Here is a 144179-nt window from a genome sequence, read left to right as displayed (position 1 = left end):
TGATTTTTCTCCCAAAAACATGGAGTCGTTTCATTGCAGTGCTCATGATAGCATGAGGTGCTAAGAAGTTTTAGCTTGGACTGACTTACAGTGCTCTGAAAAGTACTCTGTAGCTTTGCCATGCACAGAAAATGCTGAACAGTTGTGCCAATAAATAGTCTATTGTATATCACATCATTAGTATTAGTATTACTAATAGCAAATCATTCATTTGGATCTTTTTAAATCTGAGTCAGCATGAAAAATACAAAGGATATTCTGAAAAACATCCAGTTTAAACTCACAATGAATTTAAGGAATTTCAGAAGTTTAGCTCTCTAAATGTAAAAACTTAAAGTAAATTCACAAAACCATTTTTTGCCCTTACCATTGATTCTTCATCCTATCCTATTCTTTCTGATAATTGACATGAGACTTGATAATAACTGCATAGAATTGCCTTGGGTATAAGTTTTGCAAAATTCTTAAATGTAATGCAGAGAAAATGTGGTGTATTACTTCTTCCACACCAAGGAACAACCTCTACAATTGTATTTTTAATACCATAGCACTGAGAAGTCACTTTGCAAAGGAGAATGACTGCAGTATTGGCCTGGTTTTCAGAATTGCCCTTTAATCTTACTTTAAACTAAAAATCCCATGCCAAAGAAAATGTCAGTAGCCAGCATTATGCATATAAGAACACTGCAAACATAGATGTATTTTGTAAACAGAAATTGAAATTTGTGTATTGAAACTCTGTGCATTTGTCTCAGAAATGAAAATTGCTCTTATTTTAAAGTACATCTGATATCTTCTGTTGTGGGTATATGTATCCCTATATATTTGCTTACCAAAATCCATCTGTACTCATCAGCTTCTGTCTCTCCACCAAATATAAAACAAAGATAATGAATCTTAAGCAGTAAAATGCTAACAGTTCTAGAAACATGCTTATGTGCAAGTCACATGGGCATCCTAGTACTAGGATGACATTTTTTCAGTGATAAAACTATAGAGTTGGAATGTCTTTAGAATTTCTTGCCATGGAACAGCATGGTGTGTTTGCCAGCCTCAAGTGTTCAAAAAAAAAAAAAAAAAAAAAGATCTAGTTCACAAAAAGCTGAAGATATTGGTTTAAAAACAATGATATTTTAAATAAAAATCCATGTTGCAGCCTGTTTATTTACCTAAAGGTGTTTGAACCTGCAGTGTTCCTTTTTCATGTTTTGCTCAATGGCCAGTTTGTGGAGTGTTATTTATTTAGGTATGTATGTTTTTAGTGAAAGATGAGATTCTGATGTAGTTGTTAGCTCCTTAAGAGAGGTGTTAAACTGTGAGAGCAGTCAGGATGGTGTGTAATTATCATTGACTTGAGAATATTTTAACCAATTTTGAGGGAGTTCTGTCATTTAGAGTAGATTTTTGAAAGTATAGTAACAACTGTCCCCGAAACTTGTGGTGCCAGAGTTAGAAAGACATGTATGCAAATATACCCACTAAGTAGCACACTGACATTACTGTGAATGTAAGGCTACTAGAAATTATGCACTTAGTGGCTCAATATAATGCTGGGCTTTTTCTCTTAATAACAGTAAGGTTATAGTGCATATGGACAATTGACTTGGCATTAGAATAGATGACCTCAGCTACAAACACAGAGGTATACTTACGGAGATTAGAAAGCATGCCCTTTAAGAAAGCAGTCTCTGAAACAAGCTGAGTAGTCCAACACAAACCAAAGTTACAAGTCTTGGTAACAGAAAAGCTAATCAACATTACTGTTACAACAGCAGCGAAGGAATGCAAAAGAAAAATGTTGGAGTTTGTCACATGTAGATGGATCCTAAATGCTGGATGATAGGTTTCCAAGAGGCTCACATGCACCAGGATAAATCCTGGGAATCTCCAGGAAATTATTCTTGGTGGTGGAAGCTGCCAGAAAGGGCTCTTTCTATCCCTGACCGTCACAGTACAGAGCATGAGCCATGTTAGCCCACTGATTTTAAGCATGTATTTGAAGTATTAATTTGGTGTATGAAGCCTTAAATTGTTTATATCCCTGCTATATGAGAAGTTCCTCCCATTTCTTAGCTTAGTTGAATTCGTGTTGATTTATGTCTGCTCATCTGACAGCTTTGTTTAGTTTCATCCTTCCACCCCCTCTTACTGAAATTTGACAAAAAATTTGAAATGGAAAACAATTCTAAACCAAATCCCACTTTCTTTTAAATTCATTCTGACAACAGGGGATGGTTTGGCCAATTTGTGAATCAGGAGATTTCTTTAAAAAGAAGTTCTATCAATTTTGGTTTGAATGAATGGGTATTTTGACCAATATGGAATTGGGAATTTCCCAACTAGCTACTTCTGTGAGATCTGTGGGTTTATATCTAAAGCTACTGAACTGCAGTGTTAGTGTAAATGGAGGGAAACTGTAATAAGTGACCAATTGTAACCAATTATGACTAATCAGTAACAGAGGGATTTTAGAACCAGACCCCTTGTAAGACAAGACTGACCAAGGAGAGAACGTGTTGTATTTTGTTGTATTGGTCAGTGATATGATAAAATGCATGCAAATCTCTGAGCATGTTTTATCAGTATAAGGCCATGAAGACAGAGTCATAGTTTAGCTTTTTTTTTTCTACAGCAGCATGGTTTGGTAATTCCAAGATGTATCAAGGAATGAGAACTGCCTTCCTGAATAATTATCATTCATTCTAGAAATGTTAGGTAAACTACAATCACTTAGATCTACTCTACTGTGTAAAACAGGACCATCTTAGATTTAAAACTTAATATTGTAGCAAGAGCTACTTAAAAATATCAGCAAAGTTAGTCTGCTCAAAGACAAGCTACTGCAAAGCACTAGTAGTCCAGGATACTCAAATTATACAGGGTACTGGCACTTTGCCAATACAATAATTATGTCAGTTGCAACACAACCACACATATATTTTATGTGTTGTATATAGCCAATCAGACAGGTGGTTATATTAGTCTCACATGCAAAATACTGAAAAATAAAGAAGATTCACTGCCTGCATTTCTCTGAATCCTGCCTGAGGGGCAGAACAAGGAGTGGCGCACAGACAAGCCCTTTTCAGCTCTCACTCTCAAGCTCATTGACACTAATCAAGGAAGGGCACCAAGGAGATAGATGATGAAAGCTGTTCCCAGGCTCTTTCAAGCTGATCTGGTTCAGAAACCACTTCAAAGGATGTGGTCAGGTGCCTACCTCTTGGTTTTACATTTGCGGAGCTGCGTGTGCGAGGACTCTCTCTCCTCCTCACCTTTTCCAAACACTCTCCTGGGCTCACTGGTGCATGCTGGAACCTGGCTGCACAGCTTTTCACACGTGAATCCTTTACAAAAAAGACATAATTATACCATTATTTTCTTCCTAGGTACCATCTTAAGAATATTCTAACCAGCATTACATACAGCATCCAAAATACAGAGCCAGCCAATCAGAGCAAATCATCTAAAACTTGTAGTACTAGTCTTTTAAAAGGGAATTCCCATCCATTACAACTAATGGATGGGAACCTCAACCTTCCGATAGCTCTGTGAGCTATATCTGGTTCTTCTCCATAAACTTCCAGTTGTCTGCAGACTTCTCCTTATTCACATCTATCTTCCACACTTGGAATAAAAAGACAAGTATGAATCTGAATAAGTTAGCCTTCAAGACACGTGAGACAGGGTAAATTGTCTGCTGCGGCTTCACTCTGTCTGTGGGGTCGGTGTTGCGCACACTCTCTGGATTTTCATAGTCTCTGAAAGACCTGGAGGCTTGAGGCTTGCTACTATTTCAAATTCAGCTGGAGCCTGATATAGCTCTGCAGTTAAATGCTAAGCATTCTTGTCAGTCTATGGGAAGGGTGGGCCTGAGAATATTGACAGAGATGAGAAAGGATAAACTGAGATTCATTTATAGACTTCTATTTTAATGAAAGGCCGTAAGGATTCTATATTTCACCTTGTTTACATTAGTTCATTTCTAGGACATGAAGAGCAAAAAGTAAGACCTGAGAGCACAGCGTCATGCTCCACCTTCAGTTGCTGACAGTTTTGCCCGAGCCAGAACAGCATGGCATGGTGCACAGTAACAACAGATACTTCAGTGAGAGCTGGTCAGATTTCTGCATACATAGACGTTAACCAGATTTATAGACACAGAATGTTTAATTGTCACTTTGCTGCATGGTAACAGCTGATACTGCTCAGCCCTTCCCTATTCTTTTTGGAAATTTCCCTCGAGTGCACGGTGTCTAATGCAATGGCCAAATACGGCTTAACTGTGTCTAACTCTGGTGTGGGTTGGTGACAATAATATTCAGGATATAAATATCCTAATTCTGGCTTAACCTTGGGCCACCAGACTGCATGACAAATATGCAGAGGACCAAATATGTGCTTGGAGGACTATAACTCATAGCTGCCGCAGTTGACAGGCATTCCCGTTTAGTAGGCCCCCAAGGATTCACACATAGCTAACACACTGCCCCCTGAAATCTTGCTGGCAAGGACTTACTCAATTTTAGGACCACCGATCTTTCTCAGGACAGTTGCACATCCGTCTTTTTTTCCTACCAGTACTTGCCCTATTTATTGCATAGTACTTAAAAGTGTCAGTATTGATAGCCCTGTAAAATTCATCTATGATTTGTAGCAAAACAAAGAAGCTTTGCACAGGATTAATGACTTCAAAACTGTTAATCAATCTCATTAATAATTATCTGGACAGTAACCCTGATATCACTGATTGATTCCAGAAGGAAAGAGAAATCATACTTTGCTTCTTAATTAGGAAGCTAGATAGAACTATTGAAGAAATTACTTGACTCCATGAATATCTACGGTTTCATCTGAGGAGAAATATCAGAAGCACCCAGATACCTATGAGTGAGCCTAAAGTGTCAGAAAAGGATTTAGAAAATGGATCACTTCTTTTACATTACCCATTTTAGGCCCACTAATAACTAACTCATTCTCAGTACATCTGCAGCTAAAAAACTGTAGCAAGGAAGAATATCCTGGGAATGCTGGAGAGCAGGAACTGTTTTAGCTCTAGGAAAAGCAGCAGATGAGATGCACTGCATGAATATGGCCAACATATGCAAACCAACCACTACAAATCAGACTAAATATAAATGGTGCTTAAGAAATGGCACACATACAGACTCTTCACAAGTACTTCTCTAATTCTGGAAACCCCTCAAGGACTTGCACAAAAAACACACACTGAATGATTAGTAGGGAAAACTCATCTGTCAATGCATTTATTTGCAAACATCATGCTTCATTGTCTCTGTCCCATAAATCTACACATTACTTCATCCCACTTAATATCATTATAAGGTTGTATGGTATTGACCAAGGTTAAATAGCACTCACTTTATTTCAATCTATAAACTGAAGCCAATCAACATGCCTTGATATCACTACTCCAAATTCTCAATAGGACTGAATAATAGAGAAGAGGTAAATCAAAGCTAACTGCTTTAGCTCCAGCCAGTCTGTCTCCACTCAAAGCATCCATTCAGCTGGGAAGCACATCAAAATTTATAGTGTAGACATTTACTGTGAAAGGCTTTAACACTATGAGGAATCCTATACTCGTGCCTTGAAAGCCAATAATATGACACAGAGACTATATTTGCACTGTCCTACAGGAGTGCTCAGTGGCTGACTACAACAGCAAACAAAAGCATTTATTAGCCTGTGAATCTTATTTCACCTGTGTACACTGACACTGGATTTGTTTTCCTTGAAGCTGAAAACAACAAAAGATTAGAAAGCAGCTCCACTTTTTTCTTGTACTTCCAACTGAGAGCCCAGAATCACAGAATACTGATATAATTCTCCATCAAAAACCTGGGCAACACAGCCCTGTTACAGCGTTGTAACTAAGTGACACAGAACATAAAAATTCTTACACAAGGAATACAGAGCAAATCTATTTTCCTAGACAGTGAAACTGATTTTGTTTCAGGTTCATGAACAGAACCAAGATTGCAAACATTTATATTGTTGACAACTTCATGCCTTAATTCTCAATATTACCAATGATGATATGAAAGAGATGAGCATCTGAATTACCCTCTTACTGTGAAATGATAATCATCTTGTTTGGACAAACTCTCACAGCTTTTAAGAGAGACCCTTGAATGGGTCAGAGACCGAAGTATATCCTTGCTTTCTCTTTTGACCATGAGTTTAATTTTATGCATATTCCTCATGAGAAATATACATGGCTAAAGCAATGCAAAGGATATATATGTTCCACTGTCTTTCCCTTTATGTTTGGACAAGTGGAAATTGGATTAATTAGTCCCACACCGTTTTTCTAGATTGGGGTCCAGTCAGATGTAGAAGGTAACTGCACAGCTGTTGGAGTAAGTGCCCTTTGCAACATCTGTATTTCTTACAATCTGTTTGGCAAAGCCTGAATGTTAATAAAAGAGATTACTCTTTCCCTCATGAATGTAAAGGGCATGAGATAGGCTGACCTCAAAAGGATCTTGATTCCATTGTTGACCTATGATTTCATTTTACTTTGAAAAAGAAGGATTTCTTTTAGACCTACAACCTTCAGACCACCGTTCTAACATTCTTTACAGCCAGAGAGGATGAAAAGCCACTGCAGCTGTGATCTACATTTTGAACAGCAGTAAAAAGCATTGCTGCTTGCAGAACATCAGTTGCTTAAGATTGCAACCCAGAAGCAAAGAAGGATCTTTGTTTAGCATTCTCTTATATCACCGAGTAATAATTGTATCAGACATGTCAAGTCAGAAGTCCAGCCTACTGGAAGGATGCTCAAACTATAGGGACTTTCCCAGATCCTCAGTGGATATACAAACAGAAGAACAACCTTGCATTAATGTAGCAGGAGCCTTCATGCATTTGCAAGTAATCAGCTCACAGCATGTTATGACATGGATTGTATTATTTCACCACAGAGAACTACGATAGTTTTCAAAGGTTTCTGCTATTCTAGCCAAAATAGGATAATGTGACTGATTATATGATGTATTTAGGGGAGGCGCTTCCAGCTGTATTTATGTTTACTTAGCATTTCACTTGTTTTGTTTCTTTATTTAAAGGTTCAGTATTTAGATCTGTAAGACTCTTCTGTGTTTTGCTGGGGTTTTTTAATAAGTAATTTGGTAATAATATTTACCCCTTTCCTCTTCCCATCCAGAAAAGTTCAGTGGTTCAATCTCCCCATACCCCAGACCTCTAGGTTTGCTTAATCAAAGCTACGAAAGGAAGTTGTGCTTAGAACTTAAAAAATGTACTAGCTCGTAATGGATAGGAGGTTTAAGTTTGATAAACCATCACAGCATCCTTTCAAAAGCAACTCCTCTTCCTGGCCTACATTCACCCTGAATAACTCACCTTTTCTCCATTCTGGTGCCTTTGTCTTTTGTGTTTGCTAATTGCTTGCCAGTGGCTACACATTCACTTTTCAGGAAGGTTTTTAATCTGACATGACTAATGCATATTAAGAAAAAAACAAAGTGAAAAGTGGAAACAAAATACCATAAAGCAAGCTATGTGAAGTTGAGCAGGACCTGTATTGATAACCCTGACAAGTTTATCTTCTGATACAACTCCACTTTGTTGCTAAAGCAAGTGAGTGGGGGAGCGTAGGCCATTCTGTTATAAAACTGCTAGAGCTGATGAAAATAAGAATTTCCTTTCCATTACGTATTGCAAAATTGGAAGAGAAAGATATTCCACGTTGTTCCAAAATGTCTTCAGAAATTTCAAAGCTTTTTTGGAAAGGGGAAATTCCCACCACATTTTATTTTGAAATCATGGCAAGCATTTAATTTCAGATATTTCAAATCAAACTTCTACGAACAACAGAAGCAACCATAGCTCTTAGGTGCCACTTAGCTGCACTTAGCAAATCTGAAAACCCCTGCACTGATGATCTCTAGGGCAGCACACAGGACGGGAGCTTCCAGGGGTGACAATCTATTAAAACTTAGGTCACGAACCTGAGGCTGCATTATAGGTGGGCCAAGCATACAGTTGAGCAAACTGGCAAACTTCTAATAGAAATCTGTCTGGTAGGCAACTTTTGCAGCTCTCCTTGTAGGAAAAGTTCCTAGTCTGTCTCCAGATTCCCAGATCAGTATTTTCCTGTGAGCTGATTTCATGCTATTTATTTCACATTTTTTAATAGAAAAAGAAGATAAATTTGGAAATTTCTGTGCAGTTCTAGTAAAATTGGTTACATAAAATCAGACTTTATTCCCTTTTCTTTTTATCTCACATTCCCTTTCTTTCTTTTGGGGTGATTTAATTTTCATTGTAGACAGCCTATTAGATCCTACTACCTCTCACACACATTAGCTCACAGCTCCTATTTGAACCTGAGTTCCGAGTTGGGTCCTTCATATCGCGTCCGTTTGCTTGGTCTTTACCAACCAATGCTCTTTCCCTCACTAATCTTCCAAACTAATTCTGCCACTTCTTGAAAGTACTAACCTCCCTTCCTGTTGTGAAGAACTTTTTATATTCCCGGAAAGGAACATTTACCTCACAGTAGTATGTTAGAGCAGCTAGTTTTATGTACATCTTGTTCAAGCAGTGCTAAAAAATAGTCAGAGATACCTAATTAGGGAAGACATAGCTCTCAGCTGACTACTGTGCACTGCGCTATGTAGGACCATGCTCTGAACTGACTAGCATTACTAAAAAGGCTGAGGCCCTCTTGGAGTCCTGATAAACTATTTCTGGTTATCAACAAGTTGTCAATGACTGACAATGGTATGTGCTATCTTCCCACATTAATGTGGCTTTCCTAGTAATCCTCACCTTAGGTCAGCAAGCTCACCACATTTGAGTCAAATTTCCCAACACACCTCATACGGAATACATGTGAAACACCAAACACAGATTGCTGTCAGATACAGAGTTTTTCATGTGGCACATATTTTGAGCTGAAAATGTTACCTATTCTTGCTGAAACTCCTTCCTACTCTGAAATATATTTAAGGCCAGATGTGCACACCTCCTATCATTTGTCGTGGATGACCTCTGAAAGGCAGTAAGATTTGCTCAAACATGTGCTTCCTCAGAGGGTGCACCACATACACCACTTCTGTTTTCTGAAAATATTAACTGGAGATATTTTGACAATTATGTGTTATTCTACAGATTGTACTTTCACTCAAGAAATGTATCAGCCTTCACTCTCTGTGAAGGAAGCTGGCTGGCCATATGTATTCATAACATGTACACATCAGAGCTCAAACACCTGCAACTCAGATACTTAAGGTTTTTGGATAATCCCTTAACGAATCTGATTCCATGGGGTAAAGCTGAGCTACATTTAGTCTAAACTCCATATGCTGTCTGACAATACTACTTCAAGAGAAACTCTTCTCACATGTCTTAGATCAACATCCGAGAAGCAGCTCCACAGGAATCCATAAGATCAGAAGAAAAATTTGGTGTCACCTTGAGAGCTGTCAAGCACAAATGATGACCAAAGTAGATACAGCTCTCTCCCAGCACATTATGTTTACCATATGTGATATAGGAAGTACATTATAAAATTCCACAACAATGTCTAGTGCAGCACAAGGAACGGGAACCCTTCCCACCAATATATTATGACAGCTCATTAACTAATTTCTCAGCTGCGTTTGCAACCCTTGCATGTTCTTACTCTGTGAACAATCAAACTCTTGCCTTTAAGAGCACAGATATTAATTAAAAGTGAATCTACAGTTCATTTGCTGAAAGTATTTGCTGTTGGTGCTGGTTTTAATGCTGTTATCTAATAACAGGATTTCAAATACAGCATAAGGTTGATGAGTTAACTACATGTGACAAGGTCTATTGCAAGGGCGTGACCAGGGTGAAAGGTCTTAGGGCTAGGACTGGAGAGGCAAAGGTCAATTTGCAAAGGTCGCAGTCACCTGTGGCTCATGAGCCTCCTACAAAGCAGCCTGCAGCAGCAGAAAAGGAGAGAAAGGGGAAGGCAGCTCCTAGTGAAATTCAAAGGGTAGGGTTTGATCTTACATTGTAATGAAGGGTTTCTACAGGGTTTTTTGTTTCATATGATTCCAAGATGCAAAATATGTTTAAAAAGCGTTCTTATCTTTCTGTGGATTTCTAAGAACTCAGTGGCAAAGAACACAGAGAATTGTTCATCCATACAGACAGAAAAATATATGGGATGTTACAGGTTTTGGATCATTACTCTGCAATTTTACTCTTTCCAAATTGGAAGAGAACACAAAGATATTTATAGTTATGATTGAACAGATAGGGGAGGTAGTGTATGGCAATCATATATTCAAGACTAATTTGTCACAGAGGAGATGCTATGGCTCTTCAAAGAAGCAGACTGTTTATTTTCCCCAAAGACCGAAGGTGCTCGTGGACTCTAACTAGACTTGGCATGTAGGCTGAGTTCTGGGGGTGATTTCTTAAGAGAAGAATGGATGAAAACGCTTTCTAAGAAGGGCAGATGAAGGAACCTGCATTCTTCCTGAACCATAGGTAAGGCAAATAAAGATTAGAGACTGTAATTCCCTGAAAGAATTTGATTAATTAGCAGCAACTTGCTTTTAGCTAGTGTGTAGCACAGGTCTGTAGCAAGTCACATCATGCTATCATTGCAAGCAGGAGCCTGATAAATTCCTTAGCATGATGGTTGTATTACATCCAGCATCTTGGAAGCCTGCTTCAGCTAGCTTTGTATCTGGCTGGAGGAAAGGCATGTCATGCTTGTCATTCAACCACATCATGCCACCAAGTAAATTACAAGGGAATACTTACTCTGATAAAAGCCAGAGGCTGGCATCTACCAGGAGCACAGCATAACTCCTGCCTGAGCTATGTTCTAAGAACCAGAAGAGGGAAGGGAAGGAAAGGATTTGTCCCCATCAAAGCCTGTGTCACTTGTCTAATCTTGACATGTGATTAAAACAGGGCTGAGAGGCATGAATGAGAAATTGTTCCCAACTGTGTCAGTATAGATGCAGTTGTAGAAAATCTCTGCAACTATTCCTGTAAAATGTATTACAGTATTGTTGGGACTATGAGTTTATTGCAGTTCTGCCTAGAATAATTACAGCAGAACTAGTGTGCAAACTCCTTATGAAAGACAAAATGTCTTACATATACACCCTGTACCCAGCTCCACAAATACAGGTCCTTCTAACTCACTCCCTTTGGAACTTAGGCTGTTCTTCTGGCTTTAAATTTACTGTCACTAAACAAAGACTTCAGCAAAAGCTTCAGGGGCCACCTGGAGTCCTCAGCAAGTGCTTCTGCAGACACATGAAACAAGATCAGAGCCAATCTACACAGCAAGCTGGGGGATGTAGATGAGAGACGAAAAGTAAGAACAAAAAGTTTTTATTATCTTTCTGGGAGACTAGGAAGGACCATGAATTGCCTGAGGCCCAGCTGCCAGCTCTCAGCCTATGGCAGAGACAATACAGGTGTCTGTCTGCATACTGTGATCCTGGACAGAAGGGTAGTAGAGAAAGACTCGTACAATTTACATGAAACCAAAAATGAAAGACAAATTTTAGTCAGGTGAGAAAACCTGATCTCTGTGTCTGACTTCAAAGACATTAAGGGCTTCTTATGTAAAGATCAGATTGTTTGGGGAACTAATTACTCCATTTTACAGGACACACTGAGAGAAATACACACAATCCTATAGGAAGCTTTCAAGAAACAAGGACAGCTGAGGAAAAGGATCAAGGAATAACTCTTAGTGGTGTGGAACAAGAGCGAAGGTAAGCAGGGGAAGGAGGATGATCCAGAGGGCAGGTGGATGGCAGGGGAAGCAGCAGGAAATGCAGAAACCAGTATGGAGCTGTATGAGGGGGTTCACAGTGTTTGGGGGGGAAAAATCACCTTGCCCTATGGCACAGCTACCAAAGGAGCAAAAAAGCAGCAGCATCTGCAGGGTCTGTCTGCCATTAACTGCCATACTTGTGATTATAATACCTGATCAACAACTCATTTGATTGCAGCTGGATTGGGAAACCAGCTGCCGTTGCTGCCAGCTGAGATAAGCAGTAGTATTTGCGTGGAAACATGTGGCTGAGTACTAGTGAGGTGTGTTCTGAGGCCAGTGGGCAACTGCTGGCTGTTGATAGGAAACCCGCAAAACGAGAAGTGTTGCTGCTCAGATATCATCATAGCTGGCACACAGGGAGTTCCCTTCTGTGCTGGGCATCAGTGCAGTGTGAACCATGATCACAGCAGAACATCAAAACATGTTGGGGAGGAGGGTATTGCTCTAGGCTCTGTGCAGTATGCTCTCAAATAGCAAACTGAAGTTTAGGAGGAATGATTAAATCCAGAATTGCCTTAGCTTTGGGGGATACACATGAGACCAGCTGGAGTTCCAGCTTTCTGTAGAGGTTTTCATCCTACATGTCCAAGTACCTGATGAAGGAACTTGGAACAATTCATATACTTGAATTACATGGAGACTGATTCCTAGGTTCTTAAGTCCCATCTCAAGTTGTCCGCTTAACTATACTGCAAGTAATTAGCATTATCAGCTCAACAACAGTAAGGAAAATTCCAGGTAAAGTAAGGTGCTGAACTAAACAAATCACTGACCTGAGCATGGAAGACAGTTGCTAGTTCAGGACAAAAGCACTGACTGTGCAATATCAAATGGGTTTTGCACTCTGCTTTGCACGTACTGCTGGGTATGCTGCCAGCTTGGAAAGCCTTACCCCACAGCAGGCTTCTGCTCAACTACATGGATCTGTCACTTGGGTCACTGAAGCAACTGATAGCCATACTAGGTTAGCATTCATCCACATACAGGATGACAAGGGGTAATGATGCATATTCTACCAGTGTTTAACACAAGTGCCTGCTGATGACAGACAAATAGCAATATACCGTTCCCTTTCAGTTTTTTGGGTGGTTGGGGAGAAGGAGAAGGGAACAGGAAAGGTAGTTTATGATTTAGCTGAAAGTTCAGGATTAGGGCATGGTTTTTACTTCCTGAATTGTGTGCCGAGTTGTGTACTGGAATCAACATTATGCAATACAGAATAGATTGGAGAACTTGGGTCATTCTTCAAAGCAAGGAACTTTATTGTACTTGCAATTAACTGCTGGCACAATCCCTCCATTTTGACAGCGAAGTCCCTTACTGTGGACTGTATAAAAGGAAAGTATTAGAAAATATATAAGTCTTCTTGCATTAACAGGAGATGACTGAGGGAGAGAGAAATTTTTAGGAATGTTAATAATTTATGTGTAACATGAAGTGAAGAAGAACACTTTGTATTCCATCCATTCCTGCCTGATCAGTTCTCACATTGTCATCCTGCTCCCTGCTAAAATGAATGCTAAGCATTTCTAACGGCTAATAAACTTCATTGCATTGCTCAGAGCATTTTCAAAATCCAGTTTTTACTTACATCAAGAAGTAATGTTGTATTGCTTTTCCAGAAAAAATCCCAATGGTTTTCAGGAAGAGAACACCCCAAATCCTATCTAACTACTGCTACTACAAAGAAAACAAAGCTAAGGAATGTATGTGTTGATGAATTGTATTAATAAGTCACCAAGAAATTATAATGCTATGACTGGCTGATGTGATGCATCATTTATGCTGCTTCTGCAATTCTGCGTTAAGAACTACATGGACCAGACAAGGAATGGTGAGAAGCTGACAGTACTGGGTTACTAAAGGTTTATTAACTTCTCCAACAGAAATAAAAATGAGTTAATTATTTGGAAGTAGGACTAGAAAGAGCTGTGTTGGCTTAGAAGTATGATAAGCAAAATGTATTTTGTTGCTGGCCTTATTTCATAATTTAAGATCAATTTAAAATGCCATAGCATGAAAAACAAAGCATTTGAAAGTTTCAGGTATACTTTCTATCAGCTACTTTTGAAAGTTTCTTGAAGAGAAGTTGGGTAAATCATATTTGCCAAAATATCTTTTTAATAAGAGATAGTGAGAAAAGCAGGTGAAAGTAATATGAATAGGAAACTATAAACTAGGTCTTCTTTGGTCAATACACCTTTGTGCTTTGAAAAAAAGAAGAGGGTCTTAAGTTTAGGCAATGAGCAACCTTGGTTGACGGTTCTAGTGGAAGATCTGAAAGTGTTTCAAAGTACTTTGGCTTTGAGTATTAAAAAGAATAAAAATACTCACTTCAGCTCAAGCCACTTACAGTTACAGCACAAAACCCCACACACATGTAGAAAGGCTAATGTCTGCACTGGGCTAAAGGTGGTATTTAAAAGGAAACTAGCTAAGGGCCTTATATCTGGACCTTAAAGGTATTTTGATGCTTAACTAGCATCGCCTCTGTCCAGGGACAAAGAAGGTGATGTGGATTTGCCCCTGTGTCAACAAAGTAATTCGTAAGTCTTGCTGCTAGACAGATTCAATTATCTCCATGCAAGTTACAAAGGGTGTCTGTTTTGATTTCAATCAGGGGAAGGATGTTAAAATACCAAAGTCAGCTGTACTAAGGATGGAAGCTTAAATAACCTACTTGGCATAGGCTTTGTGCCTTACATATGAGGAGTTTGCTGCAACTCCCAGTTTAGATGACTTAGGCCCAGATATCCTAAGCTGTAAGTACTTCACAATGATAGAGGTGATGGTAATTTATTGAAGTATCTGCAATCTGGGATTTCTGTCAAGACATATAGCCAGATTTATCCACTTAGCCATGTAGGTGCTGTGGATTCAATCCCCAAGGAGTTGTTCATGGCGACTCAATTTGATGTAGCTGTTCTTTAATCACCTATGGACAGGCAGGAAGATCAAGCTAATTTTGGACATTACCTCAGAACTGACTAAGCTAGGGACTCAAGCCATTCATTGTTACTTGTTCAGTTGGGAAAGTTAAATACAACACAAAGCTGCTAGATGGTGTCTAGTTGTACTCTCTCCACAGCAATGGGATAATTGCCAATGACTTCAGTGGGTGGGACTGGACCCTGAATCTCCATTCTCCAGCTCCAATTTCTGCAGTTGCATTTATGAGCTCTACCTACAAATGAACAAATCAGGTTCTCATTGACAATTCTTTTTTCCAAATAATGGCGATTATATACTTTCTATCCACCATTCTGATTAATTAGCAAAGGGATGATAAATGTATTGCGCCTTGCAGATAATGGGAGTTGTCTTGCCTTTACAAACAGGGTTTCAGGCACTGGAAGCACCCAGAGCTACCAAGAGATATTTGTTGTAAAACAGCTTAACCATTCTGGAAGCAATTGCTTCTAATAGTTGATGCTACACAGGGCATCTACACTGCTACAAAAATCATTGCAGTTGGGAGGCCCAGTGCTTGGTATTGTTGAGGGAACTTCTTGCCTTCTGCATCAATTTGCTACTGTGTTAGTGATGCCAGTAATAGCTCAGTGATGGAAGACCTTTTAAAAGTCTAGACAGATTGACTTTCAAAAGTTACTCCAGCTAAGGTAGAAATCAATTTATGAAATTAAGTGAAAGAAGTTCTGCTTTTGGAGCTTGCTATTCAGTGATGCAAACACTTCCAAGTAGTCTGATCCAGAAAAAAAGGACACATGTTGAACAGGAGGCCACATTTGTGCCTTCTGGCTTTTAGGGTACATAAGACAAAAATAATTACTTGTACAGTGGCTGTTGCAGAAGATGTGACACTTCCTCACTGATTTGTGTTCAGCTAAAACATGCCAATTCAACAAAAGCAAAATACTTGATTTGGAGTTCATTGTGTTTCTGCAGTTTTCTACTATAACAACCGGATTCTGAATTAAGCATCCTATTTTCTATTTAAGAAAAAAAATCCAAATTATAATGAAGTATTGTGATAACACTGAAATTAACACAGTGATAAAAGCAACACTTTGGGGTTTAAGAATTCACTCTACAATTTTTTTTTTGTGTTTTGTCTTATTTCTACAGTCTTATTTCTACAGTCTGATTCCCACCCCTCTTGATGAGCTGTGCTTCTGGCCTCTGGCCATCATATTTTTATTGGGGATGTTTCCAAACTCAATTAGAGAGTCAGCACATAAAAAGCCATCTTCTAGTTGGTTGGTTAGTACATCTTGTCTTGTCATATGATTCTTTAGTGGATAAACTTACAGTTGCCCTGTTGCAGAAAGGAACAGGCAACAGTTCACTTTGCTTTGTAATTCTAATTCTACATTAATTTTATTTTTTAGTGCCAGTAAAGCATAGACATTTTTCAAACAAACTTTTTAAATAGGAGCATCCTTTTTTATGAGTAGTATTTATAGCATCTATTTAAACCTATCGAAGCCCCATTCTTCCACCTAACAAGCTCAATGGATTCACACATTCTACGTGTCCTGAAAGCTGAACGTATTTTGTGGCAGCCTTCTGCTACAGACTGAAAATGGAAACTCCTGGTGATGGGATCAAAGCCAGAGGAAAAAAATCTAAACAGTGAAGTATCACTTAAGATACAGTAGCAAATCTGAGGCAGAAATACAGTCAGCAGTAGACCGAGCTGTACAGTGCTCTGCAGTGGGAGCTGAGATTTGGTGAGACATACGGAAGGCCCTATGTTCTTTGAAGGTGTGATAAGGCACATTGAACAATTCAGATTAGAGCAAACATCTGCTTCTAATGAAAATCCACCCCTCTGTGCAGAAAGCCTGAGTGAACAGGCATGGGATTTACATCTTCCTGTACACCCTGAAACCTGCCTGGCATGCAACCTACGCAGTGGAGCATGTGTACATCCCACATCCAGCAGCTTCATTCTGCCTTACCTATGCCCTGCGACAGGATCACAAAGACCTGATATAGCAGAATCTATGATCATGTTTAGAAAAGCAAATTGAGTAGACTGGTCATTTGACATTCTGACATTAAAAAGCTGACTTAAAACAGACAAAAAAAACCCAGACAAAAACCCCAGCCTTGGCACAAATTTGCGACAAAAAAACTTGTCATCTATCAGAAAAAGAGAGACTTTCTCTTTGTCCAACCTATAGTGCATTAAAAAAATCTGGTTATCACTCTGATTATTATATCTGCAGTTTCATCTATTTTTTTCCATTTCCAAAGCCATAAACTGGCTTATATGGCTGAAGTAGCTGTGGAAGAGCAATTAGCAAATGAGGAATAGAGTTCCTAAATGACAGTTTCTGTTCCACTGTCGGAAGCTCCGCATAGATTTCAGTGAAGATGTTTGATTGAGATTGGATATGTGAATTTCCTTCAGTTCTCTTTTACTAAAATACTTCTAAAACTGCACATAGGGCAGTGAAAGTAACATATGACTTTTCCCTCAAAGAAGCTCATAAAGCAATTTGGGAAAAGTTGCAGTCTACTTTAGGAATTTTCTCACCTATGTGGCTCCAGAAGCATCTACCAATGGGATTCCAAATGGTGTTTGCTAAAATGCAGAGCAATGCATGCTGTGAATAGAGAAAGTTTTACACTAGTGGCTTATTCCTGTAAACTACTGGGTGGATCAACTGCTTAAAGAAGTCAAAAAGCGATGGTAAGTGGTTTATATCTGTGCCTGCCTACAGTTAGTGTTTGCAAATATCCTTCTAAGTATTTCAGATGGGAGTATTTTATTTATAAACCACACATACTCTGGAATTTTATTAGTGTGCATTCCACTCCCAGGAACAAGTTCCAAAGAGGTCCAGGAGTACAGAAAAGCATAAAGAAGACTGCTGGTGTGGGACTGACTATAGAGGCTATAAAGTCATGCCAGGGAATGAAGGGTGATATCCTTTGAAAGAGGAAAGTGTGAAGTACAGGAGAGAGCTGTTCACTTTGCAATTAGAGGCATAATGCAGCAAAACATGTATGAGAGAACGGTGAAGGCCTATGCAATCATTAGAACTAGGGTTTGAATATGAGAGATGCAAGTCGCAGAAGTCAGGTGGTAAAAATAAATGCTAAAAATTTAGGAAATGGCATTTGCGGTCACTCGTAGTATGGAGTGAGACTGATCCCAGTAAGAACCTAAACATTCTGGCTGTTGCCTTTCTCACCTCCATGCCAAAATCCATCTAACAATTCAAGGACAAAACATGACATATTGGAAATATAAAAGAAAAAAGTAATTATCTACAATCTCTCCTCTGCCACATTTCCATGCCTGACTTTCTCTCTGAGCAATTGTAAAATTTCCATACCTGCATTTACTTCTCAGTACACAGTCCAAGGAGTGGAATGGTAGAATTCCTTACCCAACAAAGAAAAAATAACTACTGCTCATTTTGCTCAGATCAAACTTTCAGGCTACAGCATTATTTACTTTTTCATATTTGAAGAGCAGTGACAAAGATGTTGTAACTGCTGTTTGAAATAACAATCTATACACCCATACCTACCTTTCTTCAGGAGCTATGTCATATTTATCTCAGATTGTCATTTTTCCATACCTTACCACAAATGTTTCACTCCTAAACTGTCCTGAAGACATTAACAGCCACCTGTGAGTCAAAGAACCTGAATTCAAGAAATCTAGATGGTAACTATTGATCTAGGATACCTGCCATTTCAAGAGCTGTCTACAAGAAACGTGGCACTCAGCAGTACATGGAGAGGCTAGGCACATTGAAATGCCACTGGAACTTCAGTGTTCCTATAGCTGCCATATGGAGCAACAGCACTGGAAAGAGGAGGAGTAGCCTTTGCTCTCTAAGAGCATGTCTGCCTGCAGAATACTGCCTGGTTTGTGTCTACCACATGTATTAAGCATCCAGTAAATTTGGCAGGATTGACAATAACTTATCTTGGCATTTGGCGACTTCCAAGATGAAATCACGTTAGTTTGTTGTCCCTTCTGAATAGCTGTCAGTACTTGGATACAGTTCTATCTTTTGTAGATACTTTGCAAGAGGATGCCTATATTCCATAAGCGAAAGGTAGACTAAACAAACTGAAATGAGTTTCCTATCTTGGAAATTATATGCCCAGCACAGAATTCAGATCTGCTGCACAGTTCCATGTTATAGTATGAACTGGTCTTGAATTGACTTAGCTGCAAATATGTCAAATATCAATTCTTCAATCACCTATCACTGGCAATGGAGAGCAAAAGAGACCTGAACTAAGATTTGCACTGGAGAAAGAAGAAATTGTATCTCCACATCAAGGAATGAATTTGTTGGCAATAGAGTGATACTGATCCAAGCAGAGACCATTTTCTTTCCAACTGCATTTTACTTTCTGACTAGTGAATTTCTGTACCCAAAATAGATAGGACTTTAATTTTAATTAATTGTAATTTTGCTTTTCCATTATTCAAAGAAAACTGTATGATCACTGGCAAGTTGCCTGCAACAATACAATCAATGAAAATGAGATAAGAAAGGGATCTCAAGAGATTATCTAGTCCAATACTTCGGTTCAAAGCAGGAGAAACATGCTTTCATTTTTCATGTCAGATGTTTGTCTTCCGTGTTCAGTAAAATGCATGGTAGGATAAGACTTTTGGGAGAATGGTAGAAAGAAATGCTCTTCTCAGATGCTGTCTACAAACTGAATTACGAGATGCACTCCACTACAAATTCCACTCTTTGGAGATGACTATGTAGTGCAACTTGAAGGTCATGTTTTAACATTAACTGTCCCTCAGTACTTCTTTGGTCGGTTTGTTTCCCACTCAAAATTATTCATTACTAAAGATGAGGCTCAGTTTCTCCACTTCTTTGCGCTTTTCTGAGCAAAGATTATGTGATATTTACTATACAGACAGCTACAGAAATTGAAAAACAGAAAAAGCAGGCCTTGAAGATTTAAGTTCAAAGGGGAAGAAGAAAGTCCCAAGGCCTTTTTTTCTGAATCTATTTGTGGGGAGAAGGACAGGAAGGAAATGCTCATTTTATTCATTTAATCCCTTTCATTCAGAAGACAAACAGCTGTATTAGCTATTGGTACATCCAGCTTGATAGCACCATGCTTCATTGGTTGGCATGTTACTACCTCTAGGAAAACTTTACTCACTGTCTACTATTTTGGGTCTTCTGGTCCTTCTCCCTCGGCTTCAGAAGTAGTTTTCCTTCAGTGTCTTCCACACCCTACATTGTTTAAGCCCTACAATTTCAAAAAAAAATTAATAATGCATTAAGCCTTCTGAAACTCGTTTCTCTGGCATTGTCTTTTTTAAGTTAGACACACGAAGATCTAAAAACAACTGTGTTGCCTTTAATCAGAAAGCTAATACTCATCTGAGTTGTGCTCCCACAAAATCCAAACAAAAGTTGCACTCAATTATTATTCTTCATGGGTGATTATGTATGTTCTTAATTGTTTATACATCTGAAGCCCAACAAACATGTTTATGGCTCACTATCCAAAATACAGTACTATAACAGTCAGATAGCTCACCTCTTACTTAAGGTTTACCTCTAATTAGAAAACCAAGTGTGTCATGATAAGCGCCCCCTTGTCATATGACCGGACTGGCAGAGAACTTGCTAAGCAGTCTGTTTTTTGGAAATACAATACTTTCCATGAACTTTATTTCACCTGTGTTAACATTATTGGTGTCAAATAGCTGGCAAATGAACCAATAAGGCACAATTAACTGAGTACCTTAAAAAATACCAAGAATATTGAAGCAAGGCTAACAATAAATATCTATAAAAAATAAAATTGTATGATCTGCCTCCCTTTTCTCATCAAATTCAGAAAGAAGGCATGGAAAGAGTTGTGTTTAGACAGAGAAAAGGTTTGTGACATTTTCCATTGCAATATAAATACTAAGTAAAATCAGTCAGGCAAAAGGGAATTTATTGCGTGTTATGCATTTAAAGAGATACTATTTGAAGAACTGCTGCTACTCCCAGTAAGTAAGAGTGAAACCTCACTACTTCTCTACTACTCAGTGAAGCAGTGATAAAACTCAGTGTGGTATCATCTGATGCATGTCCAGCTAACACATTTGTAGTTGTACATCTATTTATAGCAGCCTATTAGCAGTTTAACACTATTCCAAATTACTATGAGTCTCAATGAAGCTATTTATTTTCAGTCTATGACTGAATAATTGGTATAGAAGTCAATGGAACCAGTTTAGACTTGCTGAGTGCCTCTACCCCAAATTTCTTAGTCTTAGCTATTCTGGTAAGAAATCTATTCTCACAAGTAAGTAGACTGAAAAAAAAAACCCCTTATATCACACAGTGACTATACTTAATCAGAAGCATAAATAAGGTAACTTCCCAGACAAAGATGCATCATTAATGACATAATGATGAATAAAGACAAGGATATCACAAAATGTTTTTAAATAATCCTGTATCCTAATACGGACCCAGCATATTTCCTTCCTGCCAATTTTTGTGCAAAGGTAAGTGGGTAATTATTGACAGCCCATGCCAATATTAATTTTAAAAACTGTTTTAATTTCTGCAATGCAGGGCCTCACCAAATGGTACCAGATCTTTGGAAAACAGGATAATAAGAGCATACCAAGATGATGGAAAAATTCTCTTCCCAAAAACGAGTAACTGTTTACCTCAGTAGCTCTGTGTTGCTGGGAGTGGATAAACCCAGAGACCACCTTTTTAAAGGGATTTGTAGCTTGCCTTTCTTTGAAAAAATGTAATTCACACCTTATCTGTCCATCTGTATGATAATGCCCAAAGCTGATCTGTGCTTGATGTGCAAATGCTAGGTCTATCATTTGCATGCACAAGTGATATGCAGGGACCCATTTGCACTTACATATGTAGAAGATGACATTTGAAAAACTGGCTCCTAGAATCATTCCTTCTGTGAATGTTATGCAGCCATCTGTACAAAAGTAGCAACCAAATACTTTGCCATCAGCAGAGTGTTAGCCTTTCAGATATGACTGGTTGAGAGGGGTTTTTTGTCCAAACTTCATGTCGACAGAAAACTGTTTTTTCAACTAATACAATTTTTCAACATAATGTTAAATATGCTGTTGGTTTGCAGCTGAATTCTTCTTTTTCTCACCATTGACAAAGTTGATTGATCTGATAGATGCTAAGCATGTTCATGCCCTGGGACTTCAGTTTTCTCTCTGGTACTATGATCAGGGATTCTTGTGACACATCCCAGCAGCTCAGTGAGAGAAGTGTGATCTCTTGGGGCACTGTAACTTATGAAAAGAAACATTACCTCAGATAACACTGCAGTGTTTGGCGGGGTGGGGAGGGGGAAATCAAGGTTCTTTTTCTTACTCCACTTCCGAAAGCATTAAAAAAATCCATCAAGGAAAGAATTTTCTCTCCAATCTATTCCAGTGAATCTGAAAATCCAAACTTTCCACAGAAGAGTGCATCATTCTTTAAGGTGGGAACTGTTCCAGGGCAAAGGTCTTTTTCAGAGAAAATTATTGTGACAAATTGTCAAAAACATTTCTTTGCATTAAGATCAACGTAAAATCAGCTGCTCAAACCAGGTACAAACTGGTCAGCGCTCTGTTTGCAATGAAGTATGTTGCCACTTGATCAATGGAATGGATGGACAAGGTATGCAGTGACAGAGGCATAAAGGGCAGTACCTCAGGTGATGAAAACCACATATGGAATCCATGGGTCATGCACTATGCAAAATGCTCAGTATGCTAAATCTATCATCAGGGGCTACCCTGTTGAGACTCTGCAGTATGCCCAGTTACAGATATTAAATGTGCATGCTCCATGTTAGATTACATCTGAATCAAATAACCTAAACACAGGTGATAGCCAATGGGAGAACCCATCAAAGAGTCATGAAAACAAGAGTGTGGCAATTTTCCAAAATCTGCTGAAATAGCACACATGCCAGGACAGGTGTACCTCTGCACACTGTGCCAGAAAAGTTAATTAGAAAAGTGGAAGAGTGACTTTCATTTGTTGTATTAATCTGTGTAAATACTCATTCCATGTTATCCTTCCTCAGTATTTTATATGAGACTGAGATCATGTGTGCACACGTATACACAGATCAGAGACATGGATGGGATTTTTTCAGTAAAGCGTAATCAGTTTTCTATTGTTTCAATCTTCTGCTGGGGGAAAAAAAAAAGTGCCTTTTACACTTTATCTATATATTTAGGACAAATTTTCCTCTCAGTTACATAAATATTGCTATTTGTTGAGCCAAACAGAATTTTATCCATGAAAGGAAAAAAAGTTACTTTTCCTAAGAAATGTTGCATTAGACTTTACTTGCAAAACCTCTCTGGAAAACCAAGGTGCCCAAAAATCTCCCTTTAGGAGGAGATATTTAAAATTTGCCATTTTTTCTCCACCCTTTCCTTCACATCTTGCATTTTTGTTTACAAGAACGCTGAATGCAGGAACGAAGCAATCTTATCCCACTTTAGTAATGCTTTATTCTCCCATTCTACTTTCATCTCATTTTATGCACACATTCTGAGATGGTGAATTATAGCACAGGATGCAAGACAATGACAAAGCAGGATCTAGAATCCAGTGGACTTGGGATTTTTCTTTTGTGTGTGTTTGAAAAACACATTTTGGCGCCCAGTCCTCAAGTAGCAGCTGAAACCAGTTAGCAGTGCTTTGGTTTTGTTACCAGAAACCTTTCTAAGTCAGATTTGAGTGAAAAAGGACATCAGGTAGGTGACGGATTTTATGAAGTATATATTTAAAATCATTCCCCCCTCCCCTCCAGGCTGACAACCATTTCCATAGAAACAGAGGTGGAAATGGACCATTAGCATCCATGACTCAGTTTAAGCTACTAGCGGTCAATTTCTATCACTGAATTAGTGAAAATGGGAGTTTTAAAATTACCCTTAAAAAAATCTTTTGATGTATTTTTGTGCAGTTGCCAGGCTGGGTCTCTGTGGAACACAGTCACAAAGGCACTTGGAGCCAGCAGGGAAGCAGAGAAGAAGGATGAGAAATCCAGATCACAGGCAATGGCTGGAAGTAAAAAGGAAAACAAAAGGCAGATGAAACTTTGGGGTTCTAAAGCCCCCAAATTAAAATGCTGATTTAAAATTGCATAGACTTGGGGTTTTTACAGATTTCAACGGTGAGTTTTTAATATCTCTGAAAACCAAATTCTCAAGTCCCTTTAACAACTGCAACTGTACTCTTCAGGAATTCACTTTCCTTGGAAAGGCGCAATTACAGGAGAGAAGCAGCTATCTAGGTCAGAGGGATACTTAGCTACTAATCATATATACTGTAATACATTGTTTTACCCGTGCAGTCTACCTCCCAAGACGTAAAATAAGGAATTCCAAAGTATCTTTTGCTATGTATTTGCAGATTGCTGAGCTGTAAGAATGCTGGACTTGATGTCTCTTGAGATTATGGTTTAACAGCATGGTGCAGATACTGAATCTCACATTTCTTTTATTGTGGTGAAGCTTCATTGCCATTAATGACATTACTCCTGCTTTCTAAGCATGAGAAGCTTCCTTTGTGGGAAATCAGGGCAATCAAAACCAGTTTTGCAATGGCTGCTTTCAAGCCTAAGTGTGCATGTGTTGTGCTCTATTTGCACATTACATCAACCACAATATTCGACTGCCATTTTTGCTCTTGTGTTCTTTGTATGCAGTTAAAGGTCTACCTGTTCTTTCTGGAGTTTGTACCCACTGCACAAGGCTTTAAATGCATCAACTAGGAGTCTGTGCTGCCAAATCATACTTCTACTGGAAGACAGAACAGCACAGCAGTTTGGATGCCTAGGGCTCAGTAGCTTCTCCTCAATTTGGATGAGCTTCACTTCCCTTGCAGATGGTTAAAGGATGAAAATTACATGCTTAGGGTTTAGGGTTTGGGTTTTTTTTTTTCAGGAATTCTGCCTGATTTCTACAGTGCATTGATATAAAGGTCAAATTCCATCAGCTTCTGCCAGAGAATTCTCTGAATTTTGTTCTTTTTTCTAGGACACACAATGAAGCAGTACACTTGCTTTAAAAATGTTTCAACTTTGGGGGGATTTGTTAATTTCTTTTCTTCCAAAAGAAGTGTTACCTTTTTAAAGTATTTGTTGATTTCTGTAGTAAGCTCCATTATTTCAGCATTTAGTCTTCAGCATTGGGTTGAGTCCTTTTTTTCAGTCTCCAAAGCTCTCAGAAGCAAAAAAGAACATCATGTTCCTGCAGACTGCCCAGGACACATGCTTCATAGCTGTGCCAAATTTGCAGCTGACCAATTGGCCTACATTGCAAGAAGACTCATTTTCAAAATTTACAATCGTTTTTTTTAATGTGTGCCAGATAGGCCGATTCACTGTGAGACTTCTTTGATTTTATTGAAGTTTAGAGCCTCATCCAGTTCCCAGTGAAGTCAATGGGTGTCTTTCCAGTCCTTATAGCAGGACTTGGATGAATCTCTAAGTGGGCAGAACTGTTTCCTGTCGCCTATTTTGCCCAATGAGACATTCAAAAGATCACCGACCCCCATTCTGTACCATCATATAATAGCATTTATCCTAGAATTTAAAGGAATTGCATGATCTTTAAAGGTAGCTATCAAATTAAAGGTGGCAACTGACTTAAACTAATGAATTCCCCAACATTATGCCTTTCATGGAAATGGTAATAGTAATGGCGTTATTTTGTTTGATCTGTCCAGAAATAATGTGTGTGTTTTAGAGTCCCAAGTCCTGCTCGCCGAACATGGTGGCTTGTCTGGGTGAAGGAAATGCATGAACAAGCAAGTGTTAGGCATCTAATCTAAAATACTATGATGTGATTTCACTAGCGGAATTTTTAAAACAGTGGAAGCAAGCATAATTCAGCCACAAAATGTTTTGATTAGCGTTTAATGTCTGAAACTATTTCAGACTGAACATTTCAGCTTACAGTGCAATAAACAGACTTCTGAAAATCAGCATTTGCAAAGATGAAATCATAAGCTGGAAGACTACAAGCCCAGATGACTTTTGAGTCTGTAGCCAACAATAGCATCCACTCTGCAGCATAAAACCAACAGGGCAGCAGCAATGTTTGTGTATGTCCTCGTATTTCTATGTTAGTATACAAGAACAAAAAAACTTGCATACTGTACATGCTCTGATGCCACTTTTTCTGGTGCGTGCAAAAAGAAAGAAAACAAACAAAAAACCCAACTGGACAGTTAGGGCTTTTTGCTCCATTCACTCACCAAACTACTGGGGGGAAATGAAAGAAAATTAAGCAGAATAATTCCTCTCCCCAGTTCCTAGGAAAATTCTTTTCAGCACCTTGAAGCAGCACAAGATCAGTATGGTATACATAGGGAGGAATGAAGGAGGCAAGATAGCCTATTTAATGAAAGAACTCAACTTTTTGGTACCCTACTTTTCTCTCCCTGTCTCAGTGTCATCCTCCATCTCTGGAGTGCTTATAAGGAAACACACAGAAGAGAGAGAAATTAAAAAGATATATTGTTACAAGAAAATAAAAGAATATTTGTGCCATAGAAGAGTTGGTGCACACCACTTCTCCCATACTTCTGGTGAAACCTTACAAACACCTAATAATTCCAGCACAGCTGAAGTCGTCCCTCTCACAATTTTCTGGTATTTGAATTCGGGATTGCTTAGGACCCTAGATTCCTTTAATTGGTAGATCTTCATGTGTATTATTTGGCACTGGACTCTTCACTCCAGAAAGTTATTGGAGTAAGACTCCTGAAAACAAAAAGAGAAAGTTGCCTATGTAGGCACATGAGGATATGACTTGTATGAAGTGGACCTAAATTAGGGTGACATATCAAGAGGAGTTTTTATTAGTGATTTCTACAGGAACATTAATTGCTACACCAGATAGAAGACTGGGAGAACCACTTACAATGCTGTTGCTCAAGGCACTTGAGAATAGGCTATATGGAACAATTTTGGTGTGGAGAGCATGAACTAGAAGTAAAATGGGTCCTTTCCATCCCACTTTCACCACAATCTAACATAATTGAAAGTGCATTGTTAGAAAAACTGGTAAACGGTACAGAATATTTTTCTACTTTTCTGTTACGAGAAGGGAAATGCTATGAAATCAGTTAAGAGAAGCACTAAATCTAAAACCAAGCTATTATGGAAGAAGTGATGTTAGACTGTAAGAAGAAAAGAAGAACAGACTTTCCACCAAAAAAATGAGCAAGGAAATAATAAAAATCTATGTCACTGCAAACGTTAACATTTGATAGCTTTTCTACAATGGTTTTAATTTCCAGTTGTATTGCTTCCCAGAGAGAAAACAAAGAAGTCAGTCATAGAAAGCTGACGAGATCATGCTACCTCAAATAAAATGAGAAGAGAAGGCCAAAACTAGGAAAAGCAATAGCCCAAGACCCCTGGACAAGTTCTTCCAAGGCAACTTAGAGTCACACAAAGATGTTAATCCTATTTTTCCTTTCCTTTCCTTTGCCTTTGCTTTCCTTGCTCCCAACACACTCATTTCCATTCTCACCCTTGCCCCACCTGGACAAAAGAATACAACTATAATGAGAAGGACCAAGAAATGTTTTTCCATGAACCACTACCTCTGGGGATCTACAAATCTGGAATTTGTCACTATACCAGGAAAGCACAATATGAAAATAAAGGAAATCTGCCTCAGCTACTGGAGTTAGTCCAGTGGCTAGCTAAGGTAGCAGCCACTGTTTGTTTATACTACAATACCATTCAGAAGGTTTGTGTGGACTGAAGTGTTGTAATCTTAGGTGCTATGTAAGCACAAAGAAAAGCAACCTCTCCTTGGGGCAGGAATTATAAGGTAAAATAAGTGTCTTGAGGATGTGGTAACCAGTGAAAGAGAAGAAGAAGGAGGCAGCAGCTAGAGCACGTGCCAAAGAAAGGGGCTGAGAAACAAGTCTCAAGTCGCTGTTTCTGCCTAAGACAATAATGAACACTTCACTTAGACAGCTGATACTGTCCATGAGCTTAGCAGCACATTTAGTCATTTCACCTCCTTGTCTGAACAAAAGAGTGGCTCGTACAGGGGGAGAATCTGATCATGAAAACTGCAGACTGCTAAAGTGGTGCAGGTAGTGGGGGGGTGCATGCATGTGTGTGAAGGGGAGGTCATGTCATCTTGCTTGGGTTTTGCTAGGAAGATTTCTTTGCTGTTCCCTGCGTTTATTTGCTGACCACTATATCATCAACAGTAGTACCAAAAGTCTATGAGGGGCAGTACTTCAAATTAATTACCTTCTGTATGCTGTGTTTCACTGGGTGAGTTAGGTAGTATATCTAGTATCAATAGGCTCTACTTATTTCCTGGAAATACACATGTGATAAAGTGGTTCTGGGCTGCAGACCTGGCAAAGAGAGAGCTGAGACTGCTGGAGCTGACCACAGCTTCATTCTTCTTTTCTGCCTACCAGCTATACCCATAAAAAGGGAGGCTGCATAAAAATATCCTTAGGGCATTGCACCAGAGAGTGCTAGTGGTGAGGAGAGAGCATTGATTTGCCCCTACAGTCAACAGGTCTGCATTACAGTCACGCTGCTGATCTTTAATGGAAGCATGAACCTAACTGCAGGACAAAGGGAAATGGCCCCAGAATGCAACAAGATAACCTGCTCCCCTGAAATCCTAACTGAAGCGGCAGTAACACTTATATTGATCATGAAATCCCCTTTTTAGGAATATTTGTTAAAAATGAGCCAAATTTCTCTCTTCATTTATTTGTAACAACGGACTTCTGAATCCTATCACAGAAGCAGATAAATGCTCAATTAATAAATGAATGGTTATGGTTCTGAAATAATACTCAGTTCCATATGGGCTAACAAATTGCTTGGAAAGAGGCTGATAAAAATCTTAGATGCAGAAGAGGAAATTGTTACTAGTTCCTTGCTCAATTATTTTTACTTTCAACGCTGCCTCAGATAATATTCATACACTGCCCACTGAAGAATTCCAGCTCTCTTTCTAAGAGATAAGCATACCCACAGCCAAGATGTTCTCATAAAAGATTAAAATTCCTTCCCATATCAACAACAAATTAGTCATTCATTTTCACATGTGGCCCTCCGGAATCAGAAAAATATAAATTATTAACTATTCTTATACTCCACTTTCAAAAGCCACTATTTTAGTTAATTGCTAGTTTGAGCATGGCTTAAAAACAAATGAGAAAATGTAGTGTAAATGTTAGCACTCAAGTATAAAGTGGATACTACCAGGAACAATATTAGCACTTAGCAGGGAGATTTGGGGAATAATTCTTCATAGGAATAACTCTTAATACAAAAAGGATTTGCTGAAGACTTAATTTTCCTACATGGTAGTATAAAAATGGATCAAAGTATTTAGGACACTATTTCTGTGTTATGTATCACTTATAACTAAGACTGTATTTTGTTCCCTCCTATAGTGGAGAGTACTTTTATTGGTAGATACAGGAATATGGTTACACGCACTTGTGACTATTTAAGAAACCTGTGTGGTAACCTAATGATAAAATCCAATGAAATCTTATCTATTGACAAGATGAATAATTATGACAAGAATATTTAACACTTTAACTTCATAACATTCCAGAAAGGGAATCCTTTAAACAGATCTGTCTGCATTACACCCTTTTACTAGCAATGAACCCAGATACATAAATAACCCAGTGGCATAAATAAATACACGCTGGTTCACCTCAGGTGAGGACTGACAAGCAGGCTTCAACAGGGTGCAAGACAAGGACATGGAACGAAGTGGTTTGATTCCTTTGTGGGACTAGATATGACAATGGTTTTCTAAGGAGTAAAATCTCTTTTCAGACAGGTAGGGTAGGTCCTGAAATCATAAGGAACATTCAGTGGAATATATTCCACCCAGAGTTATCATGCAAGGTAGTGGACATATGAACAATAAAATATCAGTCAGCAACTTTCTGGCATGTGACAGCGGGCTGTACCTGCCTCTTAAAGCTTCAGTTCTATGAATTAAAAATTATATTCAAACATCAAAGCCGTCCCAGAGAATGTTCTTTTTTCTTTCTTACTCATGAATCAAGCTCCCATTGGACAGAGTTGGTGACTGATCACAGTGCCCCATCAGGATCTTGTCCAGCTCTTCTGCAGAAGAGAAGGCTCCAGCACACAGGCTGTGGCCAGGTAAGTTGGACAGAACAGACTGCGAACACAGAACTTCATACTGTCCGCTCAGACTATAGTATAAACAAAGGTTGATGAGAAGCCAGGACTGTTGAATTGGCAAAGATGTAGACCTACCAAACCGGGCCTATGTCCCATGGGCACATATGGGAAGAAGAAGTTGCACACTTACTCTGCTGCTATGGACCAGGTGCAGGATAAAGTTAATATGCAAAGTGTGATCTCACCTGCCACAAACCAGGCTATGCAGACTCCTAGCAGGTGTCTCAGCTTTGCACTGCTCTCCTCCAGTGGATCTGTGTGTTGCTTGATGCATTATGGAACAGAAGTTACTGCCACTAGCTGGAGTCTAACTGCAGGGAAAGCACTGAGACTCAGGCTTTTCATTCTGGAAGTCCTCAGCTTGATCCTAAGCCTGACTGTCCACTCCCAGCAACAACCCTGAGGGCTGCCATGCTTCCCTGCTCTACCACACCGCGCCACTGAATCAAGGTCATGTGCACAAGTCAACCCCAACAGCAGTTTTTAGGGAGAATGAAGTCTCCCTAAAACAGAAACAGCACAGCAATAGTACTGAGCACAGAGGGAGGCACTGGTTGAGCTAAGCCCTTTACCCACCTCCCACCTCACAGCTCTCCAGAGTGGGCCTCTTTTTGCAATGCCTGCTCCAAAGATAAGCACAGCTGGGGCTTGGATCCCACTGATGCATCTATCCACAGGGCATAAGCCAACAAAAATTGAGAGCTATGGATCACATCTGTTGCTGTGAAGACACCCCTGCAGCAGAACTACTGAAGGGATCTGTCGTTTTACTTGGAAATAGTAACAGAAGAGCAGTTTTCTCCTTTTTCTGTAACCACACTGGCCTCATCACCCAGGATAAGCTACCTCAGGGAGGTCTCCTTTGACTGCGACAGCCACAGCAACACACTGAATATCCTGCTGTCTTCATGGAGGGAGGGAAGACTCTTCAAGAAATACTGGGGCTTCAGAATGAATACTGGCATGGGAAGTGAAATCTATTTCAGAGTACCTCCACAAATTGTCTCCCTTCAGCTTTTTCTTGCCAAGGCTCACTAAGATTCCATGCAGAGCTGATGTGATATGAAATATAGCACTGTGCAGGAAACAAGCTCACCAGGCTTACTGGAGTTGCTTAATTCCCATTTTAGCTGTTACATTACTGTATGGGACCCAGATACACAGATCAGGCATCCATCCAGCCTGTCCCTGTTCCCACTACAAGCAGTGGAAGAAAATCAAGCTTGTATTATTATATGGTCACAGTCCTTACAGAGAATTGTAATGCTTTATTAAAAACCCAGACTATATGATACTCTCCAACTTGAAATAAGGTAGGACTCCCAGCCCACAGTAAAGAATGTCTGTAGATTATCAGCTCCTTGACTTTTCTTTTGAATAAGTTTTTTTTTTTTTTCAGTTGACTACTCCATCACCAAAATGCTATTTTAAGCATTCTCTGCATTATTTTGTAGACCATTAGCAACCACACACACACACACACATACACACAGGAGAAATTTTCAGTTATTTAAAAATGTGAATTCAACAGGCCCTGTGTTCCCCCAGCTCTCCTGAGTGTAGCACCATGGGGTAGCACATGCAACACAACACACGCTGTTCACCCAGACCTCCCTCCACCTCGGTCTACTGAAAGCAGAAATGCTCTCCAAGGACAACTGCTTACAACTTTTTTCAGAGGTGAATCTACCACACATGCCCCTATAACTCAACTTCCATGTGGCTTATATTAGCCACATTTTTGCTCTCCAGCTTCTTCCCTTTTGCTGTTACTACAAGCAACTGAGAGTCAGTTGTGGCTAGACTAAGGCACATCATAGGCTTATCAAACTTGGAGTTTCTCTGGGTGACACTTTAGTCATGAATATCTAAATTATATTTATTATCTAAATATCTAAAGGCCTCTTGTGCTGAGTGCTGCACAAGCACTGACAGAAGCCAACCTTGCAGGGATACTGGTCCTCCCTGGACCACCATTTTCTGCCTCCTGGCCTTCCAGAAAAAAACAGATAGTAGTCCTCAGGTGCTGTGGGGCAATCTGAGATGGGGGATTTGCTTCCCACAGTCCATCCACTTGGCAGTTTTGAATTCAGTCACATACAAGAACAGCCACAGTTTCAGAACATGTCACACTGCTTTAACAGAACTTCCTCTCATCAGCTTCCAAGAAAATGTTTTGCTGTAGCAGCAATTCTTCTGTCCTGCATTTAACCATGATGTCTCTTACAGTGCACCTCACCATATCACTCTAATCCCACAGTCTGTACATTTTGCGGGTTTTTTTTTCCTATACTCAAGCCATCAGCATCTTCTGCTTCTTTTAAGACTTCGTCTCTAGAAGGGCTCACGAAAGTCAGACCATTTTTTTCTGTGTCACATTCAAGACGTTTTATGTCGGCTACAGTCTCAATCCATTTCTGTACTGAGTTCAGCTATTTCTTACATCTTCAAGGCTGTCACAAGATCCCTCTGAGATCTGACTTATGATATGACACAGCTGATGAACTATAAGTTCCCCAAATTCCTTTACTTTAAAAAGTGATGCTTCAGGAAACAGGCCAGAGGGCAGTCCTGTCTCTTAAGAGGCTGGTGACCCTACCATAAGCCACAGTTGCTTCACATCAAGGGTCCTCCTTTCAGCGGCAAGTTGCACTTCATAACATAGTTTCTGCTTCAGACAGCTGGTACACTCAAACAAGGGCAGTGAGAGACCAAACCTTGCTGCAGCCACCATAGCTCACTTTCATGAGGGGTATCATGGTATCTTTGCACCAGCCCTGATTTTTGTTTGTCTTCCAAACCTATGCCTATCCAAAAAAACCCCCAATCCCCTACACAGTAACTAACACTGCTGGAGATGACGTGGCTCTGTTTTAGGTCCATTTCCCTCTCTTGTAAAGGTGACTGGGAGATGGTCCTTTTCCAAAACGCATTTCATTTCCAAAGTCATACAAAAGTGAATACTTGTTCTCAGATGCAATGTGCAATAATAATGCACAAATTCGTGGCTAATGGGCAGAAACTACCATCCTTATCTTTGAATTTCCACTCTTTTCCTCAGACCCTAAAACCTTACTTTAAAACTGTGGTTTCCCCCCACCCCACCCCTTTCTTTGTGGTTTAACAGATAAAGTCGGAATGGGAGGAGGTTTTACCGCTTTTGCTGCATGTAAAAACATTAAATTATTCTGTTATTCTGAGGCTTGCTGATAGTATGAAGATGACAACTGAACACCAAGGATAGCATTTTCTTGTTCTCCTAGTAACAGAGGGCTTCTTTGGTTGGGTTTTTCAGTTTAGCAAATTCTTGATGCAATTGCCTTGATATGAGCTCCTTGAATTTTTACCTCTATTTTTTCCCAAAATAACATTCTTCTTTTCCCTATTTTTTATTTGTGCAAAGGAAGACATTTCTAAACAATTATTCCGTTTATCCTGAAATATACTAGCTCACATGCCTTTGTCAAATCCTGTTTTTCATCTTATTAAAAAGGTGTCCTAGTAGCACAAACCAAATGAATATCTTCTAGAAATGTCACATATTGACTCTACTACATTCCAAATGACAATAAAAGCAATTCAAATTTCATTGAATCACAGACTCACAGAATAATTTAGGTTGGAAAGGACCTCTGAGGGCCATCTAGTCCAGCCTTTCCAATCTGCTCCAAGCAGGGCTAGCTTCAAAGTTAGATCAGGTAAACAAAAAAAGGTTCCAAACACCAACTGATCATATAATTGCTTGTTTTACACTGACATTCATTTAATAGTTTTGTAACATTTTTACGATAAGACATATCTTCTTTTAGTATAGCAACTACGTTGACACAAACCAACACAAACACCCTACTCAGATGACAGGCACAGTTAATGATCAATTACATGGTGCATATGTATTAGTATACATGTGCACTGAGGAGACCCATGATGAATCATCCTGTCCTCTAGCTGCAAGGTGGAACTGGCACTGTTAGTTCCACTTGCTGTTCCTACCAAGGAAGAGGAGTAGAATAATAAAGGCAATTTGCTGCCATGGATTTCCCCTTGAAAAAGTGAGGGGCAAATGTTCTCAGCCTTCTCAGCTAAGTGAGATTTAAGGAAGCCTGACTTTCTAAGGTGCAGCTCACAGCACCTATATATCATTTTGAGGTTGCAAGAATGACAGCTGTCATGTGTGATAATATTTGCAATGAACGGGTGGAAGCCCTGTTGCTGCACTGTTAGTTAGCAACAGAATACCATGATACAGCTAATTAATTGTATTGCAAATTTGTCTCAAAGTTTACAAAATGATAGCTCTGGCCCACCAGATTAAACAGCAAAGATTCATTCATTTATTGCTGCAATAAAAAAGAACTACTCTCCCAGGCCAGGCAGCAAAAGGAAATTGAATACACTTTTCTTCTGGCCCTGAACTCCTACTAGCTTCACAGGATGAGCCCTAATTTTGTATTTGCTTCCTAGTACTGTAATTGTTAGAGATGTCACTCAAGATGTATTTTATGTAGGAGCAACAGCACATGTTTCTGCCTGGCAGAATTTGGATTATTCATGCCCATATTGCAGTGAGTTTCACAGGCTCTACAAAAACACGTCTAAATTGGCAAGCTTTCCAAGGCTTGGTCTTACATCTTTTGCACTTTGCAAGAGAAGGGGAGGTGCCACCTATCAAGTACCCATATTGACACTTACTGTGATGAGTGACTCCTATGAATAATTGATTTAAGGACCCAGGATAACTCAGAAAACTGGTAGTAAGATGTGACCTATTGCGCCTCGATGTTATTGGAAGAAATTAGACAACTCTTACTCTATACAAACTGACATGAAATGACTAAATGGTCTCAACCTAAATGGAACTGCATTTACTTCTCAGACCGAGCTCACTACTGCAGGATGCAGAATTCCCAGTGATCAGCTCTCAATACCAAAACCTACAAAAGGCATCTTTAGGAAAACAGTCTCAGCAGAAAACAGATCTACAGATGGCCCTGGAAATTTAGATACATCATTACTCATGGGGGTTTTATTACTCCTGGTGGTCAGGCAGTGCTGGCAAATGTTGGTGCACAAACCATACAGTGCATGTGAAAACTTCCAAGATTGCTGTTCATACTGCACCACTTGGCTACACAGAAGACATGAGTCTTGCACGGCTGTCAAACCTAGACTTTCTATCACTTAGCATACACGCACTGAAAGAGCAGAGGAGGAATTACTCATAGATTTCATAAAAAGCAGAATCCATGTTTATGTAATTTTATATGGTTGAAAGATAAACACAGATGTTGCATTTGAAGATACGATATTTATAGCACTATTTTATCAATTACACTATGCTTCAGACATGGAAAAATATTGTCTATTTATTTGTCTTAATAGTCTGTAGATTTAAAAAAAATCTTCCAGATTTTAAAACATTTCTTGACAAAATGTACATTTTCATACATTCAGTTAAATTTACAAGACTAAAGAAAAAAATTACATAAAAAGTCAACTCTTTCAGATGGTTAAAATAGCTTGGGGTTTTAAAGTGTAATATTTTGAAGACTTTTATGAACACAAAGTAGTTTCTGGCTGTGATTTGCACACGGAAATCTTGTTTTCCACTAGTTTTGTGTTTCAGAAATGTGCTGCAAAGCAAACTAGAGATACTCCTTGCTAACAGACCATATTGCAGAGGTAAGGCCCTCTGCTTTTACAACTACAGTCATCTGGTTTTCAGATATCAGGTGGGAGCAAGGGAGTGATTTTGGGGCCCCTTTGCTTCTGATGGGAAAATTTAATTAAGAGAAAGTATGATTTCTCAGGGTTTGTGTCTTCTTCTGATAATTCATATATACGTGCACTTACAGAACCACAAAAGGCCTCCAGCAGTCATCTATTCCATCTCTCTGGCTGAGGCAGGGCAACCCATATCTCTCCAGGCAGCTGGTTGACTAGCCTACCTAAAAACCTCCAGTGATGGAGATTCCACCACTTCCTCAGTCACCTTGTATCTTAAAGAATGGCAAAAAGCCTTAGATGCCCACCATAGCATGAAACGAATCATAGACTGGAAACATCTATAAAGGGAGATATGCCTGATTAGCTGAGATACCAACATTTATTGCTGATGTCAGGTTTTTGGCCGGATAGAAGCCATTCTATCCTTCCACAGAACTGAAATAAATTAAAATCAAATCACGGTGTGATGCCCAGCATGACTGGCATGCTGCTAATCAGCTTCCTTCCAGTTTTAACATGAAGGTTGTCAGGCTTACTTCTCTGATTCTTAATATGATAGCAAGCTTTGCTTCTTTCCTTCCTGGATTCCTATACCTTATTTTTAGCTCACTCTTTTCCTTTATATGCTAAAATGCTTTTAAGCAGCAAAGGAATTTGCTTTTCATGCTACTGTTTTGTCTTCTGAAACACACTTAAAACCACTGTTTTGAACAGCAGTATTTTCTTTGTCCTAGCTGTGACAGGAAAACATCATCATTCAGTCTTTGATCCATTCTTGTGATCCATTTTATTTCTTTTGTATTTAATTCATGTCTACAACAACTATGGACAGTTTTTCCTGTTGTTTTCCTGACTCCCCACTATGGTCACTCCTTTGAGAATTTTACATGAGTCATTTAGCAATGCGTGCTAGTAGAACACCATAGTTACACTGTACAAGTTCATTTTCATCTTTGGGAGTAAGAAAGAATGTAAACATTGATTCTCTTCCAGCTTCAATCTTCGCATCAGCTGGCTGAAAACCCCACTGCTGCAGGATGGTACAACATTATGTCACGAATCACAGAACTCTGTTCTGAACTTAGTAAATGACATATGCCATTACCATTCATCACACCTAAGGTATATTCCAATAAAACTCCCCTGCACAGTCTCCTCAACCTTTGCCCATCCTATCCCAGGAGATCAGATTCGGTACTGATAAAATCCACTAATCCAGCTATCTTACTGTACAAATGGATCTTAGAAGAAACAGAAGGCAATCTCCCTGCTTAAAATGTGCCAGTAAAGAAGAAAAACGGAGTTTGCCAGTTGTAGTGGAAGAGATTTGATGGTCTGGGAACTCTGCTCTCCCTACAGATCCTCTGATGAGTGCGTTTTTGACTCTCAGTTTCTATACTTTAAAATTTCCTCTCTAAGATCAAGCTGAACTTTTCTGCCAGAGGACCTGGAACTTCCAGGGTAGATTCTCTCCAGTGCTGCATGATCTTTAACACAGAAAGCTTACCCAGAGGTAAGATGCAAAGGCTCAAATCACCTGACTGCTACTAGTACTGAACAAAAGACCTGTTCATGTTTTTATTGCATTCACCTAAGCAGCCTCTGGCAGAAATGCTCAAGAGATCTCCCAACAGATGGAGACTACAGTTGTCTTCCTTAGACAAAACAATGGTGTTTGGCTTGTACCTTGATAATCCTGCCCTCTACCCATATTTCACCTTTCCATCTTTTCCTCTTTCCATTGACCGTTGCCTTTAAATCCCACATGTTTACATGTTGCCTCAATGACTTAACCTTTCAATTAGTCAAGAATATCCTTCTCAACAAATCTAGGCCTAATCAAACATATCTACATGCATTACGCCTGTTGTAAGCTTTATATACAAAAGCTTTACGCACTCCTTAACACCTCCTGAAAAGCAGCTGAATGAAGAAGGAACCCAGGTTTTCAACTTCTGCACCCACCTCCTTATCAAGCTTTACACTAGAGTACTGCTTCTCAATATTCCTAGTGCAAACCTTAATGCATAGCCTTCACCTACCAAGGTTAGACATAGGAAATTATACTTGGAGACACTGTGATAATGCTGGGGTCTGTGGGGAAAGGGATGTGAGGGAGCTGGAGTGACCTAGAGAAAGAAGTCACAACAGGCATCACAGTAAAGCCAGCAAGGGGTGCAACAAAGCAACCTGCTGGTATTGCCTACTTTCCCTCTTTGGGGTCCCTTTTTCTCCTTGATGAACAGAGAAAGCAGCAAGTGAGGTGCTCAAGGTGAACTCAAATGTCAAGTTCAGGGAGGAAAGCTGGTAAAGAAAGCAGAGAGCGAGATGCTCAGCTACTACAGAGGGGAGGCAGGAAGGAAGTCCTGGACCCTGCCCTGGACACTAGTGAGGGGCACCGTGCAAGCCGGGAGGGAGCACAGCCATTGACTCTAGTCCTGCATTTCACCTGTGGGACAAGTCTAGTCTCACCAGTTGGGACCCATTACTCGAGAGGTTTTTATTTCCCTTAAATACCCATTGTTAGGCCAGTGCCCAGGACTGGCATTCCAACCAGCCAGTCTGTCTAATCCCCTTCAAAATCCATGCTGTTTTTGCCCTCAGCAACAGCAAATGCCAGAGACAGCAGTCTGGACAGAAGAAATGGAACATTCTTTCTTAACTCTGCTTCTGCCTGCATTTTCAGTCCCACAAAAAAATGTATGAGACAAGAGCTGCCATGTCCCTCAACAATTTCACTGTTTAGTATTTAAATTGCAGCAATGGTTTTGCTTACGTGCAAACAACAGTGTCTGTTCCAAAAGGAGCGTTTAGTTTAAAAGTAATTCTGTGTGTTTAGATTGCCATACAGGCTGATGATAGCGTTTTTACCATTTTCCAGGGACTGGATCCTGCAACTCCAAGGCTGCAGCCTTGCAGTGTTCTGTCACACCCCTATGGGGTCAACATCCACACTGTCACTCCAGAGGCCTTAGGAGGTGTTGTCTTCTCTCATCTGCAGTCCCGAAGTGAACGGAGTCCTAATGAATCAATGCAGAAATGATTAATGGGTGTCAGGAAACATCCTTCTAGTGTCTCTTCGAAGTTTGCAAAGTTAGGAACTCAATGGGGAAAAAAGTAAAATCTCCGAAGCATAAGAGGCCATGGAAGAGCATCTTTTAGAGAAATTATAGCTGATAAGAGATATCCACTTTTTCCCCCATACTCAGTACAACCAGATTTCTTGGTTTAGAACATCTTTCAGGAAAAATACCTCCAAAAGTCTAAGGATTCCAAAACCATGCTCACTGACCTACTGCACTTGGCAAAAACTAATGACACCTTGTTGGAGTAAAACTGTTCCACTTTTTCTCTCCATTGTCCATGATCAGACCATAAGCTAATTCCCCGTTTCAGAACGATCAACTGCCAAATTAAAGCAAGGCGGACTCTTGCCTCCCCTCCAGCCAACACATAACTCTTCTTTCGATCCTAAGACTTCAGGCTGTCTTACTTCACCAGTCCTAAAGTTTCTCACAGGGTATTTCAAGGCCTCATCCTTGCACTCTGTCCATGACAAACGCTTCCGACGTTCTACATAATCTCTTACTTGATATCTCTTACTTGGCTGCTTTTAATCAGGTCGACCCCTGGCACTTGCCTTCACAGAACGGGTCTCGATGAACCTTGCTTCTTGCGCAGCTGCCCTTGCATTCATCCCCTGCCAGCCTGGATGTGTTATGTCTTTGCTTAAACCGTTTTCTCCTCTTTCACAGCGACACCTACAATGACTGAGTCACAGTAACATATGTACGCGTATTTAGTATCTGAAGATAAACAGAGACCTGTTCAAACGCAGCACGTACCTCGGCAGCACGACTCTCTTGCTGCAGCCCCGTGGTGCTCTGTCACACCCCCGTGTTGTCAGATCCACTGCAGATTGTGCGCTCCCTGGGGCAGGGAATATGTCACTTTATTCCGCGCTGCATGGTGCCTAGCGAACTCGGGCACCGTGCGATGGTCATTAACGCTACCGACCGACGGGCTCTGCTGCTGCAGACACCTACCACCCCCGCCCACCCGGCTGCGCCCGCTGCAGGGCAGCTCCGGCTAGGCCGGGGCCGAGGGGCGTTCGGGCAGGGCCGAGCCGAGGGGAGGACCGGGGCCCGCCGCCGCGCGTCGCCCCCGGCAGGCCACTGCCAGGCCGCCCCCGGGCCAGCAAGACGCGGAGCTGGTGCCCCACGCAGCCCGGGGAGGGGCGGCCGCCGGAGACCCACGGCCCGGGCACCGGGAGCAGGGCCGGCTGCTTCGTTCAGGGCACAGTCCACCAGCGTACTACGTTACGGCGGTTCGGCGGGGGGAGCGGGGGGGGAGGGGGGGGTTGAAAAAAAAGAGGAGAAAAATCCCCGAAGAGGAACCAGGCAGAAGCACGTGTTCCTCTCGCTGCCGCTCCCCGGCCTAGCCTGGCCTTCCGCGGCCGAGGGGGCGCCCGGGCCTCGCCGGCGCGGCCGGGAGCCGCCTCTGGGGGCCGCGACCCCGGACCCCCCCCCCCGACCCCCCTCGCCGCGAGCGGGAGCTGCCGGCAACCCAACACCGCCGCCGGCTGCCGGCCCCGCGGGCCGGTCTCCGGGGAGCCCGCGGCCGGGGCGGGGGGCGGGCGGCGGCGGGCACCGCCCCTCGGCCGCCGTCCGTCAGCGGGCGGGGCGGGGCGGGGCGGGGGTGGCGGCGGCGCTGGTTGGCGGACGCGCCGGGGGGCGGGGCGGAGGCAGGGCCGGAGGCGGGCACGGCGCCGTTGAGGCATTGAGGCGGTGAGCGCGGCCGGGACAGCGGTGCGCGGACGCGAGCCGCGGCGGACGCGCGGCGGGACGGACTCGCGGCGAAGAGCGGAGAGCGGGGAGACGCGACGCGGCGGCGGCTGCTGCTGCTCGGCGGCGGGAGGGAGACGGTGGCGGCGGCGACGCCGCTGCTGAGGTAAAGCGAGCGCCGCCGCCTCACCTGGCGCTGCCCCGCGGGCGGCCGCTGGGGCAGCGGAGCGGGGCCGGGCGGTGCGGGGCCGGGCGGCCGCCCGGGGCCCGGGCGTACGGCCGCCCCTGCGGGGTGACAGGCCGAGCGGGACACCCGCCGCCCCGTGCAACTTTTTCCCCCTTCCGGGGCCGGCTGCGGCGGCGCCGCCGCCGAGCCCTCCGGCGCGGCAGGCCCGGGCGGGCCGCCTGCTGCGGCCGGCGCCGAGCCCCGGGAGCGGCGGAGCTTCTCCCCTCGCGGCCGGGGGGGCGGCCCGGCCCGGCGCTTCCGCGTCGGGCAGGGCGGGCGGCGCGCCGTGCCGGCGGCGAGGCCCCGGCGACCGCGGGGCTGCCCGGGAGCCCCGGCCCCGCCGTGCGGCGTGGGGAGCCGGGCTGGTGCCCCCCGCCCGGCTGGCGGCGGCGGGGCGGCGGAAGGGGCGTCCGTAGGAAGCGCTGAGGCGGCCCTCGCCGGCGGGAGCGGGCGGCGGGACGTCGAGCCTGCCTGTCGCCGGGTCTCCGCCGAGGGCGGTCCCGGCGGCTCCGCGACGGTCCCGCGGGCCGGGTAGCGCCGTCTCCGCGCAGCCCCGTCTCCGCGCAGCCCTGCCACGGCGGCGGAGGGGCTGCCGTGCGCCCCCCCGCCCCGAGCGGGGCCGAGGCGCGGGGACCGAGCTCCGGCCGCTGGAGAGCGGCGGCCCTGCGGCGGGGACCGCCGCCCGGGTGCATGTTGGTGCGGGACTCCCGGAGGGGTTAACTTGCCGGCCTTTTAACAGGGTGGAAGCTCAGTTCGTACTGCTTTCCTAGGTGTTTAAATTTCTGCTGTGTTAATGTTTTTTTTTTCTGAAGTGGTCTTGATGCTCCCCTGCCTTCTTCCATGGCTTTGCAGCCCGTGTAAAGTCTCCGAGATGTTTCGGAATGGCACATGCTTTACAGTGTCCACAGTGAAGTTAATGTACTTCTTCCATGTGTATGTATTTGAACTTGTTTGGCGGTAGAATCTCTGCAGGCTCAAAGTCACTCTTTCAAAGACGGGACGTGGTATAAAGGTATTATAAGTATGCATGTCCTTCATGATATATCACGGACCTCACTTTCTTGCAGAAAATAGTGGTCCGATGTGGTGCTTACCTTCCTTATCTCCATTTGGAGAGCAGCAGCATCGTACTTCAGAGATAACCGCAGTTTGAGTTACAGGTGTGTAGACACCTAGTGGGGAGGAGAGTCAGTCTCTGAGGAAATGCCGTGCTTACACTTCAATTCTTGTTATTTCAGTGCCTCCCTAAGTACGTTTGTCTGCTCTTCTGTTGGCGAAGCTCGTAATTGCAGTGGCGAGGGAAGTTTGTGTTAGGAAGTTTGCGTTAGGTGGAAGGGAAGTTTGTGTTTCCCTCGGGATTTTTGGAATAAATATGAGAGAGATGTCAGTATGAGGAGATACGGTTATTAAATGTGTTAATATAAAGGTGAAGAAAATCTTTGCTGTCTTGTATAGGGGGACCGTATCAGTAACACACACGCACCCCTCTGGTTGGGCTGGAGGTAACGTGGATTCATGGAGCAGAAGTTTTTATTTTCAGTCACTAAAGGAATGCTAGCCAGTGTGGGAGGAAATGCTTGGGTACCAGTGGAGTGGGAGCCAGACATCATTTTTAATAGGGGGAGAAGAGGGCAGTGGAGGGAAAGCTTTCATGTCCCCTTCATTTTCCACTTAAATTTACAAGAATCTCTTAACATCTTTCTGTTAAAGTTAAAATTTTGTCACTGTTGAAATGCCCAGCATATAAACCATTTTGGTGAAAGGCCAGGATTCTTCCTGAACTCAGGAATCTTTCATTGGGATCAAGCTCTTAGACAGTAAATAAAAACAAATGAGTGTTTGATTCTTGTACAATACTTCTTCCCCCTTTTCCATTCCACCAGCCAAATGGAAATCCCGTAATACATCATCTCAAATATAACAATGTTTCTTGCCTAAAGTGTTTGGTTTGGGTTTTTTCCTTCTACTTAAGATGGTCTCCAAGCTATTTATTTTAAGACTAATGAGCTTAAGCCAATTTGAGTCAAAATGTCTGAGTGTGTAGGACCATGTAACTTCAGCTGGAGTAAAGGGAATTTGTTTATATGGCATCTTAACAGAGAAGTAAGTAAAGAACTGTCCAAGAGGGCTCTTTGGAGATGCTGCAGTGTTACCGGGCTGATGTGGAGAACCAGTGTCTGTCCCTGCATTAAGGCTGTCTGCACGGTTCTTGGAGTCTGCGTCTTTCTCCATCCCCAAACCTGATAGACAGTGAGAATAGAAAAAGGTATAAATCCAAGAAATTCAGCATGGCTCACCCATGGGAATGTCTCCAAGTACATGAACCGTAGATCAGTCAGAAGATAAGATGCTGGGGGCCCTGTACTGAGGGCAGCGCTGAGGAGTGACTATGAACTGGTACTGCAGCTCTGAGCCCCAGGGAAACTGGATTAGGGAAACTTTGCAAACATAACTGCCTTGAGTTGTTCTAACATGCAAGTAAATAGGACCTTTTGTCGTATCTGATTTAGGTTTTGCGTTTTTAAAATACACTTAAAAACTGTCATAAGCAGTTTTTATGTTATTACAGCATTTCCAGTTCTGTATTGTCACACCAAGCATAAGAGACACAAGTACTCATTTTAAATATCTGGCCATAAAGTTGCTATGATACCTTTGATAATAAAAGATCAGAGGAGCAGGTCAAGTCAGTTAAATTATGCAGTGTTTAGAAGACTTACTTCGTTGACTGCCAAAATGCCTGTAGGCAGTAGGAGTGAAATGAGTAGTTGTAGCAGAGCACTTGTTGAACCTTTCTTAAAAAGGAAATAAATATTTCAGAATATTTAATGTAGTCAAAGTGGTAATTTTCTAGCAGGTTTTGCTGTGCACAGTTGGTTTTGATTGGAAACATTTAGATTAGCTCCAACACTTAGATCTAAGGTGTGTAAGTGCATTTTGTTCCCTTGCTATATGAAATGGGAGGAACCCATGCTTTTGAAAAGACTTCTGTACAATTTAATTGATACTTGTGCTTTAGATTCTTGTTTCCTTTTTTTCCCTCTAGTTCTTATCTGTACGCTTTCCTCTGGTAGAAGAGGCAAAATGAAACACCAGTGAAATTCTCTTCACATTAATTGCAAAGTCTGTGATGTTTGGTAGGGTGAGCTAAGCAGCATGATTAGTTTTTCAGAAATGGCTGCAGAAATTTCTCATTAAAATTTTGGTGGTAGCTGGATGCCTAATCCATGTGGATAGATTTGCAAAAAATAAATACTTGTGTGTAGGCTTTTTGAAATGAGAAGCCTAATTCAGCCTCAGATAATTCTTTCCTACAGCAAAAACTGGTTGCAAGGGATGATAAGGAAGTTCTTCGAGAACTTACAAGATTTTCCTTTTGTGTTCTGTTACAAGAGATGTTGTGCAATAAGCTGCAGGGAATTATATTTAGACCTGATGGGCTGGAGAGGAGCGGCATGCAAATTAGGGATCAGGGTCATTCACTGGCAAAGGAAGCCCATACACATTCTTACAAATACTTTTTAGCTTGTCAGTTAGTCATGTCCCAGGGACTTGATGACTGAGATGTTAAAGAAAATGGTGTGGAAAAGAGCTGTCAGAGGTTCCCTGTTCCAGCCCTGTCTACTGGTGTTTTTTTCACAACGTAAAAGGGACTGTTTCTCAAAAAAAAAAAAAAGGTTTCTGTACACTAAGTACATAGTACACAGTCAATATTTTACCTACTGGTATTACATAGCCCCCCTTGGGTCTTTTGTTCAGCTGTAATTGAGGAGTTTCAATGCAACTTTGAGTAGTTAGCACTTTTTGGTTCCCAGTGTAGCGTTTCACATTATGATTGGGCTTGTTGCTTTAAGTAGATGAAAATGAGTAACAGTTGAAATAATGTTTAGAAAACTTTCACTGTTCTATATGTCTTTAAGCTACTGTTTTCTAAATTGATTTTTTTAGTCATATTTTTCCTTTTAACTTTACGGTTGGGCAACCTTGAGTCAGATGTTCAGGCCTGTATTCTCTTGCCTTTAGCATAATTGAAGCATACACCCTGATACTTTCCTTCTGCTAGTTCTGCTTAGGTGGTCTGGGTGTGCCTGTTTCAGTTGCTGATTGTTTCCCTAGTATTATACCATAAACACATTAAAAAACATCTGGAAGGTGGGGGAGTGGGGAAGCCCCTCTTTGTAAGAAAAAAGAAACATGGAGCTCATCAAGTAAAAACATTTTGGACATCTCCTGCAGATTATGAAAAGACCCCTCCCTCCAACAGGTTTTTGGAATATAGGCTTTGGGGTGGGGATTGTTGCCCATCCTTACCTTCTGCATAAGTAGCAGGAGACTGAATACCCCAGTGGTGAGTGTCAGTGCTAGTTACAGTGAGCTCCTCCTCTGTCCTGGCAGACCTCTTGTGGGGAAGGGTTGTGGCCGTGTGTCTTCAGGGAGATAACATGTAAAATCTTGCTGCCAGGTTAGATATTGCACTACAGGGATAGCTCCAGGGCTTAGCCCTCTCACTCTGAGACTTCAGTAGCCGTAAGCCACAGAGAAGGAAGCATGCCTCATACTGCAGGGGTGCAAATCTGTTTAAAGTAATTAGACAGACACCCTTTATAAAAACACAAGCATTATCTGGCAGATTTTTTTTGTGAGGTTGCTTTATTTTATTGTTATTTAGGGCCCTTTTTGTAGGACGCAACCTCTGCCAGGGTTGCAGAAAGCTTAAGTCATAAGTGGAATCCCAATCATCAAGAGAATTTGAAATTATTTCACCAGTTTTCTCTTCTCTTTCCAGGAAGAGCATGTATGCAGAGTTCTGTGGCAGAATATTTAAGGTACGTGAGTTATCTGCAGTGATTACATCTGAAGAAGGTGTGACCGGCTACAAGAATCAGCTGAACTTGAGTATGGAGACCCAGAAGTGCCAGCAAGCCCAGAAGAGGAACTAATTGGAAGAATATTGCCAGACGTAGAAGTGGAACACGTACTTCTGCAGCAATCATTCACTCACAGTAAATACATCAGTAAAAGCATCAGCAGTGAAATGACAGATCTTGGTGCTTTTTGATTCTCTGGTGGATTTTATTACTTAGACATTACTATTGACATTTCTATTATCCTGTTTAGTACATCTTGAATCTCTCTGTACATAAAAATATAGCTGGACAATTGCGTTTTGATACTGTTTAATAACACTTCTGAATGCTAAATCGTTTGCCAAGATGAGTGCCGAAGGATATCAGTACAGAGCTTTATATGACTACAAAAAAGAGCGAGAAGAAGACATTGACTTGCACTTAGGAGATATATTAACTGTGAATAAAGGTACCTTACTAGCACTTGGATTCAGTGAAGGGGAAGAAGCAAAGCCTGAGGAAATTGGTTGGTTAAATGGCTTTAATGAAACCACAGGGGAGAGGGGGGATTTCCCAGGAACTTACGTAGAGTACATTGGAAGAAAAAAAATATCTCCCCCTACTCCGAAGCCTCGTCCTCCTCGACCCCTTCCTGTAGCACCAAGTCCTGCAAAAGTTGAAGCAGAGGGTGAGCAACAAGGTCAGTACTGTTGTGAGAAGACGTGTGTGTCCCATGTTTTTCAGATATTTCCGTTTCATAGAGTTGCCTGACTACATTTACGTCTATAACACCTGCTGGTCAGCTTTTTTAGTGCATGGCTCATTTCAGTCAATTAAGAACTCTTTTTACTTCATAGTATTGAGCTCACGCACTTTGTAATTTCATGCGCTTTGTCTCGGGCACCACAGAGACCAATAACTTACTGTGAGGTACATCTCACAGGTTGGACAGTATGCTTACAATTCACAACTCTAAAGAGTTAGATGGAGAATGAGCAGGGTAGCATTTATTTTAGGTTTCTAAGAAGCTGGTGGAAGCATTTGCCTCTGTGGTTCATCAGACTCACTATCGAGAAACTTCTTGGTGAATCGGACAGTATGAATTCCAAATAAACAGTATGTTCCTATCATAAGTCTCTTGCTAACAGCAAAAAAAAAAAAAAAAGAAAAGTACTTTGTCATGGAGGTTTACCTGTGGCATTAAAGGTAAGAGCAGGTATTTAAAAATGCACAATGGAATAATGATAGAGAAGTTCAGATTTAACTTTTTTTGGGGGTGGGCCATGCAGTAGAAAAAATAGCACTTATATAAACAAAGGAAGATATTTCCTAGTTTAAACATAAGTTGCTTTCTAACCTACATTTGCAACAGTATGTTGGGCAGAATTCAGAATTTGATCAGAACTCTTCTGTTAACAGAAGAAAGAGTCTTTTTTTAATTGCAAAAACTTCAGGGTACAAAAAACCCAACACCCTTCCTCCAAGTGATTTGTCTCCTTCACCTGCTGATATTCAGATATTTGGGTTTTACATATCAACAAGCCAAGTCCATCTTAAGATAAGATTTTTACATTGGTCTTGTCTGGAATGGCTTATATTGCTTTAACATCTAATACTTCTTAAATTCTCAGTGTTTCTAGCTGTAGGAAATACAAGTTGTAGTATGTGATCCTGATTCTCACAATGACACCATAATCCTGAATAGTATCATCACCCTCTGCCTCCATATAAATGTTTACATCATTACTTGCAAAGTTGTGGTATTAGTTTATCAGCTTCTACTAGTGGCATTTTAGGTTACACTGTATTTCTTAAGTCCTCAAACTCTCAGCCTCTAGTCATTAGAGGCTCCTGGTTTCTCATTAGATTAATTCTGAAAATGAGGCATTTGCTTTTGAAAGAAAACACTTTTACTTCTTTGATCATTCCTTTTATTGCATATTAATATGTGCTGGGCAGATAACATTGACTTTTTTCTTAACCCACCTGCAGAGGTGGTTGTCTCCATCATATGTAACTACAGAATAAACATGACTCTTTGGATAGACACCTCAATGCTGACAGGTCATTTTGAGAGGCAGAGGGTGGAAAGAGAACCTCATTCTTTACATGTGCATGCTGTGGTGAAGTAACTGCCAGGCCTGCCAGGCTTTGATGCATTTATTGCATTAAAGTTGAAGTAGTGCTTTGTAACTTGCTTGGTCTCTGTACTCGTGCTTAGTTGATGCTCCTGTTCACAGCTCCACACTGTGGGCTGGCCACAGCACTGTGCTGGGAAGTCCTGGTGTTAATCTTGCTATTTCGAAGCCTGCCTGGGACTGTGTAACAGACATTTATCTGAGTTTCAGGGGCTGGGAGTTACTCTGGGCAATTCTGCTGCAGATTTGGGGGGCTTTGCTTAAATGGAGGCTTTTCTCTTCCTTGGGATGAGACAGTGACCCAAGTCTTAGTGACTGGATCTGTCCTATACTGAAGTGTATTGCCTCTAGACAGAGTACTGTTTACATACACTGTGTTTATTTTTAATAGCTTGGGACTGTGGGGATTTGAAACAAGAAAATGTGCTAATTTAACTAGGAATCTTAATCTCAAAGTCTGCACACATGATCCTGCCATGTTCCAAAATGTTTTAAGAATCAGCTTGCAATCCAGCCCTGTCTTTTTCTGATTAAAGAAAGGTAGGTTAAGTTCCCATAACTCCTTTTGAATTAAAGATTTTAAGCTTCATGTAAAAGGCTGGGTACCTTCATTAAGGCCATAGGATCAGGGATTAGACACCCCTGAACAGAAGTAGGGGAAACACTGAAATTTGAACTGCAAATAGCTCAAGAGTTAGCTTTAATTTATTTTAAAATAATGTATGTTTACTTAAAAGAAATTGGGAAAAGTAATAATAAGTGGTCTCTTTACAGATCTTTTTACTGTAAAGAACTATAGCAGAGAGCACTTTAAATCCTAGAAACAAATTTGGGAAATGTTGCACTGAAAGAGTATTATTTTAAAAAAAAAAGGTGAAATTTTTAAGTGAGCAGAATGATACAAAAATAATACCTATGGTGAAACCAGAGGTGCGGGCGAAAGTACAGTTCAGATAAAGAAGAATGTAGCAATGTACATTTGAATTTCAGGTGGCTTCACCATTTTTGTATATAAGATTTGGTACAGGGGATAGCACAGTTAATATTGTCCAACAGCCAACATAATGGGCAGCAGGCCAGAAGATTCTTATTCTTCCCAGGGTGATACTTCTCTCTATACCCCCAGAGTATATTTCAGACAAATTAATGTGTGGTATGACACTTGTTTGACCATATACAGTCAAGTTTACATTTTTCAGTACTTGATTTGAAACTGCTGTGGATCAAAGTGACAAATTAATAGGAAACTGGAAGGAGACTTCTTAAATGTACCTCAGTTGTTTGTAATCAATATACCTTTTTTTATTCTGTGAAGAGTCAATTCTATAGTACCCCTGTTGTGTATATGTTGAATATTAGAAACTTGACTGGATATTTTAAAGAAAATATATATGTAATCATATGAGTTCTTTTAATCTTACCACATATATAGATTTATTATTTTTTTTAAGAAAAGACCTTTTAGTAATTTCAGTAATCTTTAATACGTAATTATTTATTCTGAATGTTTTTTTTCTGGCCTTTTTTAAGCTTGGTCACTTGCTCATCAATGTCCAGATTGTTTTGTATTAGATCAAATTAGCAATATTTAGGCATAATGCTGTCAGTATTACAGTGCCGTAGTACTCATACACAAATAACCATAGACATCTGAACAGACTTTGTAGTCAATGAGGCCAGTAACATGGGCAGAGTTGCTCATCAGGCCTGCGTCTTACGCAATCACAGTCTTAACTTTATAAATGGAGAGCCTTTTAAATATTAAAAGCCAATCTGAAAACAAATAAAACTGCTGGTGGTCTCAAATTCTATTAAAACAAGTCAAATCTTTCCCCAGATTTTTATTTTATCCATGACCCATTTAAAGTTCTAGAACCATTGGTCAAGACCAGAACTGGGGCTCCTTGACTGAAGGACTGTTGCGTTTTGCCTGTGTTCCCCTTAACTTTGTCAATAAAGTAGATTTAGTCTGAGTTTGTGGGGCTTTTTTTTTTTTTAATTGCATCTGAAAAGGTATGAAAGTGAAGGGGGTACAAGATACCCAGGACATCTCTAGCACCTTTTAGTTTCAGGCCTGGTGCAGATCACAGTTATGGCAAGGAAGACTTTATTCCTCTTGGTGCTGTGAGGCTCTTGCTGGTGCAACCTGCGTTTTCCACAGGTTTCTTCTCCCACCAGGCAAGGCTAACTGGTTGCTGCTGGAGAGATCAAGGCACTTGCAACAGTGGAGAGCCAGCACAGGGTCATCTTTATGCCCTCCACTAGACATCTGTTTACCTGAAGCAATAAAGATTCAATCTGAAAATTTACTTTTTTTTTTTCTTGAAATGCTTTCATTTTAAGTTGGAGCTGCATAGGCGTGGTTCCTCTCACTTAGCCCCAACTCTTTGAAAATTAAAGTGCATAGGATGTACAGACCCCAGCTGAGTTTTGTGAACTTTGATTTAGCTCATCTGATACAGCTGTGTATGTTTAGAGTTATTGTTTCTCTACCTGGTTTGTGAAGGCTGATCTTAAGCAGACTTTGGAGCATAAAGCTTTGACTGATCGACAGAAATACTTTCAGATTTATCTTGGAATGTTAAATTCCCACTTTGAAATGAAGGTCAGATTGCAGACAGGCAGACCAGAACTTCTTATGAATAATTTGTCCGTTTTGGTGCCTCCTTTCAGCTTCCTGTGTAACTTAAAAGTATTGTGTATGTTGACACTTCATACCATTTCAGCTGGTTTAGAGCCTAAAAATAATCCAAAGCTCTTCCTTTGTGTGATGAAACTATAACATAGATTTAGTTTAAAAAAAAAAAAACAACACACTTTTCTTTACACTTTTCTCTAAGAACAGATACAGATCAGCATATTAGATGAAGATAGTGACACAGAACATTTGGAAACTCTTTCCTTTCAGAGACCAAGTTATGCAATGTCTGACAAATATCCAAACTGATAGAGAGCATAAGACCATTTGTGCATGCTTGAACCGAATATGCTGTAGGATTTGTTTCTTTAATTTTGCTATAAAGCCAGCAGCGTGATTGCTTTTTCTAAAAATTATTTACATTTGTAGATTAGGGGACATAAGAATGATTGGAATGCAGTGAGCCTGAAGCCTCCATTCAGAAGAAAACAGTCATCATCTCTCCTGGTTTAGGCAGATGGAAAAAGGAAATTATGGGGTGAAGTGATGAGTCACTATCTCATTTGGTAACTGTATTTGCTGTCCAAGCCAGAGCCCTTGGATTCATTGTAAAAAGCCTGGTTTGAGCATAAGCCTTGGTCCTGCTGCAGTTGTCAGAACTGCCCTGCAGTGATGAACTTCACGAGTCGGTTGCTTTTGACTTGCACTGAGAAATGGGGCAGGTTCCTGCCAGAGAGCCTCGCCAGCTACTTGTGGTCACGTTTCTTGGTGTACAAGGCAGATTTCTAGCTGCCAGATGAGTGCATGCATCTGAAAACAAAGTTCTTGCCATCTGCCTTATTGCTAATGGAAACAAAGATTTTGCAAGCTGCGTTAAAGTGAGGCAGAGCATTTTTTTCAAGGTGATAAAATCAGGATGATAGTAACTAAAAAAGCCTTTGTAAGCATAGGGATAGACTTGCAAGTACTAGTACAAATTGCACATTAACAGTGGATGGATCTGGGCAAGTTCATGGTTGATGCGTGGCCCCACCTGCTGGTAGAGGAGGAAGGCGCTTCAAAACCAGCATCTTCCACGTTGTGTTTTAATCGTCACAGGATACGAGTAAAAGTGAGAGAGCTTTTGAGAAGAATATTTTATTTGACCAATTGATATTTCTGGGAAAAATACATTACTTTGGGCACACATAACCCCCTTTTGATCCTCGAAGATGACCTTAGACCTGAAAAGGCTTGTGTGGCTGAAATGCATCTTTTTTCCCCAGCTGTATCAATTGGTCTAAAAAAACCCTGCCTTTTGTTACACATTTTGCTTTAAGAAACTGAAAGAATAAGACATTCCTATTTTGATGCTATAAAAAATATTAGTCTGTTTTGTATCAGATTGATTTTAATATGCCTTTCTATAGTTAAACCAGTGGCATTAGGTTTGGTGACTTTGCTTACCGTTCTTTAGCATTATGTAATATTGATTCAGCCTGTTAATACCTCCTGCTGACATGAATGCTCCTGGGGCAGATTTAAAACAAGGCAAAGGTGAAGTAGCCTGCTCTTTTCCCTCAGAATAATCTTGATCTGTTCCTGTAGCTGTGACCCAGGAACATCTGAAAAAAACCACTGGTTAGCAAATATTTCTTACTTAGGCTTACATGTGATAATATCAGTTTGTGAGTTTCAGCAACACATGGTGCTAAGTATTTGCCAAGAATGGATCATTCTGCACCCTGAGCAAATAACCGTGCCCACTTAAATAGTTGTGTGATGCCACATAGGCATCCAGATTTTCTTGTGTGAAAGAACACAGGTGGTGTAACTGCAGCTGGCTGTGCACTCTTTCACATCTGTGTCTTGCTCCAAAGCTGCTTTCCATGATGAACATCCATGAAATCAATCTGAAGGCTAGAATACAAAGAAGTGCTTTATTTTCATTGCTAAGAATGACAAGGGGAATTACAGGATTTTAAAGAAATATTTATTTTAACTGGAGAAGGATTTTAAGTCCTGAGAATACTTTAGTGAGAATTTAGGTACTTAGCAGTATTTGAAGAGAATTTTTGGCTTTAACAAAAAAGTAAAAACTGTGGTTAATACTAACTTCTGTTCATGCTTTCAGAAAAATATATGTCTAAAATACAATCCTATTTTGTGGTTGCATTACTAGAAGAGATAGAAGAGATTTTTCTTTCTTTCTTTCTTTTTTGTTATGTATTAAACTTTTTTCATGTTGTTGTAGAAATGCCTGCATCCTTGGACTTTGCCTGAAGTCTTTTGGTAAAGGGTTAGCAGGTATAACTTTCTGTACTAACTTTACTGGGTTTTATTCAGTCTTTTATGAATGCTGCATGCAGCAGTTCACAAGAATAGCACCGAAGCACTATTCTTTATTTTCACATTTTGATCCCCTTTACAAAAAAGTTTGCATGTAAAACAGCATTTAAAAATAGTATTTAATCTGACAGCTTTTTAGGTAATCAGGGTCTATAATCAAAATCCTCAGGACAGCCTTTCAAAAACACACTACTGCCCTGAGCTAGCAAAAGGTGTAATTGCATATGGTTGCTACACTTTAAAAATATCTTTTAAGACTGTCTTGTATTTCAAAACTATTATATAAACTATGGCATGAATGGTGAAAAAGGTCTTTAACAGTTCAGTTAGCTGTCAGAAAATTTGTTATATAATCCACTGGATGTGTTTGTATACGCTTGGCATCATTTGCTGTGTTAGAGCATTTCCCAGACGTTCATGTTTGAGATGGTTTTTTCACTAGAGATTGTGGATGTCGAGGGCAAGAAGTGAGATCTACCCTTGGCAGGTCTGAACATGCCAGTCTCCATCCATGCTGGCAGATCACTCGTGTCCAGGATGGGAGGATGCTACTGCAGAAGGCAGACCTGTTGGCAGGAAGAGCAGTTACTTCTGGTCCACTCTGCTTCCAGGAGCTCTTGAGCAGCTATTTGTATTTTTCAGTAAATAAGCAAAGTGTAGATGAGGCTGTTTTTTCTCTGTGGTGTCTTTGCCTTTTTTTTTTCAGTTGAGTTTCTGTGTGTTGGAAAACCAGACAAAGTTAATTCTACTTTCTTTTAAAGTTTTGATGCTTTCTTCTAAAAAACATGCACCTTAAAAATCTAAAGATACTGGCCAAAAGCCAAACTATTTCACTTAAAACACATCAGATTGGTGTAATTCAAGTGGTCTCTTCCTTACTCTTTCTCCCCTGTTTTTGGGGGGGATTGGATTTGTTGGATGCGGCATATCTGAGCAGTCCTGTGCTGTAGCCTCCAGCTTACCAGCTGGGAAGGAAGGGAGAGTAGCACAACCTGAGATCTGTAGTCTGAGGAGGGAATGTACCTCCCAGGAGGCGTAGCTGCACCAGTTTTATATGTCTTGTTTACAGTTATAACAGTAGAATTTATTTGTTGGGGTTAGGAGAAGAAAGTTTTGTCCTGTCACCAATTCCTTCCTAGATCTTCTCATCCCACTTGGACAAGATTAGTAGGCAGCAGATAGGCATGGAGGATTATTTGTGGTGAAGAAACTTTTAAATGGAAATGCTGCAGACCCCCATTTCGAAGCATGTTACAGCTTCTCCAGTAGTCTGTCTCAAAGGGAAGTTTGTGAGGGTACCTTTTGATTTCAAAGCCCTCTTCCTAAGCTGTTTTTGGCTGGAGGTAGACCAAAGCACTTAAATTAGGCAATTAATGAAAGAAACCACTAATTATGCACAGTGGTAGATAAGGCTGCACAGCTGTGTCTGGTTTCATTATCTTTCTATCCAGGAACATTCCAGAAATAAGCAGTTAAGGGCAAAGATTTGCAGTCCTTTTCCTACTTGCACATTGTGTTCAACCCTGTGACCACACATTCCAGTCCTCTATTGCTAATTCGCAATTTTTCATGTGCTGCGCTTGGATGGAGATGTGAAAATGTCTGTTGTGTTTATGAACTTAGCCTTGAATTGTCTCCTTGCCGAGACACAGCTGCTTGGCACAGGTGAGGAGCTGCAGAGGCCATAGCAAAACCCTCCATCATTTCCTGCTTTCCTCCTAGTTGACTGGCACGTGCTTGAGGGGCATCTGCCCTGCAGTGGTCTGCAAAGGCTGTGAGGCTCCAGGGCACCATGGGGTGCAGCAAGGTGTCATCTACTCCCATGGTCTTCCCACCTCCGCTGATGCATAGGTCTTCTGTGAGGGGTCGATGCCCTTCGAGAGCTCCTCTGAAATAGGATGCTCTTGGCTGACCCGGCTTTGTGCCTCTTACTGTAATACCATCTTTCATTCTTCATTTGATATTTACTGCAATGTTTGCAATATAGCCATTCCCTTGCGAGAAACATCAGAAAATGTCATCCCTTGACATTTTGAAGCAAGTTATTTGGGGTACTTTGGAGTCAAATTGTACAGATGTTTGAGTATAATTTAGAATATAGTCTTGCCAGTCCAAATCTACTCCATTGTTCTTAAGCCAGAATGGTGTAGCTAGTCATTAGCCTACATAAGCAATTTTCTAATGGAGAGAAAGATTTAGGGAGGCCTTTTCTTCCAGTGCAAGCCAGTTGTGAGAATAAAGGGGTTTTGCAGTGGTCCTCGCAATCTGGCCTGGTCAATAGAGAAAGTGTTAAAGAATGCGTATTCAGAACAATAGGTAGCAAAAACTTAATCTCAAATATCTGGAAATAAAGGAACTCTGTTCACTCAGTGAGGGGTCCTCAAGGGCACAGACGGATGAATGTTTGAATTCTCTTTGCTCTGCTGTATTTATAATTTATTACTGTTGGTTGAAAGATTACTGTGCATTCCCCACTGCTTTCATGTTTTTCTAACTTCCTCTAGGGTCAAACTTTGTGTTGACAACTCCAAAACACTTCTGGTAGTCTGTGTAAGTGGCAGCCCCCTACGTGAAATGAGAGATTTTCACAATGTTATTGTCAGGACACTTTTTGGAGGTTATATTAAATCACTGGTTTAACAATGTTTACTACAGAGCGACTAGCATGAAGTCTCACTTCTTTTGAGCTACCTTCTGGCCTTTGGGAGAATTCTGAATGCTAAAGGAACCTTTGGCACTCATCTATGTAATACTAATCATTGCTTTGGACTACTCTTGTAGTGATAGTTCAAAGTCTCTTATATCTTCGGTATTAAAACTTGGGCTGTGGGTGCCTTCCCCAGTGATTTGAGATGCAGGATTTTGAGTTGCATGTACAGTTAAGCAAAAAAGGGGAAGACAGTTACCAACTGTTATGCTTTTTCTCCAGATGTTTCCTCTAAGACAAATATCTAGGGTTTTATTATGACACAGTAAGAATACACCAATAAGATGAGAATGGTTGGGGTTTTTTTTTTGCTTTTCATTGTCTGTTTGATCTAAATAGCCAGTCAATCAAATACTGTGGTAAATTGTCTGGTAGTTTAGATGAAACATGCCCGTGCTTGTTAATGTGTGCTGCTCTCTTCTAAACAGAGTATTAAAATGCTTTATTCAAAATCCCTTTGGATGCAAACTAAAAGTAAGATTATTTTGAAGTACTGATGTTCTTGAAAATATTATACATGGTTGGAGGTTTTTTGTTTACTTAAAAGACTTGTTCATACAAGAAGCAGCAGGCTGCTGTTTTACTTTCCCTTAAGTTGGTGGCAAAACCCATTTTGACTACAGTTACAACAGTATCAGACATATAGTCAAGGTTTAGCAACACTGGGACAAATCCCACAGTTCTTACTCTCACTTCTCTCAGGCAGAATTCCCATTGCTTTTAGGGTTTGGAGTACAAATGCTAGCTCTGTTCTGAAGAGATTCCAGTATACCAGATTGCATGTAATATGAAATACTACACAATAAACACTTATGTACAGAACAGTGTCTGACTGTCCTTTCATGGATTTTGAAGACATGGAAGGGAAATACTGTTACAATCATCTCTTCTGAGGTCCTGGGCTAATGCACAGCATGGAATTTCACTTGGCAATTCCTGTATGGAGCTCGTAACTCCTAGAGAGATTTAAAGCATGTTCCATGTGTGATGGTAATGAGGGTTTCTTATAATTGAGGAAATGATCTGGTGACAAGTTTTAATTGTATATTGTTATTGTAACAAATTATTATATTTACAATAAATAGAGTTTTATTACGTTAATGCATGTGCATGTATACAGTGAATTACACACTATAGTAGGAGAACATTGTTAAGATTGCAAAACCATGCATCTAAAACTTGTGTTTATACATGTAATTATGCCTTCTCTTAGCATATGCCATCTGATACAGTTTTTAATTACATAGTTGCCTGACCCCTTTTCCTGCTTATCCTTGCTTTGTTCATTGTTGAGGTCTTCATTGAATGAGAACTGCTTCATTCTGGTTGTTTAGTTTGTGGTCTTAGGCCAGCTTTTTCTTCACAGCCTTCAGGCTCCTCACTGGAAACAGGTTTCTTCATTGCCTCTTCTGCTCTTTCCAGTGATGTGGCTGATAACAGCTTCATAATGCTTCATATTCAGAAATATTAAGTTGTCTTCAGGACACTGTTGTGAGCAAAGGTGGTATCATAATTCCTGTGAGGAATGAGGTAGATCAAAAAGACAATTAAAAAGTAACTACTGTTTTAAGATAGTTTAAGGTTAATCTCTTTGTAATAGGGAGTTCATGTGGAAACACACCTCAAAAAGCTGAATCTGGGGATGGAACTCTTAAAGAACTCTTAACTCTAACACTTAAATGTTCATTGAGGTAACCAAAACCAGGAACCAGAACTGCAATAGGTTTGACAGTGTGAGACTTTGTCACAAGCAGTGAGTACCATCTGCTCACTCCATGTCTGGCTTCAGTTACTGAGTACTGGGTGACCAGGATGATTCCTTGCAGAACAAATCTTCCTGGCATACCCCTGCCTGCGTCATCCAGCTTCACCAGCTGGAATCCAAATATAAGCATCAACAGCAAAAAAATTACTAGAATGTGAGTGCACAGATTCAACAGATGTGGTGACAATTTAGTATTGTCTCACTTGTTTCCCGATTCTGAGAATTCAAAGTTCCAAGTTCTCAGTACTTCGCTGTACATATAAAGCATGTCTTGCAATAGAAATATGCATTTCAGGGACATGCACGTTTTAAGTACCTTTTGCTTTAGGTTTATATGGTGCATCTCTAGTAGTTTTGCTTTTTTTCACTGTATTGTAGTTGTGATTCACAATGCAGGAATTTTTGCAAATGATCACATAATATAGTGAATTACAGTCCTTGAAACTTGATTTAAGTTTTCTATTAGAAATCAGTAACTTGCTTACTGGAAAGTTGCTTTTACTACCATCTTTATTCTGCCATGCTGTAAACTGCAACCTTATTTAATCAAGGGGTGTGGCAGTGCAACTTTATCCTAGTGTGACAGTTTTCTCCTGGATTACTCTGTTGCTAGCATCATACATTACATTTCTCTTTTGGGAAATGTTAGTTTAGAAAGTGGTAATCAAGGCGGTTTCAGTGTGGATGATAGATGAGTTATGGGGGAGGTATGAAAAATATTCTGGCACCTGGAATGGTTATTCGTTAACTTTTCAGACACACTAGAATCATGAGAAGAGTGTTCTGCCACCGAGGAACCTGTGTTGTCTTGCACCAGACCCCTATGCCACGTTGGAGAAATTGAAGGATATGCCCACTCCATATGAAGTTGTCTAGACAACCTTTGTATTTTTAGGTTTTTCCTATTTTGTATCTTGGAGATACTGATATGGAGTTTGCAGGGTCATTGGGTTTGTATGTACAAACAAGACACAGGACTCTGAAGGACTGTGGCATTTGATCTTTGAAAACCAAGAGTGTATGAATGCATGCTCCTATGAAAATCCTGAATTGCAAAAATCATTTGTAGTGGGCTAGAGAGGCATTTGACAGATTACGTGCAAGTACATACATGTGTGTTTCATTATTTGATTGCCTTAGGAGAGTGGTGTTTAAGGTGGCAGATCTACTTATTAAAAGCAAAGCTCTTTGGCTGGCAGGATTACAGAATGCCTGAAGGAGATAGAGACCAAATGCTGAGAGAGAAAGAGAGAGAATGTGTAATGTGCAGAAAGCAAGGGGAAGCTATAAAGCCAGCAGGAAAGAGTAGACTTAAATGTGGTTCCAATTTGTTCTGTTGGTCTTAAGTTGATAGCCATGCAGAAGTAAAAGCATGAAGTTCTCTCATTTCAATATGAATTTAATGTTGTGGAAAATACAGACTTTTCTGTCATGTTAAGCAAGTTTTGGTCACCCGTTTGCAGCCTGTTAGAAATCTTTAATCCATGCTTATTTTTCTGACTCGGATTAAAAAAAAAAACACAAAAGCAGCAGCTTGCTTTGAAGCTTTACAAAGCACTGTCAGACAATGGCATAAGTGGACTCGCTGATAGGCTCTGAAAAGTAGGCTCTGAAACTTTCTTAGTCTTGATTACCTTGATGCAAGACTACAGTATTGACTCCCAGTATATGTTAAATTTCTGGATGTAATTTGGTGATATGTAATTTGTGGCTATCTGGGGGGAGAGGGGAGGAGAAACCAAAACAAAAACCAACCCAGTCTTTATACATAGTACTTTAGAACTAAACTATCCTGTAAGGTTTTGGAAGCAGCAGACAAACAAGTTGAGTCTTGAGAAGTCAAGAGAAGTCTACATCTGTGGCCTCGCACTTGCTTGCTTGCTTGAGTTGGGTCCCTTCGCACCTCAGGCAGCACAGATTAGAAAATTCAGTTGGTCCTTTGCATTATTTATGCCTAGCTGAATGCCATTAGAATAACCTTGACTTGCTTTGTCTCCTAAGACTTCTCAGTTTGAGAGCAAGATTTGAAAAGTGGAAAGCTGACTGAGGCAGTGAAACACAAGAAAAAGAGAAGCAGAAGGGCTTGCTCCCCTGAGAGACCAATAAATACGCTATTTAAAAAAAAAACCACAACCAAACAAAAAGCATTTCCCTTAAAACAAGACCTAGATTTAGATGATTGCTCATACTGATCTCTCTAAAAGAGGCTATTAGTGGCACATTTACCATGAAATATTAGAAACCTTTGGGAGGCAGCAGGCTCCTGTTTAGCAATTCTGAGTCCTGCAAGAATTAAGTACCTGGTGGTAGCATAGCAGAGCTTAGGTGAGTTATACCAGCTGTTTGCTGCATCTACCATTTTTGAGGAGCTTTATCTTGTAAAAGCCTCAGTAAAGTTCTTTGAAGATGCCATGGCTGAGCTAATTAAGATACAAGTTTTTCCAGCTTCATGCACAAGTTTGGAAGGGTGAAATTAGAAGGAGAGCGAGGTAGAAAGATGCTTGCTCTGCTGTAGCAGGCCGTTCATGTGAACTATGCTTAAAAACAGGGAGTCATAAGCCTGTTAGAAAAATCAGGTCAGTTTAAAATTAATGCATTCCTTTTCCTTCTGTTCTCAATAGGGAACTGTTTTTTTGGAAGGGTTCTCCATCTGAGAGTCAAGTGAGACATCCTTTCCCTTCTTGGCATGGCCCACATTTAAATAAATAAATAAATTCCTTTAAAAAAGGTAAAATGAAACGAGAAAGAGGTGCTCCCTTCCGGTAGGGTCAAATAAAGGTAATTATGGTTGATTCTTTTGGCAGGTTGACCAAGGGATTCCTCTGGAGCACAATAACAAAAACAGACATGTAAGACTTCCTTTTTTTTTTTCTGTTTTCCCAGTAGGATAGCAGGAAAACAACCAGGATATACCTGGCCTTTTGACAGAATAGCAGCCAATTCCCAGTCCTTGCTGGCGAGTGTGGAAGAAGGCTTACTCCTTCCAGCCAGCAGCCTTTCAGCCTCACGAATGTCCACCCATTTCTTAGTGAGTCATAGCTGGAAGACATTTTCACATGTTTGATCACATCTTATGCAAGTCAGGGTTGTATTTTTACTCCTTTATTGCATCCTATAATCAACATTCTGAAACAGCTGACTGATTGTAGCTTTAAGCTTTGTTTGTACGTATGTGCAAATAGAGATAGATGTATAGATAGATAGTGCTATTATATTCTCAGATATGGATGGGTTAGAACACTAGCTAACTTTCTTGGCAGGAGCAGGATGGTGGAAAAACTGTTTGGGGTGTTTTGTGTATGTGACCTGTGGAAGCTCTGTACACTTGCAGCACTTAAATATTCAACAGATTAGTATTTCTTGGCATGCTCACTTATACACTCTACTCCCCTAAGTTCAGAGGCAGTCAACTTGTGCATTGATCCTGCTCCCCATGAATTTTCTACAGGGAAGTTGGAGAATGTCCACAGCATGTTCCCCTGTGCTGGAATAGGCCAGTGTAGGGTAGCTGCCTGGTGGCAGAGGCAAGGAGGTGAAGCAGCAGGTCAGAGTGCTTCTTGCTCACCTCTTGAGTCTTTGTAGAGGACATTAAAAGAGCTTCTGCCTCCCTGGCTTCTTCCCTGGAAGAGCAGCTTTCATTTGATCCACCTGAGTGAAAAATCACAGGGAACATGTTGTCAGTTCTTAACCAGACGTGTATGGTTTTTTAGTTTGCACAGTTCCTCTGCAGTTCAGGCTTTCCAAGACCACTTACAAAATATTTTTTGCAGTTATTTAAACCTCTTCTGCTCAGTCTCATTCCTTCACAACACACTGCTTGTTTTCAAGAGGGACACGTTTTTCTTTGTTTTAGACCCCAAGAAGCTCATTAACACTGTAGGGTTGCATGAAGGTTGCAAAAGGATTTCTGCGAGTTCAAGTACTTAGAATTATGGTTGAGTTTTCTTAAAGAGAGGCTTTGCCTCTTGCTTTTAGTCTCTGTAAATGAATACTCCCACTGCAGACTGAAATCCTGTTCCATACCTCCTTGCCCTGACTTCAGTTAATCTTTGGCTTGCAGGCAGTGATGTAAAAACATAGCCAGTTTTTCATGCTAGCTTTTCATTAGCGCCACATTTGTTGTTATTTTCAATTCTTTTTTTATACTTCCTATAAACAGATTTTGCACTATATGAATTTCTGCAACACAGTGTGCTAGACAGTACACAAATGAAGGTCTTTGTCCGGTTGCAGTTAGCCAGCCAGTTGAGACCCTGACTGCTTTGTAAAAGTCCGTGAAATTCATTCACCACTTTAACTGCTAAGATCTAAATTAAAGTTACTTCAGCAGTGGAGTGTGAACAAACAGTGCTTTATGGAAGAGAGGTCTTTAAGTTCATGCATTAAGTACCTGTAATTCATATTCCATGATGTCCTTTTTGTGTAGCTTCTTGATAGTGTGAAATATATTGGAATGAGAAATCAGCGCTGACATTGCTATTCAGAGGATTCTTGACAGGTGTATGGTATGGGTCAAAAAAATCTTATTACATACAAACTTAGAGTTTTCTTCTTCATTTGAAATTAAAGACGATGGTGGGATTAAACTCTCTGTAGATCCAGTTCAGGAATTTCCTAATAATGTTGTTGTTTCTGTATCTATGTCAGATCAGCCCATGGTTTAATGTCTGTAAGGATTAACCCAGTTTTACTTTCTTATCAGATTGCCTTTCAGCATTGCTATATTTCTGTTGCTACAGCTAGAGCCCTAAGCTCTTTCCTCTTTTTTTTTTTTTTTTTATTTTTAAGAGGAGGAAAAAGGCTTGATTTGAAATACATTAAGTTCCAGAATAAAAAAGTCCTTCTGATGCTGCATTGCTGCTACCATTGTTTACTTTTTTTTTTCCTGGGTGACTGCTATACACTCATTATTTTTAACTTTCTGTGTGTGTACAAATGTTTCCCATAATTCCCAAAAGATGAAGGAGCTGTTTTGGCTTTTATCTGTCAGCAGGTTCTGTCAGTGCTTTTATGTAAATCTTCCAGATCTAAACAACTTGACTTCTCAAGCACCGTAAGACACATTATCTTTTTCTTGCAGTAGTGAAGAGCTTATTCTTTTCCTCTAGACTGCTTGCCTGCGGATAGTTTGAGGGGGATTTGTTGGCATTTTTCCCCCATTAGTTTCTCCACAGCAAAAAGGCAGCAAAACAAAGTATTCTTTCAGAGCAAAACGACATACTCATACTGTGTATTATGGTTATTGAATAAAAAGAGAATGTTTTAAAATATGCTTCTCAGAGTTATTATCACAAACCAGGAATGGCCTTGCATAAGAAACAACTTCATGGTATCAAAAAAAGGAAACAGCAGTAAGGAACAGGGATATTTTACAGTTGGGTCAAGTCATTCTGGAGAGAGTTGCAGCATCCCCAGTTATCTCACAGTGACCATCCATCGAGCAGTCCTATCTCGGTTACAAAGAGCAGACACTACTGAAGCACCATTACTAACCATCACCATGATTATGTAGAAAGGGAATTGAGGTTAGTAATCTTGGTAGGTTAGTGCCAAACAATACATTCAGAAGAAAATACATGTCACTGCTTTCTAGGTAAAAACAGTTCCAGCACGGGAACTCACTCTATCTGTGAAGTTTTACCTGGAGGTCATTGAAATCATCTCACCATTGACTTACCAGAACCAAAATTTTCAAGTGCCTCTTGAGATGGACCTCAGTATTCCTTGCCTTAAAAGATAGACAGCTGTCTCTCTCTTATGTGACAAAGGTTTCTAGGAACAACCAAGTATGTATTTCCTTCCCCACTTGCTAGGAAGAACTCGAGAACAATTTGTGGAGCAAAGTACTCTTGCATGGGAAGCCAAGTTGAGATGAGATGATAGAAAATTCGGGTTTGAAGAGGAAAGTGAACAGGAGAACATGAGTCTACTGGATGACCATGTGTCCTTGTACAATCTGGATAATGCTCCAGGTAATAAATACATCAGCTCTTCAGCTGGGTTCTGTCCCTTGAGAGCACTATGCTCCATGTGCTGAAAAGGGCAGGGTAATTTTATGGGAAAAATGCTATGTCATTATGTTGAAAAAGATGAAAGCAAGAACTGAAATTGCACATGCAGCCTTAGTTCTTTGTCTTAAGTTTTGGGTGCTTGACCTTGTGGTCTTGATGCCCTTTCAATGTAGTTTTATGTGTCTGTGTAGTATAGCAGGCATGAGACAGAGGGAGCTTTGCTGCTCATTCCTTGTAGAGTGACTGCAGTAAAACACCATGTAAATGTATTAACTTACATACTGTCTCTTTAAAATAAATAATGCTTTTACTAGAGTTTCACTGTTGCTTTTTTTTAAAAAGAAGTCTAGAATGCAGAAGTTAATAGAATATCATAGCTTTAATACCCTTGGGAAAGATGAGGTAGAGTTTGTGGGAAGACAGCTGGCATCAATTCTAAGAGATGGCTTAGTTAATCCTAAGACCAGTAAGTGAGATTTTGTATGTAGAGAACTATCACAAGGTTGTTCTGATTCTAATAAGGCCTTCTAGGTGCTACTGTCTGGATGTTTAATGACAACAATAACCCTGCAGGGGTTGCACTGGGTTACACTGGGAACCCGATAAGTAGATCACAAGGCACAGCTGCCAGTGCAATGTGCTGCTTGTCCTCCACCTGTGCTATCCACACTGTGCTTGAATATTCAGTGTCATGTATTTTCCTTTTTGATATCATGTATGGTTTCATGTCAAACCACTGCCAGAAGCTGGAATAGTAAGCTCTTCATTGCCAGTTAGTATCTCTGAGGAGAATTGGGTAGAATTACTTAAATTCTTGCAGAGCCCTGGAGCAGCAATCCTAAAGGAGGAGGAGGAAATACAACAACCCTTACTTGATGAAAAAGGCAATGTGTTGCACTTCACCTGGTCCAGCTTCTTGGTTGACCTTGTCCTGTCCCTCCCTTACTGTCCACTCTGTCATCATCTCCTTGCTTTGGCGATGCAGTAACTTGGTAACCACACTATATTTTACCTCTCAACTGCTGATATCTCTCTGACTACAAACTTTTGGCAGGGAACCTGCAGACATCATCAAGACATGGAAAATAGGTGTTGGCTTATTAAAATACTCTCTTTCTCTGACCTCAGAATCATGCTCTGAGGGCCATCCTGACTGGTTCTATTTAGAGACATTAACCTGCTCTTCCATTTAAAGTGATGCTCTTAGGGACTGTGAGAACACTGCTACCCGCTGTGCTCCTGCATGTCACACAGGGCTTGGGGTGATCCCTGAGAGTGAGGGGTAAGAGGGAAATACACATCAGTCTGCCACCCCTAAGAAAAGTGTGGGAAGCCTCTAGTTATGCCCCGTGCTCCAGACTGTGGGAATGAGGTGAGATGCACCTCTCCTGGAGACTGGCAGTATTGAAGCCCCAGGGCCAGCCTACTTGGGGTTCAGCTTCAGCAGTGTCTGTCCTGGGTCCCCTTTGGTGCTCCTCAGCTTATTGAGTGCCCTCCTCTACTTGGAAGCAAAAAGGCATCTTTTACTACATCCTTGCTTATTTCTTATTTTATTGTTTCTGCTTATGTCATAGCTCTTTGAAAGAATAAGCAGGTGGTTTTCCCATCTCTTCCTTGGGTTTTGGGGGAGTGGTTCTTTTGCAAAACAGTTTATGTGTTATCTATGGGATTATAACGCAGCTTACTGTGTGCCAGAATGTTGCACTTAGTCAATATTTTTTTTTTATAAGTCTTGCAGTTTTTCTTCAGAACGGGGCTGCTCATTTCTCTAATTATGTTAATACTAATTGTAAATAATTGCAGCCATTTCAAATCCTAAAATCAGTTCTAGTTTGAAAAGGAGTATTGCAAAAGCTCACCCACAGAGGGAAGCAGAATTCTGTCTTTACAACAGTCTGAACTACATGCTACTTTTAAAAAATTATCTGTGCTTCAGTTGAAGCCAACAAAGAACATCTGTTATCTTATTTATAGCTCCTATTTCTAAGAAGTATATTCTGTAGCAGATCAGAAAAGTGCCCGACAGCTCATAATTCATAAAGTTACTGAGGTTTAATCTGATAGAGTATTATGTACAGAATTCCTTCCTGGTACAGACAGTATCACTTCCCTTTCAACGGATGATAGAAATAGGGCTTTATGAAACATTAAATTAATGCATGTGAAAGATGATTAGCAGCCACTGTTAAAAGTATTAAACTATATATAAAGGAATATAGAACCCTACACTATGTTGCTGGGTGGTTTTATTTTTCTGCTTATTTGTGTAGCTAAACTTTCCTCAAGCCAGACACTGTCGTCTTTTCTTTCTTTCTCTCCACACTTTCATTTTGTTTTGTCTTAGAGGAATTCTTTGTAAATTAAGGCAGCAGCTCTGTGACAGGCATTCATTTTTGGGTCAGAGAAGGGTAAAGAGACTCCAGCTTTCTTTTGAGAGAATTGGTACATTATAAAGTATGACTTTCTATATCGAATCAAAGCTTTGTTCTGTCTAGTTCTGCCATCTATGGTTTATAGATTATTTTGTTGTGCTAATCTGTATTCACCTGGGCTTGTTTTCCCTCTGTTCCTATAGTTGCCTCTTATTCTCCTTAGCCCTGAGAGTGCAGCTGGTGCAACTGTATAAATGGGGATGAAGAGGGGAATTAGTTCTCCTGGCCCCCCAAACTTCCTGCATAATCACCATGCACATGATATTTTATCAATCAGACATTGCTTGCGTATGTGTGCTGATAATCCTGGAAAGGGTCTTGGCAAAGTATTTGACTTGTCTCAGTTACAGCATTGGTTAATAGAGGTAACTATGTCTTTTTTGACATATTGCGTGTAGCCCGCATAAAATGAAGTAACATTCAGTTTTTATTCCGACCCTCCTAGGTTCAGTGTGTTGGACTATAAGTGGCCCAATCATAATATACATCTATTCATCCTGGAAAAAATGACTGCCTGGTCTTACTCTGTTAAGTGCCACATATATTATAACAAGTTGTATATATTTTTCTACAAAAGTCAGTTTGAAATGCCCTTTTTCAAGCTTACAAGTGATGTTGTCAGTACCTACCTCACACGGAGAGTTCTGGAGATGCTGGCTTTGTGGTTTGGGCAGTACACTGGGACTGACTAGAGTTCAGAAGGTCATGCTGGTGATAACTCCTGCAGCCATCATCCTTTGGAATAAGCCCCCTAGAAAAGTTCTTGTCACTCTGTATTACTGATGTAGGATCACAGCGGAGGTATGGATGCTTTAAAAAGCTATTTGAAGTCCAGAAGCATGTTAACAGAGTACTGTTTATCCATGAGGGTTAAATGTTGTCACTGAGATGCCCTAGAAGGGTGTTCTGCTTTATTCAGGTGTTTCTCCATTGAAGACGAAGGAAAAAGAGGAGTGACAGCTGATGTGATAAACCATTTTTTCAGTACAGATCTGTATTTCCTTCTGTGGCTAAAATCTTCAGCGTACCATTAACAGAGAGCATCTGAATGAAGTTGTCACTTTGTCTGCTAGTTCATACCCAACACCTACTGACTGATGGAAGAAGTAGGCTGTGCTGGCCACATAGTATTGAAGGATTTTGGAATTGGCAGTGTTTCCATCCGGCTTCCTGCTTGTACTCCAGTCACGTAATGTCATCAGGAGGCATCATTTCCCTATGCCTTTTCATAGCACTGGGATTATTCATATCTCAGTAAATCTTGACTCGCAGACATTTTTCTGCCTCCGTAAAAATGGGCTTCTTGTGAACCTGAAGGCTGATAGTGCTGGTGGGCCAGACCGTTCCTTTTTCTAGTGCCGGGATCGTCTTTACCTCTCTTCATTTCTCCCGGATCTAGTCTCCTCTGGCTGCCAAGGCTTCTGTGGTATTCTGAGTCCTCAGTCTCCCTGACTGATGACATCTGATAAAAATAAAAGACAAGTAATAGTAGACAGACTTATTAAGCCACTTGTAATGCTGTGTCAAATTCACTGAAGCTTAAATCTCTTTCATATTTTTCCATGAATAGTGTTGTCTTTTAAAATCTTTCTAATGAAACCAGTACTGGAGAAGGTGATTGAGCCCTGAACAGCTCTTCCTCCTGCCATTTTCAGTGATGCTTTCAGCATCTAGGAGAATTTAACTATAGCCAAACTAAATCATCTCAGGTCAGTAGGACCTAGGAAGAGGTATTCTTCTCTTTGAACAGTTGCAGGTGAATTTACTATCTATTGCAGTCCTTGATTTATCTGAGACACCCACAGCGACATCACCTTCTTTGTCGTCGCTCTCACCTTCTTGCCTTTCATTCTTGCCCAGTGAAAACAATTTGCTAATAGCAGTTGGGCATTTCTGAACACTCTATTTGTCTGTTCTTTTGGTAAATGCCATTAGGCTCTCTGAAATTACAAATGCCAAGGCAAGGTTGTGGTCCTCAAATCCCAGAGTGAATTTCTGTCTGGTATTTATTTGTAATACCAGACTCATCTTTTTCTGTCTTGGTCTGGCATTGAACCCAAAGCACAAATCTCAATGCAAGCTCTTGATAGGGTTTAGGATTTGGGGTTTTCTTTATCTTTCATACTGTTGTACTGAAAGTTTCTGCAGGAATTTGCTGCTTCTTAAGACTATAAAGAAACATTTAAAGGACCACGAAATGCCCTCTCACTAAAAGTTAGAGTTTTGTGTCAGTAAGAGTCGTTTCACTCTCTTATGGGTTGTGAGGCTTGTATGGCTTTTCTTCCCCAGCTGATGAAAGCAGGTACTGAGGGGCCACGACAGCTGAGGCTCTGCATCTGGACCGGCTGCCACCACAGGGCCGTGAGTGAGAAGCATCAGGCCAGGCCATCACCCATGCGGAGGCACTTCTGGTGCTTTCCAGTGCTAACGGGATCTGAACTCATGTTTCCACAGGCATGGCTTTTGCTGTGTTCTCAGCACAGTCTCCTGAAGCACTGCTGTCTCTGGTCTGGGCATCCCTAGCAGTCAGCACACAGGGGTACAGAGGACTGCCTCAGTTCATACCACTGCCTTAAAGGCTGTGCAGGAATGCCAAACTGCTCTCATTTCCAATGCGTCTTGAATTTGACATTGTATACTGACAAGTGATTAAATTCAGCCATTACAGATCCTTATTGAAATTCAGATTCTATTTCAAGCAAGATGGGTTGTAATAGGGGAACATTTTTTAATTCCACTTCCCATACCTAGTAGAGTACCTAACTTCTGAAATAACAGCATTTCAATAAAGAAAGCAAGCTCCCACGTTTCCCAGAATTTTCAACAGCAAGCATGGGTGTTGAACTTTGTGGAAAACCCTCCATTATCCACAACTTGTCATGCATTATGCCACTGATGGTACCACTGGCAAAAGTATTTTAGGTGCTCAATCAGCCATTGTTTCTTTGTAGTTTGCTGGCTGGTCTTGTTGGAGGCATTATTGCAATTTGCTTGACAATGACCCTTGCCTTTGCATTTCTTCTTCTTCGGCATTAATTAATATGCTTATGTTTATTATAGTTAATTTCAGTCCTGGTCACACCATTCACGTTTGGACATCTTGTATGATTTTCAGACAAGGATACGGGTAAATCTGTATAATTCACTACGTTAGTAGATACTGTTGGATTCATAAAGTGTGTATCTGCATGCACATAAGCCAGTTATGATCATAAGACCCGAGTTCTCAAATATTAGACTTTTATATAGAGCTGTGTTGTCATCAAATGCAGTTTGTATGCACAAACGTAAATGCCATTTCTGAAAAAAGAAGAACATGCATGGAGTAATCTTGACTGAGAGTTAAATGAAGTAATGTTGGTTCCTGTAAAATATTTAGAAGTTAAACTCCTTTCCATAGTGTGTATTGTTACATTTTAAGTTATGTTCTTTTTTTTTTTATATTCATTTCCATTCTTGTAGCAGTAATGAAGGATTTGACTCAGAAGCCTCTAAAGCCAAATTCCAGCTTTAAATTTCCACTTGTCGTTGCCAGGTACTAACTCTAAACTATCTCTTTTTACTGAGAACCCTTCCAAAAGGTGCAGCTGTGTGCTGGTTTCATCTTGCAGTTTGTAGCTATGTTGGCAACCCTTGAACCTAAGGTATGCTCTCATCTCCCACGCATTGCCATTGCCTTAGAGCTGTTCAGGCCTGTCTGTATCAGGGAAAGGGAAGAGTTTGCAGATTGGAACAAACCCTGGCTTGTGGTTCATCTCATTGGTTCTCACTGTGCAAGGTAAAAATAGAGCTAGTGGAAAATCCAGCTTTTATCATGTGTCATCAGAAGCTTCCTTAGTATCTGGAGACACACTGCCAGACTTGTGACTAGAAAGAAGACATGAAAACTGTATGACAGCTTTTCAGAACCTTAGTATTTTGGAGACAGCAGAATTTTTAAAAATTACAGGAATTTGGGGGGAAAATGATTGCTTTAAGTGAAAGACTGATACTGGATTGTACCAAAGGGATCTACAAAGTTGCTCAAATTATTAAGAGTGGATTTGGTTCTCCAAACCTCTGTGCTGTGCTACAGCGTGCTTCAAAGCAAAAGATACTTTTGAAATCAGGTACTAAATGCAGGTTACATGTGAGCTTTTGTTCACTTCTCTTTTACTAAAACTGACCTATCTGAAAAGTTTTCCTTTCCCTCTGTAGATCTTAATATGCATGCTGAGTTTTCTTCTGGAACACCTGATCTAGAATCAGGACTTCTTTAAGGATAACTTGTATTCTAGCTCTGGGAGTCAGATTGGTTTTTTACAAAATGAGGTGTAGTTTTCTTCAGCTTTGCCTCTGCCATTTCCTCTCAGCATTTGAAATTGAAGAGCACTGTTCCTAAATTGGGCTGTCTTCTGTGTAAATGTTAAAAACTGGCTTTGGTTCTATAAGTACTGTTAAGGTTTTTTTCTGATAGATGTGTGTTTCATGAGGCGTTTCACCTGTAAATGAACATAATTTTCTATTTTGTGCAAAAGTTGGGAAGTTTAAAGTACAACGCAGTATGATGCTATGAATTTATTATATTGGAGATGGTGGAATGAGAAGGAAATCCTAGAACAGGTGGGAGTTTAAGTGATTTTAATTTGTTAACACCATCTCCTACATGCTGATGAAGTGAATGTTTTTTTCAATGTTGCTGAGCACTATAACTGTGTGACTTAGATGTGTTCTTCTGTCATTGCTGCCTTGAAGGTGACTGCAGGTTTTGTATCTGCCAGTGTGTGTGTGTATGTGTGTCATTCTGTCTTTTAGCTGTAGAGCTTTTACTCACCAGTGTGTGCCTAGTATTAGAGGTGAATATCCTGAGTTTTCAGTCAAATACACAAGTATTTTACAGTTTATGTATTTATGGAATAGATTGTAATTATTTTGAAGGCTCTCTTCATATCTAAAAGTTCAGCAAAGTCTTTGGTAGATAGAAATTTCCAGTTTTGGAGGAAAGGAATGGGATATGAGAAGGAAGAGACATCAGAAATCCTCTGAACTCCTAAAATTTTAATATTTTTTCAAATTGCATATTTTAGGGTAGCAGAGGACTGTTGGAAATCTTTCATTTTAACCAATGTGACATTTGCTTTACATACATATGTTCTGTAGACATATTATAGATTTTGCATAAATATAAAGGTAAATGCATAGCTTCCAAAAGCCTTTCACTTTCACTAGGAATATTATTGATCAAGGAATACTGTACAACAGAGTGATTCAGTAACAGAGTATGATACTAGTTTAGAAGCTAATCCTGCTTAAAGTGTAGATGAAAAGCATGGAGCATCAGGTAGGTTGCAGGAAGATGCAATCTGTGTTTAGGTAATCTGAGTAAGGTCTACATCCACCTCATTCCTTGTGTCCCGTGGAGACAAACCATTTTCTGTAGTGTCTTTCTTCACCCTGCAAGCGCTTCTCTCTATGAACTGAAGCCTTCCCCTGACATTTAGTTCTCCTTTTTGCTTTGCTTGAACTCCACCCATCATGTAGAAAATCTAAATCTAGTGGGAAGTGGAATCATTTTTCTAAATACATCTTGTTTATAGATATTTGGAGTGTATCCCTTGTCATCGTTTCAAGACACAGTTTAGTTAATGCAAGGAAGCATAGTTCTCTCTGCTGCTCAGTAGCCTGGATGGACCATCCCTGAACTGCTAAACTGTCACCTGAAATGTTCCAAATGTCTGTCAGGTTTGACTTCCGTCCTCTGTCTCTATTTCTCCTTCTTCGTCTCCTTTCTTTCCTCAGCTTCAATTTAGACTGGTGACTGTTGCTGCATGCTGCCTCCAGCTGGAATTATGAGATGAGCATCTTTGTTCAGAGGTGATGCAATTTCATTGCTGTTATGCAAGAGGAAGAAAGGTACTTAATGTAACTAGCTACCTAAGGGAGCAAAAAGTTACTTTCATAAGTAAAAATATGTAAACGCTGTTCTTAAAACCTGTTCTTCCTCTGCTGCCATGTAAGGGATGCATTCTATACCCTTAGCATTCCATGAGTCTATGAGTATCTCATAATTTGAGTATTTTCATAGCATACCCTTTGATATGAGACTGATCTGATCTTTCATTTATTCTTTCAATAGATTTGCCCTCATCATAAGTTACATTCACAGTTTGGGGTCAAGAGGAACTATTTGATCTGCATATTACAAATTAAATGGTCTGTATTTCAGCATGCCTCAGCAGAAGCTGTTTGGAGTGCAGCATCTTCCATTTGAGCCCAAATTGTGTTTGATAAAGCAGATACAATGTTAACCTAAAAGAGGTGTTCCAGATGGAACCTGAAAATGGTTTGAAGATGTAAAGCAATGAAAAGTCCATTCCTTCCCTGAGCAGCTTGTTGTGCATCTGCTACTTGGAGATCTGCTGGTCAGCTACACCTATATAACATATGCTTTCTTAGAGTTTAGCTTTTAATCACAGTGTTACACTAAGTCAACTACTTGACAAAACTTTAGAGTTTATTACGTCTACTTACTTGCATTTTTCAGCTAACTAAGGTGCCACCAGGGAAGTAGTGTGTTTTTTTAACAGAACCTATCCTCTAAAAAGCTATGCAGACAATCCTTAGTTACAGTGCTGTCTTTTATTGCTTTATCATAGTAGTCTAGTATCAGGCTTTCCTTTATTTGCCCAGGAGTGATAATGTAACTAGCATGTAGTCATCTTACTTGTCTTTTCAGAGTGCAGATCGGGCATTAGAATTCTTTTAATCCCCAGGAATTGCTCTGATTTTCCACAAGTCATTAAAAAGTAACATCAGCAGGTCAGAGATCTGCTTAGGCAACTCTTGGGACTGCTGAATTATCATTTTCTAGGCCTCCTAAGTTAAACTGTTATGACTAACAGATGTTTTTCTAATGTCCTTCTCAGTTATGAATGGACTGGAAAGTATTCCATCATTATGGTACCATCACTTTGCTTCTTTTTGCAAAGGACATGTCTCAGTATCCCAGTATGCTCTGCTTCCATTACTAGTTCATAAATAATTATTATTTATTGTCTTTCATTTCTCTCCTCAGTTTTTGCACTTCCAAACTTTTTCTGTACCTTCCTGGCTGTCTTACCACTTTTAAATTGTTTGAATTTTTAGATAGTTACGTTATTGTTGCTTCCAAAATAGGGTGAATTCTCAGCCAAAATTGTCTGCTTTCTCTTTCGCAGTTGTGGTATATTTAATTTTTTTGCTACCTCAATGTTTTTCATTAAAAACTCTCTATTCATATTTTGCTGTTGTGGGTTTTTTTCTTTCTCTTCTTCTACTTAGTTATCCTCATAATTTTGTTCATTTTCAGTCTTCTAGAAATACAGTGTGTGCATGTGCATGCCTGTATGTATACATACACATGCAGGCACATATGTGCATGTGTGTTTAAGAATTGCTCTCTCTTTGTCTGTGGTGAGTTTAATTGGGTAGAGATCACCATTGCTTAGGCAACTGGCAACTTTTACTTCAGTGATTAAACTTTGTTTGTCAATCATAATCCATCAAACTGTGCCAGATGTTTCTAGCAGTAGTTTAATAATATCTTTATGTAAATGTTCTTGCTTTCCCGGAGTTAAACAGGACCACTCTAAAACTTTTGATTTGCTCTTTTGGCAAAAATAGTGCCTTTAGAGATAGATCATCCCTCACAGCACAGAGCCAGAACATTCCTTTATACTGTATATTCTCCCTGTGAAGAAACTGGATTGAGTGAAAACTGGCTTTGTGTAAAATCTATATGCAGGTTGGTTTGAATCTGCAAACTGTCACTTTCTGAGTATACTACTGTTTCTTCTTAACCAGTCATTGTAGAAAAGAGAAGTCTTGCTTCAAGAAAACTGTAACGTTAATAGTATAATGCTTGAAAATTGAAAGCAAACAGAAGTTTTTGAACTTTGGTATGAGTGTGAAATACTTGTTTCTACTGCTATTTCAGGCCTTTGTAAGTCTGTTTTACCCAGGGGATCAGCAACTCCCAGATGGTGATGTGTTTAGCTCCCTCATCTGGTGCACACTGAATGTAAATATTTCAGACCAAAAGATTTTTTTCTTTTCTTCCTTGCATTGTATTTCTGCCCATCCACAGACTGCAACCTTTTATTGTGTTTTCTTTTCTTAGGCAATATGGCAAGTGATTCTAGGGCTGACTGAGGTCCCTAAAAGAAAATGCAATTGTCATAATTTTTATTCAGCTTTCTGATTACTTGTGGAGTGTTCTTGTTTAGGCTTGACAAGTGGGATGTTTGTTCCATACTTAAAAATTAATTGGTTGCATTATGTGTCATGACTTTCATAAACATTCACCTGTAGTTTGGCTTATTATTCTGCTTTTTCTTTTGCAGCTTTTTCACTTCCAGATCTTACAGAACAGTTTGCACCTCCTGATGTTGCTCCACCAATTCTTATCAAGATAGTGGAGACAATTGAAAAGAAAGGTAGGCTGAAGAATGATCTACCAAGGTTTTTTGTTTCTTACGTGAGCCAAGACTGCAGAATCAGATCCAGAGCTGGCATCTCCCCATTCTAGAGCTGCTAATGCATCACATTACTTAACAGATTTGAAATAATCTCATTTAAGGTTTGTTGCATTTGTTTGTGCTCAGTAGAGCCCATTTGGACTGTAGGAGCAAAACCAAAACTTACTTCAAATGACATTTAATAACTCAACTAATACAAGTATTACTGAAAGGTAAGGGAGAAAGATTTAGTATTGTTTTGTTTTTTCTAACTGATAAGCCCCTTAAATTGGTTATGGAAGCACCATCATAACGTTGAATTGGATACACAGCCAAACAAGTAATGTTTTGCCTCAAAGCCGGGGGGGGGGGGGGGGAAATATGAAAAAGTTGTAAAAGAACTGGTTTTATGCTTCAGGAGCCAATTCTTTATTGCTGCTGTATGGGACAGGGACATGACAAAAGTTCACTGGCTGAGCCAGCCAGTGTTATTTTTATGGTTTTTTGCTCTCCTGCTTTCCTGTGCTGGTGTCTCTCCATCTTTCTGAGGCTTTCCCCTTTCTTCTACTAGGGCCTCTTTCTTCTACCAGGGCCTCTTTTGCCCTATTTCTCTCTTCCTGGCTCCTCCTCTGATGTCACCTTCATAGTCCTGGTGAGGTAAGGAGCAGCTCAGTGGGTCCTGCTCATTCATTGGCCTTACAGCTGGGGAGTGAAAGGAAAAGTGGTATTCTGATCAGACTCAGGCTGCTGTTCTTGGGGACATAGGTTCTCACATACTCCTCTGACACTTTGAGAGAGCATAACCCTTTCCTGAATGAGTAGGAGCTTACTAATATCGATGAGAAGGGCCAGTATTTAGCAACAGTTTGCATAGGCAACTGCTGCTTCCAGGAAACACTGCTGATACTATTAAATCGTTGGTGCTCTGCATCCGTGGGTGTGGTCTCTTTCCTTGTGTCTTCTCTATTTGCACTAAAGTAGGGAAGCTGCAAACAGTATCTTTCACATGAAAACTCTGTATTGGTGTCTTTTATTGAGGTCGATTATCAGACATGTTATGTGACATATACAGACATTTTGTCTCACACCAGTGATGTGACACTCACCCTACATACACTCTGATGTTATGGGCTGTATGGATAGTCAAAGGTCACCTAAGGGTTACTTGTCCCATAGAAGGGGCTCTCTGTCTCTGTTGACTGCATAGGGTGCCAAAGGTTAGGCACGCTTGTAACTTAGAAGGCTCAGTTAAATCTTTAAAGCTAATTAGGATGTGTCAGAACTTTTGTCATGTCCCTGTCCCATTCCTGTGGGGTGGCCTGACTCAGATTGCTGACTTCTTATCCACCTGAAAGACCTGGTGTGTCCAGCTGGCATGTGGAGTGTAAAGGAAGATCTGGCTCCCATGTTGCTCCTGCAAGCTGTTTTTTTCCCTGGGGTATGTGAATCTGTCTCTTAGTCCTGGGCCTTCTACAGTCAGCCCATGGAGAGCTGTCCAGAATACGTGGAACTGCTGGCATGTCTGATCTTCCTTGGCCAGCTCTTTCTGCAGACACAGCAGTTTGCATGTACAAAGAGGTGTTTTACAGCCTTAAAATGCAATCACACTCTGTAGTCTGGTAGGTGGGTGGTGGTGGGAGAATGTTGCTAATTTATACTGTAAGTGCTTACTTGAAGAAAACAGAAGTATGTCGTGTCATGGCAGCCGTCACTGGAATATTAATGTATCCCATCAATTTTGGTTTGAAGGTCTGGAGTGCTCAACTTTGTATGGAACACAAGGCTCAAGCAGCTCAGCAGAATTAAGACAAATTCTTGAATGTGGTAAGTACAGTTCTCTTCCTTAAAGCACTAGACAGATTTTGTGGTCAGACTGTTCCTCCTTTCTTTGCTCCCTTACTCCTTTTATATATATGAGCTGGTTCTGAATAATATTTAAAAGACAAATATAAGTAAAAAAGGTTTCTAACTTTTACACTTAATATGAAACGTATTTTTCACTTTTACAGGTTGTCTTTTTTTCATGGCTTCACTGTATGGTTTTTTCCAAGAATAATTATTTTAATCATTTCTTGGTCACTTGCTTGTTCAGGGACTGACAGTCTAGCTGTACAGAGAAAAACAAGGTGTTATGTTCAGATGCAAGATAAAGATATGCTATTCCTGTAAGACTGCAGGTTATTTTGTAAACAAATGGCCATGTATTTACATACCGGTGTGTGTGTGCATTTTCTTGGTCCAGTAGGTGGGAAGGCAATAGCTGCACATTCCCTCCCTGCTACAGAGATGATTCTGGAAGGGAAGGAGAGAATTGAATTAATGTTGCTGCCGCAGACTGGGTTCTCAGGTTTTGGACAGTAAAATGCAGCTACACCACTAACACCACATATCCGTTCACGTTTCCTGAAACATATTTCCTTCTCTTTTTGGTACTCTTCATTTCTGCTCCAGGCGAGAATATACTGGCATGGCAGCACTCAAGTGCAGTTTGAGAGATCAGGAGCTATTGTAGGAGGAGTGCTTGACCACGCTTCTGCAAGCTGGGGTACAATGTGGGGTGTGAGCTTCCACTTGCATAAAACAGCACGAAAATACAAAGGCTAGAAAATGAAACTGGGTACATGCTATGTTGCCAAAAGGACAAAGGAAGCAAACTCAAGCTGTTGTCTTCATTTTTAGTAATTGCAAATATTAACAAAATGAATAAGAGCTGATAGTATGAGTTGTCTGTTCCTTCAAATCAAAAGAGCAGCCTGTCCTCTGCTGATTGTGGTGGGAGTGAAGAAGTATGAGTGCAAGCAGAGAAAGGAGATATGCATGTGGTGCTAGCAGCCTAAGTCATATTTTTGGTGTTGTAATTAGATTTTTTAAGCCTCTAAACTGAGGTTTACTTTTATGAAAGGTTCATCTATCTCCTGAGATCAAGAACTTGTAGTTTATCTGTATTCTTATTTAAAATGTAATTAAAGAATTCAAGAAAACAGGACTTTACCCTTTAGTAACAGTGTATCTTTCGGAGTTCTCTTTAAGATAGGATCAGAATCCTCCAGGACAGAGCTGGTACAGTGGGTGTCCAGATGCATGGATGCAGACAGCTCTCATCTCCTCCACCTACTCTCTTTGAATTAGCAGAGTGCTAATTCAGAGAGCAAAGTTGGCTTTGGTCTCAAAGTTGCAAAATGCATGAGTGTGCTGTTCTGCTTATGGTTAAAATGCTCTCCATATTAATTGGGTAACTGCCTGTTAGCTTCAACATGGTGCTATCTAGCTCCAAAATCAAAGCTAACTTGCATCTGACCAGCTCTGCAGATGGAAGAGTTCAGGTCCATTTATGACATTACACCCAAAGAGTTGCAGAGTACCACAAGTTTATTCCTACTCATGTATTCATTATAATAATTTCGGATATACTTCAGAGAACGGGTCAACACTGAAAGAACCAGGATTTAACTTGGCTTATGAAATAGAAAACATCCTGTGAGCAACAAAACTAATGAAAACTATTTCTTATGAATTTGTGGTTGGATTCTCTGACACATAACTGCTTTTGTAGAATTCATACCCACACTGCAAGTTTTTTATCATCTGAGCCATTCATAATGCATAATTTTCTCGTGCAAATCCTTTAGCGTCTGATAAGAATTGAGCTCATACTGCAAGCTCTCCTTTGGGGAAAACAAACCCTTGATTAATACTTCCTTCTTACACAAAATATTTACAGGTAAAACAGAGACCTGTTAAAAATATTCTGATGTTCCATAACATTGCCAACATGCAGTAAGTCACTACCATTATTCTGAATTTAGCCCTGCACTGTATATGACGGAAAGCCACACACAGGTGTGGAAGCCATTTGGTTCATCAGATGCCAGAGGCCTGGGCATAGCACTGAGCACCGTATGTTCTACATCTCAAAGATGTTTCTTGGTGTCTTACATTCTTTCTTACAAGTTGTTGCCCGTAAACCAGATAGAAGTTGACAGTTCTGTCTTGGTGTAAAGCCCTAATATCATGAGCCTCTATATTTTTCCTGTTTCTAATGTCTAAAAAGTATGTTGCTCTTTCCCTTTAGATGCCTCTTCATTGGATTTAGAGACATATGATGTGCCCACCTTATCAGATGCTCTCAAGAGGTATATCCTGGACCTGCCAAATCCCATCATTCCAGCAACTGTTTACAGTGACATCATTTCTGTACCTCAAGGTATGATTATCACATTATTTGAAATGTCAGACAAAAAAGCTTTTACTACGTTTCTGAATATCCGGTGGTCCAGCTGTCACCCACAGAACAGGGAAGATGCTGCACAACCTGGCAGCATCTCAGAAAACATAATACCTTCACCACTTTTAATGAAAGCTGTTTCAACTCAGATCTAGACATGCATTATTTAGTTACCTATTTAGGTAAACATAATGGAAAATATAAGGGATAACAGTTCTCTTCATTTTAGTAAGTAGAATGACTATAGAAAAACTGGGGGGGGGGGGGGGATCAAGGTCTTATCTGTATGCAGAAAGCTAATTTTTAACTTTTTATCAGTGCTGACAAAGTAAATGTATTAGAGGTCATGGTGTTCTGCAGTACATTGGGAGTTGCAGATTATGAAGTGAGAAATACATGAATGTAAGATTCATCATCTACAGTGGTCATTTCAAACAAGTACAGCTTACAGGCTTTCAGCACATGGGCCAAGTATTCTGTTGTATATCTCAGGACAGGATATTGTTACTGGTAACCTTCAAAGTTAGAACAGCACCTGTGAGACTTATCTAGTGCATCTCAGAATTACCCAATCATGTGTGACGCTAAACACGAGACAGACTTCTACCAGTACACTCTGAACACATTGTGGTTTTTACCAAAATGCATATCTGTTTCCATTTGACTTTTAAACACTTGTTTTTTACTCTTCCCTGAGCATTTCACTTTTGTCAAAAGAAGAAAGAAGTCTTACAGCACTAATGAAGGACAGAAAATTTTTTTTCTGTAAAATTGATGCTTCCAAAGGAGTTATATACAATTTCATTTTACCTGTTGAATGTTCCTGTGCTGATATCAAGAGCCTTTTACGTGTTTGCTTGCAGAAGTGCAGAGCTCAGAGGAATATGGTCAGTTGCTGAAGAAACTCATCAGGTCTCCAAATATACCTCCCCAGTATTGGCTCACACTCCAGTATTTGCTCAAACATTTCCTCAGAGTTTGTAAAGCCTCCAGCAAAAATCTCCTGAATGCAAGGTCTCTGGCTGAAATTTTCAGCCCTCTGCTTTTCAAATTCCAGACAGCAAGGTATGTGGGTCATCTTTATTATATTTTGGACTCTAAATATGGGTTAGTTATATACAAAAGTAAGTTTAATGAATTAATTTTCTGACCTTACTTCTAATGTGGAGGGCATTGTTGTAAATTTTTCCGATGTTTTTTGAATAAATCTCATGTAAACGTTTGCATTTTTCTTAGTTCTTACTGCCTAATCCATCTCTTGCAGCTCTGATAATACCGAACACCACATAAAAATCCTAGAGGTTTTAATTACAAGTGAATTGAGTGAGAGACAGCCTGTACCAGGTAAAAACTATTTTTAATTTTAAAGGTTATATACCATTGTTTTCTCAAATACTAAAATTCAACTTACAGACAGTAAATGCTCGTTGTTTCTCTTTTTTAATCAAACTTCATGCAAAATTGCAGATTTACAGAATTAAGTAGAAGTTGTTCGTATGTTCTGTAGTGTTGTGCAACATTTGTTTTATAAGAAATGGTCTTTTTCATTAAGATAATTTTAGCACTCATAGTTTGTACAGCCTTAGGACTTTCATTTCTTTTTCAGTAAACAGCAAAGAGGAATTCATGAATTTTTAAGACCTGTAAACCAATAGAATGCATATCATACAGTGGCGGTGGTGGCATGGTGTAAATTCTGGAGATTTTATTTAACTTTCACTTTACTTCCAGGCAAATTTTCTTAGAACTACATTACCCCATAGAGATCATTGGAAGAAAGTAGGATTTCCCCTTTTATTTACATAGATGTATTTTTTAATCCAGAGACTCAAAAGATTTATTTATTGATATCAATAAACAACATGGAAAATATTAAAACCCCATTCAGGAAAGTTAGATTACACTTGTATTGGTTCTGTGAGTTAGCATCTAATTTAGTCAACAAACAGTAAAAGCCACCTCCAATTTATGTAAAAATCCCCATTTTTGAATCGAATATTTGGTAGGAGCAAGGCAGAGTGGCTAACTATGTGCAAAGGAAACTATTAATGCAGGGAGACTTTAGCTGTTAGCTTAAAGTAATTCCTTTTACAGCTTAGTAACAGAGACTATCCGAACAAAGAATAGGGCATTGGTGAACAGAACACTGGGCAGGCTGTAGCTTTCCCACCTCTCTATTCAAAGTACAAGGTGGAGTTCATGGCAGTAGGTTCTGTAGGGCTCGTTAAGATTTGAAGAGTTAGAACACAGCAGCGGAAAAACAGCAGCAGAAAAATGTGTTATTTCTCATATTTCAGTTAGGCTTACTGTATAATCCCCTTCATGAACTACTGATGATTAATTTAAAATGGCTAAGATTTTTGTTCCTACTGCTTTGATTGGAAGGCTTTCCCAACCTTGTCAGCTCTATTAGTTAGGAACCATTCCCTTACATTTAATGTACATCTATTTTCAACTAGTTTATACCTATTTGATTTTGTTCCATTTTGTCAAAATTGTTAAGCAGGCATTTCCAGAACCACTGTGTATTTTTCTTCCTAATGCTTCGTAACAACCAGGAGGGTCCAAACTTTTATGACTATTTGTCCTATTTTACTAATAATAACTGCTAAATTGTTAAAGAATTCTTTCCTTTGCCACCTGTTATAAGCCTTAAAAAGTAAAATATATTATTGAATCCTTTAGTATTCTAAAAAGTTTGCTAATAGCATTTTTTTAAATTATATATTTGCTAATGCTTTGGCATATGTAAATTTATATGGCTAGAGGCAGTGACTAGGAGGTTACAAAGGTAGGGTCACCAGTGAGAGGTTCTTACGTTTCAAAGTGAGAGATCACTTAGTTGCCTAATGTCCTGAGTTGCTTCATGTAAGGAAAACATAAAAGTGAAAGGTGTTGATGTTAGAACTACTAATAAGGACAAGGAGTTTAGTCATCTTGAGAGTATAATTAGAGTGCTTGAAGAAATGTGGCTGTATCCATCACGTTTATAGGTTTTGACACTACATTAATAACCATAATCTAACGTCTGCTTGGTTTTAATATTGCTTCTGCATTGATTAATACTTTGTAATGCAGTAGTTTATTTTGAGGGTCCTCCTGGGATTTTTCATATGATCTGTTACAAAAATAGAACTCCTTTCCTGTGCATTTCAAAGGCCATCCTGGGCAGTGGAATGTTTTTAGTACAACATTTGCACATCTATTAATATTCTGAAAAAAACTCAGATACAAATTTTCAAGCTTTGTAGTCTATGGTTAGCTAGCCTCTGCTCTTAGGCCTCTAAAGCGCTTGAATAATTTTCAAAAGTTGAGTCCTAACAGTATGTCATGTAAGTTTGCCAAATTAGGACACAAGTCTGTTTTCCACACTAAAATCATTCAGTGACCTGATCATCTGAAGTGCTATGGTTTTATAGTTCTCATGGAAGACTCTAAGATGTATTTTTCAGAATGATCATCTTTAAGATTATTGCTTGTAGTAGCTTGAGTTTCCATAAAAATTGTTTAGACACATTGTAATAAAATGAAGATGTCTAGAAAAGTTAACTTACTTGTCATATAAATGTTCTGAGACTTACAGTCTATAATAGAATTTTAAAAGTGCAGAAGCCAAGAGGTTTTAAGCAGAAAGAATCTTAAGTGTTGAAAATAATGTAACGACAACTAAGCGATAACAGGGAAGCCAATGCTGCCAGGTTTCTTCTCTTTTTCACAGGCTGGAGTGATAACTTCCTTCTTTGTTTTTTCTTTCTGTTATTCTCAAGCCTGGATGAAAACATTCTGTCTAAAACGAGCTGTGCGTGAAGTTTTAGTGGTATCTTACACAGTACCTAGCTACATTAAATGTAGTGTTGGAGATAACAGATCTGAATAGGGAGGAGATCTTTGCACAGCTGTGGGGTTGTTTTTTTTTTATTGCATCACCCACTAATTATCCTTGCCTCAAAGCAATAGAAAATATGCAGTTGGACCTCATATCTTAATATATCTTAAAATTGGTATCTTAAATTGGGCATCTTTAATTGGTCATTTTATAGCTAGCGTGATGCTTTGCACACTGTAACTCAAAAACAGGAGTTACTCCTAGGCTGTTACTTGATTTTTTTTTGTCACAGAACAACTCTGGACTGAATTTTTTTTTCTCTGTCACAGTGTTCAACAGCAAACTATGCGTTTTAGTTTGTGAATTAGAATAGTGCTTAGCCCTCCACAGTAGTTAAGGTACTAAAGTTAAAATACATGTTGTGCCTATGTGTGTAGTAGGTGAAGACAAAGTAATATTGCAGGAGAATTAAAATTGGAGAAATGGTTGGTGTTTTGAATAACTGGTAATCAGACCCATTTTCTGATTCCTGCCTCATTCTTCGAGGTTATCAGTAGGAGAGCCAAAAGATGGTGTTAGTGGGCAAGCTAGGCAATGTAGCATCCTGTTTTAACATCCCAACTTGATGAACCGCCACACAGGCTTTAATGTAAAGAGTAATGCTGATTTTACAATCGGAAACAAAGCCCATGTCTCTAAATATGCTCTTCAAAACAGTAGTATTAGAAGAAAATATCTTAATTACAACAGTTTATAGCTAACTGTGCTGCTTGTGTATCACAGAATCTCATACATCATACAGAGGTGTGAAGGCATGTGTGCTTTTAGAGGTAGATATTGAAAAATGGGCTGTATTTTAGGTACAGAAGACCAGATGGGTTTTTTTCAGTTAATCTTCAGGGATTGTAAAGGCTCCTGGCTTTCCCGTCTGAAGGAGGCCTGCCCCGGGCCTGTGTACTAACTCAAGCTGAGCTGCTTCGTCTCCACTGCCTATCCCAGTTTATTCCTGTTTCCCAGGCTTGTAAATAACATTGCAAATGATGGCTCAAGCTGTGAAACAGTGCAGTTTTGAGCATGAAGAGGTAGGTCTTGGTACTCGCAGGGTCGTAGCGAAGAACGAGTGAGGTGGTGAGACTGCCTTACACGTAACCGCCCGCTTGCTAGGGATGGGGTGAGAGTCCTGGCAGTATTGCCAAGATGCAGACACTTTACTTTTAGCTGCACAAAATATTAGCAAGTGTGGTCGCGTTAACAGCCAGAGCAGGGGAGCGTGAAGGCTGATCTGTTCCTCTTGGCATCGGACACAAAGCTCCCCTGGACTGCTGCAGCGGTCAGGCTCAGCCCACAGTCCTGTCGGTAGCGCCTTGGGGACACAAACAAACATGTAGGAATGCTGTCCCTTGGCAGGACTTTTCTACATCCTCTCACGGGCACGGCTGGACCGCCAGCAGCGCCGAGCGTGGTTTGGAGCACGCAGAAGGCAGTCTGTCCCGGGGAGAGCTGATGCCGCAGGGGAAGGATCCTGCGCGTCCGCGCATCGCCCGGCAGAGGGCTCCCCTTCTAAGCTAATAAAATTCAGGCTTTATACCCGATTTAACGGAGAGCAAAAATGCTTTGTTAATCACCATACTTAGGAACGCTGTATTCTTGGTTTTGGTTTTGGCAGTAGTCTGCGCTTTATGTTTCTCAGTACCTAATCGAAAGTATGTGGTAAAACTGACACGACATGTACGACATTATTAGAATTTTTTACAGATTGATATGTGTGTGTATTTGTATGTAAGTATGTGTAACACACACATGCAAGCCTGTCAAACCTGATCAGTTCTCTTCCTGCTTCATACGTCGTTTTTTAGAAAAAAGTGCTTCATGGATAGAAGAACACTGAGTATGACTGCAAAAGATAGTAGGCTGCTGACTTTCTGCAGATAAAAATGTATAGATTCAATGGGCACCACTCAAGGTTTTGAAATTTAAATTTAAATAAAAGTTAAGATAGGGCAATTGTGTGCAAATGCAGGTGTGTGCCAGTATCTTTTTTTGACAAGACACTTGATTCCCTTCTGCAGGATGATTAGGTACTCATTTTTGCACAAGGCACTGGAATGCAAAAAAAAAAAATTGGACTTAGGAACAAAGCCTTATCTTTTACCTCTCCGTGGGTATCTGTGCTTTTTAAAATAATAAACACTTCAGTGAACAAGGTTTGGGTTGCCTTTTCACCTTTGAGAATATGGTTCTCTATTGTGCCCCTATAAACCAAGAAGTGTTATCAACCCCTTCTGTAACTTTAACAGTATATAGGAGGCATATCAGTTACTGCCAGAAGTTGGATTAGTTCAGAAACACAGATTACCATCTCCATTTGAAGTAGGCTGTACCTTTATGACTGTGCTGCTTCAAATTATATATAGAACTGACAATTGTTCAAGTAGGCAAAGGCTAAAACTAGAAAAGCAAGGGATTGTTACAGGTAGAAGCTAATCAATCAACTGTAAAACATCAAAAATGTACTGCAGATATTTGGGATTTCATTATTAGGTGCAAATGGTATTTTGTAGCATAGGAGGATTTTGGTGTTCAGGAGATGAAAACTTTTCAATGCCATTTGACTGCTGTAAGCAGCACAAGCAGATCTCAAGGAACAGAGCTACTAGGAGTTCTCACTGTTTCCAACAAGTGGTAAGAAAATACTAATCCCCTTCTTTTCTTTCTCTGAACTAAATCTTGTGGTCTGCTTCTCCTTTCCCTGTGAATTTATTTCCTCGTAGAAGTATAGCTTGCAAAGAAGTTGACTTCTGTAGGCAAAGGGGAGCAGTTTCTTCAGTTCATGCTCTGTTCCTTTAGCAAGTCTGATCTCCAGCAAACACTAAGGCAAGGAAAATGTATTTGACCTAAACGGCTCCCTCTCTGTTCAGTCCCTTTTCCTGCCTGCCTGCCCAAGAACTGAACAATCGTGACATACTGGAAAACACCATGGATACAGACAGGTGGTTTTTCTACTGTTTTCAGTTTATAGGAAATGGATAAAATGCCTCACAGCATCATGCTAAGGGTCTTGAAGCAGCACCTGTAATTGCAATCCAGCGTGAGTGTGTGGGAGGTGATGCTGTGCTTGCAAGCAGGCTATTTTCCTTGCACAGGGCCGCTCTGAGAGATCCAGCTCTTTTCAAGGAAGATTTTGATTCTGGGGGTTTTTTTCTGCAGTCAGTTAGTTAGCCACTTCCTGTATTTGGCTGTTCATGATGCTTTTCTCAACTTCAATGCTGCACTCAGCAGCCAGTGACAGAGACTATTTTAAGGCCTCTTACAATGGTCTTCTCATTTACTTAGCTAAAACGAGACAGTTAGCCCTACATTGGCCACTTGTTAGCTGATGACAACTTTTACTTTGAATCTGGTTCCCCCTCCCCCACCTGAAATCCCTGGCTCAGCAAATATTTGAACCTGCCCAAGTTAATCATGAAGCTAAGATCTTTATCTGTGAGAGACGTGCAAGCTACCAAGGGTGGTGGTTTGGGGTTTTTTTTCCACAGTACTAAAGTCAGGTTCACTTTTTAATGATGAACCAGAGTAAGGGGATACCTTCTGCACAGCACAGAGCTTTAAGCAGTTAAGAAGAGAGAGAGGGCTTGGATTTTCTCACTGCATGTTACAGCTCTTTTAGGGAATTTTATGGAACATGGGTTGGAAAGCAGAGCAATCTCTTTTTCAGAATTCTTTTTTTATTCATTGCTGCAGAGAAGCTTCTTACTAAAAGGAGTTTTGGCGGGGGGGTAAGCAAGATTTTTATAAGAGGAAACCAATTAATTTTTCAAGTTACTGGATTGTATTTTCAGGCTGTAATACAAGGGCAAGCATTTGCGATGCATAATTTACAAAGTAAGTGATTTTGGATTTATGTGTGTATTTTCTTCATCACCTTGTGGAAGTATTGTACTATAACTGATTACCAGGTAGAGCTTTCATGGTCTTAAGATACATGAATGAAAGTCAAGTACCTCAGTACGCCCCTCAGGTTATACAGGGAACAGGGAATTGCCTGTCTGCCTCCTGTCTTTTCTTGCCTGCAAGCTAGGCTGGTCTGAGCTGAGCACAAACCTGATTATACAAGTGTAGGCAGTCCAAAATTTGGCCACTAGTAAAGCCCTGGAGAAGTAATTTTTCCTAAAAGACTTTATTCAACAGAATAAAAAATCTTACTGATCCCCCATGAGACCTAAATGCAGCAATGTAGTCTTTGTAGGAAATCTTTATAACTTAATTTAAATAATTACCTTGGCAACTCAACTGTTTGGGTAGCAGGTGGGCTAAACCTCTAAGTTCAGTGTTTGGACTTGTGTCTGGGATAATTTTAAGTATCCTATTTCATTCTGGAAATGGTAGGAATCTTTGGAGCATGTCTACCTAAGCAGGGAGGGGAGAGTCTACTTCAGAATGAATTTAAGCTTGTTAACATATAGAGCAAACTAGCATGCATTTTTTTGTAGCTGTTGGTACTCCAGACATGTTCTTGTATGTTAATACTTGTCTAAAAGGGGTAAGCTGCTGAGGGGCACAGAGTGGGGGTAGGTATGTGTGAAATATTTGGGAAGGATATAGATTGTATTAATTTTTTTAATGAGTGTTTGTGAGATAAAGCACATTTCAGCCGCACCGAGATTTCTTACGATGTAGGCACAGATAGTTGCTACAGCTACTCTTTGTTGTGGTTATTTTTGGTATCTGGTTTTCTGCCCCCATAGATTATAGCAAGTATAAAGCACTCACATTGCTTTACATAGCATTCTGCTCTGGAATTAATAGTCTATTCTGTGCATGTTTCTTCCAAGAGGTCTGAGAGAGTTACAGTCAGCGATGGGGGGGGCGGTTAAGAAGGAATATTTCTAAATGGTAGGAGGATACTGATGACATAAAGTCAAGTGAGGAACGAGACACTGACAAGGGACTCTTGCTTTTAAAAACAATTAACTTGATAAATATCACATTGAGAACAGGGTAGAGAAACAGTGTGAGAAGGCAGACTAAATCTTTGTGTATCCTGACAGACTAGATTTTTATGTTCAGCAAAATCACTTTTCAAGATCTTGCTCAGTTTTTACTTTCTTCCACGGTTTAGGCAAGTCTACTGAATGTAAGATTACAATATTTGGGTTTTAGATTTCAAAATGAGTTAATCTAGATCGTTTGGAATTGTATTTTATTACAAAATTATAAGGGGGGGAAGACACCTCTGCAGTAAGTGCATTTTTTATAATAATATCAAGTATATCAGACCTGTGTGTCCATTAAAATAATAGAAATCTGCACAGTTTAAAATTATCATCCATATTTCATTATGAGGAAACATATAAGTCTATGTGTGTATGTATATGTAAAATGAGTGTGTATTGGATGCACACACACACACACAGAGTCGAGCTCTTTTCCATTCTGCATCTTTAATATGTACAGTAGGTCCAGAAGCCTTTTAAAGCTTTTTGAATGGTAAACTTCAGGCATCCAAACAGGAGAATGCAACTGAGATGTGACCGACCTACTTCTAAAGGGAGCTGCCCTGTGTGTGAGTGTGCATGTGTTGTGTGCGCTTGTGTGTAAGAGCTACGTGCTGCAGCATATCAGCCTTTTGTCATCCTGCCAGGTTTGGACTGTACCATGCTGCAAAGTCAGGAAAATGAGCCACGAACACGGCGAGGAGAGCCCACTCGCTCCTTTTGTTTGCAATATCAGGTTTATACAGCAGTTCTGCTAAATGTAGATTCTCTCTGAAACTGAAATTGTTTTAAGATTAATGTAGAACAAAATGATGAAACAGGAGTGGTCTGGTGACATTATTTTGACATGATTGGCTGAGGATTATGATGTAATAGGTTACAGTGCAGCCCCTTATAGGTTTTAAAATGAATTCCAAGACACCATTACAAAGAGAGCCTGACTCTTTTCTTGTATGTGAGCTTACTCAGTGAAACTCATACAAATGTACAATACTGTTTGGAATATGGAAGAACTGGATATAGAATATCCTAAGACAGATATAAATTGTGGCACAGACTTGATGTTTTACATAGAAATGGATCCACCAGGTAAAACTGCAGTCTTATTATGGAAGACTTAATTCATTTTGGTCTTTACAATAGCTGCTGAAAAATTCTTAGTGGATATGTAGGATTTCTTTACTTTGACATTGATACAAATTGTTGTTCTTTTTCCTTTCTTTCATAAATTAGAATTAAATTGTGGTTTAGTGCATGGTTATAGTAATTAGATTCTTAACCTGTAGAAATACCTGTCTGCTTACTTAACTGAATTTTTACTGAATTTACCTGTTTTTTTATTTTATTCTATCAGATGTCATTCTAGTTCTGCTATTATATAAAAAAATTTGTATTTCTTTTATTAATATTTTTGCTATCTCTGTTCCACACTGTGACTAAAAGGAGATGCTATAGTAACACTTTTCTTGCCTGAAACAGTGATTGCAAATCATTGTTTTGGACTGTTTGAGGAAAAAACAGATTTTAAAATCTAGCAATAGTAATTGAATACCTGATATCGCATCATTTTTTCATATCATATAAAAATATTATGCTATTTTGATATTTATTGCGACTTTAAAACATTGTATTTTGTAGCCTATCATAATATATAGGACAGATGTCCATAAGGAATGATGTACTTACTGGAGAACTAAAAGAGCTGAGTTGATTTTTAATCCTGATTCCAATGTAGTCCCCCTTGCTACTAAGTCAGGAGTGCTGCAGTATCTGTTCCGGCACCCACTAGTATACATATACAGCTTTGACATTGAGAAAAGGGGGATGTGGTTTTTAATCAGTCCTGGCATTTGGAACACTATTTATTCTGTAGGATACCAAGATTAACACAAGGGATATTTGGGTCACAGATGGGTTTCTTGAAGTGTTTTTTTGGCAAATCATCGCACAGAATGCTGAGGATCACAAAACCCCAATTCTTCTGCTTAAAATACACAGTATTGCTGTGGGTTTGCATCTCTTATTACTCAGCTTCTAGGTGAGGAAGGAGCAATATTCTTCTAAGATCATTACATAGGAGAAAAAAAAAAAGACATTTTCTAAGTTTTGTTATTTATATTCACCTGAAGATAGTGGAAGAAGGTAAAAGCAAACTTCAGAATTATTTTTTCTCAAATGCATTCTTCACAGGGAAAGGAGATGAGTATGGTGTTAGATTTTGCTTAAAATATATTATTGCAAGAGTAACATACTTCTTTGAAATGTACATCTTTCTTGTTGAATTATATTGTTTTCAGTAAAATATCTTGATTCCTCTGATGTCTTTTAAAGACTGTTAGTGATGGAAAACTCTATTTTGTAACTTTTTTTTTTTTTTCTCATTCCTGTAATAATGTGTAATTTCAAGGAATATATGGTCATGTTTCCAATAAGTTATAATCAACTTTTTTTTTTCCCCCTTTCATCTGCAGCACTGCCTCCTAAGCCACCAAAACCTAATACTGTAACTAACAACGGCATGAATAACAACATGTCATTACAAGATGCTGAATGGTACTGGGGAGATATCTCAAGGTAAATCAACTCAAGACATGTATTTCTTATGTTTGGCTTTATGGCTATGCTATTCTGTGTGTATATATTATACTTAAGTATAGAAAAATTACAGTTCTAGGAACCATTTTAGGATATTTTCCAACACAAACGTATTACGTTTTTTTTATTCCAAACATGACTAAAATATTATTGGCAGTCAGTTAGAATGTAGTATGTGAAATAATTGTTCTGTTACTTTAAAACAGCTATATGAAATGCTAGCATGAAAGGACAACACCAAGAAATAAGTATTTTCTTCCTGTCTTTCATCCAGAACCTCAACTGTAGGCACAATAGTTAAGAAGCCAGACTAACAAGTACCATATATTAGCAACACTTTTAACTGTACTATATATAGGCACTTTAGACCAGCACTGGCTACTCCAATTGTGCAGGCTTGTATGAACAAGCAGAAAGACCTTTGCATAAATATAATTTTATCCAGCATGAGAGGACATAGAATATACCATTTTTATATTCCAGTTGTTCTCCAGCAATGTTAAATAAGGTATTAAATAACTGTATTTATTAATATGGAGATCAAGGCTTCTAAAACCACTTATTTTAAAACAGAAGAATTTAGAGCACAGTAAGACGATAAATGAGTGAGAAATTACTTTTGCTTTCATTTTAGAGAAGAAGTAAACGAGAAGCTTCGAGACACTGCTGATGGTACCTTTTTGGTACGAGATGCTTCAACCAAAATGCATGGGGACTACACACTTACACTAAGGTAAGATTAGTTACGCTAAGTTTGTAATAATTGACAGTAAAATGCAATACTGTATTTAAAATACAGTGTTCTTTAGGAAATAGTACTTGAAGTATGCCTAACTTTTCAACAAACTTTATTTGCAGGAAAGGAGGAAATAACAAATTAATCAAAATATTTCATCGTGATGGAAAATATGGCTTTTCTGACCCATTAACTTTCAACTCTGTGGTCGAGCTAATAAACCACTACCGGAATGAGTCTCTAGCCCAGTATAATCCTAAACTAGATGTAAAATTACTGTATCCAGTATCTAAGTACCAGCAGGTAATTTGGTCTATTTTCTTTGTGTTTCACTTAAATACAGAGAAACTATTGCAGACTGGGTAGTCGTCTATCATGAAGAACTTCAGCTCTGTTAATATTAGAAAAAATAAAGAGGGTTTAAAAATGGATATTTGTGTTTAAAACCAACTCCACGGTTTGCATATAAATAATTAAGATTTTAAATACTGCAGATACCATATTAAGAAATAAACTTACATTAATAAATATCCCACTCATTAAAGATGAAATATATCAGTATAAACCTGAACACTTGCAATACAAAATTGCTATTTGTCATTAACTTCTCATTTGCATACTATGCATGTAGCGTACTATATATCCATATTGATGAAAGAGGAGTCACATTTACCATGTAACTATCTAGGCTTTTTTAAGCACTTTTATCCTGAAAATCTGTGCAATATACTTGTTTCTTTATGGAATATCTTTCCTTCTGCTCATCATTCCAGGATCAAGTTGTAAAAGAGGATAGCATTGAAGCAGTGGGAAAGAAATTACATGAATATAATACCCAGTTCCAAGAAAAAAGCCGAGAATATGACAGACTCTATGAAGACTACACAAGAACATCTCAGGTGAGCTAGATTTGAAACAAAAGGGAGAGTGGAAGACTTCTGTAGATTTAGAAGAATATTATTGTAAATTCATACTGCCATCTTCCTCCATCTTCCTCTCCTCCCTGCCACCACTGCTGTTGCCCAAAAGAGAAAACATACCTGATGTGCTTGCTCCATACAGTAGAATTGCTTACTCGCATTTGAACAGTCACCACCTGTAACCCAACCCACGCTGTGCCAAAGCCTGACACCTGCATCCAAAGCCAGCACAGATCCTGATTTACCAATACTTCCACATACTGACCTCATCAAGCTGAATGACGGCTTTCAAGGCACATTTGCAGGGAAGCACTGTATTTTGTTACTAGTTTTTGAAGGGTCTGGTTTCATCTATGCAGGGTAGAGAGATGGCATGTGTAGATAAAGTGCAGGAACAAAAAGATGCCTCTGTCCTTTCAACTTAATCAGTTATTAGCCAAGTCTTGAAGTGAATTAGTGCAGTTTTACAGACCCAGAATCAAGATTGCTTCTTAAAATGAGCAGGAAATATGCCTGAAAATAATTGAAGAAAGGTGAAGAAGTGCAGGCAACTTCAACTAATGACTTAAAAGACTTGGCTATCAACTAGCTATGTAGGGGCAGGAGGATGGATTAGATGACCTCTTGAGACCTGTCCAGGCCAGTTTCTCACACTTTTATTTCAGAAAGTCAGTTGTGCCTCTTAAGGACATTAGTTGATAAAAAGGGCAAAGTGCATTGCCATAAGGCTCTAATGGTAACAAATAAAACTTACTTACACCAAACAACGATTGTAGCTAGCTCTTTCTCTAGCAATTTTTCTTTCTTGGAAAACCTCAGCATGGAAAGCCTCATCACAGCAGCCTTTTGCACAGGGCTGTTCTCTCTGTGTTATAAGGCTCTGCAGACAGAATGCGTTCTGGTAAAGGAATATTGAAGTCTTCTTTTACAATATACTGAAGTGTTTCTGTGATACAACCAGTAAGTCATCCCCTCTGTCTGATAACAACTGTAATAACAATTATTTTATTTTCAGGAAATTCAAATGAAAAGAACAGCTATTGAAGCATTTAATGAAACAATAAAAATATTTGAGGAGCAGTGCCAGACACAAGAGAGATACAGTAAGGAATACATTGAAAAATTTAAACGGGAAGGAAATGAAAAAGAAATACAAAGGTCAGTATTTTTATTTGCATTTCAAATTGTATTATTTTGAAAGAAGAAACAATGCCAAGTATAGATCTGCCTAAAACTAAAGCAAGACGGCAAGTTTAAAGTTGTTCAGTTGTAAGCAAAAAAGACTCAAATGGGGTAGATGTGAACTTGCAAAATGTATAGCTACATCTAGAGAAATAATCTGTTCTCTTAAGTGTCTACACTGCTAAATAGCACATTAGAAAATCATGAATAACACATCATCAGACTGTAACCTACCACATTATTCCATTCAGAATTATGCACAACTATGAAAAACTGAAGTCTCGAATAAGTGAAATTGTGGACAGCAGGCGTAGATTAGAAGAGGATTTAAAGAAGCAAGCAGCTGAGTATAGAGAGATAGACAAGCGTATGAACAGCATTAAGCCAGACCTCATACAGCTGAGGAAGACAAGAGATCAGTACTTGATGTGAGTATCGTTATGAATTAACAAAAAAAAAATTAAAGTTTTTTTTCTATTGGTATCCAGCTTCTGTGACTAAATATTAATTTTATTTGCATTTATTGTCCAGGTGGCTGACTCAAAAAGGTGTTCGGCAAAAGAAGCTAAATGAATGGCTTGGAAATGAAAATACAGAAGAGTGAGTATTAAAAGATTTAAAAATTTCTGGTATTTCAAATCATCTTACACAGAAGTGAGATAAAGCATATTTAATTCCTGGACCACACAGAGGAAATACCAAGCCTAGGTCTCCAGTAACAATGCACACTGTTAACACATGGCAGCCTACATAATGCAAGTATTAGAAAGGACTCTGTCTCACCCCCTATGCTCCATTAAGTGCATAATCAAGTTACTATAGCAAAGCACCAGAATATAACCTGTGTCTTTATTCTTACCAGCAAAATGAAGATCATAAGGTGTTAGTATCTTATAGAGATGCCATATAGATGGGTAAATTGTTCATAAGGTCTCTTAGGCATGGGCAGGCTTTTTCCAAATTTCAAATGTTGGTACCATGGTGCTATCTAGTACAGTGGCACCTGCATCAGTATACCACATTGCTATTGGAGATGATAAAATTGTATATGCCAAAGAGTGGTCCTTCTCTGGTTCTGTGGTCTGTTTAATTTTTCTGGGAAGTGGCAGGCTAGTGTTCTGTCATTTCAAGCAACTCAGTTTACTCTAAGTTCTGAGAGGGGCTTGGCTAATAAATACATTTCACTTCATTCCTGGGAAAAAAGCAAAGAGCACCTGGGTGGTGTGAGTGTAGACCAAATTTAAACAAAAGCAAGCCACAAAATAATATCAAAAGTGTAGTAAGAGTGAAGAAGGAACAAATAGAAAACCAAAGTTGTCTGAGTAATATATCAACATTTTCTGCCTTTGTAGTTTCTTGTGCATGCCTTTTACGCTGCCTGCCTAGCTGAACATACAGCAAAAGCAGCAGACTGACAATGACTGTTTAGTGAATTTACATTCTAGGCTTGCCCACATCTATTTTAATGTGGCTTGGTTTATTAAGTCTCATACAGTTATCCTGGAAATTGTGCATCTCTGCTGTGGCTGCACTGGTAGAAGCAGGGGATAAAAATGGCACACACATTTTAAAACCATGTTGTTTACTAAGGCTTAGCACAGCTCAAAGATGGTATGATGGAGAATATGTAGGCACCTGTTTCCAGTAGTACTTCCATTACTTAAACAGTAGACAAAGAATAATGCGAGACCATGGTTTTAGCATAGCATCAAAATAGTAATTGAAACTGTTTAAAGAAAATCTTCCTTTTCTCTCACTCTGTAATTCTCCTTGCCAGTGAGTCTGGTAAGTACTCAGGTTTCTGCTGAAAAATTAAACTTTCAGAATGTGACTTTTTTTCTAAAGCTGTAATGCAGAAAAAAACAATATAATGAGCAGCAGGAAAATGCGAATCGCTTTCTCTAGGTGCTGTTTGAAAATAGAGCCATTGCTGAATGCATTTGAATATCATGCAGGACAAAGGAGTACGATGGGATAAGAGACTAGAGAGACTGTCATCTGAAACAAAAGAAAGCTTCTTCTTTCTGAAAAATTGAGTTCTGTGTGAGATTGCTGACTTCTGTAGACCACTTTGAGAATCTTCAGAAAGAGAATGTGGATGAGTGAGAAGTCATGTTTTCTTAGACCAAGGAAAACTGATTAAAAACCTATTACAGAGAGAATTAAATGCATTAGCCAAACACAGACTGATTGTAAGCTGAGCAGAAGAGGCAGAGCCCACCCATGCAGGCTGCTGGGGGAGTGGGGAGCTCTGGAACTGCAGAATATCAAAGTGGTGTCCACACAGCTGATCCAGAGACATCTTCTTTCGTGATGGGCTTTAGCTCAGAGGGTTCTCTGTAACTCTAAATCAGCTTTATAGTTGGAGGCTGTTTTGATAGAGAAAGCCTTATATTATATGCTCTTCCCATAATCTGGTAATAGGGAGAGAGAAGGCACTCTACTATTCCACCCTTTCCACAGAGCCATCTCCCCTATAAATAAATAACCCATCTACCTGTACAACTGTTCATAGCTTTCCCAAGCAGCAGCTGTAATTGATACATTGCATGATTTTTCACTGCTGACCAAGTGTTCTGATCTTTGGAAATGACGCCAACTCAGAGGGTATTGATTTCATTGGGCTTGCCATTTACCAAAACAGTGAGCAATGGTAGAAGTACTGAAGTGCTCACAGCAGATTCTGAAAGATAGCACAGCATCCTTTTATATCCTTTTTCAGATTTACATGAGTGTTTTTAAAAGAAACAAGAACCAGAACTTTAATTTTATTTTTATTCAGTGGTTTGAATGGTGCAGTATTACATGGTTTACAATCCCTAGTTTTACCAGGGAGGCATCCTACTAACCAGTGACTTGTTTTTAACTAATGTGAAATGGGGACTACTTAATTCATTAATTTTGCTCTGCTATGTGTTTCACAAACACATTTTGTCCTATTTTAACAGCCAATACTCTATGGTGGAAGATGATGAGGACTTGCCCCATCATGATGAGCGAACGTGGAATGTGGGAAATATCAACAGAAGCCAAGCTGAAAATCTGCTGCGGGGAAAGCGAGATGGAACATTCCTTGTTCGAGAGAGCAGCAAACAAGGCTGCTATGCCTGCTCTGTTGTGTATGTACCCTAATTTGTGAATGATGTAACCAACATTTGAGGGACCTACTTTGAGCCAGGGGCAGCAAGACACTTGCATATGCATGGATCCCATTGGACCTTAGAAGTAGACCAACAAGTCCTGAGGCCATCCTTATTGCTGCTCCATTTCCTACACAGCTCAAACCTTTACCACTCCCACAGATGAGCCTCACACAGATGCACTCCTTTCTGTGCAGCTGCTACGTCCTGCCTATCTCCTGCCTCCCTAAGCTAACACAACATCTGGGAATTTGGGTTTAACCTAGGCTTTTACCATTATCCCACCACAGAAGACAGGAATTCTATGTAGTGACTAGCATCTTAAGATTTATTGCCAATACCTTATTTTCTAGCTTAACTTTACTGTACTGACAAACTAAAAACTGGTTGTTTTTTTTCCTCTTTAGGGTGGATGGAGAAGTAAAGCACTGTGTGATAAACAAAACACCTACTGGGTATGGATTTGCAGAGCCATATAACTTGTACAACTCGCTCAAAGAACTGGTGCTACATTATCAACACACATCACTTGTGCAGCACAATGACTCTCTCAATGTCACACTAGCCTACCCGGTATATGCACAGCAGAGGCGATGAAGATCTTAATACTCTGGGTTGTTTGGTTTTTTTCTAAAGGAAAGATTTGACAACATTGAGGCCTCTGGAGAGAAAAGGCTTCTTTCAGCCTTACTCAAGAATTTGAGCTGCAGTATCAAAGCTATCTGTCTTCAGATGGGACTAGAGCTTTCCTTCACAACTGCAGTGGCAGAGATCACAGTACTAAGCTGTGATCTGTATGTTTCTAATCTGAAGTGCTTTTTTTTTTTTTTTTTTTTTAATTGAGAAAATCAAAACACAAGAGAAAGAAATCCGAACCTGATCTCCCTGCAGGGACATAGAGGCCTTTAACCATGGTGCTTGTTTACGACCACTTCTCAAGCTTTACCAGCTAGAACATTGGATTCTCCAGACACAAGGTATAAGATGTCTTTTTCATTTGGTTATTGGAATTTCATGGTCACAACCTGGCTTGGATTTGGTGTTGCTGCACTCAGTGGATCCAGACACACAGCATTGTGGATTTTTTGGTTTCTGGTGAATGATATGTAGCAGAATGGCACTTTCATTTCTAAGGGACACTTTAAAAGGACTTCAGTTACAGTATGTTGTTCAGAATAATTGTAATAGCAAAGTGCCAGGAAGTGTTTTGTTTAGACGTTTAAAAATCCTGTTTTAAGAATATATTTAAGACTGAAGAAAACAGGACTTTCAATGGCATACAGTATATAATAATGTACATAGTATTGGATGACTAACTATCATTGATGGAAACTATCAATACCAAACTGCTTCTCTTTTCCCTTTTCTGTTTGCTGAAAGCTGAATTCTTAGACCATGCTATGCAATACTGAATTTTCTTTAGACTGTAGTCTTCTCTCAAGCATATCTACAGGTTAAGTTTGTTTTTCTTTCTTGTTTCCTTGTCTTCTTTTTTCTTTTTTCTTTTGCCTGAGAATATTTTTTCTGATTATTTTTTTTTATTATTCATTTTGTTGTTTGTGTGGGTTTTTTTTTTTAAAAATGTACAGGAAGCCAGCAAGAGTTGGCTTCACAATTAAAACTATGAAATATTTTACAATTTTCTTTCTATAGAATATTGAGCTACTAGCTCAAAATTTAAAAAGTTCGTGATTTTTTTTTGACTAAATATTTTGTTGGGCAGTGCCTGATAAGCTTCAAAGCTGCTTTATTCAATTAAAAATATATGGACATTACAAAATATCAATGAGTCCAACAATATTGTTTCAGAGATATCTTTAGAATACGGTACCACGCAATGTTTGCTTCTTGAAGCATATTGAACTTCTATCATGATTGTCTTTGGATTTGGAATACGAAAAATTGTGTATCCTTCTCTGATAGTCATTGCAGAAAAAACAGGAAATTTGGCTACTGCCGTAGATAGTTTGGATCTCAGAATGAATCCATTCTGCATAGTAAATGAATGACTTCTTGACCTACAGTGGCAGAATTTTTGTCAGCGTGTAAAAGTATTTTCATTTCATATGAAGGAAGTTTCTCTAATCTGTTGCCTAGGTTTGTTTTTTGGAGTAGTATTGGGAAATAAAAGCTCCCACCTTTACTGAGAACGTTTGGATACAACATAGAGCTAATTAAGACTGGAAAATGTCTGTTTTGAAAATGATTAGGCTATCATATTTTAACATTTTGGATTTATTTTCATAAGTTTGTAGCCTGAGGCAATATCAAAGTGAATACTTCTATAATTTCAGGCACCAGAGACTTACAGAATTATGGTTTAGTTAAAGGAAACAAACACATGAATCCCATTAAAGCAAACTTATTAAGAATACTGGGACAATTCACTGTGGGTGGTTTGCAATGGTTATTTATTGTCCTTACCACTAAGGAAATTCATACATTGCAAACTGATAAAGTAATGAAGTTCACAGACATCTTGGAAAAGTTTTGACTAAGTGAACATATGAATTTATTCTTCCTCCAAGATGCAAAGGCAAGACACATTACTATTAAAGAGAGCTGCACACACAATCAAAAGAGTAAGACCCATGGAGCTCTCTCATAATAGCTCTGTTTTAGAGATACATGTGTTTTAATTCAAAGTATGCAGTGCTTATTAAGCTATCGGAAATAATAAGAAATTTGCCAGTCTCCAGTAGTTTTTATATTATCTTTTAATTTTTACATTATTCCTTCATTTCTGAGACTGTAAGGCGTTTGATTTTATTTTGATTTTGTGCTTTTTTTTTTTTTTGGTGGTTTGTCTTTGGTTTCCTACAGATGTATTTTCTTACTAGAATTTATATCAGGAAACAAGATTTAACCAACATTAGTGTTTCAAGATAATCACCACTTATAAAATTACTCTGAATGCTTTTTCTGAATAGAAGTTTAGTCTTCATCCCTTCCCTTCCTCATTCCACACTCTTTTCAGGCCTGTAGGACCATGTAAATTTGGTTTACTAATAACTGGTTTTTACTATGAAAAGCACCAACAACTACTCTAGCATGCCAGTTATACTACTGTGCTTGAAGTTACAAATTAGTTCAATATACAACAATTTAACACTTGTAGCAATTCAAGATATTCTTTGGACATATATTAATTTTTGAATGTTAAGTATTTTAAGAGTAAAATTGTATTTTTTTCTCTATAAGCAAAATATATGTAATCTGAATTGATGTTTCACGTAGCATTTGTCAAGAAATTTTATCGTAGTTAAGGCATTTAGATCTAATTTTCCTCACATTAATAAAACCTCTGCTATGTTAGTGGGCCATATCCTTAGTATGCCCAGCCTAGGATGGAGTATCATTTGTTCCTGTCATGCTGTACAACTTCTCTTCATCTGTGGCTGTAGCAGAGGAAAAAAAATAGTGTGTGTGCAAATTTGACACTTGCTTTTCTTGCACAAGCAACAATGAGAAATAAGCACTATATTGTAAGGATTAGTGCTTATGGCTTCTTAAGGGGATATTCTGCCTACACAGGGTCTGTGCAATCTGCAAGGATCACTTACGCCCTCAAATTGGCATGAGTGGGTTTTCACTGGTACTTATGTATTGTGTGGCCTCTGCATTTCCCTCCCTCCTTAATGCACAGAGCTAAGTCCTGCCAAAGGCCCTATTCACTGCAGAGTTGTTTGTCCTTAATGTACCATATTGTTCACTCCAGTTTTGATTTGATCTCAAACAGACTAATATACACAGAAAAAAAGCACGTGGATATAACTGAAGAAACACAGTGCTTTTCTGTATTTCTATTGACATGTAGGTTTTCCATCTAATATAATTCAAGGGTGGGATTTGTTTTGTTATGTTTCTTTGGTTTGGGGAAATTTTGTTTTACTTTAAATCCCTGAGTTATGCTGCACTGCAGCAGCACTTTCACAAGGCCTTTGAAAGGTACAAGACGTAACACAGAGAACCAAAACCCACAAGCAAAATTAGGAGTTTCTGATTTCCTTAAGTTGAAATTTGAATTTGCAGATTTGGGGATATGTATCTGTGCACGTGCGTGCACACTTACTGTGTTTATGTATGAATAGATCCCAGTATAGGTGCATTTTCACCAAACATGATCATTTTGCTGAATTCAGTAAGTGATATCATTAACTTTGTTTAAAGACACACACACATGCACACTAGACCTTTGTGGGTGCAGCATGTTTCCAAATACAGTTAGAAAACTGAGTTTCTGTGTTGTTGGATATTTTCTTAAAAAAAAAAAAAAAAAAAAAAAAAAAAGCTTGTCTGTATGGTTCAGTTATCTAAGAAATCTTGTCAAGCAATCTGTAAAACCAAATCTTCACATTTTCTATTTGGTGTCAACTGTTCTGTAGTGAAGAAATGGCTTTGTCTTGTAATTGGCAATGAAATAATAATGCTTGGGAAAACATTCAGATGCTTCTAATGGGGAAAACCTCTGCCAATTTTCACACAGTGCTTTTGCTATGCATGGTATTAAGTTGGGAAAGTGAATCCTGATACTATTTTTTTTCAGGGTCACTTTAGAAATGGGCAGCTCAAAGCACAATGCCTCCCATGGGACAAGGTTCCAAAATGCAATTTCTTATGTAGAATCATGTTGTATTTACTGCAGTTGAAGACTAAACTGCACTGTGGGAGTTGGTAACGTTACATTGCACTTGTCCTAATGAGATTGCATTAGCTGCCCAAGATGCTGCTATTTTTTTTTATTCTTGTTTTTAAAAATAAAGCTCTGTTCTGTTAAATGTCTTTAAAACATTAAGATTACTTTGTTTTAAAATGGTCTTTGAGGAGGTGGAGGGTAAAGTGGGTTGTAAATTGCCTTTACAAGGCAACAGTGAAAACATGCCTCCTTGAAATTTTGTTCAAGCTATAGAGTTGATGGAGCTGTGTCTTGTTTTTAAGTTGCTTTAAAAATTGTAATAAGTCTTCAAGCAAAATAAAAGTTGTTTTGAAACTGCATTTCAGTTGTTGAGGCTTCACTAAGGACCGAGATGTTTATTTACCAGCATCCTTGGCCAACTTCCTGTCTGTATATGGCCTACTTTGAAAATGAGACCCAAATGCTCGTATTATTAGAGGGAACCAGGGAGCAAATAATTTCAGCTGACTCACAGCCATCCTATGTATTGAACTGAATGGAGTAGATGAGTAGCTCCAAAACAGTCTCATGCCAAACAGTGCCAAAATGACAGTCCTGGTTATCTCATAGTCCTGCGAAAACAGCACAGCATTCATGATCTGTGATCTGCCTATTACACTACTCAGATGAAGTTCTGGTTCTTCTGAAATCAGTGTGTGTTTTGTCAATGGTTTCCATGAAGCCAGCCTGTCAGCCTTCGTAGCTAGAAGTCATCTACCAGCTTCATGGCTGCATCTAATAGTGAAAATCAATGTGAGAATGAAGAAGAGGGATTAAGTAAGGAGGTGATTGGGCAAGACCAATTCTGAGCATTGTTTTCTTCCCCTCGTTATTGGTATGTGGTGTCTGACTTCTTTGAGCCCATTCATATCTTGCCCCAGGAGAGGTCCTCCAGAGAAGTCAGCCAGCCACTCTGGAAGCAGAAAGAGATTCCTATTCCCATTCTGTCCAAGGTTTCCCTTCCAAAATCTGCCCACATTTTGCTCGCACTAGTCACATAATACCCCCTGACTGAGGTACTGAGGTAGCACGGGCTTAAAATAATTTTTAATAATCACAACATTGTCACTGGCCCGTAGACATTCTTATAAGAAACTTAGATTAAAGGCTATTATATTGTTAGCTGGCTTAATAGAAAGTGAGGCTAGATTTCCAGTGAACGTATAGGTTGCAGTTATTCTTAGTGAGTAAGCTGATTCTTTTCAACAGACACCAAGTTTATCTTATTCCTGCTCCCTGAACAGATGTTAAGCAAGACAAACGCTTCTGCAGCCATAGGGCTAAACATTTAAAAATCAGGTTACCTAGGTCATAAATCACACATTGTTCATCACCAGCTATTGAGAGAAATTAAGACTGGCTGATCATAATCTGCAGAAATCTACAGACCTGCAGATTTCTTGCCTGTATCATATGTTGTATAGAAATCACTCTTGGCAGACTGGAAAAATACTTTGCAAAAATGTCGTTCTATTTTTGCTATCTGCAGACAAACACACCCCTACATTCCCTCTCTGCTTTCTTGCTAAGTCTTGATGGTCATTTCTCACAGGGAGTATCAAAAACTGCTTAAATCTGTCTTTGTGCAGCTACAAGGGGGTGAGATACGTTTAAAGGCTTGGGAATGCTCGACGTAGTATTTTTTCTCCCCAAGGTGCTTGACTTGTGCAAAGTCGTGTGCGAGTGACTTCACACAAATCCCTTTGTCTGAGCTGTGAAGCCAAAAAGGAAGAGGAAACTTTAAAACTTCTCGCTGCTGCCTTTTCTGGGCTTCACTGATGGGACGGGTGGTGTCTCTTCCCCCCCCAGCCTCCAGCATCACACCCCACCCCATCCCCTGCACCTGGGCTTCCCTGCCGCCCAGGGAGGGGCTTTCTTAAGTGAATAGACTGGGCCCACTGTAAATTATACGCCAGCGCTGATCAGCTGGCCAGGGAGAAAGGGTGGCTTCGTAAAGCAAGGGCCACGGAGCGGGGGGCAGGCAGGGCCCGACTGGGTGCCTGTGGACGGCTCTGTGTGGAGAAACACAGGCACTCCCATGGCTGCAGGTGGGGGCAGCCAGGCACAAAATGGCAGGCTGTGGGACAGCCCTGCTGAGGCCCTGGGCTGCCTCTCACTGCCCGTAATGGCCTCCCGCAGAGGCGCCCCTCCCTTACGCCACGGGGAGGAGTCCCTCTTGTTCACGGGGGACCCTTTTGTGATGGTTATGTTTAAGATACACCTAATATTTGCCCCAGGGTCATGAAACCCCACAGGGGCCTGACACCCCACAGGGCCCCTCATTTAGAGGGTGGAAACTGAGGAAATGGCACACAGTGAGGTCCTGCCAGCATCCCTGGCTGGAAAGAAGGCTAAAAATAAGTGTTCTAAAAATTCTGCTTTACTTGCAGGACAGCACGTGGGGGAGCAGGGTCAGACATGCTTCCCATCAGACATGGGCTGTACAAAAGGCACTAGGCCTTTCCTATCGCCTCTGAAACAACAAAAAGCATGATCTGTGGGAGTGCTGCTGAGGACATGGTTCTGGTGGGGGTTTTTTTAATGCCTTTGAGGACTTGTGTCCTCAAATACACAGACTACCAAAAATAGAAACTCCGTAGGGACCTTCTGAGTAAACAGACATCAGTTGATCAGCCGCTATTCAAACTTTGGATAATCTTTGCATGGACCAGCACTTTAACCTCTGAACAGCAATTGGATAACCAGAAACGTTTTGACAGTTCTTTGAAAAAGCAGGTTTTTATCCATGGCTGTCCCAGGCCATGTTTCCTGCCAGAACAGCAATGCAAGGACGCCTCTTGTTGTACCGTTCTTTCCTCTATGAAGAAATTACCTTTGCATACTGAAAAAGGAGGCTTTTAGGCCACTGGTTTAAATGTGCAAATATTGACAGGAGAAAAACTTAACAGGTAGCACACAAAAGGATCTAAAACTTGCCATCCTTGGGTCTTTGAACAAACAGGACATGAATGTAGATAATTCAGATAATGATTTCACTGTTGTGTGCCTGGTATTCCTAACTTGTTAGAAGACTGTAGCCCGAGAAGAAAGAAAACTAATTCATACCTGAGAGCATTTCTTCCTCTATAAATGTTTGTTTCCTACACGGTTACTTTATTTTTCCGCAGATCTTATGCTTGGTGTAAAACAACGTTCTGTGAAGGTTGCTAGATTACTCCTTTTTTTTTTTAGTGTTGCAACTACCTGAAGTAATTCAGCAGATTTGTCCACAGGATGTTAGGTGAAACAGACACATCAAGAGTCAACATTTGGTGACCTTCCTGCAAGGAATTGTGTGGCTGGTTTGTGTGACAAGGTGATCCATCACACCTGCCTGTCCAGCACCCATGGCAGTGCTTCATACTGATGCTGCCTTTCACGTGCCCTCAGGCCTATCACTGCACTCAGGGCAATGACATGTAAGCTTTACCTATCTAAAAGGTGTTTATAGCGACTCTTGGCAGCTTGTGTGTTGTGAGGCTGAATGGGAGTAGAGACCTGAAAGAGCATGAAGTGGAAATACGAAAGGAACGCAAATCCAGCAGCTGTCAGAGCTGGAGCCAGCCATGCCATACCAGGGGGCAGAGGTGAAGGGAACAGCCTCGCACCTCTCTCTCACCACACTCTCTGGGCAGGGACGCAGACTGCACTGTGCTGGGGCTCCAGGCGCCTTCCACCTTCCCTGTAAAACCCATGCAGGATTATTACTCTGTTGGGTAAAGGCTGCCACTTAAAGACAGCGGCTCTTCATATGCTCATGCAATTTGCAGCTCTTCCCTGTTTCAGAAAGATAATGAGGTTGAACATTTTGAGGTGGGATTCATCTCATCTAATTTTAAGCACCTAAAAGAAAGGCTTGTCATCAAAGCCATCTGGCAAAGCTCTCTTCACAGAGAGAGCCAGGCAATTCCCCAGGGTGATTCACCCCACCTACCTCAGGCACTATTCTTAGGATGTGGTGAATCAGCTCTGGAACCACTCCATTGACTGAAGGGGGAGCCCAGGCAAATGGCTTATGCTAGACATGCAACTTTAAGGTGGCTAAGGTCAAATGAACTCAGTCTCTTCCCTGCTGATAGGCAGTTCAGTTTTAATCTTTCCAGTACCAGCTGCAATATCTTCTGCTCTTAGGCATTATGATAAAGGACAATTAATTTGGGGCTGGAAGTTCAGCTGGTTTATAGAATTTGGGTCTTTTGTAATAATTGTGAAGGTGGCAGACACATTCAAAAAGATGCTGGGCCATATCCTCCTTGGAGCTTTAATGCTGGACTCCAAGCAGAGGAATGCAGATAAGCAGGAATGCCAGGATACTGACGGTTTCTCTGCCTGCTCCAGGGCAAACCCTGGCACTGTCTCAGGCCTGGCTTATCAGTGCCTTCCAATGGCCTGTCTATGTGAAAGCTATAGACCTGTCTTTTGGGAGATAAGTTGGTCTCTTGCCAGCCATGTGGTCAGCTGAAAAGACATGTATGAAGAAGACGCTGCTGGTTTTTCCAAGTGAGATCAGTTTGTTAGTCACCACATCTGTATTTCCTTTCTTATCCAGAGGAAACTTAGGGACCTTGACTTTCTTTCCTTCCAGTTGATCCATAGCCAAGAACACAGGGTGGGGTATTGTGACAATAAAGCTGAGATAGGAAGGACTTCAGTCAAATTACCTCCCAGTCCCACTGTGCTATACCTCAGGGCAGGAGAGCTGTATGAAATTCCCATGCACCTACTACATGGAAAATTCAAGAAGGTGGCAGGCCCCACGATATTTTTGGGGTACAGGAGTATATGCATACCTCCCCCAGTTAAACCAAACCTTTCACTGGAGAATCCTCTGCTGAGAAGGGTCTGCAGACTGCATGGGGAGTTTTCCTGTCCAGTGAAATGGAAGATCTGGCCTTGCATAGCCTCAGTGGCTAGAGAAGATGCAGTGACAGGTCTAAGGCAGGAACAACATTTTGGGGAGAAGCTTCAGGATACTTGAGATGAAAGAAGAGAAGCTGTTATGCAAACAGCTGTTCTACTGATAACAGGCAATGTAAACAAGAAAGGCATGTACTGTCAAACAACCCATGAGCACCAGGAGTCCTCAGGATATGTGAGTAAGATCCTCAGAATGGATTCACAGCATTGCACCTCTTTATGGTAGGCACTGTAGGCTTCCGAACAAAAGAACAATGCTCCTCAGTGAAGACAGACTGACCTAGCAGGTGAATAAATGTGTGCAACCACCCTTTTGCAGGGCTGTGAGTATTTCAGAGGGCTTGAGAGGACAAACTGATTAAGAAAAAAAGGCCAAATAGTGTAAAAATACACACCATTAAATGATGTTAATGTTTTGAAATGTCTTGATCTTAGTTACCAATAACAGTGTTACTAAAACTGAAATCTTGTCATGGTCTGTCCACTTCCCACTGTAATCTTGGCAGGCACAGATGAGCCAGGTCTCCTCCATAGTTCTCCAGTGGAGAAAATGCCTCTTATCTGGCTGGGCCACATGGGCTTCCAGCACGGTACAGCCAGAGGCTGGACCCAAGTTGTCTTCGTTAGCACAAGTCACTTGGGTGCGTGTGCACTCTTCTGACCAGTTGTGTGTGACAGCTCCTGGGTAATGCTGGCTCAAAATAGCCATTTTCAGAGGACAGGAGCAGCAGGGAAGGGAAAGGGATGGCTACTAAAGTCTTGGTAAGAAATTTTTTTCACAAGAATCTTCCTTTTGGTGTCACATACAGAAGAGCACATCCTCTTAAGATGGTTCAAGACAGCTCCTTTTACTGGGGAACGTAGTTAGCTGTGGCAATTAAATTAACAGGTTTCCCTCCCTTATTTTCAGAACATCTATAGCAATGTTAATGCACATGCTCCCTCAGCATGTCTATACTGCAGACACTGTGACTACAATACCTGCAGGCACACCTGGGCTCACCTGACATTTCTTAGCTGAATACAACCAGTAACATGGCCTCGGGACTGAAGACAAGCTGACTAATTGAGAATGTATGCAGCTTCTCAGCTAGGCTGTGTCAATGAATAGTGTTCATTTCAAAATGCCACACTACCCCCATTTTTAAAATTCATTTATCCCTTGAAAATGATATAAAATTAGTGAAAAGCATCTTGAGAAGCCTGAGAAATCCATGTCAATGCCTCAGTAAACAAGTAACCCCACTGCATGAGTGAAACAGACTGCTATAGGAGTTTTCCAGAAAAGACACTCTGGAGTTCAGAAAGTGAGTCTACCACAGCTCCATCACTGCATCCCATCCTTATTTTACATATCTATGATTTCTAGATCAGGTTTGCTGGATTCACCTCCAGTCAAAATAAAAGACCTTTTGGCTGTCCTCATATCTTAGTATTCCAGCCACTGACAGGGGAACCAGCTGAAGCAGGCCAACGTTGCTCCCACCCACACACCTCGGTTGTTTTCTGTGGCAATGGGGCTGCAAGAGAAGGTGGTAGCTAGCTGATGCCCTGAGATGAAATCAGAATGCACCTGAGGAACATGACTGACAGCAGGAACTCAAAGAAAGTACTTCCATATCTGGTAATACATATGTAAGCCTTGACAGATGCATGCCCAATTCAACATGTATGTTTTCTACTTTGAGCTGTCATCAAAGCTTTTTAGCTCACAAAAAGCATCAGCACAAGTTAGGCAGCTGGTTTCTTCTGTTTTGTTTTGTTTTTTTTTTTAAATGTCAGCTCTACTCTGTACAGTCTTGAAGCTGAAATAGCTGACTGTATGCTCCCTACGAGAAAAACAATGGCTACCTGTGGATATCAGTGCCAGCAGATACTTCACATCTGAAGTCTCTCTACACTTTCACCTCTGTAGCTTCTGAAGCAAACCTGGCTCTAGAGCTTTGAGACCTGGCTCCCACTGTGAGACAGGGACAATGAGACCTGTAAAAAAGCTTTTCTTCCAGTATTTTCCTTCGCTACCCATTTTCAGTGAATCAATTTTCTGAGACACCTACTTGAATGCAAGGGGAAGGGTCAAGGCAGAGAAATATGACAAGACTGTTAATGACTAGCTTTTCTATTCACATAGTCTTCTAAAACCCCAGATTAAGTTATCTATCTGTTTAATTGTGCTCTGCAGATCATTAAGGGCAAAATTTTCCAGCCCAACATCTTCATCAATTTAAAGTTATTGATGTATTTGTTAGTGCTGATGCCTTTAATAATCCAAGGCTACATTCCTGTGTTATGTTAATGGCCCACTCAGCAACAATGTGTCGTCATTCTCCATCCTTTCCTAGAAATTAATCTAGTCATGGACCTTGGAAGAGACTAGGAATGTAAGGCTCAGCATGCGCATGCTAGAGTTGATCAAGAATAGTTCTGCAAGGACAATTCTCATTACAAAAACCTCACTTGTTTGATATGAAACCTTCACAAGGCTTATGGATTCAAAAGAATCGATCAATGTTCAAAATTAAAAGCAGGACTCCATTTTCCATCTAATATAGCCTGTTAGCCAACAGTGACCATGCTAGCAGCCACTTAGCATATGTGAGGTCTAGGGGAGTCTCTGGAGAGCAGTGGCTGAGGTCAGAGGTAAGGCATCCTAGGTGACCACTTCTCCCACCAGACTAAAGAGTTAGCTTCAATCCACTGGTAGGTTTACTCCATATAAGTAAAAATATTCATTAGGATAAAGAAAACTGATTTTAGTGCCCAGTCATTATGGTACTCACCAGAACAAGGGAAGACTGAATTCACATCCCTGCTTCAGTGGTTACTCCATATGTATGCATGAAGCCTCAAGCTTCCTGAAAACTAAGCAGGCTTAGGCTGAGACAGGTAGTTGTATAGCTCTAAAGATGGTGGTGTTTTTCTCTAAGCAGTTTGATTTCTTGGTTCTTTACTGAGTATTACAGCTCAAGAAGTGGCATCTAGATCAGAACTACTTTTAGATCAATACTCAGATTTCAAGGCCTAATTGGTCTGCAATGTGAGTCTGTGTCTGGATTCTAAAGGACCAAAGTCTGGGAGGTTTTTCCGCCATGAGAAACCATCTCATGCAATTGTAGAAATCACAAACTTTCTGCTTTGAACAGATGTAACTTAAAAACAGAACAGGAAACCAAACCCAGCCAGATCTGAGTATGACACAGAAACCAGACTGGACTGGTGTTCTCATAGTTCTCATAACTGTATTTTATCCACTCAGAAATCAAAGGTATTTTAGATCCTCAATTTTGGTTTGTCTTGTTTTCTGAAAAGCTCGATACTGCCTAGTCTTTTGGATCAGAAACATGAACATTTGAACAAAGCAGTAACAAAAAGGCCAATGAATGTGTTAGAAGGTTTTATGGCTCTAAAAATGTACCACAGCGTAACTAACTGTTAACTGATTGGAAGATCCAATTCAGAAAAGACTCTTGGGTCTTCGTTTCAAACCCCTTCACTCAAGACTGCTCCAATCCCAGCACAAGTTCATGTGAACTAGAAATGGACAAATATACATGATGGGGCGGTGTGTGCCAAAAATCTCTTTAGGTTCACTGACTCCATCTAATCCCAGCACAAGAATCTCCCCACAGTTATCTTCACTCCCTATAGGCAGATTTGGCTGCCATTTAGGTTACCATTTTTACTGTTAAATTAAAGTGATTAGCCCTGCCTACTTGCTAAGCTAAAATATTTTTAAATGGTTTCTGCTTTCTTTGCCAACATTTTAAAATGTGACTGAATAGAAGTCACTGGTCAGGCCTCCTAGCCTTGAAGACATGAATGGTCCGGTAAAGGAGAAAGTTTTCTCCTACCCTTGGCATGGGAGCAATATCAAACTGCAAAAATCCTGAGCAGGTGATAGAATTACACCAAGTGTATTCATTGAAGAAAGTTTAGTAGAAGAAGGTCACATTAAAACTTCACTCAAATAATCCCTTTTGGAGGGTATTGGAGGAACATGTGTTCAAATGCTGTTCAACCAGCAGAATGGTGATCATATCCACTAGGCAATTTATTTGATAACTTTTTCAATAATTTATCTAACATTGATGATACTACATTTGTAAGTGAGAAGGTGTAAATTTAAGTTTGCTGATTTAATTTTGCTGCCACAAGTTCCTGTAGAGTGCTTTTGTACTAGTGTTATAGAAACCTGTTCCCCTTGTGTGCCTGACTGCAAGCAACCAGTGTACCTGAAAGATATTTGCAATGGAAAATATTCTTACAGAAGCCCGAGTTTCTTGAGCTCTCTGTCCATTGAATATGAACTATAAACTTTGTTTAAATATTGTTCCCACAGGAGGGACTTCTTTTATTAATGTTCTTCTGCATGTTCACCTCCCTGCCTAAAAAATAAGCTGGGGAAGGGAGGGATAGAGGGCAAATTGGCAGTTCCGATCAGATGCTTGGCTTACCTAGTCATCAGCAGTCACTTTCAGGATGGGACAAACAATTGATAAGAGAGCAAATTCACAGGGGCTGGTGAAAATATATTGTGCCAGTCGCCTGAATTAGGAAGGTTCAAATTTTCTGTCTCTCTTTTATTGTGGAGATAGCTGGGAGTGGGAGGGGAGGAAGTGTTTTTTTCATCAGTGGTAAGGGCAAAGGGAGGTGTACATTTCCTCTTCTAAAAGTGCAATGTATAAAGCTGCTCAGGGTTTTGTGTGTAGGTGTAGACAGGCATATAGGACAAGTCAGTAAGTGTTACTGTTACAGCACCAGCTTGCACCATAAGCACAGTCAGAAGTCCCATACCTACCTTTTTTTCTCAGGTTGGCAGTGGAAATTCACACCTCAGTCCATTGCCTTATCAAACCTAAATCTCTGAGAAAGCCCTTATATATTACCCAACCCAGAGAAAATCAGTTCATAACTAGGTAAGCAACTCAGCTCTTTCGAAGATAGTGGAAGTCTTAGACCACATATGGTTGTGGTCTCCTTCATCTAGAAAAGCAGATGAAAAAACTAGCAGAAGTACCAGGTAGGATGACAAAGATGGTTGAAGGTGTGGAGTAGCTTCAGTGAGAGGGGACATAAGCTATATTAGGCTGCTTTAGTTTGGAGAAGAGGCTGATGAGGAGGTTTTATAGGTACTACCACTTCTGAAAGACAGAAGGCAAACAGAAAATTTAGTTACTGCTTCTCAGATCACAAGGTTCAGGGGCATCGGGTGAACTTAACAGGTGGTTGATTTAAAACACATGAATACAAATTACACATAGGTGAACTGTGAAATTCTTTGATGTGGGAAACAGAATACTGAAGAGTGATTAGACAAATTCATGGCAGTCAAATCCATCAGGACTACTGAACAAAAAAAATGCTGCTACAACTGCCAGGGAGTAAAATCCTTAGACTGCAGGTAGAACTGAAGCAATGATAAACCAAGGATGCTATTATATGGGGACTAATCAAGTATCTGGAAAAAAGTTATTGAGATAGTTCAGACCTGGATTCCAAATTTGTTAAGGATTTGAGGGTTAGGCTCATTACAACTTCAGCTGCAACGTTCAGCTCCACATAGTTATTTAAACTTCTGCATTCAGAAATGTGGGGTGGTGTTCTGCTTTGGCTTTTTTTCAGAATTTTGATTCAAACTTGTGTCTCATGAATATTACTTTTTTTTTTTTTTTTTTTTTAAGTGTCCAGAAACTGATGACTGATCTAATAAAAGTTTTGGAAAAATCTGTCAGAATTCCATCTCCACAAAAGGATGTGAGACTTACTTTCAAACTCTGGGGTGTACAGTACCAGAGCTACACATACTAAAACGACACCAAATATTTGTCAACATAAACAAATAAGGGGATATTCTTACTGTGTTCTTATGACCTTTTGCTTCAAAGTTAAATGCAAGCTTAATTTCTAGTATTTCTCAGCTTTTGCAGAGGCATTCTAAGAGGCTCAGTTTTAAACAAGATTGAACATGTTCACAGCTGAAATCTAAATGGGTTCTGCATCCCTGTTGAAATGTTCTGCTTAAATGTTTGATCCTTAATGCAGTCTGCCCACAGCAAATGTTCCTCCCAGCTGCTGTTCTTCCCATTAACAGAAAGGGGAGGAAGAATTAAGGTACTGCTCTATCCAAACATGTTGAAGCCAAGAGTTCAGTAGCTGCCATCCAATATGCAGTGGCCTATAATAGATTGGGTAATTGCCGGCCCATATATTCAGAACTCATATTGCATGAAAATAACATTCTCTTTGTTAGAAACATTTTCCTGATCATTTAGTCTTTTTAATTTCCAGTCACTCAAATAAGGCTTCCTCCTCCTTTCCATTCTGGAAAACTCTCCCCAAAAAGGCTGAAAAATTAGGATTTTTATCATTATTACCCAGTGTTTAGCCATAAGGGGAAGTTTTTTTCTTGGAGTGGAAGGAGTGAAAACAAAAGCCTTAGGATCATGCCAGATTCAGCCCATTCATCCCTGAATTATCATAGGTCAGTCATCACATTTCCATCTCATGGATTGCCAAATTTGTATTCCCTCCTGCCATTTGTATATTTTGTCATTCTCCGTTACTTGAACAATTACTAGTAAAATGGAAGCTCCTTCTATTTCCAAACACTGCAAATACAAAAACCAAACCAAAACAAAAAAAAACTCTTTCAGATTAAGACAGTGACAACCCAAATTTTCCCCTCCAGCTTGACCAAAGAGTCATGCTGGTAGCAAACTATATCATTCTGAATAATTTTCAAAGCAAATATCCCAGTTCCTTCTCTTCAGTGGCACATGAAGAAACATCTGGAATTCATTCCAGGCAATAGATGAAGCTCTGTCATAGGAGAGACTGTGTAACATGGGTCTGATAAACTTTGTCTTATTCTTTGATTCCTCAGTTTCACCCAGTAGCCTCGCAGCCATTTTACTTCATTTTTGGCCTTGTGTGAGGAGTTAATTGGCAAGAGGCTGTGCAAAAGCTTTTTGTCTATCAGACCAGGCTGTTCATGGGAACCCCACTGATGACTCCTATCAGCTTGCCTATTCAATCTAGACGGCTCTGGGGAGAAATTGGGACAAGTGGCCAAAAATATTCATGTACAAAAAATTTATTAATCCCTCCCTGGGAATATGGGTGGGTTCTTCCCTCCTCAGATACTTTCTTTTTCATTTTGTTTTGTCTTTTCTTGTAGCCATCTGACTACTACACTGACTAATACAGTGTGTTAGGCAAGCAGGAATTCATTTGAGTGTGTATTAAATTACCCAGTGCAAGCTTGTCATTGCAATTGGTCACATTTCTTCTTTTTCTCTGTCTCAGCAAAGTCTTATCTCTTAGCTTTCTGCCACAAGCTTCTCTGAGGTGGGAAGGAAAGGCATGAGAGAACATTCAATCTATAATAAATGAAAAGTGAAAAATTAGACACACACAAAAAAGAAAAAACCTCTGAAAGTTAATAGAAGCAATTTCCACAGGCTCTGTTACCACCAAGTTTCCACGTTTAGCTTCTGGGAGAAATGACCAAGGGCACTGCACTTCTGAAAGAGCATTGTGATACTATAACCCACACTAAGTTCAGCAAACCAATATCACTACCAGACTCCATCAATACCAAGCTCTTTTGTGGGAATTACTCCTCTCTGTAGAAATAATTAAACATTCACAGGCCCAGAGCAAGCATAGGCAATTAGGAGAGATATGATGTCACAGTGGCTAGACCTCTCACGGGGGAATATAGGAGAACAAGGTTCAAGATCCTACTTCAACATTCATTTAATTACTTATATATCCTAATAGACACTATTTATCTACTTTAATAGCACTAACAAGACATCTCACTTGAAAAAGTCTTGTTCCAAGTACCTATTAGCATCATGGTGGGAGTACTCCACTACGTTGTGAAAAAAGATGGTTTTTTGTTCTTAAACTGACTCAGAGACAGAAGCTCAATTAGCCATTCTAGTGTGCAGAAGACTGGTCTCCCTTCCTCTTGGGTTTCTCTCACCAAACAACAGTAATATTTATATTTCATTTACTTTCATGAAAGAAAAAAACTGTTGCCTGCCACTCATGTGGCAAAAAACCTGCATCCCATCTGGTGGGTTGCCTCAGCCCAGCTGATACCTTTTCAGAGATTTCTGGAGTATAGAAGGAAGCCAAATGGACTTTGAAGTCACCTGAAGCAGACATTCCTTGTGGAGCTGTTCAGCAGTGTGGCATCACCTTGTCTTATCTACATCCAGGCAAAGCAACCCCAAGAGGAAATGTTCAAGACTTTAAAAGCTCTGGGTCAGTGTGGAGGGACCGGACCAAGACCTCTGGCCCCAGAGCTGAGCTTGTGGAGGAGACTTTGTTACAAATCAACCTAACTGAGAAACAATTTTCTGAAGATTACTGAGGGAACAGCTAACAGCAGGATAATTTGATTAGAGACATGGAATTAGATGAAGGAGTGGCTTAAAATAACCTGCTTAGGTATTTTAAAGCTATGAGTAATAGGAAAGACTAGGAGGGTGCTCTGGATATTTTTTGGATAGATTTTCAAAGAAAGCATTCAAGAAGATTTGCTAGTGATGGAGGCTGCATGGAGGAGGAAGTCATGCAAGCACGAGCATAAGGAGTGGGGCAGGGGTAACAGACCCCAAAGGGCTGGTGCAGAAAAGTCTCTCTCATGGGAGAGGGTGCTTGGCAGGGCATGATATAGGAACTGCCCTGTGCACATGAGATGTTATTCCGGTGTGAAGTAGGAAATCTTTTTCTTAGTTTTAGTAACATTTACCTCAAACAGAAACTGAGCCACCGCAACAGCAAACATTATCATCTGCCAGAAGGCTTTGGGAGGCAGAAAACCTGTATCATGCTGTATGTTTGGGATAGGCTTGCAGTAGCAACAGTTCACCTCTGCGTTTAGATACCCGGGGTCTGAATCAGTAATGATCCACAATGCCCTCATCTCTTTCTGGAACTGAATCCCTGGAAAATCTGAGGCTTGATTCTCAGTCTGGGTTTGAAATCAGCAGCCAGGAAGTAAATCCCTGCACAAATTTACCTGTATTGAGCTGCCATGTGCATTAGGAACAATGGGAGATATATTTCCTGTACAAACTTATTCAATTAAAACAGAACCATCATGCTGATTTAGCTTGACTATTCAGTCAGATAAGCCTCATTCACCACAAGTCAGGGATACAGAAAAGGTATCTTTGATCATGTGTCTTTGATCCTTCTTTAGGAGTAGAAAAAATGCAGCTAAGTTAACTCAAGGTGATTGAAAAGCCCAGTACAGTACATAGCTGCAACTTGCAAAAATTTTAGTATCTCTCTAACATCCAGTAGCTTTTGTGTGGTCTTTCATTTCACTGTTGTGAATGCAACTGGAAACCTGCCAGAGAAGTTAGATAGTGAAGGTATATGTATATCTATCTGCATACCTATCAGTGATGGATGTGCCTCTTTGGAATCCAGTTATATCCATATGGTTTCTTGGTTTTATTTATATTAAGTTAAGAGCAAAGCAAAGTTCAAATGTGTATTACTCAATGCATTGTAGCCTAGACTCCCCCCCAGGCCAAATATGGGCAGCTAACAAGTTTTTGAGCATACTACCCTGCAGTCTAACAGTTTTTGAGCTGCATGAGTTGCATTGCTTGAGCTAACATCAGTGAAAAAATTATGCTTTTTAGCCTACTGAGACAGGATCTCTGAGGAAGGAGGAACAGAGTTTAAAATTAAAAGATAAGCTTATGCTGCGGATTTTTTTTTCTGCCCAGCAAAGTAATCAGGTAAAATCCTGAATAGTCATGAATGTTGTCACAGCTGTGGTATTGGTGTGGTGCAAAAGCTACTTGCTCTCCCCAGTGAGGTTTCTAGTCCTGAATTCAACTATATCCTTACACAGCCAGTGAAACACAACACACTTTGTAGTGCTGCAGTGCAGGAAAGCATGAAAGACTGCTGTTCTGTAGCTGACATGCATAGGACCGCTGTGGGTGGATGGGACTTAAGTCAGGCACTCCTTGTCCAGCCAAGTCCAGCTCTCTGTTACACAAAGCCAAACTTCTGCATTTTCCCAGTTCTGCACCTGAGCCTGCCTGGGCAGACGCTGATCAGGGGATTATAGTCCTTTCAACCTCTGCCCATCAGCAGATAGGCACTTCCCTACCTGCACTGCTCTGGGACCAGATTTGCAATGAACCTGGTGGTGCAGTCCTGACAGAGGAGAGGTACTGAACACCTACTGATCCTTTAGACTTCTTGGGATTCAAACACATTGATCATCACTGGGAATTACACAACAGTTGGCAAGCCCTAACAGAGGAAACACTGAATGGGATATATATCTCTATTACATCTCTGCTAATAGCTGCACATCATGTCAGGCCAAGCACAGGTTTGCTGTACAATGAGTGACTCAAAACCACAGTTAGTTTTCAGAAACCCTCCACTGTATAGTTGTCAGCTCTCTGCTCCCTCACTGCACTCAGAATTCATCATCCACAATACAGACAACGCTTCCACTTGACATTTCATCTTGAAGAAGGAAAAACTTCACATTTCAAAATCTATGACTAAGAAATTTTATTAGACACTTCAGAGCTGTAACTCCTTGAGGTTGCTTCCCATTATATCTAGAATAATGTGGATTAAAAAAATGAAAGTTGCTTCTCTGTTATGGCCAATCTGTTCTGTAGGCCTCATTAGGCCTTGGTTATACAGATCCTCATCACAACATCAAGTCTAAATGCTTAAAATATTTTCCAACTATGGACCATTACTCTACAACCATGCAGACAACACTGTTTTGTACTCTCAGCTTTTTCTTCTCCCACCCAGACTCCACCTCAACCCAATAAGAATGACAGCACATGTCTACACAGGATTGAAAGACTGAGAGATAATTTTAACAATTTTTAATGCAAGATCTTATTTATTTTTTCTGGAAAAGAAGTGTAATCCTACTGTTCATTACTGTACTTAATTTCCTCTACCCTTGGATCTACAGAACATCAAACACCAGGTAGCCTCCACAATCTCCTGAAAATCCAGGGAGAACCAACACTTCTTCATGGACAGTTTGGAGATTGTTAAATGCCCCTCTCAGATGTTCAGAAGAATGGTAATTAAAATAATAATCCTTCCTTCCATCTTTAGCTTCAGAAATATCAGAAGCAATAAGCAATAAGCATTAAGTCTTTTAAGTTATGCTCTCACTAAAACCAAAAGTGTAAGTATTGCTCTCTCCCACTTCACCAGTCTGCCTTCACCTACTGCTTTTTCTCTCTGGTCCTCATCCAGAGGAAATACTGAGAAGGATTCAGCCAGGTATCGGGAGAAGCAGGTCACTGAGGAAAAGATTTATGTTTTCAGATTAGGAGCAGAAAAGCCTCCAGAAGGTTTGAAGACTTTTTCTATGTCCATTTTTGTAGGACTATGCTTCTCTTTTTGCCCATTTTCTAATTTTTCCCTTCAACACACCCTACCCACTTGTGGGCTGGATTGCTTTATCTTGCAGCTGTAGCAGATCTGAAGGGTCTAGCTCCTGTAGGCAGGAATAATGGTTGGGTACCACAGTGCCATTTCTGAACTGTACTCTTTATTTCAAATCCCTCAAGACCTCACATCTCTAATAGGTCCTACAGGGGGTACTTGATGTTCCTTAGGAGCTGCTTAAACTTCACTAGATGGAGGACTGCTGTGCACTTGGAGGGAAGGGGTACTTTATGGCATAGCTTCTCAATGGTGCTGGGACCAGCAGAATTTGGACCCCCCAGAGCTGCCTGGACCAGCAGAACAATTCTGAGTCTTCTGGGGTGTGGAACTTGGAAATTAGGAAACCAAAATCTGCTAAGATTAAACTAATTCAGACTCAGAAAGATCATGATTGATTTATTTAGCAAAACTTATATACTTTTAAGGCAGGTCTTTCTATACTAATTTGTCTTCATTAATCTCCAGGAAGGTCACTCTATTGCGAGCTTTTCACTGATTTCTTCTTTATGGTATAAGTCCAAGAGAATGCAAAACAGGATGACATGCATTCAATAATTAAGGTTCAGCTCTTCGAGTCATTTTATGCATACAGTTAACTAAATGCAATGAACTCTCTATTGAATACATTTAAGTATTTGTAAACATCAGATGTAGATTTGTAAGATTATCACCTAATTTATGTACTGTAGTATACGCACTGTCACTGATACAACAATTCACTGGAGAGTAATTTCACTGGAGTGCAACGTAACAGAATTGGGGCTGCTCCTCAAAAGAAACAAGAGACCATTAGAATTCTCTGGGATGGAGTTACTTACCAGAAGGACTGTCTGCCATATAACATACCATGCATGCAGGTGATCCTGCTGGTCTTTTTTCTCCCTTGCTGTCCTAATGACAATGTCTCAATTTGCAGTTTAGGTGAAAGATGAGAGTTCACCAATCAAAACCCTCAGATTTCCAGAACCAGACAGTCAGAACTGGAAAGTCAAAAGTTAAGCAAAAGACTAAACGTTCATAAGTACAGGGAGTCCACACACACTAGATGTTCCAGTTCTGAAATACTCTCTTCCTGTTTAGATTGTATAGAAATACAACTTAGTGCAAATTAGCACTTCTTTCAGATAAGATAGCACTCCTTTGAGAGCAGGGATACTGTGTCAAGAGTTAGCTGTTCAGGAGTCCAGATGTTCTTCCCAAGAGCTTCCAGGGATTTCACTCTTTCCAAACTTGTTTGGTGAATATAGGTATTTCATTAACCTTTGCTTGTTCTGCTGAAGATAAAATGCAACTCAGAATCTAGTTTTATGCTCAACTGAGGATTAGGTCATTATCTGGCACATCTCTGAGCTCTGTTACAGCCCAGGTCCATGGGTTTCATCATTGTCTGGGGATCTGTTATGGCTCATTCCTACATGGTAATACCACTTTACATACTGATCTCACAACCACTTGTTAGAGCTGTAAAGGACAGCCTGAAGCAACCCCATGCAGCCTGATAGGTGTGACGCACAGAGGTGCAAAAGAGGAAGAACCCAGAGAAATCTGCATTTCTCCTGCCTACCATGTGGGTAGCAGCCATGAGATGGAGCCTAGACCAGCCTCAGAATCATGACACTAGGGAATTTCATGAACCCCAAAAAATTACATGGTTCCTTCTCACGTGCTTTTCCTTTTTAGCCAAGTGCTTTGTTCAGTACATCTGGGAATATTTCCTCAGAAATAACCTAGTAAAAACTTTGTTACTTTTTTTCTACTCCATTAAAGTAGTAGTTATCCACCTCCAAAGTCTTGGCATTGGGGCTTTTTGGTCCCCACCCTCTGTCTTTAACTGCAATTCCTGTAGAAAAGTTTCAGACATAGAATGGGCTACATTATTCAATTGATGGCCTTCGTCACCCATTTTCCCAAACAGCTTTTACAGTAACTGGTTTTACTTGCATAGTAAAAGCTAAAATAAAAGCTTGCATTTATAGCTCATTGCATCACCAACCACAGCAGCAGGCACCATTAACAGCCACCTAGCTCAGGGAGAGCTGCAGTCCCGAATGCAAATCAGTTAAATGAGAAGGACTGGCATCTAATGGTAGATAAAATTATTTGACATTGTTGAGGTCACAATTGCCTGTCTTTTTTTGAAAGATACTGCAATCAAATTTAAAACATGTAAAAGGTCAAGTGTTTCATTTTAGGAAATACAAAGTTAAGGGGAGAATAAGAGAAGGTGATGTAGCTGCATGCTCCTTAGGTTATGATTTTTATAGATTATTCTTCCATTAGCTCACAGAACAGATGAGAAACAACAATACCTGTTTGTTTTCCCCTTACACCTGTCTCTCTCTACTGCACAGACTCTGCAGGCTAAAATCCAGCTTCATGTAAAGGAACTTGGCATGCTTCTTGTGGGATCAGAATTTTATAGATCTCTGTGGTGACGGGGAGCAAAGTTTAGAGATTTCTCAGTGGGAATGAGTCAGCTGTGGAAATCTTTTTCCCTAGAGACCTGAAGCTTGTTTTGAACCTTTATCAGACAACAATGCCAATGTCATGTTTCAAGTGCAGAACAGCAGCTAACCTCTTATCAGGGAATTATAGTAGTTGCAAAACCAGGGACCCACCAAGTGAGACTAGAGTGCTTCTCACAAGTAGGGAACCAGAAAATTATTCTCTTACATATTCCACTTTTCAGTGTGAAATGGGATGCTGAAAACCTGTCTGTAGATATATTTCCTTTGGATTAGATCAAAATTTAAGCTGCTTTTCCATGAGTCTCACACAACATGCTTTCTGAGACAGAATTTTGTCTGTGTTCTTTTCTTCTTTAGGTATTAAGATTCAAAATCATCCATGCAGTTCAAGTTTCTCTATTTTGGGGAAAAATCAAGGCATGAACAACATAATAGTAGATGCACCTGTGGATAAATTAAGCCATTGAGTGGAAAAAAGGTTGGTCCCTTTTCAGAGATGCCTTGTGATAAGGACAGTCTGATTACCTGATTTACATTCCTATCTGTCGCAACATGACTTAAACATTTTTCCTCTGACTTTGAGTTTGTTGGCATGTTTTACAGGTATCTGGCTGGATCTCTGCTGAGGTAATGATTGCTGAAGATGGAGACTGCTGGACTGCCTCAGCACTGTCCTTTAAGTTTAGGCTGTTGGGGGATCAGCTAGCTTCTAGCAAACCTGTGCAGCCAGACCTAGTCTTCAATGGTGTCTTGAATCCATTCCCACTAGTGATGGAGCACTGATCTTTATAGCATGATGGCTGTTCTCAGCGTTGATGTGTTTGAGATGTGTTATGTCCTTATAGCTGTGTGGGAACAAGTTGTCAGATCACATTAGGCACAATAATCAGCAGGACATAGTTTAGACACTTTCAAAAGACCCTACCCCAAAGCATGTGGCCCTTCTGTTTCACTAACATCCTTTAACTCAACCATCAAAGCAAGAAATAAAATTTAAAAATCACATACAAATGCAATTAAAACAGGTAAAATAAAACTAATTTAAAAAATCTACACATAAACCAGAAAGTTTTACCCACAAAAGAAAAAAGTATCTGAGTTCTGCAAAATTTCACTATTGCCATTGATTTTACCTGATAGGCTTTCAGGTACTCTGCTAATGGATGGCTACAGAAAATTCCAAGACAAAGAGTTGTAGATGTATCTCTCAGTGAAGAAATTGCTTTATCCTGAACTCTTGCATTGTTTCTCCACAAGACAGAACTCCAGAGTGTGAAATTACCAAACCTGTAGATATCTGTAGTCCAATAAGGTGGGCATGGCTTCTCTTAGGATCATTGCCTTGAGCTAGAACTGTTTCAACATGAAGTGCACTAAGGGCTTGTGATGGCATCTCTTTCCTTTTCCTTCAAAGAATCCAGAGACTACATTACATAACAAATACTTCAGTTTCAATCTAGTAAAGCTATCTGCTATGTATTGGCTTCTATTTTCGTATTACAATAACCAAAACAGCTGCATGAGGCAAAAGAAAGAATTGTTCTGGCTTTGTCTTCTTCAAAATAGATACAAAAAAATCGCTATGAAAATCATCCCTCAATGGCTCATAAAAATAGAACTGCAATTTATGCTCCCAAATACTACCTTTATCTTAAGGCTCTTAAGGAGCATTTTCAGTAATAATGGCTGATTTAGATGGATTCCCAGGGTGCTGGATCATTGCTGATGACATTAATGGTTTAAGGCTCTCTGAATTTTGATTGATTGCTGTAATCTGCAGAAACTATTTCAGGACATAGATTTATTATTATTAAGCCTATAAAATGGTGTCAGGGTCAAAGCAAGCTGATGATTTGTGTTGTGATGCAAACATTACACAGAGGGAGATGAAATCTTTTAATAAATGTGAAATTCAGGAGAGAACAGTGTTTCATCTTCTTTGAAGAATCCGTGGCCAACCAATACAGATTACAGCAGCAGAGAGGGTGTATTTAGGCTAAGGTTGCACTGCAAAAAATAACCTTCAACAGCATGCTGAGTCCATTGAGTGTTACTCCACCCAGTGACTGAGATCTTTCAAGGTGTTTCACTAAGCTAAATGATGCTTACCTGCCCTTCCTCATTCTCTATCAATATAACCTGATCTGATATTCTTCATTTTATCACACATTGTGGACCTAAATCCATCTAATGACATGCAGAATTTAAAAAACGTTTTTCTTGGTGAATTTTTTTCCCCATAAGACTCCTACCTAAAGAAGAGGGAGACTGAACTCCATCAGAACATAATGGGAGAGGCCATAACTGATCTGGAGATAACTGGGTTTTTTCCTAACTTCATGTATTCTCACAAGCAGAATAAGAGCAGCTGGTTTCTTGTACAAAGGAGAAACAGGATTATAGCAAAGTAATTCACAGCATTGCATGGAAGAGATGCAAAAATATCCTTGTTTGCTTTTCCCCTTGAGACTGGATGAAGAAAAAGTTGTCACACCCAAGAAGAATGGGAGAAAGACATACTCTCAGAAATGAAGTGTCACATGGATATTTTGCCTTAGACCAGCCTGCATGCTGATGGGTTAATAGGTTATTTATGCAACTGAATACCTTGAGGCAAAAGTTTATTTTCTGCAGCTGACAGGACATCTACTGAAGCACTAAGAGGTGCACAAAATCTGATAATTCATTTATTCTGGTGGTTCTGATCAGTTATGACTTGGATAAGAGACTACCAGTAAGCTTCAAAAACCATGATGCTTGTTTCATGCTGGCGCAGTTTAACTTTCTTGTGTCCTACCACGTCCAAAACCATTGCCATCTTGCTATAACTTCTTATGTTATTACTGAACACAGTCCACCGTGATCAACAAGATGCAAGACCAGAAGTGAAAAGCCTTAGTCCCCATAAGCTTAAAAAAGTAGTTTTTAAAAAGTAGAAAGAACTAAAGAAATATGATACAGGAAAAATAAGTAAAGTACTTGGGCTTTCCAGCGGCCATACTGTCCCACAGTAGATAGTGCTTTTATGTAAATATTTCTAAGTGCTATGTTTTATGTCATTAGACAGTGGTCAGTGGCATTGAGGCAGGCCAGTGGAGGAGTAGGAGGGGAGAAAAACAGGCAGGGCAAGGAGCACAAACGCTGCTACAACAGGGTATAGACGTGACCAAAAGCCAGTGCCTGCACAGCATGTACGCAATCTCCTAGAATATAAGCAGTGCCAGCACACAAGGTTTAGTAAATGGTCATGTCAGGAGGCTGCAAAGTCTTCTCCTCTTCCTAGAAATGTGGCTGCTGAGCATGAAGCCCTGGAAAATTAAACTGTGTTTGATAATGGGGGTCACAGAGTTGGAGTAAAGAGAGGAAAGGAAGGGAACTCATGTCTGTGTGGAACTTAAAGGAAGCTTTTGCACTGGTTCCCACAGCTCAGATGTCACAAGAAATGGGAACCTGTCAAAAATGGCCATAAGTACTCTCAACCCCTGATCACCCAAAAAATGTTATACAAAACTGATGGATTCTGAGAAAAAATACAGTTTGATGAATATGTAAACTTTTGAGACGCTATTTGAAATGATAAAATTCTTCCAAAGCAAAATGTTTTCCAGCTTTCTTGGTTCATCTAATCTCTGTTGTATCATCTGTAAGAGTCTATTTAGAGGGTGCCTTTCATGCCCTGAAAGCAGTCAAAATTAACTGCTGCCAAAGGCTATGAAGACTTTATTTGGGCCACACCCTATATACATGGTGCTGAATTCCTTCAATTTTCTGTAATACCACTGGAGTCAGTCTGGAGCCCCTGGCAGGATGATGCCCAAGAGTAGCTGAAGATCACAAGCAGTTTGTAAGAGTTCAGTCCTGCATCTTTGGCCACATGTGAGAGTCCTGCCCGTAAAATCTTCTGTAGATTGGAGAAGTAACATTACTGGAACTCTCTTTAGTGAGAATGTTCCCAGAAAATGCTGTCAGCCCTATGATCACTGCTGAAAATGTTTGGAGAGGACTGGCTAGCAGTCTGGAGTTGGGAAGCTGAGGGAACAGCTCTGATTCCTTTTGCAGAGAGTCTGAGCAAGACTTTGGAGAAGCTTCCTCACTGACAACAAGCAATGTGTCCACATTCTTCTTCAGAACAAGCAAGCTTCATACCGCATATAGACAGTAATGCAAAATACTTCTGTAATTAGAGTTAGTAAGAAGGAATAAACACTCTGGGTCAAAACTAAACAGTGGATAATATACCCAGTTGGTGGTTTTGCCCTTTTCTCACTTTCTTCATAGTTTCCAAACCTCTCTCAGTGTTCCTCCATGTGCCCAAGCTCTCTAGGACTCTTTTGTGGATTTTCGGGGCAATGGGAGGTATTGGCTGAAAGGCAACTGAGTTGTTCTTTTAAAGCTGCATGCTGTGTCAGCCAGTCTTTCCAAAACTGGGATGTTGATTTTGAGGACATGCTATGGGCCAGTCAGTTGGACACAACAATGGCTCAGGGACTGAGGACACACATATAGATGCAACAACAGCTGAGGAACTCAGGACACAGGTATGCATCAACACACCAGGAAACACTTGTAGTCGGTTGGGAGCTGGACATAATCAGCTCACAGGATGGGTACAGTCGCTGACCAGCCAGCTAGACAACCCTAATTTAAAAATTACTTGTAGACCAAGATAAAGCTGCTAAGTACGGAGGAGCTGATCCAAGGTATCACTAGCCTGTGTCTGAGGCTATGCAGACTTTTGCCTGGCTCTTTTATAAGTTGTTTTCAAGAGGAAAAAAAAAGGGGACAGAAAATGGGAGGCAAGTCTGAAAAACAAAGTAAATAATCCAGCAAAATGAGAGTGTAAAAAGGTAAACAAATTAACAAAACAGTCTTTCTGTGATGACATTTCAAAAAAATTATTTCTGCTTATTCAAGTGGTAGAGTGTGAGAACTATAGAAATCTTTCCAAATACTAAGCTTGATTTTTGGGCTTGTTTTCTAAGGCAATGAAGATTATGTTGTTGTTGCTCTGCTGTGTCTCCAATATCTTTTGAATATATAGGTTGATTTCTAGCACATTTAGAAGGGCAGAGAGATAGACTTGAGCTGATTTTGCGGTTTGGTTGGGTTTTTTTTTCAGGAGAGAGCCTTGTTATACTGGGAGTGGTCTTCACTCTTTCTTTAAACCAGAAAAAATATATATACGTGTAAGTGTGTATGATTTTCTAGTTATGTATGTGTAGAGTTATATATAAAAACTATATAACTTTCAATTACGTGCACAACTCTAACCTACTGTTGTGGTTTAACCCCAGCCAGCAGCTAAGCACCACACAGCCACTCTCTCACTCTCCCCTGGTGGGATGGGGGAGAGAATGAGAAGGATAAAAATGAGAAAACTCATGGGTTGAGATAAAGACAGTTTAATAGGTAAAACAAAAGCTGCATGCATAAGCAAAGCCATCTCCAGGAAAGCAGGGCTCCATCATGTATAATGGTTACTTGGGAAGAAAAATGCCGTAACTTCCAACATCCCCCCCGCCTCCTTCTTCTTCCCCCAGCTGTATGCTGAGCCTGACATCATACGGTCTGGAATACCCCTTTGGTCAGCTGGGGTCAGCTGTCCCAGCTGTGTCCCCTCCCAACTTCTTGTGCCCCCCCAGCCTCCTCGCTGGTGGGGTGGTGGGAGAAGCCCAAAAGGCCTTGGCTCTGTGTAAGCACTGCTCAGCAATAATGAAAACATCTCTTCATTATCAACACAGTTTCCAGCACAAATCCAAAACATAGCCCCATACTAACTACTACTAAGAAAAATTAATCATACCTAGCCTAAAGCAGCACTCCTACATTCAATTACAACTATATAACTGTAAAACTACATATATAAATACATACACACACGCTTGCTTTTTTTTTTTTTTAATAAACTCAAATATTAGCCTGATAAACGCTCTGACCTGATAAATGCTAAAAGATTTCCAGAGGCTGCAGGTAGCTGCAGGAGTGGCTGGAACTTTCTAGAAGCTTGTGTCTTCCTTTTCTCTGCCCTCCAGTTCTATGCTGAAGTTGTGCAGAATTTATCAGTGTTTTTCACTCGCTGCCTTCCTTCTTAACATGTTATGGGGCCATCACAATTTCTGCATCTGAACAAGCAAAACATTAATTTTGTTAATTAATTAATTAATTAAATCCCCCCACTTCAATCTTCGCTGACCCCTCTACATTACAGCCAGAAGAAGGGATCTGCTTATTACTGCAAATGAACTCCATAGCACAGCATTGAACAGACATTAGATCTTTTGAGTTACAACCGCACTGAATAGCTATTCTGGCAATTTACCTCAATGCAAAAAACGTTCAGCATTGCTGATAAGATTCCTGAAGAATGTTTGGAAGCAAAAGGTAATATTTGCAAAACTGAAGTGCATTTCCAAGGTTACATTCCCAACCTCATGACCAGTAAAGGCAAAGCAAGAAGGCTGCAGTTATATCTCTTTAAGGAGATGGATGGCCCCACACCCATATTCTTTGATGCACCCAGGGCATCTCTGGTGCCATCTCCCAGCAGTACCACCCCACGCTGCACCACAGCAATCTGGAGGCACTGTGGTGTGGAGGACATAGCTAGAACGGAGCTGCTTTGAGCTGACAGAGAGACAGCTTTAAAAACAGCTCCTGAAACCCAGGGAGGAGCAGGACTGTTTCTGTAAGTGTATGACTCCTTCCTCAGAAGACCCAAAGGATTTCCAGTAAGCAAGCCACATGGCTTCCAAAAGAGAGTAAACCAAAAATACCTTCAGATTTACCATACCTCGCTCCACTGTATACTGCTTTTGCCATTTTGGTGTATTAATTTCAGGTCACAGAAGAAAGCCAGAGCTTAGGTTTGAGAATCTTCTAAGAAAGGGACCTGTCCCTGGCTCCCAAAACTGTCTGCAAGGCACAAATGCTGGGTGACCTAGTGGGCCAAGAGCAGTCTCACTCTGGAGCACGGGACCCACTGCAGGACACCCCTTCCCTGCAGGACCGGAGCAGAGCTGTGATAATGGAGGGAGGACTAACATGAGCTATGCAGGCTGCAAGGCCATGTGGAGAACCTGAAGCACAATCTGGATCTTAAGAAGTGTTTCTGGGTGAGCTGTGCCCTCACAGAGGTACAGGCAGGTCTAGCAGGCTTGGGGCAAGTGACCATGGCAATCAGACCAAGAGCAGACTTGCTTCTTAAAAGAAGCAAACTGCTCTGGGTGCCCTGGCATATAGGCAAAAAGTCTGTCAGGTTTGCTGTGATCTCACTTTACTGAAAAGTTAGATGGATCAGAAAGCAAGGTTTTCCCAAACAGTTCAAAGTGGAGCTGAATTTTAATGCTGCACCTTTTTTTTCTGACCAACCTTGCCCTGACTGTTTCCTAGCACCAGAAAGGCAGGGCTCTCTCAAGGTGGCAATTCTCTTTCCATGCAATATCTGAAGATAAATAAATTAGCCAGTAACACAGTTCCTGCTTTCCTTTGCTGGAGTGGAAGGACGCCATCACTTAACATCTCTCTACAGTTCAGTTCAACCTTGCCAAAACATCTTAGCTTTACAGATAAAAGAACATCTGCTTTACATGGTCTAAACTCAGACTTTTCTGAGTGAAGTTCAAGGAGAATGGAACTGGCTCGATTCAGGCCAAAATGAGGTATAGGCTTTTTAATTGTAGATGTAAACAATTAACAAGGTTTCTAATAAAGGTTCAGTGTGAGTCATGTGATTGTTTCAGAGTCACATCTGAATTATTTCTTTGTGTAAAGTAATCTGTGTCAAGTGCCCTTGGGCAGGAAGCCATTGTAAGCAAGTTGACTAGTTTACCTTGTTCCTTTATCAAAATGCCTTACCTAAGTAACCAGTTCTGCATTTACCTGCAAGATCTGTGAAAAAATACAAAATGGGCTACAAGAATAAACAGACTTGCTAATCATCCAGGTGGAAAGAATAATTCATGGTTAATAACTTATCCAATTAAGTCAGCCTATTTGTCTGCTTACAGAATATCCATAAGCAGACCACAATTCCCCCTCATTTACTCTTTATTTGCATTTTCCCAATGAGTATGTTGCAAGACTGATTATACTCTATGACTTGCTCCCTTGTCCTCCTCCTGCCAGCAGGACTCCTTTAAATGGCTCTTCTTTCCCTGAGAGTCTCTCCCCCTCTCTTGTCCTCAGCGACTCCCCTTTGCACATTGAAATCCCTCAGTCTCCTTTTCTGAGCTCCGTCGGATATTTTAACAAGAGCCTTCAGTAGCTGGCTGCTACTGGCCTCAGGGCATTTTTTTGCCCATTTTCTGACTGAATGGTCCACAGTGAGGGCAGAGGAGAGTCTAAAGTAGCTCTGAAGCAGCTGTAATGAAGAATTACAGCATCGTATAAAATTCTTGTTTAAGGCCACACAGGCTTCTTGCTCAAAGAGTCTTTCCTGAGAGCAAGCTCTGTTTAACTGGGTAAAGTCCTGACAGTCAGCATCCCCCTCTTCCTTCTCTGTAAGACCAGATGCTTTCCTGGAGGATACACCTCATTTAGGAGGGTGTTATTGAAAGTTTCCTGACTGATTTAACCCACAAAATGATGCCCACAGGCAAACTTCTGAGCCCAGACAGACCTCTGCAACAGTCAATCCATGCAGAAGTGTCCCATCATGCACATGCAGGACAACCTCCATGCCAGGGTAACAGCAAAAAGCTCTGGAAACCTTTTCCTTCCTTTTTTCCACATGACTGTTTGATCCCTTTAAAGTATTCCAGCTGTATATTAGAGATTGTCCTTGAATTTTCTGTCATCGCTTCTGTCAGTGACACAAAATAAACAAGTGTGTGTGAACCCATTGTCACCACTTTGCCTCATCTCACTGCCAAAGAAAGGAGGAAGTTGGGAGCCTTCTGCTCCAGGAACCTACATCCCAAGCCTGCTGCCTCCCATGGACTTGCTGATGCACATACAACTTTTCATTGAAGACAAGTAAAACAAATACCCACAGGAAAAATGCTGTTGTGTACCCATTAAGCTGTGGTACTGTCCAGAATGAATAATATCATTCATTACAATGCTTGTATCACCCCATAAAGTGAAGAGAACTGTATGGCAGCTGGCATATGAAATCAGTGCTACGTGCTTGGCCCAGTGGAAACACAGAAGTGCACAGGTAATCCAAACCTGGATGGACAGACAAATAGACAGACAGATTTATTTTCAATGTGTCAGACTTGCTTTAAAATTGTGATGTTCATTTGTACCTGTTCTAATACATCTGTTCCATAGGACTACAAGGCAAAGTTTGGTGCAACCTACAACTGAGCTGAAGAGACCTATCAATCAATGCAATAGAGTTTATTGTGACATGAATGCTAAGAATGAAGAGAGATCTGACTAGCTGGTGAAGATTTGTACAGGGGAGAGATCCACCTTCACATATGTTCCAGAATTAAATTTCCCTGCTTAAAATGCACCCAACCTGAAATTGGAGTCTATTAGTGAGAACTATTACATACACTTGTGTAACTGTCCTCTGTCCCATTCTACTGCATATTTTTTTTCTGCTCTGTTTCCATGGAAATGGGAATGAGAAGGTCAGACATATGGTATAGGCAGTTCTTTTAAAGGTGCTTGAAAGGCTTTGCTATTCTCTGATCTCATTTTTGTCTGAGAATGGAAGTGAGAATGAAAGCCAGACACTCAGTTTTTGTTACTTTTGCTGGTATTTAATTTGAATCTGTAATCCCAGGAAGCCAGGAAAGGACATTTTACTTCCTTCTACGCCTAGGAAGAAGACCGTTCTTGGGGAAAGTGGTGTGATGGGCAGCCCTGAACACATGGTCTATTCCTGAACACATTAGCATGGTCCTGTCATGTCGCATGCTGTGTGATACTGCTATGCAGCACCTAAAAGGCCCAGTCTGAAACAAGGACTCTGTACATACCTGGGAAGGGAGCTTCAAGTCTAAAAAGTCTATTTGCCCATTATGAAATGGGAGTACTGTTTACCTTGGGGATGTTTTGAGGCTAACTACAGTTATGTTTTGAAAGCACTTTGAGATCCACCACTGGAAATGGCTCTAGATAGAAAGCATTTGCCTTGTTGCTACTACTAAGCAGAAGTAAGATAAAGGTATTAGACTACTCTCTTCTGATGATTTTCTCCTATTTTATTGTCATGCTGCTAGCTTCCATTTCCATGGAAACAGGGCTAGAGAGGCAGTTTGTAGCAATGTGAAAGCTATAGTTGGGAATGACACATGCAGATTTTAGCTGCTGGATGTCAGCTGATGCCTATAAAAATGAAGACACAATACAAGAGGAATGACAAGAGTGAAAGGGGTGGATAAAGGGAAGGAGACCGAGAGATTTCAAAGCCAATGAGCGCTCCTCCTTCCTAGTAAAGTTTATGGACATTTTGTCTTTTCCCTCTGTGTTATTACCTTCATTTTCCAGGTCTGTACTTGGACCTTGCCTCCCTTCTATTATTTCTGTTATAATTACGTAGTATTTTGTTGCCATGGTGCCCAAAAGCCCCAGAAAACCTGAGGCCTTCCTGTGCTAGAACCATGCAAACCTGGAGCAAGAGACATTTCCGTAGCGAGAAGGAGAAAAAAGCACAGGAAAGGTAAAATAGTTTGGCTGTCGTCACACACAGAGGCTAGTGACAGAGCCAAAAATGGCCTTTATCCAGAGCTTATTGCACAGTTCCTCTCTGCTTGCTCACTGCTTGCTGTGCCAGTGCTAAGGGAAACATGCCTTTGCCACCTCTTTCTCTGATGCTTTCTATGCGCCTCCTGAACCTGGGATTTCCTTCCAGAAACTGCCTCTCCTGCCTACATATTCCTTTCAACCGCATGCCTACAGCAGTGTACAGACCACTTCTTCATTCGCTCTGTTATCCGTATTACTGCATTCCTCCCCCCAACACTGCTCAAACAGAGCACTGCCTCTGCTAAATCCGGTGTGAAAGAGCCATCTTTTCCTCTTCACAGTGTATGCCAAACCCTCACCTGTCTGTCCAAGCCACCTGTAGTCCTTCAGAGAGAAGTTTTGCCTGTGAATTTATTTTTTCTTGGAAGCTCCTGATCAAACTGTTCCTCCTCTTAAAATTACTGAGGCATTGTAATAACAGGGTAATTCTCTAATCTCCAACTCACAGTTATGGATATTTCACCTTTGAATTGCTTAGCCTGATAACACTCAGGCTGCTCCACCTTTCCACTGAAATCTGTGATCAGTCACCCTCTTTGCTACCAAAGATGTTGTCTGGGTTTTCTTCTTTACTATCATGTACCCTGGCTAGGGGCCACAAGTCTTCTAAGGACACTATTTCTGAATGGAAATTCATTATGGAATTCTTACATTTTAATGACTTAATTTTAAATAAGGTATTCTGTCTAAAATATATGATACTGAATGAACAAATCTTTTATTGTTCACAAGGCAACAGGGGCATCACCTTACTGGCAGATATTGATTATTGAGGAAGTTATTCAGCAATGGTTATGCTGGGTCACTGAGATACATGACTTCAACTCACCTGCATTGGAGGAAGCAAAGTGCTGTTGCAGGGAGAGAGGACACAGGATGAACAGCCCAAAGGCAAGTCTCCTAAAGGAAGACTGAGCTAATCTTTCTGCTATGTGGGAAAGGACTATATTTGGGCCAAGCAGAAGGGAGGAATTGTGTTTTGGAGGCTTTAGTGCATATGCTTGATCAGGCCAAAGAGAGATGAGCTATGAATTAGTGCCATTACCTCAGCTGACTAAAGCTTCTGCTACCAAAGCAGAGGAACAGCAGGATGAGGGGCATTACCGTGAAAGCCATTCTTTAGTGAAAGGTGTATTAAAGCCTGTGTTTATGAGGAGAAACACAAACTCATTAACTACAATCAGTGTGCTTGTTCAGCTTTTCTGTTTGGATATTCTCAAGCCTAAGGAAGATCCAAATCTCATTTACCATGTGTCCGTGTCCCCCCCCCCCCCCCTTTTATGTTTTTATTGAACTCTCCAGGTCTATGTATGACTCTTTTCAGTCTAAGAATAGGAATCTGAAGCACTCTAAGTATCCAGCCAAACCCAAAAGCTAGTTTTTCTGTGACTACTTGAACAAGTAGGTAGCCAGCCTTCCACTGGGTGCTCAGGAAGGATTCATATTCATAATGTTGGGGCAGGCAGCATAAATCTCGTAACAGCAGATAAGCTAAGAACCTCACATATCAATACATTACACTAAAGAATTAATTTGGTTTATCACAAAACAATTGTATATTAGAATTTTCTGGTTGTTTTTTTTTTTGGGGGGGGGGGGGCGGTATTTATTTAGTGTACCAGTGCTCTTTTAATTATTTGCTGTTCTTCTTTATATACTTTCCAACAAGAAGACAAGCACAGAGACATTTAGGGCATTTTATACTACAGGGAGAATGAATGAAGGAATGTAAATTAGTTTTATGATATAGCACTATTCCTTTTGTAAGTTAAAACTCAACAGAGTAACGCATCTTTTCTGTGTGTTAATCTCTTCCATCTTTAGCCTACCACAAACCCCTTCATTGCTTCATAGCTGAAGTATACCTTGTGGGATTGTTGCCCCCTCCTTGGACCACCTAAAAGCTGGTAAGGAATTATAGCTAAATAGCAATGAGGACTGCTATCACTGGTGTGCAAGCTGTCCAAAACCATTCCTGCAGAAAAAAACAGGTTTAAACATGAAAATGAAACAGAAAGCATGGAAAAGATATCAGATTCAGACATCCTCCAAGTGTTCCCCAGATTCTCCATCACAGATGTGTCAAAGGCAGGGAGATGTCTCGGTTCTGCCTTTGCAGCAGCTAAATTCTTTCCCACACTCCAGACTGTCCCAATCTCTACATCCACTTGTCAGCCCTCAGTGTTCTCTAGTCTCTCCAGATATCAGCTTTGCACAATTTCAGGGACTGGCAGACACGTGTCAGGCATCCCTGGGACTGCAGAAGCCCTTTCCATTAGAAGCAACCACACTGACAGCACATGAGAGAATATATTTCCCCTTCTTCCAGATTTCAGCACATTAACAGAGCCAGGCATCAGAGAAGTGCTGAAAGAAATCAGAGTCACCACACGTAAGTCAAACCCATTCCAACCATAGTTAATGAAAAATACCTACAAGAACCATTACTGACAGAGTTTGTCAACACCACCATGAAGAAGGTGGCTCACCGATTCTCCTAAACCAGAGCTTGGCTTCTCCTGGGAACACTTTTTGGACATGACTGATCCTATAAATTATGCTTGGCTCCAAAGCAGTTCTGAGTAATGGGATTATGAAGTAACCAGAGAAATATTTTCTTTTAAATCTTTTGACCACCAGACAAGCCCCTGAGACTAATTCATGGTATTGCAACACGTTTGGTAACGTTTACAGGTTAGCATCTACCTATAGTCTATTAAAAAACATCTGTGCTTGCTTGTGGGATTTGATACTGTCAGATACTCAACTCAGTTCAGAAATTGTTCAAGGTGTTGAAGAAGAAACTTTTGAAAGAGATTAGTTCTGATCAGCACCAAAATAACAGGAAGGGGGTGAACTCTGAGCAAGACCAAATGGAAGTAATAAAAAATACCTGACTAACAAACACTGTAGAAGAGCGAACAACCTCACAACGTGCCCCTACATCAAAGGAGTTTGCTCCTGCAGCATCAGAATAGATTACAATTCAGCAGGGTGTCTGGTTCCTCCAGGCTGTTTTGCCTGAGCTAAAGACTGAGCATTAGATGAGCATTAGATTCAGCTGAAGAGCTGTGAGTGCTGAGTGCTTAGCTTCTAATGGCAACTCCGAAATGCATTTAACACCCCACCTCTGGAAGCAGGCAAATAGAAACAATCCTACCGCAGCATACAAGAGACTTTTTTTTCCACTTGCTCCAACTGTTCTTCACTGTCTCACCATGCAGCAGATGTGCCACAGGGTGGTGAAGCAAAAGGTTCAAGGAAAAGTAGATGACTTAATCATTTTGCATATGCCTAATGCAGATGACTTCATACCCCCAAAATAACTGAAGCCAGAAGAAAATTTTAGAAAGCAAAGAAGGCTCTTGAATGCAGTGATTACAAAACAAATGGCATCACATTTGACAGATGAGTTATTTCTTTTGTGTTTCCTTAAAATCTTTCCTCTTACAGTCCCAAGACTAGAAGAACCTACAGGAAGTTGTAAGAGGGAAGAAAATCCTTCCTCCAGGAAAGTTATACTTTCCTGAGATGATTTTCCATTAATTATTCCAATGGTACAAAGATATAGCATTGCACTCCTTTTACTAGCTTGCTTCTTTTTCTTACACTGCAGAAATCACCAGGGCTCATGTGTGAATAAAAGGCATTATTTGTAATCAAGCCATGTCCAAATATTTTCCTTCTTAGCACTCTCAATGAGAAATGAAGGCAAAACACAAAGAGGAGAATGTGTCCCAGAAATGGAAGGGCCACTGCTGTTATTTCACATGCCAGTGGATCCTCAGACTATGACCTCTCATACCCAAACTAGCCTTGGTGACTCTTGCTATATCCTTTTCTGCAGGGTGAGTCTATCCTCTGGGCAGCTTATACACCCTGGAAATGAACATCCCCTCTTTGTGGTGGAAGGAGGGTCCTCTCATCATCCTCTCATTCCTTGCCTACTTCTGATCTGAATAGCTAAGTGTGCAGAAAGATTTCCACACCATCTTGGGAGCAGTCAGGCATAGTTATGTGCATAGAGCCAGAAAGAGCTGCTTGCAGGTCCCCAGACTGTAATGGGGCTCCATGGTCTGCTCCCACTGAGTAGAAGATAACTGTCCTAATTTTGTTCTCTTAGAAGTCCAGAGGAGCTGCTGTGAGTTTCAAAGACTGGAGTTTCTGAACCCAAAATGGCACTGCTCTCTCTCCCTCTCTCTTGGAAATAATAGAGCAGGGGGAAAAAAAACCAAGAATGGGAAAGAAAGAGAAAACCCAAAGACCATATAAAAGGGAGAGTGTCAGCTTACAAGGCCCAAAGCCATCTTTCTTTGCTGTGAAAATTAGGTATCTATCACCACCCAGATACGAAGAACTTTGCACAGTTCTGGCCAGCTCACCCAAGGAAAACACCTGTGTCCCTGCAGCATTCCCTGTCTCCCCTCTGTCTGGGAGGTGATGCTTTCTTCCGGAAAGTGCTCTGGTTCCCTGGTACCATGCCATGTGCCAATACCTCCTTGAAGCCCAGACTACCCCTGTCACCTCTGTAGTCCCCTTGACCCAGCATGCTCACTCCTAATGCTTACAGTGCAACTGGTAACAAAATTAGAAAAAAGTTGGATCCAGGAAATGATAGGAAGCATTGGCACAGAAAACAACTAGGAGCCTGCTATGAATCCCTCCCTCATTCCAGCTCTCCATCACACATACATCTCTAGTAATGTGTTTTGGGGTTGTTGGTTTTTTTTTTTTAATGGAATGAATTATCTGAAATGTTTCCTAGAGTAGATTTCCTAGTTTAAATATTTTAAAATCAATTTAACTTCTTTCTACTTGAAGAACATGATCCCTGCATTATTAAAAACTTTCCTTGCTCTACTAATTTCTCTTTATTTCCTTATTTAGGTCATGGGTTTGGGATTTATTTCTTTACTTGCACCCACCTTCTTTGTTTTAAATCTGACTCAAATGGAGCACTTAAGGAGAGAAAGATTATCCCATATTCTGTGTAGTCTCCCTCAAAGTTCATCAAAGAACTTGGTTAGTCATATCTTGCTCCTTGTCAGGAGTTAGCACACTATTGTACTGACTTACAGCAGGTTCTGGAACAACGTATACAGGGAATAAGATTTGACCACTGCATTTATTCTTTGAGACCACTCGCAAAACCATTTTATCTAAAATAGCAAATCTATCTACAGAGCCTGTGAGAGAAGTCCTTAGAGTAAGAAGAGGGAGAAAAATTGCAGTTTCAGAAAGGCACAGAGGATTGCAGTACTAATGCCAGCACCAAGAAGAACAGAGACTGGAACAATCATTTCATAATGACAGTTCACATTTTATTAACCTCTTAAAATGGTGTCCTTAACAGTTACAAACACCATGAACAATGGCCTTACAATCTTCCCTGTGGTGGAGCAATTATGACCTACTGTTGAAAAAGCTGCCTGTTTTCTTCATCCCAAGGAACTGCCATTTGACTGTTCAAGCCAGGAAGACAAATCAGATGTTCCTGCCGTCTGTTTCTGACTTTGAGTGACTGAGGGAAAATCATTCGACCTCTCTGTGATGCAATTTCCTCATCTGTGGAAACCGGAGAATTCCTGCTCATGTGGAGGAACACTGTGGATGCAAGTTTTGCAAAGTGTATTGTAAGCAGCAGAACAGGGAGCTGCATTGCATGAATGTGAAGATTCATTCTGTGCAACTGCTAGTACCTTACCACTAACCAACCACGTTTGCCAGGTCCTCGAGTCTATCACCCAAACCTGGACATAAAGGACACCTGGGGTGTCCATAAATGCTTTCCATAGGCTTACAAGCATTGGGCATGCTTCCAGAGCTGTTAGAGACAAATTCAAATTCAGTTGCATGTCCCAGACCTACCTTTGTAGGTCTCTTGCTGGCTTTTCTCTCCTGGGGACTTTGTCTTAGGAAAGGGCAAAATGTTCAGTTCTTTTGGGTTGTGTATGCTGTAACCCAGAAGGACACACTGACCTCCAAACCCCATCTTTCAGCTGCAGAACTGTAAATATGTGTGGCTCAGGCTTCAGAAATGGCTACAGAGTTAAAAGCTGGGGCTGGGTGCTAGGTGGTTATTTCTGTCACAGGCAATTATATTTGCAGTTGTGCATGGTCATGAAGAAAAATCAAAATTTACGCTTTGTGGCAAAGGAAAGCTTTTCAAAAGACTTTTCAATGAATCGGTCACCTTCAGGGGCAACGCTGGCAGTTGCTGGTGGTGCATACTGAGCTGGGTAGGAAAGGAGGGTGTCTGTCTGACATACAAAATGAAGGCAGTCAGTTTGGTGTAAAATAAACACAGGGGAGGTGATCATCACTTACTGTTTATGTATTGAGGGTCTGCCTTAACATCTTCTCTTGGTTAAAGAGAATAGCTCCTCAAACAGATGAAGGTTTATCAAGTCCTGCAAATAATCACTCTAACACCTTCTCCATGGGAAGATACACACCCAGGGAGAGATGCACCAGACAGTCCTCCCTGCCCCCGTGTGTATCTGGCTCACATAGCAGCAAGTAGGGGATGGTTGGCATTGTTTATTCAGCTGTTTTCCCCCATCACCACTGCAGCTTGCATCTAGCCCCAGTATCCCATGTCTTCTAACTGCTGACCAGCAACTGACAATTTTAACTGTTATTGCTAGGACCTCTTGAATCTGAAACAGCAATCCTGAATAGGAAAGCAGCCACAAAAGAGCAGATGAAAGTTTTCATGCAGAAAGGAAATGAATAATTGCTCTTGCATAAAAACAAAGCAAGCTATAAATCATACCTACAAGCCAAAAGAGGGAAATTGCAAAACAAAAACTACCCCCTGAAACAAACAAACCAAAATCGTGTGATCACCTGGAAGTACAGCCAACTCAAAGAACACAATGCAGCTCTTTACATTATCACCAACCGTTGCACAGCAAGAGGCACAAGTCAGAGGTAAGTCAACCTAACCTGCCCATAGAAACTCAGACAGTAGCAAAGAAAACAAGAGTTGCAGAGCCGCTTCAATCTTGTTGCATCTTTCCTCCATGTGCTGCAAGGGCAGGAAGAAATTAATTACCTTTTATTGGCTTACCCATCTGATTGCAAATCCTAAACGGTCACTGCTGGGTTTCTACAGGTTATTCTGGCCACTGTAAAGTGGATAACATGTATTATATACTCTCTAGTATATACCTTCTAGCTGTATATAACATGCATGCATATAACAAACATATATAGCAACATATCATATAGTTTCAGAGGCATTCATCTGAAATGTGACATCTTTGTGAAAATGTGTTGAGGGAGGAGGGTCAGTGTACCAAGGCACCGAGTATCAGGAAACTTTTCTCACACACTTCTGCAGAGGAAAACCCACCCAGTTCCATATAACCCTGGCAGTGCTTTATCAGACTTCTCCCCTTCACTTGTCCTTCTTTCTCTTTTTCTTTTTCTCATGATTTTGTCTGACTGCGGTGCTTTACTGACACTGGCTAACCCCTTAGCTCCCTTGTGTCCACTATTTGCTTCCACCAAACCACATTTAGTGCTGTTTTCTGCCCATAAGGACATCACAGTCTGACCCTTTGTGCTTATACTTCAGTTTGAGTTTTTATTAATTTGAATGAAAGATATATTTTACTTTCCATCTTATTGATCAGTTGTGTACAGTTCTTAGCTTGGGATAAAAAGATGTTTAATGAAAGCTGTGCTGCCTCCTCCCACACAGAGAGGGATGGAGTCAGTAATTGCACATGGCACTATATGCTTCTGCTATCCCTCGGTGACCACAGAGGTAAATCTAAACAGATACAGGTATTTATAACGATGCGGCCTATCCATACTCAATGTTATTCAAGCAAACCAGTCTCCATCCATGGGCTTCTCCTTCTCACCAGCCTTCTTGGAGAGGCAATTTGGGGCAATATAGCCATGCTCTTCTGCTTCATGTGGAAGTGATAGGCAGCTAAAATGGGTCGGCTCTTTACCACTACGTTCATGGGTTCATTTTTCTTCCACAGATGGGTCATTATGTAATGGCTTTACTGCAGAGTAATGTATGATTACTATTCTTGAGACACTAAAAAAAAACCCAACAGATAATACTGCTTAGTCCTAAGCAGTTATCAGGCTTTGCTTCAATATGTTGGAAATCCTTTGCATAGCAAAAGCCTAGGACACATGTAAATATAATTTAGATTGTATCTGACATCAAAAATGGTAAAAGAAATATTTTCATGAGGGTAGTGAGTCACAGAGGATTTACAAGTAAAGCTGTATATGATTTATTAGGAGGAAATTATTTTCCCACTCTCTTAAATGAGCACAGAAAGATCCCAGAGAGAAGCCAATCCACCTAGGTGAGGCAATACAGGCTATAGGAAGTCTTCCTAGAGGTCCACAAGGAAAGGATGCTCAGGAGAGAGCTAGTTTTAGTAGGGCCATGACAGGAGGGACATAGGAGGACCTCAGTACCTCTGGGAGAAGCCTCAGCAGAGGTGGCATGTTAGGGCTGGAAAGGCAGCTGAGCAGGGCAGCAGTGGGCTCCGCTCCAAGGGTCTGCTCCCTCCTGCACCCCACGGGACTGAGTCTGTTCCACCAGGATTCACACCCAGAATAGGGCAGGGGTCCACATACTTATAAACAGGTCATTACCAACAGTCAAGAATTGGTACCAATAGTCAAGTACCGGTACCAATAGTCAAGTACCAATCAACCAAGTGCAGCAAACACTGTGTGCTTCAACAGCATGGTGCACACATAAAGGATGTGGAGAGAGAGGGGAGGCTTCTGCGTTACCGCTCTTCATTGCATGAGTCTAAAATTTAGATCCTCAGGCAAGAACTGTGGTTACCGAGAGCTGGTGTAGAGCTCATCCTGGCCGCAGCTGTAATGCAATCAGAAAATGGTATCTTTATCTGCGCCCAAATCCAAAGCTAATGTAATCAACAGAATTGCATTTTTAACATGGGGCTATATTTGACCCTGTACTCTGCTACTGTCCCTTACTTGCTTAATGTCAGAGCGTGCTTGGAACTGTACAACTGGAAAAAAAAATATAATCCCTGTACTGATGATCTTACATTCACAGGACTGCTTTGTAGTACTCTAAGGACCTCTACAAAAGGTTTACTGCCTTAAACTACATGTAAGAAGAACTAATTTACCCAGAAGCTTTTGCATGAAGGCTGCAGTAAGACCACAAGGCAGTCTTAGTTATCACCCTAAGTTGTCACCTTTTGTGAGTCTGAAAAACATTCACTTTTTGAGTTGAAAATGTTCATCTCTGCTTTCTGGCCACAAAAAAAATATTTTAGTGAGCTTTATCCCTTCAATTGTTATTGAGTTATGGCAGAGTATAAAAAATATATCTTTTCTTGTGTTGTAAAATAAATTCTTGCAATGCTGTTGATTTTTTATAAGCTAAACAACAGCAAAAACCAGCTGAGCTCTAAGAAATAAAATCTGGCAAGGCCCCAGCTCAGCTCAGGATTGATCCTTCTGCCAGTCCTTGCTCAGGAAGATAATTTAGCATGGACAGCAAGTTGAGTATGTGCTCACATCCCCTTCAGGACAGTGCTAAAGTTACAGTTAAGTATGTGATGAAGTACTGTGTGGGATAGGGACGGTTTTCTGAATTGTGACCCAGCTATATTTCTTGTCTGGAAAATAAAATGTCTAAGCAGGAGCTGAGGAAAAGCATTTCAAAACTAGCTTCTCAGGACACAGAAGAGACAGGCTAAGTCTGCAGTGCCACACTTAAACACAGAGGGTCAGGGTCCTGATATCCAGAATACTGAGAGCCAGACTTGCCCGAAGTTCTCACTGCAGCTCATCAAGTACCACAGCTGCAGAGTTTGGGAGGGGAAGAGGGAACATGGCTCCACTGTGCAAGGGATTCTGGCCCAGCACTGCCCACAAACGTTTCCAGAATCCAGGCAGGCCAGGGTGGACAGAGAATATTATTAGATGGTTTTTCCACTTCAGAGCCTCCAGTGTTCCTCACTCCATTCAGCTGAGGGGGCTTTGTGATGGACCAGGGAGCCACTGATCTGCTCTTCAAGAACATTTGTACCCCAGGACCCTGCAGCTGCCCTGCAACCAGTTTAACTTCATCAGCTCTGCACTACTGAGAAATCACAAAACAATCCTAAATTACCGAAATGAAAACTCAACATTCACTGTGCATATCAAACACTTCTGCTGCTGTTATGCCCCTTATCTCTATTTCCTTTTTAACACTTAGTACCAATAAATGACAACATTGTGCTAATGTCTCTCTCTTATTTGCATTTAAGAAATAGACCACATTGATATACTATTCAGAAACACCAAAATACCTAATTTTCTATTTGATTTTTTTCATGGAAGAAGACTCTTGAGGGCTTGTAGATGCTCTACTGGCAAGGTCTCCTTTCCCAGGCAAGCAATCTGATTCAGTCTTGCTTCACTCCTGTATAGGGATTTGGATATATTTTTGTCCATCTAATGTGAATTTCCAAATCATAGTGCTTTGTCTCAGTCTGTAACATTCTACCTTCAGGATGGTGTGCTTCATTCAGAAACCACAAGTTGTGCTTAACAAGCTAAACATTGGACTTGACGTGAACTCGCTAACTAACGTGACCTAAGCAAAGGCAGCATCAGGTTGCCTCCTGAGCTGGCAGTAGGGGGTCACATTGTGAAGTTTGCAGAGCTCTGTAAAACGGAGACACATTAACTTGAGGTTCAGAGTACAGGGCAGCTGTATGAATGGAAACCTCTGATTAGGGATTGCAAAAAAAAGTTAATGTTTAGTCAGCTTATCTGCTGACAAAACATTGCCAAAGATCTTCCTTAGGTTCTGATTTCTAAATGGTACATAGCACGAGTTCGGTATCACGGTGCAATTTCAGCTGGGTCTTTCCAAGCTGAGCAAGAGCATAACAGATACACTGCCAAGTATATTTTGTTTAGCTTTAGCTTGTCTGTTTTTCAATTCTGTCCCCATCTTCGGCGTTCAATAATGCATACGAGGTATCTGCTTTTTCAACATCGGAATGAAACGGGGAGGGGGAAATGGTTTAAAACATTTTAAATCGCTGAAACCTTGTGTGTGTGTGAGATTTCAAAATGGTAGATAAATAGTTCTGAGCAAATAAATTAAAACTCTGCTGAAGACTGAGCTGGGAGATGAGAGCGTGGGCTGCTGCAGCTAGCCCAGCAGCCTTCCGTGCAAACACTGGAGATCCCTTTTGTGTTTGAATTGATAACAGTGCATTGCTGCCAGGGGATGCACAGCACCCTAACATTGAATTTTGGCACTTCCCCATCCATCTTGAAGGCAGCAGAGAGCTGGAAGAGGCTGGAGCAATGCTGAAGGAGCGCAAAGCTGTCTTCACCCCACCCTGCGGCTGGAGTGACACAGTATGTTGTATATCTACAGTACACACATTGTGCGTCCCTGCTGTGTGTCCCTGCTGGCAGCCACCACAGCAGCAGGTCTGGCAAGGGGACCCCATTGCTGTGTCCTCACTGTCACTCCTCTTTACAGCTTCTTCCAGGGTTTTCTTCACATCAAGGGCTGATCTGGGCCAGAGCCAGGGATGCAGGGCTAAGCACTTTCCCATGCTGTCCACTAAGCCACAGCACTAAGCCAAGGCATCAGAAACACTGCACAAAGCCATTTTGTGGCTATCAGGTTTTTACTGAGTCTCCAGTTACTGTCTTTTTTATTTTGCTGTCATCCCTTTTGCCTACCTCATGTTGCAATTTTAGTCTTCTAGGATTCTTGCAGAAATGGAGCTGGCTTAAAAACTTATCCATGTTGATTTGCAGAAATCACCTCTTGCTTCTAGATCAGTTGATTTGGTCTATCATGCAGGGCTAAACAAGAAATCAGGTTCATTCTGCTGATTTATGGGCATGGGAAACAAGTAAATAATATTTACCTTAAGTAGAAGCCGGTTTGACTCCATCTATGTGCACTGTACCCAAAATTGCATCAGTGTGAGATTTCACAGAACAGATGTCAATGAATCAGGTCCCTTTTTGAACTGCCATTACTGGTGTCACTGACAAAATTTTCTAGGGCAGTGGCCATCCTTGGTAGCTGTGCACTCAGGAGGCCAGAAGAATTTTTAGGACCGTGGTTATTTCCTCTGGGCTATTTTTCAAGCACATCCCTGGGTACGAGCCCTGCTCAGTTGCTTCCATCTCTGCATCTATACGGATGGACTTAAGCAGACTTCTGGTTCTGCCTCTACCTGCTGGTTGATTTTTGTGTATGCAGGTGACAGCTGGAAGAACCACAAGGCAGCTTGTGGAGGTATGGCTAGTTTTGTGGGGTTTTGTGGGCAAAGGAGGCATGGCTGATTTTGCAGTTTTCCATGGGCAACCTGACAGAGTTTAGAGTGCCCACGTGTTATTGTGAGTGTGAAGACTCTGCCAGTTTAGCTAGTGCCCTCCTACTGCTTCCCTGTGCTCTCCCATCTGCCCAAGCCCACCTCTTTCTGCTACACTGCCGTCTCCCAAAGCGGGAACTGCCTTTGCTCTGTGGTTGCTCCGTGCTTGGCACTGTGGTTCCCCATGCACAACAAAGACTGTCAGCACCTGCAATAATAATATTAACAAACTACTACTGCTGCCATTGCTGGGGCAAGAGAAAGTGCAACTTAGGGGTGTTAACTAAATGGCCCAGCCTGCTGTGTCCGGTCATAGAAAGAGACAATGAGAGCAAAGAAATAAGGTATGGCACTGTGGAGTTAATATGCTTATCTGGCCCAAGAACAATAGTGTCATGAGGCTTGACCAAGGTCTGCAGATGTCACAGCAGTACAAAGACACAATAGTTGTAATGGTGCACAAAAGCACTCTTCAAGAGGAAGACAACTTGTCCCCTGTCTCTGTGGAAGAAGGGGTCCCTTACAATCTGCTTCAGGTGGCATTAAAGGTATGAGCAAAGAGAGCTGTCAAGCTTAGCACATATTTTTTTAATAAAATTGCTCTCTTTGTATGGGACTCATTATCTTGCTTTACTACGTTAGGTGTAAGCCCACCACAGACATGACTATACTCACTACTTTGGTGATGGAAGTAAAACAAGAAGTAATGGTTTTGCCGCCCCTTTTTCTTATGTAGAGACTGAACATTAAAAAATTAAATTAAGTTGATTCAAATTTAAGCAAATCAACTGGAAAAATAAACAAAGAAAGTCAATAAAGGAAATAAATACAGAGGAGAGACATACCAGATCCCAGAAAAATCCAAAAGGCCCTCTGAAAAGCAGTTTACAACATACAGATCATAACATAGCAATAATCTGTGGAAAATCAATAGTAGTCTAGCCATTTCCATTGCCATCTTCCTGAAGACTGTACGTGTAGGTCACATGATTGACTGTGCCCTAGGGAAACATTGGGCACAAACATTTGCATTTGAAGCTAGATCCAGGATCTATGCTTGAGTCCCTGAATAACAAGGTTTGACTTTCAAACGTGCTGAGCCTCATTTGGACCTACTAGAGTAACCAGCATTGGAAAATGAGGACAGTTCCCACTAGAGTCAGTTGTGCTGTAGGGTGCAAAAGCTCAGCTCCTGCTTCTTATAAATGTAGGTCCTGGCTCTTCACTGCATTTTACCTGTGAGGTAGCCAGCTATCAAAACAGCTTTACCCAAACTTGTGTATGACAATAGATCCAGTAGAAGGACTTTGTGCCTTGAAATGTTTGGAAAAGTCTTTTTACATTTGAAACATCTAATTTAAGTGATTTTTAAATTTAAAATATTAACCATTTGCTATATTATGCTACATAGGTACTATAGTAGCAGTTAAAGGGAGATTGCTGAGGACCCCTACACCAGCTCGACCCCACTGTTCATAGGGAGGTGGTGAGACGGCACAGCCAGAGGTGTGGGCATTTACTGCCAAGGGGATGCCTTCTGGAGGGCAGTGGGAAAGGGAAAGCAGATAAAAGATGACATATGACTTCTTCCAAAAGACAAAAACAGAAGAGAGAGGAAAAATACATTTGAAATTGAAAGACACTTTGAACAACATGATCTAGAAGGAAGGAGAGAAAGAGGATTTGGCTTGGCTTTCAGTATTTCAACTTTCTGCCTTGATATCAGATAGAGAAAAATTGTGAAAGCTTAAAAATTCCCACGGGTTGAGAAAAAAAAAATATCTGCCCTTGTGTAGTTATTAACATCTCTGTGTCATGAACTCAGATCAATACCACTTGTCTGCAATGGCAGCTGGTTCTG

General features: G+C 40.4%; 1 protein-coding gene and 1 long non-coding RNA gene across 6 annotated transcripts; one reads left to right on the top strand and one right to left on the bottom strand.

Moving 5' to 3' along the window:
• Positions 1-23734: 23734 nt before the first annotated feature.
• Positions 23735-39946, bottom strand: LOC126036185 (uncharacterized). Its single transcript, XR_007505111.1, has 3 exons — positions 39598-39946; positions 38624-38772; positions 23735-23856 (listed from the first exon to the last, which is right to left on the bottom strand). It is a non-coding gene; the product is annotated as an uncharacterized LOC126036185 (long non-coding RNA).
• A 605-nt stretch (positions 39947-40551) lies between these two features.
• On the top strand, positions 40552-100715 carry PIK3R1 (phosphoinositide-3-kinase regulatory subunit 1). Of its 5 annotated transcripts, none has more exons than XM_049794976.1 (16): positions 40552-40702; positions 45549-46309; positions 73989-74081; positions 75852-75926; positions 78175-78306; positions 79191-79392; positions 79592-79671; positions 89619-89721; positions 90377-90475; positions 90601-90781; positions 91252-91377; positions 92414-92556; positions 92832-93008; positions 93112-93180; positions 95529-95699; positions 96128-100715. In XM_049794976.1, the coding sequence occupies exons 2-16, from the start codon at positions 45976-45978 to the stop codon at positions 96315-96317; spliced, it is 2175 nt and encodes a 724-aa protein (XP_049650933.1). In that variant the 5' UTR covers positions 40552-40702; positions 45549-45975; the 3' UTR covers positions 96318-100715. The 5 variants fall into 5 exon arrangements, with proteins under 5 accessions (XP_049650933.1, XP_049650934.1, XP_049650937.1 ...); XM_049794977.1 differs by lacking the exon at positions 40552-40702 and adding an exon at positions 41675-41695; XM_049794980.1 differs by lacking the exons at positions 40552-40702; positions 45549-46309; positions 73989-74081; ... (2 more) ...; positions 79191-79392; positions 79592-79671 and adding an exon at positions 85690-86035.
• The last annotated feature ends 43464 nt before the right edge of the window (positions 100716-144179 follow it).

The sequence above is a fragment of the Accipiter gentilis genome, chromosome Z (assembly GCF_929443795.1).
Source record: "Accipiter gentilis chromosome Z, bAccGen1.1, whole genome shotgun sequence".
NCBI lineage: Eukaryota > Metazoa > Chordata > Aves > Accipitriformes > Accipitridae > Astur > Astur gentilis.
Note: the sequence above shows the minus strand (reverse complement) of the source record. Positions and strands in the feature narration are given on the sequence as shown.

What these genes read in the sequence shown, in the direction of transcription:
- PIK3R1 (XM_049794976.1), top strand. Translation starts at nt 45,976, where the DNA reads ATGAGTGCCGAAGGATATCAGTACAGAGCTTTATATGACTACAAAAAA. An exon ending in AGCAGAGGGTGAGCAACAAG is followed by an intron (nt 46,310 to 73,988) that starts GTCAGTACTGTT and finishes TTTCTTTTGCAG; the next exon opens with CTTTTTCACTTCCAGATCTT. An exon ending in GGAGACAATTGAAAAGAAAG is followed by an intron (nt 74,082 to 75,851) that starts GTAGGCTGAAGA and finishes TTTGGTTTGAAG; the next exon opens with GTCTGGAGTGCTCAACTTTG.